Source organism: Heterocephalus glaber, unplaced genomic scaffold (genome assembly GCF_053883595.1).
Source record: "Heterocephalus glaber isolate CG9 unplaced genomic scaffold, H.glaber_assembly_v1.0 deba00001452, whole genome shotgun sequence".
In the NCBI taxonomy this organism is placed as follows: domain Eukaryota; kingdom Metazoa; phylum Chordata; class Mammalia; order Rodentia; family Bathyergidae; genus Heterocephalus; species Heterocephalus glaber.
The window spans coordinates 17,095,127-17,239,305 of record NW_028258302.1 but is presented as its reverse complement, the minus strand read 5'-3'; the positions used below and the strand labels follow the sequence as shown (position 1 = coordinate 17,239,305).

Sequence of the window (144,179 nt, the reverse complement as noted above, 5' to 3'; positions counted from 1 at the left end):
GTTTATCCACTTACCAGTTGATGGGTAAGTGGGCTGTTTCCATGTTCCCCTTCTTAGAAATTAAGCTATGAGCATTTCTGTACAAGCCTTTGTGCAGGCATATGTTTGAAATCCTCTGGAGTATTTAATCCCTAGCAGTGGAATTGCTGGGTCATATGGTAACTCTTACCTTTAACTTTTTTAGGAACTGCTGGACTACTTTCTAAAGCAGCTGCACCATTTTACATTCCCAGCAGCAGTATACAAGGGTTCCAATTTCTCCACATCCTTGGCAACCCTTCTTAGAATCTATCATTTTAATTATTGTTATCCCACTGGATATGAACTGCTATCACAACTGGTTTGATTTGCGGTTCCCAGGTGGGTAATAATGTGGAGCATTTTTCTGTGAGCTGCTAGGTGTCTGCCAGTGAGAGCTGACTCCCATCTCCATGAGAAGGTCCTGGGTACAGGGCCGGGCCTCAGAGCCTCTGTGGAGTGGAGCCAGTGGTGCATCTGGGAAGTGCTTTGTCGGTCAGTTGTCATTCAGTATCTGTGCGGGATCCCTTTTAGGACCCATTTCCTGCTGCTGCCAAAATCTGAGGATGCTTAAGTCCCTTATTTAAAGCATTAGCCTGATGTGGTGGTGCACCCCTGAAATCCCAGCACTCAGGAGGCTGAGGCAGGAGGATGCCCCAAGTTCAAGTCCAGCCTGGGTTATATAGTGAGTTCAAAGCCAGCCTGAACTACATAGTGAGACTCTGTCTCATAATTAATTAGTGGGCTGGGGATTTAGCTCAGTAGTTTCGCCACCTGCCTTGCAAGCGCAAGGTTCCAAGTTTGAACCCTGGTACCAAAAAAAAAATTAATTAGTAAGCAAACAAATAAATGAACAGCGTAGTATTTCCCTATAACCTACACAGCCTTCCCATTCACCTTAAATAAACTCTAGATTAGTTATATTCCTAGTGAAATGTAAATGCTATGTAAACAGTTGTGTTGTCTAAGGAAAATCACTAAAAACTACATGTTCTCTAAGTACAGGCAATTCTTTTCTGATTATTTTCCATCTGAGATTGGTTGGATCGCAAATGAGGACTCTACAGATGCAGTGCTTCACCTCCCAAGGGCGGGGTTGAGAGAACTGAGGACAAGCAGAAATTCCTGTCCATTTTCTATGAAGAGAATCAGGAGACTCTGAGAGAATGTAACTGAAGATAACCAGCAGGTGCAGGCAGAGTTAATAGTGTCCCTCTGTGGTGAATTAACTAATGGTCAACTTGGAACACTCAGCTGAACTGAGTCAGCATGGTCTGGGTATGGAAGACCCACCTGAGGACTGTTCCCACAGCATAAAAAGAGAACTGGAGGGAAGATGTGGGCTGTTGATTTTCTTGGAGAATCTTGCTGCAGTTGGTTTTCCTGATGCAAACTTGGCTGTTATCATCAGAGGAGCTCAGGCCCTCACTGTCACTGGGAATGGCTGCTGTTCTCATCAGGGGGGCTCTGATCTTCACTGTGAGCATCGCTTCCTGCCTCCAGTGCAGATCCCTCAGCCTGGTGGCACAAATCCTTCACCCTGCCAACGCAGGCTTTCTAGCTTTCACCGCTGGCCTTTGGACCTTCCCAGTGCCGATCCTCGATACAGACAAGCAAGAGACATTGCTATGGGGTCTAGGCCACTGGCTGGGCTCATGGAGGATGTTGCCTTGGGCACTAGGCCTTCAGCTGGACTTGTACAGGACATTGCTGTGGGATCCAGGCTCCTGACTGGATTCTTTGGGTCTGCACTGCATGGATGGATCTCCTGCACTCTTCTGCACTTGATTTACAGGGTGAATAATAATCCTATAGGTTACATGTTCTGTATTAAATCTGTTCCCTTGCAGACCCTGACTACAACACCCTCCCACTCAATATTTTCCTCAATCTACCTAAATTCTAGTATTATGACAATCACATAAGATGATGAGTATAGAAACACTGCCCAAATATGTGTGTTATCAAAAGAGCATTGGGGTTTAGGATATAACTTATTATCCTGAGAAATCTAAGTTTAGAAGTTGCAAATTACATGCCATTAATATTTTGAAGATGCACTGGGCATGGTGGCACACATCTATAATTCCTACACTCTGGGAGGCTGAGGCAGGAAGGTTGCAAGTTTAGGGCCAGCTTGGACAATTTAGTGAGATTCTTCTTCAAAATAAAAAAGGACTGGGGGGGGCTGGGGTTTAGTTTAGTGGTTCTGCCGCCTGCCTCGCAAGCGAAAGGACCTGAGTTCGATCCCTGGTACCAAAAAAAAAGGGCCAGGGATTTAGCTGATGGTACTGTGCCTGCCTTGCAAGCGCAAGGTTCTGTGTTTAATCCCCGGCACCGAAAAAATAAAATAAAATAAAAGGACTGGGAATGTAGCTCAGTGCCAAAGTCCTGGGTTTGAGAGAGAGAGAGAAAGGGAAAGACTCAAATCTGCTCAATCCTGAAAGATCAGCTCCAAGAGCCTAAGACTTCTCGCTTTTTGAAAGCTTATTTTCAGTATTTTTATTGGAAAGACCCACCTTAGCTCATGGCAAAAACTGCCTCTTTCGGGGATTTTTTTTTTTTTTATGCTTGTTTATTTGTAGTCTGAAAATTGAGCTCAGGGCCTCCCCACTGAGCGACATCCTCAGTTATTTTTTTATTTTTTATTTGATAGGGGCTTGCTAAGTTATCCAGGCTGGGCTTGAACTGGAGATTCTCTTGCCTTACCTCCAGGGTGCTGGGATTCCAGGCATGCGCAACCACAGCTGGATTTGTTTGTTTGTCTGTGACAGTCTCACTATGTAGTTCAGCCGGGCCTCGCACTATGTATCCCAGGCTGGCCTTGAATTCACGGGAATCCTCCTGCCTTAGCCTCCCAAGTGCTGAGATTACAGGCACCACCACACCTGACTTTGTAAGAACTATCGTAGCCTTGTGCTCCTAATTGATCCACATGAATCTGTTTTCAAAATAAAAATGAATTGACTGGATTAGAAACAGGTTTTAAAGCTCTTGGCAAAAGTCTCCCCCATTTGTCAATGTGTGGTCAGTGTTCTGCAGCTGCTTCTCAGTCACAGACATACTGTTGTGAGTCTTGGGCAAGTGACTTCACTTCCCTCCGCCTCGATTTTCCTCTTCGGACGTGGATGCGTGCGTACTGATGAGGGTGGAGCCTACGCACCATCAGGTCTCCATCAGGGAGAGTTTTGATAGTGTTTCATCAAATCTCGGATATTAGCAATTATAGGACTTGCCACCACCTATTAAACGATGTCACCCATCATTCATTTTATTACAGGTGGGGCGGGATTTAGCTCAGTGGCATCGTGCCTGCCTCATAAGTGCAAGGTCATGAGTTCGATCCCCGGTACCGAAAAAAAATTACAACATTTTATTACAGGACACATCCTGACTTCAGATGTCAAAATGTGAGGAAAAAAATGTATCTTTGACTTCATTTCATTTGCAGTACTGGGGGCGGAACCCAGGGGCCCTCTACCGCAGTTCTATTCAGAAAGGTCTGGGTCACTGAGGGAGGGCTCCGGAGCCAGCTCAGGGACCTGTTTACCTCTCACCTTCAGTTTAGGCGGCTCCCCCTGCGGCTGGCACTTCCATTTTCTCTTCTGTCTCAGCAGTTTTCTCAGAACCTTCCACAAGGTGGCGCCTGGTCCTTGGGGGGCTGGAATGGGATCGAACCTGCCCCCACTGCTCCTCCGTTCTCTTTCTTTCCCTTTCCCTGTCCCTCCAGCTCTGTCACTTTTCCTGGAAACCCTTATCAGCATTCAGCTCTTCTCTGTGGGATTCCAGGGGTGGAAGAATAGGCACAAGGTTCTCACAGTCCACAGGCCCCAGCCCATCCCCAGCTGGGATTCCTTCCCAATGAGTCCTCTCCAGTCCTCCCTTGCATACCTAAGGAACAGTAAACTCACTACTTCGTAAGGATCCTGTTCAAGCTGGACATGGCAGTGCATGCCCATAATCCCAGCATTCAGGAAGCTGAGGCAGGAGGATCACAGTGAGTTGGAGGCCAACCTGGGCTACATAGTGAGTTCAAGGCCAGACTGTGCTACATAGCAAGACTATCTCAAAAACCAAAACCAAATGAAACCTAACCAAACACAAACATAAGGATACCATTCTGGAAGGAATCCATGGAGTCTATTGGATCCTGTCTGTCCTTTCTGGAGTCCACACCCTGACCTCTAGGCCACGTTACCCTCACACCGTGAAAGCGTGCTCTGGGGTCTGTGGGAAATGTCCTGTCCCTGCACGTTCCACTGCCTCCACCTCCATACCGTGGCTATGTGGTGGCCTCTCAGCATGTTACCTGTTTGACTCATATTTGGAATGAGCCATATTTGACTCTGTTGGAATCCCACGCAATTGAAGAGGGTCAACAGCACTCCAGATTCAGAATGGGCTCTGGGGGCTTAGGCCAAACAATACATCTCATTTCTACAGGCACAGAAATGGACACTACCTCCGTCAGAGCTGGGGATTTGCCAAGAGAAGTCAGCAGGGTTCTCTGGGGAGAGAGTTGTTTCTTGCTTCTGGGGTGTTGGAAGAGATTCTCCCTTTCCTTGTGTTATGTGTTGAGGGGATGTGAGGACTGGAAGCAGCTTTCATCGCCAAAAAGGGATTCTTTCTGAGGATAAAATCAACATATAGAGGAAGGCAGAGCCCAGAGACTATGCAAAATAGAACCCAGTCTATGGTATTATTAGCTCTCTACTACTATATAACAAATAAATCACCCCCAATTGGGCAGCTTGAAACAGTATTTCTCATTTCACACAGTTGCAGGTTAGGAATTGGAAAAGGCCTAGGTGAGCAGTTCTGGCTCAGGGTCTCTCATGAGTCTAAACAGTTGGATCGTGGTGAGGGCTTCAGTCATCTGAAGGCTACCCTGGGTGGAGGACCCACCTCCAAGACGGAGCCCTGACGTGGCAACTGGCAGGAGGCCTCGGATCCTCGCCAGTGGGTTTTGCATAGCAGATGGCTTCCCCCAAAGTGATGATGATGGACACAGGGAAGGAAGCCACTGTGCCTTTTATGAGCCAGTCCCTGAAGTTGCATGCAGTCATTTCCACACTTTTTTTTATTTGAGAGTCCACGTCAAGGGAAAGGTGACTGGGCTTCCTACTGAGGGGAGTGTCTGAGACTTATGGATCAATGTTAAACCCCACTGTGGTGACATCACCTGGGCTGCTGGATCAAGCCCACATCTGAGGCCCGGTCTTTGATCTTCTAGTTAATGCCACTTATTGTTTAAACCAGTTTGGGCTGGGTTTTCTGACCTCTGCTCTTCAAAGAGCTCTGGCTAATAACTCCGGTACCTCACAGGAGGTAGATTCCTCTCCCTCATCCCACCCTCCAGACCTGCTATATCTTGCCCGTTTTTTTTTTTTAAAGATTTAAGACAGGGTCTTTCCCAGGAGGGCCTAGAGCTCAAAATTCTGCTACCTCAGCCTCTGCAGTACTGGGATTACAGGTGTGCACCGCCTTGCTGGGGTCACCTTGTCTCTTTAAGTGACAGGGTAAGAGTGGAGCCTGGGTTCCAGGAGAAGAAAGATGGGTCCTTCTCAGCCTTTGGTCCTTTATTTAAAAAAAATTTTTTTTTTTTGTGGTACTAGGGATTGAACTCAGGACCTCACACTTGAGAGGCAGGCACAGCACCACTGAACCCAGCCCAAACTTTGGTCCTTTATCCCACAACAAAGCACTGTCCCTGTCCTTGGCCGTGGGAGAAGCTGACTCTAGGAAACCACACTGCCCTGCTAGCTCAGGACAATCAGGTTCCCCCTCCCACCCACTACTCCTAAAATAGGACTTTTTCATCCTTGCTTTGCCCTCAAAGATGTGGCACCAATTCCCAGGTCTCTGGGGGAGACTCCTCTTTGGGGAGAGGGCACAGGGAAATCAGGTGGCCAAGTGGGAAGTGCCCTGGGCTGCTCCCACCCTCCTTTGCTGTGCAGCAGTGGGGGGTGGTGGGGTGGTATCGAACTTGGGTCCTTACACTTTTGGGGCAGGCAGCAGAGCCACTGAGCTAAATCCCCAGCCCTAGAGGCGGTGAATTTTATTTAATTAATTAATTAATTAATTTGGTACCGGGGATTGTACTCAGGTCCTTGCACTTGTTCAGCAGGTGGCGAAACCACTGAACTAAATCCCCGGCCCAGCCCGAGGAGGTGAATTTTAAAAGAAACTTCACTTTGGACAAACTGAGGCTTGTAGGGGCATTCTTAGTTTAGCAGACATAAGCCCACATTCTTCGTGCTTTTGCATTCACCATTTCATTTTACCCTCCTGCCAGCCAGGGAAGAGCCAGGGCCAGGCACTGAGCGGGGCAGAGGCTGAGCAGCAGGACCTCCTGTGTGCAGAGAGCTGCAGGACAGATGTGGACTCACCATTGGCACCTGTGACTCAGCCACAGGTGTTATTTGCTGAGTGTTTTCTGGTCACTATGTGCTGAGTACTTTCTGTGTGACCATCTTTGTTCTCCTGTCAGCCCTGTTGGGTGGTTACTATAATTATCTCCCTTTACAGATAAAGAAACTCAAGCCCAGAGGGAAAGCCAGGAACCCCGCAGAAGCAAGCAATGGAGCTGGGATTCCAGCAGCTCCCACCTCTCCAAGCCTGGCTGTTTCCCATCACACAACACCCCTCTTAGCATGATCAAGAGCTCAAGGGTAGAAGTGGGTTGGGAAAGACCTAGGAGTCCAAGGACTCAAGTTTATGAACCAACCCTGGCCCCTTGCTAGTTCTGTGACCAGGGTAGATCACTCATTTCTCTGAGCCTTGGTGTCCTTCCCTGTAAAATGAAGATAATGATTCCCACCTGAATGGTGAGGTGTAGGGAAAGACATTTTTAGTGAGGGTATGTTTGTGAGCATCCATTGTGTACTGCAAAGAGCTATCTAAACATAAGAAGTGGTTGTTTTCCTTAATCCCGGAGCAGGGGCAGGGACAGGAAGTGGGCAGGCTGACCAGGGTAGCCAAGTGTCCCAGAGTCATTGTTCCGCCCGTGGCGTACGTGAAGTCCTCAGGATAGGAGAGACAGGGTGGAGGAGAGATAAAGCTCTGGGTCCTTATCTAGACCTTTCCCTCTATGCCAGAGCCCTCCAGGGAGAGAGAAACTTCTAGACTGTCACCGCTGAGTTCCAAGCATTCCAGAGGGCTCAGCGGGGAGGAAGTCTGTCATCACCTGACCCAGCACCAACATCAGCCCCTGCCTGATCTCTCTGTCCAGGGCCTGGCCTGCCAAGAATTCCATTTTCCAGCAGTGACAATCAGCAGCCCAACCCTACTGAAAGGAGTGACTGGAATTTGGACTCAATGGTCCCAGACTCTTTGCTTTGGTCCCTTCCCTTCTCTAGGCATGAGGTGCTAGCTCCAGGGCATTGACTTCAGTGCTTTGGTTCTGGTGCATGTGTGCCAGGGTCTTGGGTTTGAGGAGGAGCCCAGTAGGTGGTCACAAGGCTGTTGCTCCTCATTCCTTCTTCTTGGCTGCTGGGGAAACTGCTTCCTGCTTCCCTACCATCCCCTCTCTGTTCGTGCTCAGTGGGGCTACTGGCCAGGGATATCCCATGCAAGTCACCCTTGAGATTTTGTGTTTCTGATTCATGCCGAATTTACAGCTCCCTGAAGACAAGCAACTGGGGCCTGCTCACCCCGAGCCTTGGCTAGGGGTTAGCACACAGGATACTCATAAGGGGCCGTGTTGTTGGCCACCCTTGGAGGCCTTGATGAACATGCATTCTGTCCCCAGTGCCTGTTGGAAAGAGTTCTGGCCACACAGGCAGAAAACCCAGCTTCTGCTTCTCTGTCTGGGTGGCTTTGGCAAGGCTCTCTGAAAGGCATCTCCAGCTTTTCCAAACATCCTCCGCTGAGGCCGAGTTTTCGAGGACTCTCCCTGATGATGGGGCAGGGCAGGGGTAGAGGGCAAGGGCATGACCTGGTGCTGGAGCCTGCACCCCACCATCCAGAGCAGCCCCGCTTCTTTTAACTTTTACACATTGGGATTTCACATGGATTTTTGTTTAATTGTAGTTCTAAAGCTTTACTGAGGTGGCCGGGTGTAGTGGTGCACCTCTGTAATCCCAGCACTGTGTGAACTTCAGGCAGAAGGATCACAAGTTTGAGCCCAGCCTAGCCAACTTAGCAATTTAGCAAGACTCTGTTCTCAAAATTTAAAAAAAAATTTTTTTCTAAATGAAAAATTTTTTAAAATAAATTTTATTTTATTTTATCCCATCCCCCCCCCCCAAGCCCCCTCACCTCCCTATGTATAAAAGCTTTGTTTCCATTTTTTTTTTGGTACCAGGGATCAAACTTGGGACCTGGCACTTTCAAGGCAGGCAGCAGAACCACTGAGCTAAATCCCTGGTCCTTTGTTACCACTTTTTTCCCTTCTGTTTTCCCTTTTTTTTCTTGTCGCTTCCTTTCTTTTTCCCTCCCTCCTCCTTCAAAATCAAAATTTTAAAAGGGCTGGAGTTGTAGCGGAGTACAAAGGTCCTGCATTCAATCCCCAGTACAAAGTGAAGCAAAGAAGGACATAGGTTAGGGATGTAGCTCAGCACCAGAGCACTTGTCTAGAACGCACCTAACCTAGTGTTAGTAGGACCGGTGATAGCGCAAGGACCGGAGTTCAATCCCTGGTACCAAAACAACAACAACAACACAACAACAATAACCTAGTGTTAGATCCCCATCAAGGCAACAACAACAACAAAGAAAAAAAAAAGAGACAGGAATAGTGGCCAGAATTGCCTAAACCAGTGGTGGCGAACCAATGGTGTGCGTGTTGTTTTAAAGACAAAAAAAACAAAAGTTAATGTGTGAGTTGTTTTTGTAAACTAAAACTCCAGTATTCAAGTGTAATTGCAGTATTAGCACTTTGCAATAAATAAGTGGGTTTGGGGTTGCAGTTTGGGCATTTGGTGTCTAAAAAGTTCACCATCAGTCCAGGGATTTAGCTCAGTGGTTCCGCTGCCTGCCTCGCAAGCACAAGGTCCCAAGTTTGATCCTGGGTACCAAAAAAAAAAAAAAGCTCACCATCACTGAGAATGGATCCACCCTCTGCAGGCGAGGAGCTCTTGAAGGCCAGGAGGGCTTGAGAGGAGGATGAACCACAGCCAAGTTTTCCTCATAAGGAAGAGGAGGTGAGTCTGCTAGGAGAAGAAGCTTGCTCAAGGCCCTGCAGCTGGTCTGAGGCAGAGCTGAGCGCTCAGACATGCTGACACCTTTGTGTGGCCTCTTATCCCCTTGATATCGTTATTATCCTCCTTCCATGGAGAGGAAAAGTGAGGCTCCGACTTTGGCCCCTGGGAGCTTCCTTAGCCAGGGCCACTGCTCATTAGGAATCTGTGTGGAATAACCGTGTTAGTCATTCCTAGGTAGATGGCTCGCTGTGCCAGCTATTTCTTGTCACCTGTGAGGTAAGGTGCTGCTATTATCCCCATTTTACAGAGAGACAAATGGAAGCACAGACACAATAAATAGCTTGCCTGAGGTCATGAAGCGGGAGTGGCAGGGTGGCATTGGTATTTGAGCCCTGCCTGGTATTCCAGAGCTCCACCCTCCCCGGAGGTCAGCGGAGAGGCCCAGACCAGTGAGTCCAGCAGTGATGCAGCCCCCAGGCCAAACAGAAGAGTAAGGAGTAACAGGAGGAGGCCAGGTGGCCTGATGGGGCCAGAGCAGGCCAGCTGGCAGGCTAGCCCAGCCTGCAACCTGAGCCAGGAGCCACTGCCACCCACTGCCTCAACTCTCAGGTTCCAGGTCCCCTCCAGGAGCCCGAAGTCCAGATCCACGTTGGACAGGCAATGAGTGCTCAAAGGGCAGCTCAGCAAGCCACAGGTGATTTGCTTTCATCCAGAGGCACCTCCAGGAGTTTTTGGTCCAAGGCCCCATTTTTCAGACAGGAAAAGAGAGGCCAGCTATGGATAAAGGATTTTGTTTGGCTTTGGGTATTTTATGCAGAAGCTTTTCTGGGGGAGTACCAGGGATCGAACTCAGGTCCTTGCGCTTCGGCAGCAGGTGGCGAAATCTCTGAGCTAAATCCTGGGCCCCTACTTTGGGTATTTTATTCACAGGCTCATCTCATTGCTTACAACAATGCTTGGCACATAGTAGATACTTAATATACCCTTGTTGGATGACTGACTCATTGAATGAGTATGGTTTTTAGTATTGCACAGCAGGTAAAGGCTCGGGTGAAATAAAGCCTGCTGTCAGAACAGAGCCTGTTCTCCAGCACCTTAAGGCCAGTGGGGAGAGCAGCCACCAGAGAAAAGTGGGTGGCCCAGGGCAAAGTTGTGCCCTCACACAGAACACAGGGTCTCACAGGCAGATAGGTTAAAACCATTTCCCTCTAGTGGGCCGGGGATTTAGCTCAGTGGTTCCGGCGCCTGCCTCGCAAGCTCAAGGTCCCAAGTTCAATCCCCAGTACCAAAAAAAAACACCCCCCCCCCAAAAAAAACATTTCCCTCAACAGCCAGATGTTCACACACACGCACGGACCTCACTTTAGTTACTTTCCCTCAACAGCCAGATGTTCACACACACACACACACGCACGGACCTCACTTTAGTTACTGAGCCAGATCGGGCATAATTCGGGGAGGAGGATGCTCTGCAACCCAAAGGAAGGAAACTCAGAAGCCCAGAACATAAGAAATGACATTGCCTGGCATTGCCACTGTCCCTGAGGGCTGCCAGCCCACTTTGTTTCTCCTCCACTCAGCTTTCTCGGGGCTCCTGGCTATGTCAGGAGGGCCAGCTTTACAGGTGCTCCTGGTTTAGACACCCAACAGGAGTGACCTGATTGGCCAGCTGATGTTGGAAGCTGCTCCTATCCAGGGCCACCACCCAATACCCAGCCTCTGAGAGCGGGTGTCAGTGGGTACAGAGGGTGGGAAGAAGTCCCAGCAGCAATTCTAATCCCTTCCCAAGCCCCAAATTCCCAGACAGGAAGTGCTGAATCTCTCCCATGGTTGAGTGCCTACAACCTACACAAGCACATCACCACCCACTGTCCCTCATTACTCATTGTTTGAGGGCTCTTATGTTGCCCTTTCTTCTTCTGAACCAGCTCGTTTGCTCATGTCTGTGGCTGTAGTGGGTACACAAGTTTTAGTCAGTGCTACCCAACTGTTCCTTCATTATGCTTCTTGTGCTGCTATCAACGATTTTTACATACTATAAATCCAAACCCCTAAAAGAGAGGATCTTATTGGTTCTCCCACTCACCCACTTGTTAGAACTGCCCCTATTGGCCACAGCATTCACACCAATTCCCCATTGGTTGACAGCTAACCTATAGAATGGCTTTCTGAAGATCATGCCCATCCTTGCCATGCCCATCCTTTGGTAGTAGTGGTTGGGGCTTTTTTTTTTTTTTTTTTTGCTAGGGTCTTCCTTTGTAGTTCAGGCTGGCACTGAACTCACTATGTAGCCCAGACTGGCCTGGAAGTCTTGGCAATTCTCCTGCCTCAGCCTCCCAAGCGCTGGGACTACAGGCATGCTCCACCATGCCCAGCTAGGTCGGGGCTATTTTTTACTTTGGTGTTTGCAAATGTTTCCTTTGCTTACCCTGCTTTTTCTCTGGGGTTGGGCCAGTTCCCATGCTCCTGTCTTCTCCTCAATTCTTTGTTCATTGTTTACTGATGGCTAATTCTTCTCCTTCCTTCCATTTCTTTAGTTTTTTCCAGTTGATTACTCCTTTTGGACACAGTTCTGCTAATTTCAAGTGATAGCCACCCATGTTTCTTCAGGCAAATGACTTTCCCTCTTTGAGCCCCTCAGTTTCTCCATGAGTATATTGGGGCCACTAATTCCCACCTCACTGGGTTATGAAAGGAGTCGGTTATGTGTGAGTTCCTGCCCAGAGGAAGCACTAAACACCAGCGTCTGCGCCTCTTTGTGGTTTCAGTCCTACTTAAAGCTATCGAAAGGCTAGAGAGAGGCAGAGCAGGGCATTGCTGTGTGACCTTAAACAAGTCTCTTTCCCTGTCCAGAACTCAGTTTTTTCCATCTGTCACTTGATTAAACTAGAGGAGCATTTCCCAAACTGGAAAACAGAGGGTAATAATGAAAGAGAGAATCAGAAAGAAAGGTGTGGTGGGGAGAGAGAGGATGAATATTTGGCTGAATATTTTGGGAAAAGTCGTATAACTTTTACTCAATGTGAAAGACTCTAAGATTGTGCTGTCCAATAAGTAAGTAGTCTTGGGTCACATATATTTCTTTACTTATTCTTTTTTTAAGATAGGGTCACAGGCTGGCCTTGAACTTGGAATCCTCCTCCCTCAGCCTCTCAAGCGCTGGGATTACAGGCATGCTCCGCCATGTGCGGCTCACCTGTGACTACTTAAATTAAAATTAAATAAAATTTAAAATTCAGTTCCTTGGTTACATGAACCAGATTTCCAGTGCTCAGTGGATGTGTGTTGCTAGTGGCTACAGTGTTATTCAGAGCTGATCAGAACATTCCCTTTACCATAGAGAGCCCTATTTCGTGGTGTCAGAGGCCGAGGAGGCCCTTCTGACTTTTATTCCAGCATTTCCCTAACACAGGTCACCCATGTTACCTCTCTGGGACATCTCTGACCAGCATAAGGAAAAAATGTCCTGGGGGAATCTCAGGGCCTTTCCCACCCAAAGCAAAGAGAGGGAACTTGTCCTAGCAGGGGGATTCCCCTAGGGGAGGGAGCTGCCAACATTCAGCAGGGGGCTTTGGCTAAATGGACATTATAACTGTGGGAAAAGAGATCCTTGTGTGGCTGGCATACGCTGGGAAAAGGGCAGAGAATTTAAATTGTTCCGGGTCATAAAGGAAATGGAGCTTTAAAAGGAAGAAGAGGTGAAAGGTGAGAGTAGGTTGAAAGTGGGAGAGGGGCTGGCAACCTGGTGGGACCATGAAGCTGGGGCAGAAGATAGTACTTGGGCTAGGATGGCCGAAGGCTTTTGAGAACAGGGGCTCTGATGTCTTGTGGGGGATCTGGTTTGTTTGGTTTTGTGGTACTGGGTATTGAACCCCGAGCCTTCAAACTGAGCTATGTCCCCAGCCCTTTTTCCTTTTTATTTTGAGACAGGGTCTTGCTAAGTTAGTAATTTCCCAACCTGGGCTCAAACTTGCAATCCTCCTGCCTCAGCCTCCTAGAGTGCAGGATTACAGGCATAAGCTACCATGCTTGGCTTGATGTCTATTTTTAAGTCATCCATGCATTAGAGCACAACTCCCTCTCTACCACCCACAAACCAGCAGATGCCTACCACTCTTGACATTGGCCTCCAGAAAAATGGAGCAAACAGGACTCTGGCTCCTGCGGATGACAGGTGGGGTAGAAGGGCCTTCAGGGGTGTTGAGAGCTGAAGAATTCTCCCCAAGCAGGTTATATGGAAGGAAAAGGGGTAGAGGCTGACTGGCAGAAACAGGCCCTCTGTCCTAAAGTGCCCAGAGAGATTGGGAAGTGTGGCATCCCTTGAAAGGCTGAGGCAGGAGGATCACCTTGAGTTTGAGGCCAGCCTGAACTGCACAGATAGCAAGACCCTGTCTCAAAAAAAACCCAAAGAAAATAAATAAGTAAATAAATAAATAAATAAAAAACATAGAAAGAAAATGGGCTCTGTGACTGCTTAACTAATGGAACATGGTGGAAATGACCGAACTTTTAAGAAACAATATATTCGACTTTCTGTTTCCTGGGATACCTGTTCTTGAAATCTAGCTGCTATGCTGTGACCAGGACACACGAAGAGGCCATAGACAGGTGTTCTGGCCAACTGTGCCAGCTGTTTCCAGTTGACAACGAGTGTCAACTGCTGGGCCTGAGTCAGGAAGCACGTAGCTCTACTACCTGCCTGCAACTACATGACAGCTGGGAGAGGCCTACCTGGCAGGGCCGCCAGGTCTACGGACATCACTAGAGCCAGGAGAATCACAAGTTCAATGGTCTTGGGCCAGGGATTTAGCTCAGTGGTTCTGCCACCTGCCTCGAAAGTGCAAGGTCCTGAGTTTGATTCCCTAGGACCAAAAAAAAGAGTTCAATGGTCTTGATTTAAGCCACCACAATAAATAAAGTAGAACAAAGCATGAAGCCCATCCCTGTGGGAGGGAACACAAGAGCCAGTAATTCATGAACTCTCAAAGCACAGGGTGTCTGAGCAAGCTGGAGCACCCGTGAAACAACTGAGGCCAACATCCGGGGGACCTCAGTATCAATAAAGTTTCTGTTGTGACTTTGAAGAGTTAGACCAGAGACTGCCCAGATCAAAAACATGTATAAAGGAGGATTTAGAAATTTCTAGCACAGGTGTGGTGGCACACGCCTGTAATCCCAGCATTCAGGAGGCTGAGGCAAGAGGATCCCTGGGAGTTAGAAGCCAGTTTGAACTATACAGTGAGACCCTGTCTCAAAAAAAAATTTTTTTTTCTAGCAATTGAGCTCAGTGGCTGCATGAACTGATACTGGGGGAGAGGAAGAGGAGAACAGGTTTGGGAAGACAAAGTAAGGCTGATTGGAACACACAGTTGTATTTGCAAAATGTCCTCTGTAAACATCAGAACCTGCTGATAGAGTAGTAAAAGAGAGAGATTCTTGCCAGAAGCTTCAGCCCATGTCTCCATAGCAAGAGTCTGAGGAGTCTGAACCCCAAACTTTATTCAATCACACCCTCTACTTCTTACTAGCGCTTAGCTGCATAGCTGTGGGCAGATGACTCAATCTCTCTGTGCCTCAGCTCCCTTATCTCTCACATCGGGGTGATAATATCAGCACTTGTATTTTGTAAAGATTCAAGAGTCAAGGCTGGGGATTTAGCTCAGTGGTTTCGAGGCCTGCTGCGCAAGCACAAGGACCCGAGTTCGATCCCCGCTACCAAAAAAAAAAAAAAAAAAGATTCAAGAGTCAGATGTGGTGGTCCACTCCTATAATCCCAGCTACTTGGGAGGCTGAGTCAAGAGGATCTCAAGTTTGAGGACAGCCGGGGCAATTTAGCAAGACTCTGTCTCAAAATAAAAAATGAAAAGAGCTAAGGGTGTAGCTTAGTGATAGAGTGCCCCTCAGTTTGATTCCCAGTATTAAAAAAAAAAAAAAAAAGATTAAGAAAGCATACCTGGAAAATGGGGCTTGGAACATTAAATGTATTGCATGCTAGATATTAATATTTAGCAAATTACTTTTTTTCTGTTTTCGTTTTTTGACACAGGGTCTTGCTGGGTAGTCTAGGCTGGCCTTGAACTCACTATGTATTGTGTAGCCCAGACTGGCCTCAGATTCACAACGATCCTCCTGCCTCAGAAGTGTGTGCTATGGCGCCCAGCTAATATTCAGCAAATTACTTTTTTTTTATACTGGGGATTGAACTCAGGTCCTTGTGCTTGTGAGGCAGGTGGCAGAAGCGCTGAGCTAAGTCCCCCGACCCCCGGCCCAGCAAATTACTTTTGAGCACCTGCTATGTGCTGGATCCCACAGTGCCCTCAGGCCAGAGCAGTGAAAAGGACAACAGGCTCTGCTCCATGAAACTAGGCCTTACTCAGCTTCTGAGCCTTATGTTTTTCAGGCTTTCTTTAAATTTCTTGTTCCATTTGATCCTCAGCGGCCCTATGAGGTTGGCATGACAGTGGCCTTAACCCCATTTGGTAGATGTGGAAACTAAGGCCCAAAGAGGAGAACTGACGTCCTCTTTGCACAGCGCTTTGCTGGCTGTCATGAATCTGTGTCCCTTCAAGAAAGGCACCGGGACTTGAGTGGTCTGGAGCCTCAGTGTCTCCTGTGGGCCAGCCGAGCCACCTCTACCGGAACCCTCCAGAGAGCAAGCTCTGGGATGTTCGGCCAGGGGATCCCTGCAGCCCTCCACAGGCACCGTAGAGGTTCTGAGATGTAAGGTTGGGGCACCAGGCCCAGGCCACCCCTCCCCACCCATCGCCTGAAAAGTGGGCTTCTCCACACAGCTCCCCACCCAGCATCATCTTCATGGATGCCTGGAATTCCACATTCATGATTCATTCTTTCGGGTTGAGCAATTGCCTCAGGGAATGTCCTTTACAACTTACCTTGTGAATTGAAGGTGATGGGCCTCCCTCCTTGCATGACTTCACATCAGAGAAACTCTGGCCCAGAAGCAGATGTCACTTGCCCAAGGACACGCCACCCCTCAGTGGTGAAGCAAGGGCTGGATGCTGGCACCTCACACTGGTCGTCTGGGACAGAGCGGCACACAATGCTCTGGTGTATCTCAGGCCCCTCTGCAGCCATGCAGGGCTCACTCCATCCAGGCGGCTCTTCAAGCTGGGCAGAGCCCTCGGCCATGGACTCGGGCTTGTTGGGCTGTCAGGGCCACTCACTCTTTCTCTGGCAACAGGGCCTGCTTCATTCCTTAGAGAACCAGGCAGAGGTGCCATTCCCTGGGCCCTGCTGCTGGGTGGCCAGAGTAGGACTTCCAGCCTCCTCCAAGGCCTAGTGCAGCTCCTCTGTCCATTCTATGGGCAGTCCCAGATCCTTCCAGTACATTCCATCGTGTCTAAACCAAAGTAGCTTTCTCCTGCTTGCTTTAAAGAACTCCACTTGTCTGGGTATGGTGGCACAGACCTGTAATCTCAGCACTCTGGGAAGCTGAGGTAGGAGAATCACAAATTCAATCCCAGCCTTGGCAATTTAGTGACTTAGTGAGACCCTGTCTCAAAATAAAAAATAAAAAAGGGCTAGGGGATGTCACTCAGTTTGAAGCCCCTGGGTTCAATAACCAGTACTGAAAAACAAACAACCAACCTCTAATGAAATGCATACTTTTTATTTATTTATTTATTTATTTATTTATTTATTTTTGGTACCAGGGATCGAACTCGGGTCCTTGTACTTGTGAGGTAGGCAATGGAACCACTGAGCTAAATCTCCAGCCCTTGAAATGCATATTTTAAACCAGAGGTGATGGTGCATACCTGTTATCCCAGCACTTGGGAGGCTGAGGCAGGAGGATCACTGTGAGTTTGAGGCCAGCCTGGGCTAAATAGCAAAACCCTATCTTAAAAAAAAGGAATACCCACTTTACAGATGGAGACACAGAGGTGTAAAGAGGAGATGTGAGTCTGAAGAGGCAGTGTGGGGTCTGTGAGCCAGGTTTCCACCTTCCAGCCCAGGTTTCTGCCCCACATCACACTGCCAACTGGGTCCTCAGGAAAGAAAAACGCAGAGAGGAGTGTGAGTGCACAAGGCTGGATGCAGAGAGTGTGGGTGGTGAATGGAGAAGCTTGGAATCGACAGGTCTTGGTTGGGACCCTAGAACTGTCCCTTACTAGTTATCCAGCCTTGGACAAGTGATTTCACCTCAGAGCTTACCTCTCTCAACTGTAATACTAGGAAAATAGAACTTTCATCTAGACGCAGGCCCATAGGAACACTGTTGGTAAATAGAGCACTGGGTGGATTTTCGGCCTTCACGTGCCCTACCCTACTGAGTCCCTTTGTGTAGTGAGCAACCCAGGCAACTGTATATGACAGTCCTGGAAATAATGATAATACCTGCCTTCTGTGGACACGATCAGGGACATAGAATTCTTGCCACAGTGCCCAAACACAAAGAGCTCAGTAAACAGTATCTATTATGACAGTATCACTGCAGGCTTAGTCTCAAAGGCTCTGGCAGTATGGGATGAAACAGCAAGTCCAAGCGCCTTCCTTCTGCACCACCTAGCTTCACACCTCATCACCTTTCCTGGATGGCCTCAGTGCCCTGCCTCCTCCCCCAGGGTTCTGTAGAGTTTGCTGGGCTCCTGGGGACAAGGTTCTGGCCTCTTCACCCCAGGGCCAGCCCCTGATCCGTTCTGAAGGCCCCAGGGGTGAGCCCTGGCCCAGCCTCCTCCTCCATTCCCCAGGCAGGTCAGGTGGAAACCAGGTTCCAGCATCCTGGGGCTCGGCCTCCACAGGTCAGGTAGTGGAGCCTCCTGCAGCAGCCCAGGCCCCCAGCCCTCTGCTCTCCTTCCCCAAGAAGCCAGAGCTGGGGTGCTGTGCTCAGGGCCTCTGGAGGAGCCACGTGTGCTGGCCCAGTGCCGAGGCTCTCAGGCTGATCTCACAATGGCTCTATTCACCAGGAGAGGAGCTGGCCTGCCTGGAGCCCATGGGGTGATGTTGCAGGCTCCGGCAGGGTGGAGTATAGGGCAGAAGCAGAAGAAGGAGCTGCTAAGTCTGGGAGAGTGAAGATGTCCCGGGCCCTACTGGTACCACATGATAGCAATCAAGCTGACTGTTTGGGCCCTGAGATTGGATTTCCTGGGGGCTCGGAGACAAGTGTGGGAGCAGATAAAGAGAAAGAGTTAGTCATGGGATTCTGAGGAGAAAGGAGGTGGAGCCCTGAGCCCACGCTCTGGCTGGCATCTGCAGTCCCATAGCCAGGGGGTAATGTGGTCCTGGTCCCAGAAATAGCCCTTCCAGTAACAACTGGGGCTCCCCAGCCTCTCTGTGCCTTCTGCCTCAGGCCTCTAGGGTTTCCTGTGGGGATCTGCATCTTCCTATAGGTGTCCCTCCCCTATCATCTCTCATCTTCACTCCCAAAGCCCAAACCCAACCCAAGCTATCCAGTCCCCAGATTAAAACCCTTGCTGGCTCCCCATTGCCTGAAGGACCATGACCCCAGGGTTCAGGCTCTCACCTTTGCCCACCCAGCATCCATTCCTTTTCCACCTGAGCTCCAAACCCCTTTATTCCTGGGAAACCACCCCACCCCAACTCTCAGTCCACATGGTTTGGGTGAGGCTCAAGCATAGGGATAGGCATGTGACACCAGCCGGCCCAATCAGAGTGCTCTATCTTGCTCCCAGATGGCGATTGGTTCAGGCAGTCACATGACTTTGCCCAGTTCAGTGAGATTTATTTCTAGATCTTGTATAGAAAACTTTGTGGGAATGAATCCTTCCTTCTACTGAGCTTGGGGGTGGGAGTATGTCAGCCTGGAGCTGCCTCTGTTTGGAAAGGTGGCACCACTGCTCCAAAGCCAGCCCAGGGAAAAGCAGAAGGATGGCAAGACCAAGTCTTGATGGCTTCAGCTGCATTCCTAGATCCAGCTGTACCTGAAGCAGATACTGTGAAAATTTCAGTTTCTTGAGCCAACAAATTTCCTTTCCATCTAAGCCTCTTGGAATTGGGTTTTCTGTCTCTTTGTGTGTGTGTGGCGGGGGGGGGTGTGTGTCTGTCTCTTGCAGCTCAGGAGATCTGCCCAGTACAACCGGCCTTGAACCATGTCTGCAGTGCCACCTGCCTTGCCATAGACATGTAGAACTCACCTTTCTCCTCAAGAGCCCTGTGCCCATGACACCCTGCACTGCTCCTCCTGAGTCCTCTTCCTGGGGTGTAATCACTTTTCTCCTTTGCACTTGCTCAGCTCTTAAAGGTCCAGTTCAAAGGCCAGCTCTCCACCAGGGACGGTCTGCTCTTTGCTCCTGTCCACTTCACTCCAGAGCTGTATAGTGATTTACTTGCATGTGTGTCTCACCCACTGCCTCATGAACTTCTTGTGAGTTTCTGTGTGTGGTGTGTCTTTTCTCAGTTTCTGGTAGCTAGCCTGGCCTATAATAGGAGTCCAGGAAACGCTTGTCAAATGACCACAAATGCCATGAACCAAGGGTTGGGAGGGACCTGGCTATGTGCTGGTCCTATGGGGATGAGGCACTGACTGTGGAACCACTGCCACATGCTGGGCAGCCAACTCCTATCCATCTCTGTGCAAATGCTGCTTCCTCAAGCTGAAAGGTCCTTGTTCCTTCAATCTCAAAATACACCCATCCATGCATAAAGGCGTCAGGGGCCCAGTGTGTGTGCAGGGAGTTCAAGTCTGGCTCTTCTGCATGGTGCTGGTGTGAGTCATGTAACTTCTGTGGGCTTGAGCAGTCTTGAGGTTCCTTATGTTGCATACACACAGTGCTCAACGCATCCTGGGAGCTGCTCTAAGAACTCTGTGTGTCCTAGCACTTCTGTCTTCTCCCGCCCAGAAGTCGGGATCAGTGTTGTCTTCATTATAGTCAGGAGGAAACAGGTGAAGGTTGGTCAAGGCCATGACTGGGAAGTGGTGGGGCTAGAACCCAGGAGCATCAGTATTCTCACGTTCCACCTGTCCTGCCTCTCACAGGGCAGGGACACTAGGGCCTTCTTCCCAGGGCTCTGTGTAGCTCAGCCTTCCCCTGCTGTGGGTGGTGATCCCAGTGGAACTGGGCACTGCTGTCATCGCTGCTGTCCTCTCCACTGGGTGCAGCTTCCCAGAAAAGCCAGATTTCAGGGTCCAGCTGCGGGGGAGGGTGCTGCTAGTCTCCAGGATGGTGACCACTTGGCTCTGGCTGTTTGGCTGCTCATAAGGCTCATTTGTCCAGCCCAGGGTTCAACGACTTCTGCATTCTCTGCACGCACTCCCCAGAAGGGACAGAGATGGGTGGTTCAGGCTCCAGCCAGGCCCGGGCAAGCTGGCTGGCAATGGAGAGGTCTGGGTGGCAGGATCAGCCTGGTGTCAGGAAACTCCAGCTCTGCCACTGCCTCACTGTGAGAGCTTGGAAATCCACACAGCCTCCCTGGGCCTCACTTCCTTCTGGGAAATGGGGACCTTATGATGCCTACTTTATCTGGTGTCGTGAAGGTGAGGTAGTTTGCGGTGTATGTTGTGGGTACTCAGTACATGACAGTGGACATTGGTCTCATTGTGCTGTTTGCTCAGCCAGGTTGTCTGCGGCTCAATCCTGGCTCTCTTGTTTTCTAGTTGTGTGACTTGTGATCTCAACCAAGTCACTTCACCTCTCTGTGCTCAGTTCCTCACCTGTACAGCAAAAGAGTGAGGAAACAGCCATGTGCCTGGCACAAAGAAAGTAAGCCATAAATTGAGCGCTTGTTGTTATTCCCAAGCTGTGAGACCTCAACCAACTCTGCTCCTCCTCAGGCCCGCTTCACTTTTTATTCAGTGAAATGTTTTCTTTATTGTGAGTGCAGTTCCTTAACAGACCCCAGGGCTCTGCCCCACCTGCTGAATCCTCTCCAGGAGAGGCTACAAGGACCCTTCTCTTTTCAAAGAGGACAGCAGCAGTGTCTGCCCCACGCACTGCCTATATTGGCACCCTCAGTAAATATGGTATGGAATTAGTGTTTTTATGCAATGAATACTGATGGTGCTTGTTTCGTGCAAGGCAGCCCCCCTTTTTTACTTTTGCAGTACTGAGGATCAAATCCAGGGGCACTGTACTGCTGAGGTGAGTTCTTTCTTCATTCTCCTTTCTTTGTTTTTTTGAGACAGGGTCTCTCTGAGTCACTGAACTCCCCAGACTGTGCTTGAACTTTCAATCTGGAACAACTATTATGATCCCCATTTTCCTTGTAGGTGAGGCACCTGAGGCCATGAGGTAAAGACACTTGTCTGGGGCTTTGGTCCCAGGCCTGGCAGCTGCAGGGTTCATTCTCTGACTTTCTCTGCCCTGCTCCTCTGTTCATGAGTTGGGGTGCACTGTGTGCCTGCCATCCACTGGCACCCATTACTCATCTCCTGGGATCTGGCACCCCCTGACTGTGGGTGAGAGGAGGGGCCGGCCCTCGGGGACAGGAAGCTGAGGAGGGCCCGGCCTCCAGGAGACAGCCTGCCCACACCTGCCACTCCACCAAGTGCAAAAGTGGCCTGGGCACAGCTCACATTCTTCTGGGGCCAGATCCGGAGCAGCGAACAGGAAGAGGCCAAGGGGCCTGGCCTCAAGCTGGCAGGGAGGGAAGGTGCCACTCTCAGGAAGGGAGCAGGGTTACTGAATGTTCCCGGTCCCTGGACACTCACCAGAGCCATGGCCTGAATCATCCGCACACAGAGCCCCAAGATGCTCTCGGACTATCCAGGCAAGGAAAAACCATCAGCTTAAAAGCCTGGCTATGGCTCGCTTCTAGGGAGGACAGAGTCTTCAGTGGCCAGCTCCGCTGATGCTGTCTTGGCTGTGCAAGGCCCTGCCCTCTCCCTGGCTGGCCAGAGGGCTGGAGGGAGGGCCCTGGGGAAGGAAGCAGTGTGAGTGAGAGGCCTAAAGACTGAAAGCAGAGAGGAGGACAAACGTGGACAAATACAGCCTGTGGAAAGAAGCAGCCTTTCAGAGCCACGGGAAGCTGGCCAACCAGAAGCTAAACCTTTAAGAACAAGGATACTGACCACCCTGATTTTAGTTGTTTCGTGGCAGCTCCCTCGCTGGCTCCACAAAGCATCCAGGCCCTCTGCTACATCCTGGCCTGTGACAGTGCTCTCTTGGGGGAAGAGGGCACAGCATACATGGGATCTAGAGGCATCTGGAAGTCCGGAATTTGGTGGATGCAGCAGGGGCGCTGATGACATGGGCCATTTGTGAGCACCACGTCTCCCCGCTGCTCACAGGCAGGCCCTGGGGCTTGAGGGTATGGTGAGGACTGCAGACTTCAGAGCTGGCTGGTGTGAGACATGCTTGGTACCTGTTCAATCTTGGGTCATGCTACACTCTCTGAGGCTTCATCCCCACATCTGCAATGGGAACAGCAACCGGACTAACATTTTTCAGCCCCTGTTCTGTACTAGGCACAGATATAAATGCTGTATGTGGGTTATTCTTTTTCAATCCTTGCTATGAGCCTCCTAAGTAGGTGCTGTTTTCCAGTGAGGAAAGAGGCACAAAGATATTTAGTAAACAGCCAGGCCTGCATGGTCAGAAGCAAAGATGTGAAAACCGAGACGTCACTCCAGAGCCTGTTGTGTCACAGAGCACAGCTGTCACACAGGGCGGTTGTGAGTGCTGAATCAGTGCATGTGCAGAAAGTGTGCAGAACAGGGCCTGGCACACAGTAAGTGCTCAATAAATGAAATGTGAACTTTTGCAGTGTAACCACTGAGGATGTGAACACCCAACTCAACTTGCTTAAATATCAAAAGAGTTGATTATTTTACCAACAGCAAGTCCTAGGGCATTCCTGGCTTTGGGATCAACAGATTCAGTGGTTCAGTGAGGTGTAGGGACTCAGGAAGTTTCTGTCTCCTACTCTGCCTCCCTCAGCATGAGCTTCAGCCCAAGGGCAGCTATCCTCTTATTGGCAAAACGGCTACTAGCAACAACCAGGAGACCAGGTGTTCTGACTTTTCCTCAACAAGGAAAAAAGACTACTTCCCTGCCAGGCATGGAGGTGCACAGCTGTAGTCCCAGCACTCCAGAGGCTGAGGCAGAAGGATGGCCTCAAGTTCAAGGCCAGCCTACATAGTGAATTCGAAGTCAGCCTGAACTACATAGCAAGCCTTGTCTCAAAAAAAAAAAAAAAAAAAATCAATTCCCTAAACCCAACACGCAAGACCTTTTTTCCAGTCTGATTGGGTGAGCTGAGTCACATGATCATCCTTGGACCAACAGCAGCCCCAGGATAATGAGAGGAGCTGACTGGCTAAGGTGCCTCTGGCTCTACCCCTGAAGCTAAGACAGGGGTGACCTTTCCCAGAAGCAGAAGGGTTCTGTTGGGAAGGCCTGGGGGGCTGTTGATGTAACCTAAAAGGATTACTGACCTCTGTTGGCTGGGAACCTGGGGTGGGAGGAACCCCTGGGTTACATAAATAATTTCAGTACAACATGATGTCCAGTGTCTGGTGGTGCCGGATCCAGAGGAGGAAGTGGTTTATTTGGACTGAGGGTGGAGGTGTGTTTGTGGGGGATCCCTGGAGTCTTCCTCTCTGATTCCTGAAATATGAGAAAGATTTGCCCAGCTGGGACAGCTGGGAAGAGGGTCAGAGGGTAGAGCATGAGCACAGAGCTGTGGGCTTTGTAGGGAAGAGAAGCCAAAAGTGGAAGAGTGTGGAGACCAGGTCTCAGAAAACACAACTCGCTCCTCCCTGCTTGCCTGCTGCCGGGAGGATGACAACAGTGACCATTACCCACTTCACAGGCACGTAAGCCTCTTGATGCCTCTATCTCTGGGGGAGGTACAGTTACTGCCCCATTGTACAGATGGGAAAGTGAGACACAGAGGTTAGGTAATTTGCCCAAGGTCACAAAGCTGAGAAGGTCAGAGCTGGGCTATGAATCCAGGCTATCTGGCTCCAAAACCAGTGCTTTCAACACAACTTCCACTGCCCTGGCCAAGCCCCCATCCTACTGGGGGTGGGAACGTGGGGGCTGGGTGGCAGGGAGGAGAGAGAAATCCCATCAGGTCAGTGTGTCATGCAATGAGTCACTGCAGCTGGTGGTGGCCTCAGCTGCAGGGTCCACAACTGGCAGACAAAGGCAGGAAGCTGGTTTTGTCTCTGGTGGGCAGGGAGGTGGCCATTGCCGAGACTGTACCCTTCCTTAGGCCTGGGAGCTGGGGCAGAGGTGGGGAGAGGGTGTGACCTCTCTAAGAGCCAGGAGAGCTTCCTTCCTAGAATTCTCCATGTCTTCAAGTTTTGAGTAATGATAATTCCCATTATTTCTAGTATGGTGCCACTGGGAGACATGCATTGCAGTATAGAACCTGAAGCTACTTTCTACCGTGTCATTCAAAGATTTTTTTTCCACTAAAGCAGAAATCCTGGGTTGAAAAGTGAAGGCAGTGGTTGCCTTTACAGCTTAGCTTTTTATTTTGCTTTTCGACTTTTTTCTCCCAAAATTCTCTGTAATGAACAGATTTTACTTTTTTTTTTCAGATTTTACTTTTTAATGGACTCCCCCCCTCTAAGAGAGAACAATGAAATTCATTATTAAAATTCCTCCATGGAATATATTTCCATAAACCTATGCATTTATGCATAGAATGTCTGTGGAAGGCAACCCAGGAAAATGGTTTCATCCTGGTGGCCCGGGGGTGGTACAGGGGGTGCCTTTCTGCCATAGGCTCTGTGGCACTGCTCTGAGTGTTTATTTCTCTTGCCATTTGCTTACACAACCTCTTTCCGGAGAGTTTTTTCTAAGTCAAGAAGAATAACTTGAAATCCCTACCAGGTCCCCTCTTGTCATCCTTGGAGTCCATCTCTGGGGTCCCCTCCAATTTATTTTCCTGTCTCTTTAAGTGACACCCCTTGGAGACACCCTAGCTCCATTTAAAGGGCTAAGCCAGGCTGGCCGGCCCTGGGAGTCAAGTTGGTGTGGGCGCCTGGCAGCCAGGGGACCAGAACTGGACAGAGTCCCGTTTCTGTCTCACTGGGCTCCCTCTTTGACTTGGAGGTCACGTTAGTGGCCTCCTCCCCCAGCCTTCCTGGAGCAGGCCATGCTCTCCCCTGGCTCCTTTCCTTGCTGCTGTAGCAAGGCCACATTTCTCTCTCTCTCTCTTTTTTTTTTTTTAATATATTTTCATTGTTAAGAGCTGCCAGGGTGGGGAATGCAGCTCAGTGGTAGAGATCTTGCCTAGCATGTGCCAGTCCCTGGGTTTAATCCCCAACACCAGAAAGAAAAAGAAAAAAACCCAATGGCCACATTCCTGGGGCAACACAGGCTGTGTACTCAAAGGGGTCTACTTCTTTGTCTCTCCTCAGGCCTTTGCAAGAGCGGTTTCCTGCATGGTCTGTGTCCCCTATCTGCCCGGCTAATATCCACTTATCTTCACTGCTCCTGGCAGATGGGCCCTCCTTCAGGAAGCCCTTCCTGCTCAGCCCTGTCAGGGGTCCGTACTCTGGGGACTCATAATACCCTGGGCATCCCTCGTGCAGAGGTCTAGCTATGCCATTTTAACAACTTGCTGTGTAAGTCTAGGCCAGTTACCTGACCTCTCTGTGCCTCAGTCTCCTCATCGGTAAAACAGTGCTTAGCTCGTGGAATTGTAAAGATTACAACTTGATATAGATATGATGCTCAAAGTAGTGCTTGGTACACAGTTCATAGTTGACATTCCGGGTCCTCATCCATGATAGTGGGAATTGCCTTCTCTAATCTTCCCACACCCCGTAGACTTTTATGAGCTTCTTGAACTCTTTAGTCAGGTCATGGCATCCCATGTGCACTCAGGGCATGTACATATTAGGCTCTTGGCAATTTTTTGTTTGAGGTTCTACAGATCAAACTCAGGGTCTTACACATGGGAAGCTAACTCTCTACCACTGAGCTACACTCTCAGCCCTTAAAAATTCTTGTTCAATAAATGAAATAATTAATTCAAGACAACAAACATTTCTGGAGTGTTTGCAAAGTATGTGAAATATTTTACACTTTGTCTATGTCAGACATGTGCAGCTAAGTACAGCCAATGCATTAATCTTCAAGATGGGCAAACAAGTCAGGTATTTGGACTACTCCCACCTCATAGATGGGTAAGTTTTCCTTCTTTTTTTTTGTCACCGAATTTTATTATTCGCATACTTCATAGAAAAAGAAACCTGGCAAATGGGTCAGGGTTGTGTTAAAAATGCAGGTTTGGGGCCAGGGATTTAGCTCAGTGGTTCTGGCGCCTGCCTCGAAAGCACAAGGTCCTGAGTTCGATCCCCAGTACCAAAAAAAAAAAAAAAAAATGCAGGTTTGTGTGCATCACTCTACGAACACTTGGGAGCCGGGTCTCTCTCAGCCACAGCAGCTGTACTTGTCTGATGTCCCTTTGCAGATGTAGCCCTGGCCACACTCGCACAGCAGAGGGGCAGCAGGAGCAGCAGCTCTTCTTGCAGGAGGCACATTTGCAGTTTTGGCATCTGCAGGAGCCGGTGCAGGTATAGGAGCCTTCAGCGTGGCACAGGGACAGTTGGGGTCCATTTCAAATCAAAGTGAGTCGAGATCAAAACCCAGGTGCAGGGGCTGGGGATTTAGCTCAGTGGTTCTGCCGCCTGCCTCGAAAGCACAAGGTCCCAAGTTTGATCCCTGGTACCAAAAATACCCCAAAAAACCTGGGTGCAAAGAGGCAGGGGAGCTGCTAAAAAGTGTGTCCCCAAGTGGGTACATTTTCTGTCCCCTCCCTGTGGATCCTTTTTCATTTTAGCATTTTCATTAGCTTTTGGGGCACATGTTTGTGATATGGCCCGATGTCCAACTAGAATGGGAGTTCTGTGAGGACTAAGGATATTTTGCTCATTCTGGTATTCACAGGGCCTGGAGTAGTGCCTGGTACATCCAGGCGCTCTGTTTAGGTCCCTGTTAAACATTATGCCTCTGAAAAACCTTCCCTGACTCCCACTCCCACCTTAGAAGGATGCCCTGACCCTGGCTTGCCCAGCCCTAGGAAGTCTGTGTGTTTCCCCCAGGAAATATATCTGGCTTTTCTTTTTTATTTTATTATTAGTTTTGATTTTTTTGAGACAGGGTCTCAAAATGTTTTACTATGTTGCCCAGGCTGGCCTTGAATTTATGGCCATCCTCCTGCCTCAGCCTCCTGAGTGCTGGGATTACAGACATGCATTACCACACCAGGCCCTGGTTTTCAAATTTGCAATTTTCTTGATCAACTAGTGAACTTGGGGAGAGCAGGGCCTGTGGTTAACATTAACAATAACTAACATTTGTTGAGTATTTAGCTCATACCAGCTCTTTATATGGAGCATCCTATCCCATAGTTTCAGCCAACAGTGAGGTAGTATGTTGTCCTCACTTCTGGAAGAGGAAACTGAGGCTCCTGCAGGTGCAGAGCTGCTTGATGTCTCTGGTGCTGGACCTGGCCGGCGGCCTGAATTTAGAGTTGGGGGTCCATAACCACTACACGCATCGCCCTGTCCATAAAGCCTCAGTCATTTATACCACAAATGCAAGGGTAATGCTTGACAGGTGTCTTCAAATGTCCCTGGCAGGCAGCAAGCAGCAAAGGCAGGCTGTGGCCCGGCTGATTCCTGTATCCCAGTCCCCGTGAGGGCAGGACTGTGCGAGATTCAAGATTTGGAAAGGGTGGAGCTGCAGTTCCCCTCCTCTGCTGTCTGCCTCGGAAGCCCTTGCCCTTTGGAAAGATGCAGTGGTGAACACTGTGGGAGCCTCCTGTTTCAGCTCATGACCAGGGAGGCTGAGGGAAGAGGGCTGGAGTATCCTTGGCTATTAAGTGCAAAAGGGAAACCAGCCAAACCACAAACAAGTCCTTAAAAAGAGAGAAGTCCTAGAGTGAGTTCTGCCCCCTGACTTACTCAAACAGGGTGGAGAGGCAGTTCCCTAGACTTTAGTTGGGGTTTCAGCTTTTCTCTCCCTCTGTACCTCCACAATGTTTATTTTAACTTGAAATAACTTGAACAGAAAACTTGCAAGAGTATAAAAACTCTTAAATATGCTTTACCTAGATTCACCAATTTTTCTATTTTGCTACTTTTTCCCCCTGTACATAGAAAAATATGCAGATAAATATGTAATTAGGTGTACATACACATATATAATTATTTGCTTTTTTTCTGAGCCACTTGAGAAAAGATTGTAAACACTAAGCCTTTTTTTTTTTTTTTGCGGTGCTGGGGATTGAACCCAGGGCCTTCGGCATGCAGCCAAGTGGTATTGTGTGTTGCTCGGGCATCGCTTCCAGTAGTGCCCAAAGTCTGTTTGCCTGGAGAGGGTGATGTTAATTTGGATCACCTGGTTAAGGAAGGTCTGGCTTTTCTACTGTGTAAATTACAGTTTTACCCCTTGCAAAGAAGGAGCAGTCTGTGGGGACACTTATAGGTCATGTACATATCCTGTTCCTGCTGATTTTTGCAGTGTTTGTTTCTGATCAGCAGGAATTGGTGCTCTGTCCCCTTTCACCTTCTTTGCCCTTGTCATCCTCAGTGGGCACTGAGATGGGCCTTTCTGAGCATGATCTACCAGCAATACGAGAGGCCACCAATGTCAGCAAGAGACAGGGTATGGGGCTTGGACATACCCCTCCCAACTAGAAGCCCTACTGAGTGAACCTTGAAACTCAGGTCCCTCCAGTGATGGGGTGAACCCAGCATCAGCTTCAGGGGAAGAAAGGATTCCTGGAGCCTTGCCTAAAATTAAAGAGGCAGAGCTGGGAGTGTAGCTCAGCGGTAGAGTGCTTGCTTAGCATGCATCAGGCCCTGGGTTCAATCTCCAGTCCTGCAAAAAGGCAAAAAGCAACACAAGCAAAACAAAACAAAGAGGCAAATCACACAAGAAAAGCAGATGAAGTGCTGGGTTCCACCCTCCGGCCTCTGGCCATGGCTATGATTTGCTCAGACAGGCCCGTTTCCTCTGCCACAGGCTATTCCTGCTGTGCCCTCAGCCCCAGTAGGGCACGAAGTTGTGGAACATAGTGTTCTGCACAAAGACCGGCAGTCCTGGTCCAAATGCTCTATAGCCCTGGAATACAGCCTGGCTCTGCATAAGGAGGTTAGTGACTGTTGCATGCAGGAAACAAAGAGCCAGAGCTGCCAAGTGTCACACAAGCCAACAGCAAGGGAGGGAGGTAAACAACTGGGGACATGGATGCAACAGGGAAAACCTCAGGCTGCTGCTTTTCCTGGTCCTTGTGCTCTGCTCACTCTCTGGATGTCTGCTGGCTGAGGAGCTCTGACCAGAGCAGGGGAGCTCATTTATTCTTTTCAAGCATGAAGGGCACTTGTAACTTCGAAAAAATACATTTGCCTGTTGAATTTCAAATAGCTTCATGCCCCCTCTGCTACTTAGCTGTGATCCAAAGGTCTGACTGTTCAGGCCATGAAGTACCAAATAAATGATCTATGAGCTTCCAATGATGGAGAAGGAATGTCTTTATTCAAAGTAAATTTTATGACTTAAAAGGATTGGTGTATTTTCCTTAGATATTGCTTCTGAGGAGGGGAGCACCCCTGGGATTCTCCTGGGGCAATAGCTGGCTGTCCCGCCAGGGCCCCAGCTCTGGGGTGAAGCTGTTTCTCTAGGTTGAAAGTTACATCTATATTCTGAGCTCAGGGCAAATGGCAGGGCAACCATGGGGGAGACTGCTGGATGCACAGTGCTGCTCACATGGTGGCTAAGGAGGCCACAGCACTGTCTGGAGTCAGAATTGATTTGCATTCAAATGCTATGAGGCAATAATAATCCTCAACTTGGGCATAGTTATTAAATAATATGGTATATGTAATGCATGCAGTAGGCAACTCTTAGGAGCTCAGTTATTCCTCTAATAATATTGTAGGCACTAATAATAATGACACTAATGATGATGCAGAGGATGATGATGATGATGATGATGGTGAAGATTTCTGAGCCTCCAGGCTGATACTTTAGTCTTTTTTTTTCCGATACCAGGGATCAAACTTGGGTCCTTGCTCTTGTGAGGCAGGCAGCGGCACGACTGAGCTAAATCCCTAGTCTGAGAAAATTATAATTTTAAACAGCTGCAGAATATTCCAATGACTGGATGTACTACATTTGATAGGAAATCAATGTGGTATATTAGAATTACAGCAGGCTTTGTAGATAGAGATTTGCAATCAGTCTATTTTTTTTGTTTTTGTTTTTGGTACCAGGGATGGAACTCTAGCCCTTGCGCTTTCGAGGCAGGCAGCGGAGAGATTTGCAATCATTTAGCCAATTTTTTTCTTACTTTTTCTTTTCTTTTTTATGACCCAGGGTCTTATGCAATGCTAGGTACATTAGTCAGCTTTTTGCTGCTCTGACAAAATACCTGAGAATAAACTATTTAAATAAGGAAAGATTTATTTTGGGTCACGGTTTCAGAGGTCTTAGTCTATGGTCAGCTGGCTCCAATGCTTTTAGGCCTGTGGTGAGGCAGAAACCTCATGGCAGAATGGCATGGCAGTGGAAAGCTGTTCACCTCATGATAGTCAGGAAGCAAAGAGAAAAGGAGAGAGATAGGAAGGGAAGAAAGGGCAGGGACAAGATATATCTTTCAAAAGCACAGCCTCAGTGCCCCACCTCCTTTAACGGAGCCCTAGCTCCTAATAGGCCATTTGGCTCTAAAGTCATCAATGGATTAATACATCATTAATCCAGCGGATTAACTGATTGTGAGATGAATCCTGGGGAGACAGCTTCTGTCAGTAGGGAAGCAGGGTATCCTGGGGCTCTCTTCTCAAAGCAAAGCTTTTCAAAGGAGTTTACACCTTTATTTCCTTGACCTTGCTATGGGCAAGGTCTGACCAATTCCTGAGATGCCCTCAGGGTCTCTTTCCTATTGAGCCAAGCAAAGTATTTGGCTTCTTTTTAATGTCACTAATCTCTTCAGCAACCATACCCTCTTTGGCCTCAACTTTATTTACTTTTTGGAGTACTGGGGATTAAACACAGGGCCTGGCACAAGCCAGGCAAGTGCTCTACCACTGAGCTGCATCCTCAGGCCTGGCCTCAACTTTAATCCTTATCTTAGTTACTTTTCTTGTTGCTGAGACAAAATACCCAACACCCACAAGTTATGGGAGGAAAAGTTTATTTAGCTCATAGTTTGTAGAGGTTTCTGTTCATGATCAGCTGACTGCAAGGCAGGGTAGTGTGACAGACAGGCATCACAGAGGAGAAAAGTTCATGGTGGGCAAAAGGTAGCAAAGCAACAGGAGACAACCACAGCTCTTTCTGTCCCATATATATATATATATATATATTTTTTTTTTTTTTTTGTACTGGGGATTGAACTTGGGTCCTTGTGCTTGTGAGGCAGGTGGCTGAACCACTGAGCTAAATCCCCAGCCCCTGTCCCTTATATCTTATCCAGGCTACTTAGGGTGGGTAGCACTCACACCCTTGATCCTAGCATTGCACCATGAATCAATCCCAGCATCACACACTCTAGATCCAGCCACCTCTGAAAAGCCCCACCTATGACTCCATGAGGCTTTGCGGGGACATCTAGGCACAAGCCATAACATTCCTTTTCTGGCCAAACTATAAGTTATAAAATCTTTCCACTATGCTTTTCATGTTTTTGTTTTTTGGGGGAGGTTTTTTTTGTTTTGTTTTTTCGGTACCAGGGATCAAACTCAGGACCTTGACCTTGCTAGAAAGGCTGGCCTTGAACTCATGGTGGTCCTCCTGCCTCTGCCTCCCACCACACCTGGCTAAATTCAGCCTCTTGCAAAATTTCAGGGCATGTACAAAATGTAGACACGTTCTAGACAAGCACTGTATCACCGAGCTACATCTCTAGCCCTTTTTATATTTTACAGTGGACCCTCAAGTTATGACTGGCCTGACATATGAACAACTTGGGTTATGACTGGAATTTTAATTTTAACTTACAAAGTCTTGAGTTATGACCTGAATGCCGGCCACTTGTGCTTCCAGATGGCCTCAGACACAGATTTAACCCTAAAGAGTTCTGGAAGGAACATTGCAACATCCTTTCCTGTGTGGGGTTAATTGAGAAATCCTGGGCCAGTGTCTTTCTAAGGACACTGAGATCTGCCTGGAAGCAGGAGAGAGACTTTGAAGGCTGTACAGGAGCCTGAGCCTTCAATTGACCAACTTGAGGTACAACCAGCCCTTGTGAATGAATTGAGTTAGTAAGTCAAGGGTCCTCTGTATTGTTTTTTTTTTTTTTGGTACCTGGGATCGAACTCGGGACCTTGCACTTACGAGGCAGGCAGTGGAACCACTGAGCTAAATCCCCAGCCTAGGGTCCTCTGTATTTTGAGTTAGAATCTGACTGAATTACCCAGTTGACCTTGAAACTGTGACCATCTTCCCTCAGCCTCCTGAGTAGCTGGGATTACAGGCATGTGCCACCAAGCCTGGTGCCAGATCGTGTTATTTCTAAAGAGTAGAAGTGTCTTTAGCCCAGAGTTCTGGAGACTGGGAAGTCCAAGGCTGAGGGGCTACTCCTGGAGAAGGTCTTCTTGGTGGTGAGGATGCTGCAGAGTCCCAAAGTGACACAGGGCCTCATATGAAGAGAAGGAAATCACACTGAAGCGATGGAGCTATGCTGGTCTTTATAACAGATCCACTCTCGAGATAAGGAGCCCATTCATCCAACAGTGGATTAATCCACCCCGGAGGGCAGAGTCCTTGTGACTTGTCACTCTTAAAGCTTCTGCCTGCTCCCACCTCCTAATACTTCACAATGGGGATTAAAATATTTTTCCCCCTGATGCTGGGGACTAAACCCAGGGCCTCAAGCATGCTAGACAAGCCTTCTACTACTGAGCCACACCCCCAGGCTTACGGATTAAATTTCATCACACATTTTAGTGGAGATATTCAAACTGTAGCAGTAATGTTAAATATTTTTTTTCCTTATTCTTTTGGCTTCATGGATATCTCCCTAAATGTCATTTTTTTTTCTTTTGGACAGGGGTGACTTATTCAACAGGGGTGACTTATTCAACAGGGGGTGATTCGTGTGATCCAGATAAATAAGTTTTTCTAACCTTCCACTACTCTTCAGTGTTCACTTGGCAGAGTGGGAGGACAAGAAGCCCCGAATTGACAGAAGGTCTGAGCGAGCAAGTCACCAGACTCTTCAGACCTGGATCCCTCTCTGGCATCTTGACTGTTCCTCTAAAACACCAGTGCCTGTGAACTTGCTATTCCCTTTGCCAAGAGCACTGTTTATCTGGATATCATCCTCACTTCCTATAGATCTTTACTCAAATGTCACCTTATCAGAGAGGATATTTCTACTCCCTGCCCCGCAAATCCCTTTCCATCTCCTTACTCCGCTTTATTCTTTATAGCTCTTATTGCCTCCTGACTTGGACACATCTGCCTGGGTGTTTGTTGTATGTCTTCCCCAATAGAATGCACTGTGTGTGAGAGCCAAGACACTCTCTGGTTGGAGCCTGGAACTGTGCCGAGCACACAGTAGACCTTCACTAAAAATCTGTGACAGGAGTGAATAACGAGATCATGTAGGACTACTCACCATACTTACCATATTTGCCAGTGTCTAGAGATGGGGAAAAGCTCCTCTAATGTAAGGGAGAGTAATCATAATTGGAAATTTAATACCGTGCCTTATTGGGTAGCAGGGCGGCCAGACATTGGCTGTGGTGTGTGTGGTGGGGCCGGGGTGGGGAGGAAGTGTTTCCTCTCTGCCAAGCGGCAGCAAGAGGCTAATGGCCTCCATGGGAATCCAATCCAATTAAGGGCCTGGTTTCAAGTCAACTCGGGTTCCCTTCCTGGCCCAAGCAGCTTCCAAGTGACAAAACGAAACCTGTGACTACCCCAAGATGAGACAGGCTCCAGGCGAGCAGGACAGAAGGAGCTGGGGGTAGGGTTTCTGCTCCCAGGGGAGCAGGTCTGCAGGGCGCCCAAGTGGTTTTTATAGGAGTGGGAGACAGAGAAAATGAGAGAGATAAAGAGAGATAGGGAGGAAGAGAGAGAAGAGGGACAGGGAGGGAAGGAGGGAGGGAGAGAGGGGAACAGAGAAAGAGGAGAGAGAAAGAGGGAGGGAGAGAACACAGCACACAAGCTGATCTTCTAGCTGCTGGTGAGACCGGGGCTGGGAGTGGCTGGAAGCTGAGGAAAGGAGTCAGGCACAAGAGAGGAGACATGGGTTCTTCTCTTGTTTCTGCTCAAATCCTACTGTGTGACAAGGAAGGAAAGGAAATGGGGCTGGAGGGTAAGCCCTGCCTGAGGTCCCATAGCTCCCTACTGCAGAACTGGAAAGGCGACTGTCTCATCTACAAGGTTAGGCTTAACTGCACTCAGAGGCTCTTTCAACTGTCTTTTTTTTCCTTCTACTTTTTTTTTTGTCATGCTGGGGATGGAACACAGGACTTGGTGCATGCTAAGAAAGGTTTCTACACTGAGCTACATCCTCCAGGGCCACCTCCCCTCTTTTTTTTTTCTCCCTGAGACTGGGTCTCACTGTAGCCCAGCCTGGCCTTGAACTCAGGAGGCTCTTCCTGCCTCAGGCTTCTGAGTGCTGGGATTACAGGCAGGCACCACCACACCTGGCTCTCCTTTTCTTTTTAAAATAAATTTTTGGATAGATTATAACTACACATAGGGCAAAAGTTACAAAACAAAATAGCATGTAAGTAAACTAATGCACACCTCCCCCCAGTGACTCAGTTCTCTTCTTTGGGAATAAGCACTTTTTTTTGGAGACAGGATCTTGAAATGTAGTCTAGGGTTGCCTTGAACTTGTGGCAAGCCTCTCAAGGGAGTGCTAAGATTACAGGCATGTGCCACCATGCTTGGCAGAGGTAAGCACTCTTATCAGTTTGTTTTGTTTCCCTCCAGGGAGATGTACATATTTGATATACAGTTTTACCAAGATGATACATAAGAATGAAAATGTGGTAGATAGCTATCACATGAAATTTTAGATTAATAAAAAAAGACCCAACATCATGAAGATTATGAGTCTCTGTCTGAGAATAGATTCTTCTTCTTCACTTATTGAAGCATCTTTAATTTTTGTTTGTGTGTATGTGTGTGTGTGTGTGTGTGTGTGTGGTACTGGTGATCAAACACAAGATCTTTTACTTGCCAGGCAGGTGCAGTGCCACTGAACTACATCCCCAGCCCTGATTTTGGTTTATTGAGATAAGGTCTTGCTTTGTAGTGTAGGCTGGCCTTGAACTCACAGTGATCCTCCTGCCTCAGCCTCCTGGTGCTGGAATTATAGGCCTGCGCCACCATGCCAGGCCCCTAATTTTAAAAAAAGTATTAACTTTATATCCAGTTGCTTTCAAGCATTTTCTTATTGGGCTTGGGATTTAGCTCAGTGCTTGCCTTGCAAACGCAAGGTTCTGAATTTGATCCCCCATACCAAAAAAAATTTTTTTCTTACTGTTGGTACTAGATTTCCTTTGGAACTAAAGGGAAGACACCTGTCCCAGGAGATTCTGTGCCTATGGATGCTTTGTTTTTTGTTTTTTGGGGGGTTTTTTGGTACTGGGGATTGAACTCAGGTCCTTGCGCTTGCAAGGCAGGCAGTGGAACCACTGAGCTAAATCCCTGGCCCTGTTTCTGGTGTTTTGAGACAGGGTTTTGCTATGTAGTTCAGGGTGGCTTTGAACTCATTATGTAGTCCAGGTTGGCCTCAAACTCACAGTGATCCTCCTGCCTCAGCCTCCTGAGTGCTTGGATCACAGGTGCACATCAACATGCCGTACCTGGATACTTTGTTAAGTTTTTGTTTTGTTTTGTTTGTACAGAGGATTGAGCCCAGGGCCTTTGCACTAAGCTACAGCCCCCAGCCCTTTATATGTTTTATTTGGAAACAGGATCTTGTTAAGTTGCTTAATTGCCTAGGCTGGGCTCGAACTTTCAATCCTCCTGCCTCAGCCTCCTAGGGTGCTCAGCTACATCCAGCTGATAACTTCCTTTTGATGTGAAGGTTTGTCCTATCTTCCCTGGAGCCTACTTCCTCCCTCCCTACTTTCCACACGAGCTTCTGAAGGACTCATTATCCCCCAATTTGATGGAAGAAGAAGCTAAGATGAAGTGAAATGCCTGAGCTAGTAGGTGCAGGGTTGGGATTTGAACTGAGGGTGTTTATGTAAAATATTCTGATCTCAGAGCCATGAAGGAAAGAGAGATGGAGTTGGGGAGAGGGTTGTGCACAAAAATTCGAAAATGATTTTTTTTGAGTGTATGTATTATGCCAAAATCTTTATGTGCCACCCTTTCTAGTCAAAGAAGAAATACACCGGGCCAGCAGTGAGGACAGGAGGTTTGGATTTGATTATAGATTCTGCCACTTACAGCTGGGTGGCCCTAGGCAAACTGTTTCACTTCCTTGAGCCTCAGTGTTCTTTACTGATTTCCTCTTGTAAATGAAGGCCGGTGGACTTGAGGCCAGGAAGGGCCTCTGCATCCTCGGATCCACTGGAGCTCTGTTTAGAGCCCAGCAGAGCTGAACTGAAGTGTGCCACCAGCTCCGGTGTTTGTTCAGTGACTTGCTTCCTCCAGAGGAGCCCGGATCTACAGCGAAGCTGGAAAGGCTGGAGCTTCTGCAAACACCACATGCACGTTAAGCTTCAGCCAAACTTATGGCTAAGTCACAATCAGCAGCATTTTATAGGACCCAATTCACCATGTAGGGAATTACAGTTGAAGTGGGAGGCCTCGTTTAAAATTTCAGGGCCGGGGATTTAGCTCAGTGGTTCCGGCGCCTGCCTCGAAAGCACAAGGTCCTGAGTTCGATCCCCGGTATCAAAAAAATTTTCCATAGCCAGGTTGACTGGTATCAGCAGAGATTAATTGAGCACCTATTATTTGATAGATGCAGTGAAAGAAACAACAATGTGAAACTTGGGAGATGGGAGAAGAAAAGGCAATGCTTGAAGTTTATGTTTATTCTCACTCCGTCCCATTGGATTGAATCACCATTAGGTGCCAGGCACTGAGTTAGGCATAGGAGAGCATAAATAATAATGAAAATTTGTTGAGCACTTGCTCTGTGTTATGTGCTTTACCTTTATTAACTGGTTTGATCTCCATACCAACCTTATAATTAATGTATTATAGTTATCATTTTATATAAGGAAATCGCACAGATGGGAAATAATTTTTTAATTTTTTGGGGGGTTGCTGCCAACTGAACCCAGGGCCTTGTGCACTCTAGGCCAGTGCTCTACCATTGAGGTACATCTTGAGAAATATTTTGTTCACAAGAAAGTGTGTGCGATGACAAGTTTCCTTCCCTCTAAGAATGTCATAGTATACCCAAGAAGAAGCAGATAGTGATATGAGGTAATAATAGCTAACATTTATTGTGTTTATTATTAAAGGCTTTATAGGCCTTACCTCAGTTAATTCTCTCAACCACTTAATGAGTTAGGTTCTATTATATTCCCTGCTGTAGCCATGGGGAGACTTATGAAGGTTAGCGAAGTGGTTATCATAAGAAACACAGGCGAGAACTGTTCCACAGGTACATGAGACCACAGTGTAAATGTGGCATAATCACTCACTCTAAAATTTTGTTGTTTTCTTTTTGTTTTGTTGTGGTTCTTTGAGACAAGGTCTCAATGTATTTCAGGCTGTCCTTGAACTCACTATGTAGCCCAGATTGGCCTCCAACTCAGGGTGATTCTCCTGCTTCAGCCTCCCAAATGCTGGGATTACAGGCATGGGCCACCATGTCTGGCCCTCATTCCTTAATTTTTTTTTTCTTTTTTGGTAGCAGGGATCGAACTTGGGTCCTTGCGCTTGCAAGGCAGGCGGAGGAACCACTGAGCTAAATCCCCTGTCCTTGTTCCTTAAGTTTTTATTGATGAGCTGTCCTATAAGCTAGGAACACAGCTGTAAACAAAAGCCAGCACAAATCTTTGCTGTACAGGAGTTATGCTCATGTATGTGGGGGGGGGGGCTTGCCACACACAAGGAGCAGACAAGTAAAATATATATTAGAGGATATAAGTGCCATGAGTGAAATAAAGCAGAAGATGAGTGAGAATATAGCAGTCTGTGGTGCTGCCTGGGGTAGCATATGGGGAGGCTTCTCTGAGAAGGGGACAGTTCAGCAAATACCCGAAGGAGGCTAGAGAGTGAGAGTTGTGGAAATTCTGGAAGAATGGTGTTGCGAGGGCTATAGCAAGTGCAAAGACCCAGAGGCAACAGGAATAGCAAGGAGGCAGGTGTGGCTGGGGTGGAGAGCAAAGGGGAGAGCTGTGATGATTAGGTCAGAGGGGTGTGTGGAGAACATATCCACCCATCTTTAAACTTTCTGTGTGGATTATAAAAACAAATATGAGCACAGTATGAAAAATCAGCTTGCATTTCAAGGCTGGAAGGAGCCGTGAATGGAATGTACTATGGAGATTCCCTGAATAAACATCTCCATTCTCCTGCCCTCAACCCTCTATGCCCATCCATGGGAGCCACACAGGGGTACAAGTTGGAACCCGAGGAGCGACTGTGACCAGGTTTCCAAGCACTGGCTCAGGGTCTGAGCTTCTGCCTGCGGTTTCCTGGTGGGCAGGGGGAGTTCTGGAGGTCACACTCCCTTGGGGCTCTGTGGAGGAGAGGGCCACTGGCTTCCTCCTAGCTACAAGCTGTGTTGAGTCAAGGAAACCTGAGGAATATTGTTCTGCTTCTCCTTCGAGGTCCAGTCATCTCTTATCCTGGGGGGATAGCCTTCGGGACACTCACAGACCCCAGCTGGAGTCTGATAGCCCGCATGCACATCTGGGAGAACCAGAAGCCCTGCCTCAGGCAGGCTGGGTCTTCTTTGAGGCTCTGTGATCCTTGGGTTGGTTTCAGCTTAGAGCCACCATCTTGGTTCCTTTTAAGGCAAGGTGGGAGTGGGGAGGGTGCAAGAGAACTTCAGTTCATGATTCCGTGAAAAATTAACACTGAGTTCAGTTCAGAGTCCAGCCAGTCACCTCTGTTTTTGTTTGTCCTGACCTAAGAGGTGGCCTCCCGGCTCTGGCATTTATTCCTTTTCAACAAACAAGCTGGTCACAAAGGGAGTTGGATATGATGCCATGCTAGCCTGCAGGGGTGGACAAGGACAGCCAAGGCTGGGCCAGATAGTGGCCAACACTGACTGCACAGGACATACAAACAGACAAGGTCTTGCACCCACCCAGCCCGCTTCTAGGTGATGAAAGTGAGGCTGAAGGTTTTAAGGACATTGCGTTGTGGTCAAGATGTGAACTTAAACGGTTTGACTCTGGCTCCAGAGTTTTTTTTTCTTTCAGTACTGGAGATTGAATCCAGGGCCTTTGTACTGAGCTACATCCCCATCCCTTTTTTATTTTTTATTTTGAGATGGGCTCTGACTAAGTTGTTAAATTGCCAGGTTGCACAAGCTAGGCCTAAACTTGTGATCTGTCTGCCTCAGCCTCCCAGAGTGCTGAGATTAGAGGCATGCACAAACACCTGTCTCCAGAGCATGTTATTCTAATCACTGGTCCTTTAACAGAGTCCCTGTAAGAAACTATGAACAACTTGCTTCGGCCTGGCCAGGGGAAAAAGTTGCAGGTTTCACTGTATTTTCCTGCATTCATTCAATTTTTTGAAACACTCTGATATGTGCCATGTATTAGTGAGGTGGAGATCTTCCCAGTCCCATCTCAGCCCTTCTGGAACTCAGGAATTAGCCAAACCTGGGAAACAGGGTCATCTCCTTTGAAAGTTTTATTTTTCTTCTTCCTCTGACTTCATTTTTCCTGCAAGTCAGGTGTTAGGGAAAGTCAGATGAGGGCACTAGAAGTTTCCAAAGGAGGTGACATTTGCCTCAGGCATCAACAGCAACCCACTCGGCCCAGATGCCTACCATGTGCCTGGTTCAAACCATTCCCACACCTGCCCTCCAGGACTTAAGATCAGGGCAGCTTTTTTCTTTTTGAGGCCCACATCCTTCAGAACTGTCCTGGTGCTGGCTAAAATGTGACTTTCTCTCTTCCCCAGAGAATCTGATAGGTGCTGGGTGTGCAGCAACCTCCTGCAACTCTGGGGCACACAGGTTTGCCAGGCGAATGGGGAAACAATCTGTCCAGGAAGGAAAACACCCGGACAGTGGGAGGGGGGTCTGAGTGGCCTTCAGGCGCTGGGGCGTCAGTTGCAGACTTAAACTGGGGGTGGGGGGAAGGGGAGGGATCCTGCTCCATTGCTTACTGTCCAGGGCCTAGCTAGGAGCCTGGAACACTATGTAGGGCCACAAAAATATGTGGGAATATGTTACCTGCCAACGTAGAAGGGTCTAAGTCAAAAGAGGAAGAACGAAGTCAGAGGAAGAAGAAAAAAAGTAATGTATTTCAAAGGAGATGATGAAAACTTTGGGAAAATTTTTTCTGGAAAAGGCAGCCCCGCCTAACCGAGGGCGTTGGGGAGTTAGCTACTTCGGGAAAGCGCGATGAGTCCTGAGGCTGCAGCGGGGGAGAGGGCAGGAGGAGCCTCCTCGCCTCCCCAAGCTGGCCGAGGCATGAGGTCACCTGGCACCAGACCAGCAGCAGCTGCGGAGGACGCGCCGGCGCAGCTGAGGGAGGAGGCCAGGCTCCGGACCATGGGGAACGGGGAACGGGGAACGGGGAACGGGGAATTTCCGTCCCGCCCCCTCCGGGGAATGGGGAATGGGGAATGGGGAATGGGGAATGGGGAATGGGGAATTTCCCTCCCGCCCCCTCCGGAAGCGTGGGTTAGAGTATGAGTTTGGTGACGCCCCACCAAAGGCAGCATCCCCGAGACTAGGGCACGCCCACACGCTGGCGTCTGGTCATCCGAGTGGTCCCTCCGCGGGCGCCAGGGCGGTCCCTCCAGTCCCCGCCCTAATCCCCGCCCCCTTGGGCCGCGGCCGCTCAGATTCCCTTGGAGAGTCCCGAGGCGCCCGGCCGCTGCCCCGCCCCCGGCGCCCCGCCCCCGGCGCCCCGCCCCGCAGTTTGAAGTGGCACGGGCTGCAGCTGCCTCGGAGTCGCGCGCGGGGCGTGGAGCGGTGCTGAGGAGTTGCGGCTGCGGCCAGCTTGACGCCCGGACTGTCCAGCGAGCGCAGCGCGGCGGGAGCCGGCAGCCAGAGCAGCCCCGGAGCTGAAGCAGCACTCGCGCCGCTGTCCGTGGAGCCCAGCCGAGCCGGCCATGGCGTTGTCGATGCCGCTGAACGGGCTGAAGGAGGAGGACAAAGAGCCCCTCATCGAGCTCTTCGTCAAGGTGAGCTTTCGCCTGCCGTCGCGTCCCGCCGAGCCCCGGGCTCCTGTCCGGCCCAGCGGGGCGGCGTCCCGGGCGCCCCCGAAGCGTCCCCACGCGGCGCCTGCACCGGGCCGTTGGGGACGCGGCGCCCGGGGCCATTGTCTCGGGGCCACCACGTCTTCCCGCTTCTCCGGGCAGGGCTAGGGTCCGGCGGGCGGCTGTCGTCTTCGGCGCGGGCTCGGGCTGACGCCGAGTCCCCTCGGGCTGAGCGGCGCCCGCGGGGTGCGACGAGCCTCCCGCCGGTCCGGAGCCCCGCGGCGAGGTGGGCCCCGCCCCGCCCCTCCCCACCCCTCCCCACACCACTCCCCACCCCTCCCCACACCACTCTCGGCCTCCGCGAGCGCCGCGCCCCGCGCTCAAAGCCCCGAACTCCGGCCAGAGCCTGGCGCCAGGGGTGGCACCGAACTTCTTCCTAGGACGCTTTTGAAAAGAGCACTGAGCCCTGCTGCTCTGAAACCGAAACTTTTAATTTTCGGTTCAGTCTTCAAAAAGTACAAAAGGGCAGCCAGCCGCTCCTGGGGGTCGGGAAAAGTCTGAGGTTTCCAACTAGGGTTTTCCTGTCTTAGGTATTTTACCACCATCTGGTTTTCTTGTTTCTCTAGCGCGGAGTGTTTCGTATGATGCAACAGTTTTGGCTGCTCCCCTCGGTGTTGCAGCCTCGGGAAGGATTGTGCCCTTTTGTTTTGAAAGAAAAATGGAAAGAATTCATAACTTTATTGGATTGCCCCCCATACCTTTTATATCCTGGAAATATCTTATTTGCTTATAAGTACTATCCGTGTCCCTTTCCTTTTTTTCTTTAGTATTTTTCAGTCTAGCAAAGGAGAGAGTAAAAGTATAAACATCTGGATCCTACTACTTTTGTTGAAACTTTAAAATCTTGGCGATACTCCCAACCACATAAGAAGGCAGGCTCATTTAGAGCTAGGCAGCACACTGAGTTAACAGAATCCTTTTTTTAACCGAGTTTTTATTTTAAAGAAAGAAAAGAGTGTGTTTAAGAGATGAAGAGAACAAATGAAAGGCGCGTGATCGAAACAATGTTTGTTTTAGGATTTTCTTTCAATTTTCAATTTTTAGAAACGTTTTGGTCCAGGGAATTGAAATAACAGAAGGAGGTAGAACTCCCAGAATATCAGAATCTGTTAATTTGAGTGACAGAAGTAGTACTTTAAGATGTACTGGAATGAGAGGAAGAGAGAGCAGAGGGGAGTGGAACACCCGGCATGGAGAAGGGGGAAAGGGTCCGTCAAAGATCAGTTTAAATTTAAAGAAGAAAAAACTTTTTGGAGTTGAGTAGGGTGGCGTTTAATCCCATCACTGGGGAGGCTGAAGCAGGTCAATTGCAAGTCTGAGGCCAGCCTGGGCTGTTCTGTGAGATCATGTCTAGGAATAAGATGGTTTCCACACCCCCACACCCCCCAAAAGAGAGAGAGATATCTACTAGTAATCTAAGAAGCAGGATACTTAGGGTGAACATTTAGAAGCTTTATAGAATTACATAAGGATACATCAGTTATGGTTTTGTAAATTCAGTATTGTACTGGAGATCCTAGCCAATACAATAAGACAAGAAAAATGCAGTGTAAGAATTAGAAAGGGGTTGGGAATGTAACACATTTTAGCACAATCTGGGCCCTGTGTTTGACACCCGGCCCTGCTGGGAGGTAGGGAGAATGAGAAAGGTAGAGATCATTGCTTAATGCCCTGCTTACTGTTATTTAATCCTATCCTTAGAAGGGGTTAGATGTAGTCCCAAGCTTGAATCACTTGGATATCTCTTCCTGTTTTTCCATGTTTGTGTTGCAAACCACCAGAAGTCACCCTGCTTATCACTAGTTGTCTTTCTCACTGGTTTTGGATTGGAATCAAGATTCAAGTTACAGTTCTGTGCTTATTGTTTGGGTTACCCTGGGCAATTTGTTTTCCCTTTCAAAGCTGTATTTTCCTCATTTGTGAAGTGAGAAGTGAGATTTTTTTTTTTTTTTGCCTGTGAGTCAACATAGACCAGCTTTGTACTGATTTAGACCAGGTTAGTTGTTTGAAAGGAGAAAGGACAGGTAAAGCTTGTGGTAAAGGATTCTCAATTTCTTCTCCTCACCTATGTGAGAAATATGAATGTGGGCTGGGTGTGGTGGCACACTCCTGTAATCCCAGCGTTCTGGAAGACTGAGGCAGGAAGATTCCCAAGTTTGAGCCCAGTCTGTGTAACTGAGAAACTTAGCAAGACTTTGCCTCAAAATTAAAAAATAAAGAAAGGTCAGGGGATGTAGCTCAGTGTGAAGGCCCCAGTAACTGTGCCCTCCCAAAAAAGAAATGCAAATGGGGGAAATGCCCTTGCATACAGGCAGCAGAGGCTGTGGTTCTGAGTGGCATGTTAAACAGTATTAGTTATTCTGCCAAGAACCACTGGGGTTTGTAAAAGAAGACATTTTAAACAGAAAAAGAGCACACAATTTTTATTTACACTTGAAGCACATATATGAATTAGAAATTGATGGTGAGGGGTATAATGGGATATTGAGCTTAGCTGTCTATGGTGAGCAATTGAGAGCTGGCTCAGCTACATTGTCTCCCTTGTATATTTCTGGAGTTGTCTGCTCAGGAGCCCAATAACCCTTCATCACCTATGTTATAGCAGTTTCTTTTTTTTTTTTTTAAACCCCAACACCTAGAGCAGTGGTGGCAAACCAATGGCACGTGTGCCGCAGCAGGCTATTTGCATCAATTGAAAGCTTTAGGTTTACTATCACTGCCCTAGAGGTTAGGAACTCTCCCGATAAGTAGTTTATTTTTCTTATTTATTTAATTTTTGGGATGGATTCTTGCTGTGTTGTCCAGGCTGACCTCAAATTCCTTGACTCCAGCGATCTTCCTGTCTCAGCCTGGTTTAGCGCTCCCAACAGGGAAAGAGGCAGTCATCCTCAACAGTGATGTCTTCAACACCCTGAGGGGTCTGGTAGTATATATATTTCTAGTTGGTAACCACTAACCAAACAGGGTAGAGTTAAGAGCCTTTAGTAAAGGCGTAACACCCCTTATAATCTGACCACTGTCTGAGTTTCTAATCCAGTTTGTCCACTTACTAATCATTGTCCCAAGACACATTACTTAAACCTCTCTGTGCCACATCTGAATAGTAGGGATATTTGTTAAGAGACCAACCTTAGGGGAATAAATTAGTTGATAAATGCATTATGCAGTGATCTTAAGACTGTGGTACACAGTAAACCAATTCATGTTAATGAGTCGTTTTGTATATAAATATTTATAATGTCTCTCCTAGATAGACAATAAGTTCTTTTATTTTTTTGTGGTACTGGGGATGGAACTCAGGACCTTGTGCTTTCGAGGCAGTCGGCAGCACCACTGAGCTAAATCCCCAGCCCTCTTGTTATACTTTTTGCCTAAGCTCTTCCTGGAGCCCTAAAGTGCTACTTTTGGCATATGCCAAGGTGATTATTTGGGTTAAATATAAAACTCTGAAAGGGACCTAGAATGGGGATGAGCTAGGTGCCAAGGGGCCTGAACACTGAAACCTAGTGCAATATGAGAGTGATAGGAAAGAGGTAGTTGGAGGGACTTGGCTTACTAAAAGTCAAGGTGGTTTGAAGGATGCTTATTGAGGCCAGTAAGAGGATGGTGAGCAAGACTCTCACTTCCTCAGCATTCTGGTGTCTCTCAAATGGGGAATTAGTGAGTCTATAAAAGGCAGATGTGTTAGGCAGGATGGGAAGTGTGATTAAGGCGGGAGTTAAGATTTTGATCAAGTAGGAAAATAAGGTAGGATGTGTTTGCTCATTTTAGAGGCCCTTATAGAGAATGGAAAGGGTGTTTCTGAAGAAAAATAGCATTTAGAGCATGACTACAAACCATCCAAGTATGATTCAGTAGAAATCTAAATTTAATTCAGGGCATTTGTTTGTGACTTTCCTTGTGAAATGTATTTTTTGAGATTTGGCTTTTACCCTTCAGTGATCAGTACCAAGTATTGGTATAAGAAATATCAATTGGCCTTATTTGGTTTTAGGTTTTTTTAAAAAATATAAAAGCAAGAGCTAGGCAGGGTGGCGCATGCCTGTAATCCCAGCTACCAGGGAAGGATAGGATCATGAGTTTGAGGCCAGCCTGGGCAATTTAATGAGACCTTGTCTTAAAAAAAAATAAAAAACCAGGGATCTGGCTCTGTGGCACCACGCCTGCCTCTTACACACAAGGTTGTGAGTTTGATCCCCCGTACCAAAAAATAAACGTCTGGGACCATAGTTCAATGGTAAAGTGCTTGCTTAGCATACTAAAGGCCCTGGGTTTAATTCCAGCACCCCTCCCCCAGTATATATTCATGTATATAAAACCAGGAGACTATTAGACTATAAGCTTATGAAAATGATAACCTAATGTAGATAAATAGCATTGTATTTGAAAATTGTGTCAAAGATAGACTAGGAGTATCTTAAATTTGCACAGTAATGTTTTGAATAAGTATTGACCTCAGTTCATCACATACATTTTGCTTCTAAACTTCCTTTCATAGGAATACGTTTTTTTCTCCCTTTCTTGAACTGAAAACTGAAATTCAAGTATATAACTGTAAGCTAGGAGTATAACATGTTTTCTTCGTCTTTTTTTGTAAAAAATTATTCCAGATTTACATGTGAAATAATTCTTATGAAAAGGATTTAACTCTCATTATTATAATAGTTGTGAAAATGTCAATCACCTGTTATAATGCAAGTATTTTACCACTGTGCAGCATGGCTATTTACTTGTATGTGTGGGAGAAGAATAAAAGAAATTTTGAACAAATATTGGTGAATGCAAAACCAAACAGTTAGATGAAAGTTGAGGTAAGAACTTCTGAGGATTTGTGAGTTCTCTGCTTGTTTTTCTCCACTAACAACCGGTTGCTTTATTTTGGAGGTAGAGACCAGGTGGTAGATTACTAGAGTGAACATTTATTAAAAACTAAAGAGGAATCAAATTAGGTTGTTGTGCCACTTATGAAATTGGAAGAGTGGTAGTTGTGAGACCAGACTATAGAGACTAATTAGGGGGAAAAAAGGTGGTTATTCTGGAGAAATTAAATCTTGGCCTTGAACATAGTGTAGGACTGAATTGAAGCTTTTGCAAAGATGTGAAGAGTGTATAATAGCTTTATATTACTTGATGTTCCAGGTTATGGCATATATACAGGAATCTGAAATGTTGGTTTACAAATGTTTAGGGCTTGTTGATTCTTCATGAAGTCATATACAAACTATTGGTAGCCATCAGCAACACAGACATTATTTACACTTTGTCAGTAGGGACCTCGATTACAAACAGATCATAGTCTTTTTCATAAACTTGCATAAATCATTGGTGAAAATTTATGTGTAATAGTTTAATGTTCTTCATGAGAGCAGAGTGAAAAATGAGGTTCAGTCTGATAAGGAACAAGTGGTTTGGCTTATAGAAAACTTATTTAGGCTTTAAGAAAAGACATAGACTGTGTCTGTATTTACCTTCCTAACAGCACTAAAAGAATGTTTGCTCTGTTTAATCTTTGCTGAAGAAAGCTGAAGAAATCTATGCTGTGAAATCTGCGAACACCTAGAATTGTTCAGAGTAAATACTGATTAAATGGTTTGAAGGTAGGCTGTCTGTTCTCTTGAGAAATCTGCTCTAAAAATTAAATTATTTTGTTTGTTTGTTTATTTGAGACAGGGTCTCACTTTGTAGTTCAGGCTGTTCTTCCATTTTTTTTTTTTTTTTTTTTGGTACTGGGGATCGAACTCCGGTCCTTGTGCTTGTGAGGCAGGCGTTGGAACCACTGAGCTAAATCCCCGGTGTGTTCAGGCTGTTCTTGAACTCACTATGTAGCCTGGACTGGCCTCAAATTTGTGACTATCCTCCTGCCTCAGCCTCCCAAGTGCAGGGATTACAGGTGTGTACCACCATACCCAGCGCAGAAAATTCAGTATCAATAGAGGCTCAATGAAGGCTTCTCTGAGAACATGGCATGTAGGATGAGTGGTAGAGGGATGAGAGGAAGAATATTCTGAGGAATTGGCATATAGAGAGCCTGGAAATAGTCAAGAAATTGAGAGTGTACCTGGAATCTAGGGAATAAAACTGGGGAGTAGAACAAGGAATAGACGGACCAGGTCATAGAGGTCTTTGTATGCCAAATACATTTTTATCTTTAGTAAAAATGGCAGTTCTCAAAGGGGTGTAAGTGAGGAAGTGTCAAGGTAGAGGTGCATTTTAAGAGGTGTGGCCCAGCCATTGGGTGGAAAATGAATTGAAGGGAGGTAAGCAGGGAAACAGGGAAAACTATTTGAAGGCCATTGCAATTGAGAAAGATGATGGTGGCTAGGAGTAGGAGGTGATGGAGAAAAGAGAATGGACTTGAGGTACATTTTGAAAGTGAAGCTGATAGGAAGATGTTGAAGGAGGTGAATGTGGGAAATGATATGGGCTTCCAATTAGAGTCAAGGGTGAAGACTTAACTTTTATGGAGATGGAAGAGGAGCACATGATGGTGAAGTTCTGTTTTATTGAGATTTCTAAGATGGCAAGTGGAGATGTCTGCTAGATTGCTAGATACACAGATCTGTTCAGAAAGAAGTGTAGGCATGGTAGAGGAATTTGGGACTTGAACACAGACATATTTGGTATTTGTGTGATATTTAAAGTGTATCTGTTCTAGGCCAGGGATGTATCTTAATGGCACCACGCCTGCCTGGCAAGCGTAAGGTCCTGAGTTTGATCCCTGGTCACACACACACACAATGTATATCTGTTCTATGGATGAGAGAGGAATCAGGAAATTGCATAGGACCAAGTTCTTAGGTACTGACAACACTTAAGGTAGGGGAATGGAGGAGAAGCTAGGAAAGGAGAACACAGAGGAGCTGTGAAAGAGCAGTAGTGGTGAGAGGTGAACTACAGCAGAGTCATGAAAGAAGTTGGGGAGGCTTTTAAGGAGGGAGTGAGCACTTATGTCAAGTGGAGTGTTTGTTGGATTCATCAGCCTGGAAGTTCAGCTTGGAAGGAATATGGTGGTGGGGAATCCACAGTAGAGCGAGTAGAAGAGTGAATAGGAAGTAAATGATGTCAAGGTGTAAAGCCAACTCTAATAGGAAACTTGGTTGTGTAGAAGAGACAAGGTGATAACCAGTAGGGGAATACCTGGAAAAGCTTTTTAGAAAGCTTTTTAGAAAACGTCTGAGCCTTAAGAGCTGAATTGAATGTTGATTTATTAGAGAAAGAGGTGAAAGATTAAATGGAGTCATAGTTTAACAGACATCCTTCAAGGAATTTCTCAGATGCTACCTCCTTTATATGAGGTCTCCCTCATAGGAAACTTCTCTGTCCTGAGTCTTCATGTAGCTCATTTCCTCCTTCCTTTAAAAAGGCCAGTTGATAGTTTTGCATATATGTCTTAGTAAAATAAGCTTCATGTGGTAGGGTATCTGTACCGCACATTTCTGCACCCACCACAGAGCTTGGTATGTTGTCTGCCTGCCTTGTTGTGATAGACACTCAGTAAATCTTTTTAAGGAGTAAAAGCACTTAAAAATAATTGATAGACTTTTTTTTTTGGTACCGGGGACTGAACTTGGGACCTTGAGCTTTCGAGGCAGGCACCAGAACCACTGAGCTAAATCCCCAGCCCAATAATTAATTGATAGACTTTAACTGTACAGCCACTGATTATAGTTGGCTAAAATAGTCTTTAAAGTATGTTGTCCTATGGAAAAGAAACATTTAACAGCAGTATTTAATAAGATAGTTGGCAAAATAAAGCATAGACCAGCTGAAATTACTGGCAGCATTCTACCAATCTGGCTCTGTCACTAAAACACTAATGATTTAGTGTAGATTTGGAGAGGAAGTTTTACCTGGTAAGTTGTCCGCTCAGTATTTTTCTTTGTTTTTTGTTCTTCGGTTTTTTTTTTTGGTACTGGGGGTTGAACTTGTGTTTTTTTTTTTTCTTTTTCTTTCTTTCTTTTTAGACAGGGACTCACCTTGTAGTTCATGCTGGTCTTGAACTCATTATGTAGTAATGTACTCATTACTTGTACTCATTATGTACCCAGGCTGGCCTCAAATTTGGAGTGATCCTCCTGCCTCGGCCTCCTGAGTGCTGGAATTACAGGTGTGTGCCACCATGCCTGCCTCTTAAGCTTTTAAAGTATGACACAGTACTGCCTACAATTATGTTGTGTTTCAGTTACAGTATCTTCAAAGTCAAAGCAGAGTATTAATAATTTTTTTTTCCTGTTGCAGGTGCCAAGTTAGGCTTTACTAGAGAAACTGTGGTAAATATATGTATATCTTTTCTCTAATACTGGCACTAAGAGCAATCTTACTCATAAATAGAATGAAATTTAAGCTGCCCTTCAGCGTTATATTTGACCTGTTAAAATTTGTTTTCTCTGTGTTTCTTGTGTCTTCTGTTATTCATAGAATTTGTACTATTTCTTCTTTCCTTTGTTTCTGGCAGACACCCTTTAAATTTGTTCCTCTAAGTAGATTGTGATGCTGAGGCATCTGGATTCTTGCCAAAATTGATCTGCCTTGTTAAAAATAACATCGTGGGGTGGGGATTTAGCTCAGTGGTTCTGCCGCCTGCCTCACAAGTGCAAGGTCCTGAGTTCAATCCCCGATACCAAAAAAACCCAAAAATAATATCGCAAGCAAATTTAAAGCTCATCAGTAAAACCCTAAACTCCCTTCTATTTGTGCATCTCTCATTGCAGTTTTGTTTTTGTAAATATACAGAATGTGTACAAATTAGTACCAGTGTAAGCAGTCATTCATTAAAAAGCGTTTACTTGGGCTGGGGATTTAGCTCAGTGGTTTTGCCGCCTGCTGCGCAAGCGCAAGGACCAGAGTTTGATCCCTGGTACCAAAAAAAAAAAAAAAAAAAAAGCATTTACTTTAGTGCCTACTGAACACCAGGAACTACTCTAGGCACCAGAGAAACAACATGAATGCACTCTCAATAGCCCAGATAGGAGCTATAATGCGGGAGGAACAAGATACAGCATCATTGTAGATGGAAACATATTTTCCAGGGGAGCCACTGTAACTCACTGACGGGGAGGCCTTTTCAGGTCTAGAAAGATCTGTGTGTGTGTGTGTGTATTTAAAATAGATGTTTATTCTCACTGACTTATTTTTATGTTGCTTTTCCCAAATGCATAGAAGAAATATAAATAAGAGTGTTTTCGTACCTTACTGAACTAATATAAACACTTCTGAAGTGCTTTCTGAGTACCAGACACTATAGTAATGGCGTAATATATTAACTCATATGATTGTTGCTTAATAAAATGTTTGCTGAAGCAATTGCAGAAACTTTACTTTTCTTTGTACAAGCTTGATTCCAGAGAAGGCTAATGGGAAAAATGAAGAAATAAAAGATCACCTGATTAGGGGAAACCAAATGCCTGTTACATTACAGGAATATAAGAAGCCGGAGAAGTGGGTTGAAAGAGTGATGGAAATCACTGGGCCAGGTTCATATTTAGTGTTTTGGTGTAGTTCCTCAAAATGACTCTTAATTTAGATTGAAGTGAACAGATTTATGTTTTTTTCCTGTAAAGAAAAAAAAATTGAAGTGAGTCATGGTTGAATCCATGACTGGGTTTTGGCCCAGAGAGTGTGGCCTGACAGCCCTTGGGATTTGTAATTGCGGTGGAGGTTGTCTTGGTGACTGAGCAGGACCTTGTGTTATGGTGTTGCCTTGGCATTGCTTGTAAAGAGTCTTTCTATTTTTATTTAACTTTTTGGTTTTTTGAGACAGGATCTCACAGGCTGGCCTGGTACTTACTGTGTAGCCCAGGGTGGCCTCCAACTCTGCATCCATCCTCCTGCCTCAGCCTCCGAGTGCTGGGATTATAGGTGTTGTGCCACCACGCCCCGCAAAAGTTCTTTCTGTCCTCTGTGACATTTGAGATCTGAGATCCCAAAGTTAGAGCCAGAAAATGACTGTTGACATGCAGTATCATTTATATTCTCTATGTAGGCACTGATATGGTCCATTTTCAAATTGAAGATTATTAGAATTAGTATTTCAGGTAAGCAGCTGAGCCATTGTATTATGGATCACTGACTGGCTCTTTATTGTTTAGCTGTTGCTAGAGGGTAGTTGTTAAGAGGGTGGTCTCTGGAGCCATGTAGCTGTTGTTTGAATCTTGTTCTGCTCTTCACTTAGTGCCTTAGTCTCACCACTGGGTTAATAGTATCTATCTCTTGAGATTTTGTAAAGATTAAAGAGTTAAGATAAGAAAAGCACTTAGGGTCTGACACATAGTAAGCCATATTTGTTTATAATTATTCTGCCTTTGGGAAAGCAGAATTAAAACTGTATTGGCCCATGATTAGTTTATGTGTTCAGCATATGTGGTTTCAGCCTCCAAAATATTAAGTACTAAGAGAAATACCTGCCAGGATGCTTCTACACATAGGTAGGGAAATACTGTTCTGTATCAGAGGAGCAGGATTAGTACCAAAGAAGTCCAAGATTAGGCTTGAATTTTCTCTTGAGTTAACTTTAATGAGCCACAATCAAGTTGATACTTACTAGGTTACTAAGGGACAGTCAAATTGGGTTTTACTTTCTTCGTCCATTTACCACAGCAGTCTTTCTAGACTTGGAGCTAAAGCGAAGAGGTTTTTTTCTTTTTCCTTTCTTGACATTTATTGATTGATTGATTGGTATCAGGGATCGAACTCAGGCCCTTGTGCTTTTTTTTTTTTTTTTGGTGCCAGAGATCGAACTCGGGTCCTCGTGCTTGTGCAGCAGGCGGCGAAACAACTGAGCTAAATCCCCGGCCTTTTTATTTTTATTTTTTTGATACGTGGTTTTGCTGCAGTTCAGGCTGACCTTGAACTCACTATGTAGACCAGGCTGGCCTCCCAACTGGAAGCCATTCTCCTGCCTCAGCCTCTCAAGTGCTGGGATTACAGGCATGTACCACCATGCCTGGCTGAAGTAATTTATCTCTAGATGCTATAGTTTTTTTGTTTTTCACTTTATAACTGGTGGGGTGGTAGTAAAGCTTTAAAACTTTTATCATGGCTATAATTGATAGATGATGTAAAGATCATAAAGTGGCTTTAAAACCTTTTATTTTGTTATGTTTTAAACTTCTTGAGAAACTACCTAATTTATTCTTGTACAGGATACAGTAAACTATTACTTAAAAAATGAACACAGAAGGCATTCATTTTTGTCCAAGAGTAATAGCCAATATAGATAGCTTTGGGTGCTGGCTCTGAGCTAGGAAGTGTGCCAGCCTTTTACATATATTAGCTAATTTGATGCTCATGAACTCTGAAATAGGTAGTATTGTCAATACTGTCTTACACAAGGCTTATAGTAGTTATTATTGTGTAAAGTCACAGGGCCAGGTAGTAGCAGGTTTTTTTGGTACCAGGGGTCGAACTCGGGACCTTGTGCTTGTGAGGCAAGTGCAGTGCCACTGAGCTAAATCCCCAGCCCAGCAGTTCTGAGATTTTTACAAAGCCCTTTGCGACTCTAGAGCCTGATATTTTTGGTGTGTGTGTGTATCTGTGTGTCTCTGACTGTCTGTCTCTCTGTCTCTGGGGATGGAATTTAGGGGCTCACATATGCCAGGCAAATGCTGTACCACTGAGCTACACTCTTCAGCTCCTTTTGTTAAAATTTGAAAGGAAAGTAAAATTTCCATGACCTCACCTTTTTGCATTTTGGGAGCCTGATTAATTAGTACTTAGTATTTTTAGGATTTTGATTTTAGAATTTCTGCTTTAGAAATGTCATAGTGATACAAGTTCAGCAAAAGTCACATACTAATTTGTTAATATTTTTCTGAGTTCTTTTTCTTTTCTTTTTTTTGTTTTTTTGTTTTAAACCTCCCCTTTCAGAGGAGCCTACACTTTGCATTGTTGATAGAAAAAAAGCACGGAAGTTTCTTGTGGAGAGAGGAAATGGCTGTTAGTTTGGGACTTCATCCATATTAGGTATAAACTAAATATAGATGTGTAATCTAGGAGTGAAGTCACATCTATAAAGTTTCTTAAGCAGAGCTAATGAGATCAGCCAGTACTTTTGAATCCTTTCCTCCTTATTTTTGGCTCATTTTAAAAAGTTACTAAAGTAATTAGTCCTGTGATCTGCTTGACTTGCCTCTTAAAAACATTAAGCCATTTATAGGAACTCTTCTCTTTTAAAATAAGCAATTAACATTTCTGTGAATTTCTTGACCCTGTCACTTTCCCATCAGTGACTTTTTTTTTTTGAACATGATTTTATCCTTCAGCCTTTGTCACAGATATATTTATGGTGAGGCTGGGCTCATGTAAGAAACATTTTATTTAATATATTTTTGGGTTATTCAGTTGTTAACTTAGATCCTGGTGTGGCTAAGTACAGTAGTAATTGGATTTCTTCTGATTGGATAGTGACAGAGATTATAGTAGAATAAAACGATGGGAATAAATCTCCTGTTTCTGGCTAGAGCACATTTTGTTCTCAAATAAGGGCTTTTAAAAGCTCTCCAAAGCATTCTTACTCACACTTAACTGTTTTCAGTTCTTGCAGTCCTTTTTAGAGCCCTTGCAAACAAGCCAGAACACTCAGCCAGCAATTGATGAATGTATGTGCTTCTGAGGGGAAGAATTACATATGTTTATGGCATATTTTATTAGAAGTAGTTTGGAATACAACTAACTCTAAAAAGTTTGTATAATTTTTATTGTTATGTTTGCAGTACATAATGATTACATTCATCAGTCATGGGGAGCGGGTACATGTACATACCACATCTGAATCCTTTTTACATCCCCTTCCCTATTCTACCTCCCTCACTCCCTTTCTCCCCGCCCTTCATCTCTTGGTCCCCTTTCCATATGTAAAAAGTTTAGCTTAATGTATTTCAAGGATTTTAGAAAGTCAGTTCATGAAAACAGATGTCCTCCAAGGCTTAGTTTAAATATCATCTGAATCCTTCTCTGACCTTGTTGCTCCCTCAGTAGAATTAATCCTTCCTACTGTCCTATTCCGCCACTCATTGGCATCAACTCTCATCACATCTTTGTTGGAGCTAGAATGAGAATTCCAGGAGTTCAGGAACTTTTTAAAAGAAAGGGTCTTGTTATGTAATCCAGGCTGGCCTCTAACTCAGCCTCCTGCTCAGCCTTCTGCGTATTGGGATTACAGGCATGTGCCACCACATCTGGCTGTCTTCATCTTCTATTTCCTATGTACCACAAACCTTGATATATAGGAGATAATTCATTGATTCAGCAAACATCTGTTAGCATTTTGGGGCAAATTGGATATAAGCATGTAATACAATACTAAATCTGTTTCTGGTGTGGTTTTCTATATTACCTCATAGTAAAATACCAGAGATAAAGGTAGTAGTCCATTTTTGAACTAGAGACATGTAATTTGGTTTGACTAGCTGCTCATTTTATAGGTGTTGGTCTAAACTTAGTAACAAATTGATGTAGAGAATTAAAAATTTTAAATCATATAACTGGAAGGCCAGGTTCACCCGGCGTGGATTGTGACTGTTGTTCTCATCTGTAAAGTGGGTGATGTCTAGTCTAGCCTGGATTTATTTTACACACAAGAGTAATAGCCTTGGTGAGTAGCATAGACAGAAAGTTGAGACCTCAGATTCCAAAGTCAGGTCCAGAGAATTAAATTCTCATAGAAATAAGCTATTAGAAGACAGAGACAAGCCAATAAAATTTCTTAGTGATAGGCTGGAGATTTAGCTTAGTGGTTCTGCTGCCTGCCTTGAAAGTGCAAGGACCAGAGTTTGGTCCCTGGTTAGCCCCCCCCCCCCCCAATTTCTTAGTTATAGAAGGCAATTTGCCTGAGAACTGAAAAAAATATTTTAAGAATGAATTCTTTGACTAAAAAAGAATGTGTTTTCCACATGAACTACCTAAAGATAAAGGAAAATGTTTGTTGTATCTAAAATAAAGCAGACATAGAACTGTTCTAAGCTGAAACTTGCCTTTAGCATAGGGCATTTGTACACTGAAATGATAAGTAAAAAGCAATTTAGTAGTAAGCATGTTATCTTTATTTTGTGTGTGTGATTTTTTTTTTTTTGGTACCAGGGATCGAACTCTGGTCTTTGCACTTGTGAGGCAAGCAGCAGAACCATTAAGCCAAATCCCTGGCCCAAGCATTTTATCTTGTACTGTTGAGATACACAGCGTTTTAGGCTGCCAGGAAATTAGATAAGAATTCTGAATATTAACTTTTTGCAGCTGAAATGAAATGTTGAATGTGTAATTTTTTTTCTCCTTGGTACTGGGTATCGAATTCAGGATCTTGCTCTTGCCGGGTAGGTGCAGCACCACTGAGCTAAATCCTCGGCCCTTGAATGTATAATTTTAAAAGAAAAACAACTTAGTTGTAATATATTTTAATGAAAATTTAAAAATATGATCTAAAAATATCTGAGATTCATGTATCAAGTGCTATTTTATATATAAACATATGAAAAAATTTTTTTCATGGTACTTAGGATTGAACACAGCCCTTTGCACTGGACTACATCCCCAACCCTGCCTTTATTTATTTATTCACTTATTTCTATTCTTTTTTTTTTTGGTAGCAGAGATTGAACTCCGGTCCTTGTGCTTGCAAGGTAGGCGGGGTAACCACTGAGCTAAATCCCTGGCCCCCTTATTTCTGTTCTGAGGCAGGGTTTTGCTGTCACTGAGTTGTGAGTTGCCCAGACAACTTGTGATCCTCTTGCCCCAGCCTCCCAGAGTGAACCACCACACCCCACTGCCATTGATGTACTGTTCTTAGTCCTTTAGAGGTCCAAAATGTAGTTAGTAAAAAATATTGTGATACATAGTTCTGTAGTCAATTTTCTGTGCATATCCATGTATTGAACCCAGAGCCTTGTACTTGGGAAGCACTCTGCCACTAAGCTGCATCCCCAGCCCCAGCACATTCTAAATTCTTTATTTTGATTTTGTTTACTTAATGTGTAATCTTTTCATTTTATTTTATTTTTTGCAGCACCAGGGATCGAACTCAGGACCTTGTGCTTGTGAGGCAGGCACAGAGCCACTGAGCTAAATCTCCAACATGTAATCTCTTTTTTTTTTTTTGGTACTGGGGATCAAACTCTGGTCCTTGTGCTTGCGCAGCAGGTGGCAAGACCACTGAGCTAAATCCCTGGCCCCCCAACATGTAATCCTTTAAGAAAGAAAAAAACTTTCTGGAAAATTTGGTGGTTTTTTTTTTTTTTGGTAGCAAGGATTGAACTCAGGACCTTGTGCTTGTGAGGCAGGCAGCGGAACCACTGAGCTAAATCCCTGGCCCTGTTTTTATTTTTTATTTTGCAAAGGGAAAAACTGAGTTTCTGACTCTACTACTAAACTCTTGGTGGAATGTCTAGATAAACTGCTTGGTTTGGAAACTTGAGAAACAGAAATAGCTCTCCCACACTATATTTAGATAGCTGCCATAAATGCAGATGGGGGAAGAGGGGTCTCAAATGCTTTGTTGTTTTCTTTCACTCCCAGGATTCTCTTTGAATCTGGTTTATACTACAGTGTTTATTTTAAAACTGCCCTTAGGGAGAGTGGGCTGCTGGATTATGATTTGCAGAAGAATTTCATGTAGTTCTCTAACGTATTTGTCTTCAGTTGATAAACATGGGAAGACACTGGCAGTTAGTGCATTTATCTTTGATGAGAAAATATTTGAAAAATGAGGGCTACACAATGAAAAATTTGAGGTGCATTTTTTTGAATGTGACTAAATGAGAATAATTGTAAAAGGTGTGTGTTTTGGGCCAGAGATTTAGCTTCATGGAGCCATTGCCTGCTTTGCAAGCACAAGTACTGAAAAAAACCAAAAAACTATAGCTGTGTTGAGGGGCAGAGAGTTGATGCTATAGAAATTGCTTGGCTATACAAGAAGCCTCAAATTAATTTTGTTTTTTGTTTTTTGAGACAGAGCCTCACTATGCAGTTCAGGGTGGTCTTAAACTCACTATGTAGCTGGGGCTGGGCTGGCCTGGAACTCACAGTGATCTTCCTGGATCAGCCTCCAAAGTGCTGGGATTACAGGCAAGCGCCACCATGCCCGGGTTGCCTGAAATTAATTTTTAAAAGATTAAAACTTTAAATTTTAGAATAGTTCTAGATTTAAAGAAAAATTACAAAAATAGTACAGAGAGTTCTTAATTAGTTTTGTGTTTTCTTTCTTTTCTTTTTTGGTTTTTTGAGTCAGGATCTTGCTGTGTAGTTAAGGCTGGCCTTGAAGTTGTGGTGATCCTCCTGCCTCAGCCTCCCAAGTGCTGGGATTACACTCGTGCACCATCAGGCCCAGCCTTCAATTAGATTTTATTTTATTTTGGTAGCAGGGATCGAACTCGGGTGAGGTAAGTGGCAGGACCACTGAGCTAAATCACCAGCCCAAGATTTTAAATGAAAATATCAATGCTTCAGCTTCTTAAAAAATGCTAGATTTAGCTATCAATTAATGTTAACATTCTTAATATAAGTTCAGTAGTGCTGCAGTGGCCTGCAGAGCTACTGAGGTATGGAACTACTTTTGATTTCCTGCCAGATGGTTTGGCTATTATACTTTCAAGCCTAGAGGATCTCAGTGTGTGTTCTTGTGTGTACCAATGAATGTACTGTTTTTTTTTTTTCTTTGCAAACTTAGCTCTATTGATGCAGTTTATTTCCTTTAATTTTCTATTGTAGTCTGTTGTGGTTCAAAAGAACTCAGATAAACAAACTTGTTACAATTCACTTGAAATAAGAGTAATTTGAGAACTTGAATGCTGAGTTAGTGAGTCAAGCACGTGGCTTTAGTGACATGGCGTTAGTTGCCCAGGGGCTTTTTCTCTAGATATGTCCTGTCTTGTACAATGGACACTACCAGGTTGTGTAAGTTGAATGCTTGAAATATGTCCAGTTTGAATAGAGAGGTACTATAGTTACAAAATATACATCGGATACGGAAGAATTAGTACAAACAAAAGAATGTAATGACCTGTTATGTTGATTACATGTTGAAATAAAATTTAGTAGTGTTAAGCTAAATTAAAAACTACTTAAATTCTTACACCTATTTCTTTTACTTTTTTTTTTAATGTGGAATGCTTTGTGAATTTGTATGTTATGTCTGTGCATGGGCCATGCTGATCATTTCTGTGTCATCCCAGTTGTAGTATATGGGTTGCTGGAATGAGCACTCTATGTTTCCAATATAGAGTGAATTTAAAATGACATGTAAAATTAAAAAATAATATTGGTGGCCCACATTATATTGGTTGTCGCTCAGGTAATTTACTTGATATTGATGTCCCTATGGATGAGATGATGGTTGTACTGTAAGAATTGTGAGACTAGCTAGGTGAGCTTCTAGCATTTCCTGAATCCTGGTGTAAAAAACTGGATCCCTATGGTTGGTTGTTTTTTTTTTTTTTTGGTACCGGGGATCCAATTTGGATCCTTGAGCTTGCGCAGCAGGCAATGAAACCACTGAGCTAAATCCCTGGCCCATGGATCCCTATGGTTGATGATGTGGACCTGGGAGTTCAGACCTCAGTTCTGCCATTGCTCAGAATGTGTGACCTATGTCAAATGTCTGAATCACAGGTTCCTCACTTGAAATAGGAAAACAGTATCTACCTATTTCCAGACACCTGTGGCAATAAAGTTGATTCCGACAGGAAAAAGGACTATGTCCATGGTCATCTTTTTTTTTTCCCTTTCGTGTCAGTTAGCCCCCTCCCCCAACTGACAAAGTGTGTTTTTGTTGAAGATTTGGAAGAAAAAAGAATGGACTCTGAAAAGAGGAGATGTTGCCTTCTAACAGTCAACATTTTTAATTAAATGTTTATAATTTGTTCTAAAAAAATAATAGACTTTGCTTTTCCTGACTCAGGCTTTTGATGAGTGAATGTAAATAAGCAGAACTTGTAGTTTTCATTGTGATTCTGTTTGCTTAGATGGAAAGTCTAATCACTGGACATCTAACACTTTTAAAATGATTCTGGCTGAGACATTTCAGATATGATTTTAGTACATATTAAATTCTTTGTTTTCATCTTCAGCATATACTTCAAATAGGTAACAAAAGTACCCAGAATCTTTCTCAATTGACATTAATTTCCTGCTTTTTTTCAGCTGGTAGTTTTTGATTGTCTATTTTGTATTCAGCATTTTTCTTTTTCTTTTTTTGGGGGGATTGAACTCAGGACCTTGTGTTTGCCAGGCAGGTGCAGCACTGCTGAACTATATCCTCGGCCCATCATTCAGTGTTTTTTATTCAAGAAGTTTGTTATATACTTTAGTGCCAATTCAGGACAGGAACGGAATTATCACATATAAACATTTGGAGATTTTCTTAAATATTAAAAAAGTCATTATAAAAAGGCAAATGGTACAGAGCTATATAAAGTTAATCGCCCATTTCCTACTTCTCCCCAGGTCTATCCCGAGATAAATAGTGTTAATTATTATATTTTAGTGTTTGGATAAATAGTGTTAACCTTCCATACCTTATCAGGATGCTGAGGTTATGTTTTTTTTTTTTTCCGGTACCAGGGATCGAACCCAGAACCTTGTGTTTTCGAGGCAGGTGCGGTGCCACTGAGCTAAATCCCCGGCCCTAGTGGTGAGGTTATGTAGAGCTGTGGTATCTTTTTTTTTTTTTAATTTTTATTTTATCCCAACTCCCCTTCCCCTTACGCCCCCTCCCCACCCTGTGTACAAAAGCTTTGTTTCCATTTTTTCCTTCTATTTTCACTTTTTTGGGTCCCTTCTTTCCTTTCTCCCTCCCCTCTCCCTGGTTCCCCTTCTCATTTGAATGTTTTCTTCCCATTTCCCAATATATATTATTCAGTTTAGTCCTTATTTCCACTTTTGGTTTCTCATACCAGAGAAACAATGCGATATTTGAACATTTGTGTCTGATTTATTTCACTTAAGAGTATGGTCTCAAGGTGCATACATTTAGAGCTGTGGTATCTTTTGAGGAGATTTCCCTTTCCATCCTACAGCAGTTTATAGGGCCACCCACATCCCCATCTTGATGCTTTCCCCGACTCAGTTGCTCAAATCAGACATTTAGGATCATTTGATTTCTTTCCCTCTCTTCCCTCATCCAGATCAACCACACATGTTTAGGACTGTGCCTTCCTGATTCAGTGTAGCCTTACACAGTCCTTCTATCTCCATTCCCTGTATCTGATAACGATCCGTATTTCACCACAGCTACAGTAGATCTCCCTGCTTCCATTCTCCATTACCTCCGTGTCTTCACCCTGTTTTCCAGAGGCTAAAGCAGTGATGGTGAACCTTTTAAGAGTCCAAATGACCAAGCTGCAAGTCAAAAGCCACTTACTTGTTGCAAAGGGCCAACACTGCACTTAAACCTGAATTTGGAGATTTTCCTTTAGAAAAAATATCTCATGCATTAACATCTTTTGTAACAGAGCTTTCAGTGATACAAACAGCTTTTTATTGAAAGGTAAAAGTTTGCATTTGGCTTTCTTTTGCACAGTTAATGTGATGTTTGGTGTTGTATGCATGCTGCTAATTTGTCAAACCTTGGCTGGTGCGACTTGGCTCATGAGCCAACAGAAGGTCAGTGTGCCTCCTGTGGTACACGTGCCATAGGTTTGCCACCACTTGGTAAAGTATTATTGTCTTCGGTGGAAATAGGATTTTGCCCTCATGTGTCCCCACCCATTCACATCCTTCAACAGTAACTTATTGTGTGGCATTCTTCACCTCCTTCCTCCCTCTTGGAAGTTCCATGAAGTCAGAAATAATGTTCTCTGCTTGACACACACTTTTCTACTGAGCACTTACCCCATGCTGGCAATATTAAGAGCTTTTTCGTCTGCTTACTCATTTAGTGTTCAGAACTTGTTTGAAGTAGATAGTAGATAGTCCCATTTTATATATAAGAAAACAGGCCCAGAGACCATAACTTGACAAGTATCACACAGGTGATGGCGAGAAGAACTAGTATATGAAACCAGACATTCTGCTTTCAGTCCTTGCTGTTAAGCATTGTGTTAAATGCTTTTTTCCTGTAGAGTAGGCTCTTAGTTAACATTTATTAAATGATTAAATAAATGGTTCCCTCAGTTGAGTGTAAGACTTGCTGTTTAATTTTGTCTAGAAAGTCATGATGCCAATACAACTTTCTCTTGTACTCATGGTAGTCTAGCAGAGACTAGATTTTGCGTGGCTTGATAGGTGGGTGTGGGGGTGTACACCTATAATCCCAGTTACTTGGGAGGCTGAGGCAGGAGGATCACTGTGAGTTTGAGGCCAGCCTGGGCTACACAGTGAGCTCAAGGATGACAGCTTGAACTATAAAGGGAGACCCTATCTCAAAAAAACTAAAAACTGGGCTGGTGATATAGCTCAAGGGCACTGCGCCTGCCTCACAAGCGCAAGGTCCTGAGTTCAATCCCCGGTACAAAAAAAAAAAAAAGAACAAAAAACCCCTAAAACTTCAACTCCCCACCCACCTATCCAACAAACTACTGTGCTTGGGAGATAGTAGGCCCTCAGTGAGTGTTTGTTGAATGTTGAGCAAAGTATATCTGTGTCCTAGGTAAGGAAGTGTTCTCTGAGGAGAGCAATGAATGAAGAGAGAAAGCCCAGACTTAGAATTTTTTTTTTCAGGTCTTAGTTCACAAGTTTATTATGAAAAACACTGCAGCGTTCCTGTGCAGTAACATTGTCTTACAGGAGGGGAACATTTCTGTTCAGAACAACTCACCAGGTTCTGACAATAACAAAGAACAACATGGGGCTGAGATTTGAGAAGAGAATAAACTGAGTGCAGACAAATCATACAGTTAAACAGTATCCCTAAAAATAAACAACATTTTCAAAACTCAAAAGTAGAGGGGAGGGTTGGTACCTATTTTTAAAAATGTTCATTAAGCACCAGTGATTGTTTGCTGCTATTATCTACAGTCATGCTGAGTAAAGCTATGGCTAAATGGAAGTTCAGTCATATTCATGAGGTATTAATGTTTACATCTTATTATCTGCAGTCTCAGAGAAAGCAAAAAGTAACTACAAATAGCGCTATGCCAGAAACTGGTTTCTTGACCAACAATGTCGCCTCAACATGCAATGAACTGGTTCATTCTAAAGTGGTCACGGCTGTTGATGACAAGAGACTGTATTTTTATATGGCATATCTTTTGGTCCATATGAAAACAAGTTTTTTGAATGTTAACTAGTTTCTGACACTCTGGAGTTACTGTTGGTCTTCCTGTTTCCATTAGGTCAATAAATGGTTCATGGCAATACTGTACAAGTTTAAAATTTCATTACAGGAAGTAGCTCAGACTTAGAATTTAAGTAGCACATGACAAAATGGTAACCTGTGGAAAGTAAAACTAATTGTAAACAAACTGGAACCCTGAAATATTACTAGTTTTACTTTATGCAATAGAGTTTTCTTTTTCATTTGTCCTTTACTCACATAAAGAATTTTCTTCTTCATTTCTTAGCATGTTTCCATTCTTCCTACTCTTTTTGGGAGTAGAGGGTGCTGGGGATTGAACCCAGGGCCTCTCTCACATGCAGACAAGCACTGTACCACTCTAGTAACTCTATCTCATCCCCCTACCGTCCCTTCCTGGAATAGAAAACCAAGACCCAAAGAGATTAAGTAACTCATGGTTAGATAGCCTCTAAATGGAAAATTTGAACTCTTGCAAGTCAGTATTGGTCCTGGCCCCTAATATCACAACAGAATCGCTTTCTTCCTGACAAGCAAAATTATTTAGTAGTATAATATTGTAATAAAATTTTATAATTGTGCCACCGGCCTCATAAGCGCAAGGTCCCGAGTTCGATCCCTGGTACCAAAAAAAAAATTTTATAATTGTTCTAAACCAGATATGACTTTCTCACAGCATTTTATAAAAGGACCCCGAATCACCAAAATTGTCCTTGACATTGTATTTGGTCTTAAGGCGAAACCCTTAGAAACAATAATGTCATATACTGTTTTGCATTTAATAGTTACTGGTCTCTGCTTCTTAGTTTGTGCGAAATAAGAATGTTCTTGAATTTGAGTGTCTGGGTCTTACGGGGGCTTTAGGCTGGCTTGGTTTAAGTTTGGGTATTTACAAGTTTAAGGCAAGGTAGCATTCCTTTAAATGGGACAGAGAAGGTTGTTAAAAGCAAACAGCGAGCTGATTACTGGTCAACAAGAGTCCAAAAGTCATCATAGGAATTCAAAGTTTAACCATGGAACAAACTTTCCAGTTTTGTTTTGTTTTCATATTTTTCCTTTTTGTCAGTGATTATGAAAATATGGTGTATCCACCATGTTAGAATTGCTTGAAGTATTTGTTAAAAATTGTATTCTTAGACCCTACCACAAATACACTGGATCAGAATATCTGGAGGTGGGGCCTGTGAATCTGCATTTTAAATCCACCACTTTGAGGATTTTATGTATCCAGATATTTGAGAATCCTGCTCCTATGTATTTGTTACATAGATTTCCTTCATCTTCAAGCACTTTTCCTCATCTATTCTATAACTTGGGATTTATTTAAATTTTAATGTTTTGGGTGGGAAGGTTTTTGTTTGCTTGCTTTTTTAAAACGAAAGATTCATATTCATATTATAAATATTGACAAGTATGAAAAGGTATACAATGAACAATGGCTACTCCCTTGACTTTAGAGCGTCGTGCTGTTCAAACTCACTTTATAGATGAGGAAAGCTGGGAGTGGTGGTGCATGCTTGTGATCCCAGCACTCAGGAGGCTGAGGCTGGAGGATCTCTGTGAATTCAAGTACAGCTTGGGATACATAGCTAGACCCTGTCTCAAGAAAACAAAACAACAAAACCCAACAAAAATATATACAAGAGGAAAACAGCCCAAAGAGGTTAAATCACTTTATCAAAGTCACTTAGGAAGGAGAGAGTGGATGGTCTGAGAATTTGGCTCTAGATTCGTGCTCTTAACTACCATCCTCTGCTGAATTAAGCATAATGATTAACTAGATTAACGCATATGATGAGCTTGTTTTGGGAGAGCAGAGTTCATCTTTAATATGGTACGTATTCCATGTGAACTCTTTGCAACCTATCTTGGTGTTGTATCTGGCTCTGGTGGTTGGGCATCCTCTTGTCATTTTAAGTAACCAGTTCCACTGTAGATTTGTAGGGCTTTTTGTCCGGGAAGTAGATTTCATGAGTTAGTGATGCTGAACAAGGAAGTGGTAGCAACTGAAGTTTCTTTTTTTTTTTTTTTTGTGGTGGTGGGAATTGAACCTAGGGCCTTGCCCATACCAGGAAAGTGCTCTACCACTAAGCTGCCTCCCAGCAGCAACTGAAATTCTTGCAGTGTCTTGTCCTTGGCTATGTTTTATTTATATAGAATTGGGAATGGAGTAATTCTTTTGCTACAAAGCATTTGACTTTATTCCATTATGGTTCTAACATATGGTTATGGCCAGGAACCAGTGATATAGGCAGTGCATGTCGGAGAGTTTTGACTTTTTTTTGAGACAGTGTCTTGCCAAGTAGTCCAGGTTGGCCACACCGTGATCCTCCTGCCTCAGCCTCCCCAGTGCTGGGATTATAGCCATGTCCACCATTCCCAGCTGATTTTTGACATTTTTTGTTGTTGTTGTTGTTGTTTTTTTTGGTACCGGGGACCGAACTTGGGTCCTTGCGCTTGCAAGGCAGGAGAGGGAACCACTGGGCTAAATCCCCGGCCCCTGTTGTTGTTGTTGTTTTTGTTTTTATTTGGTACTAGGGATCAAACTCGGATCTTTGCGCTTGGCTTGCGGGGCAGGCGGCGGCGGCACCACTGAGCTAAATCCCCAGCCCTGATTTTTGACACTTTAATAAAGGATATCTTTGCTTTACTCCTTGGTGGACTAAACCTTATATAGGCTATTAAAGGATAGGACCATAATATTCTGTGTCATTTGGAAGAACTTAATGTAGAAGATTCTTAGATTCTTTCTCGTTTCTTACTGTTTTCTGAAAGACAGTAATCTAAAGATTCTAATGAGTAGGGTTTTAACTGAGGAACCTGTTGTTAGGCCTTGGTTCGGTACCTGATGTGTTTTTTTTTGTTTTAATTCTTTTTTTACCTGATGTGTTTTTAAACTCACTTACTGAATTCTTACTGTGTGCCAGGAGTTGTGTGTATCCTTACTGATGTGACCCCCATAATAATGATGTAGTAAGTCAGGTTTCACAGATGTTAAGTAACTTACTGATAATTACGCAGCTAATCACGTTGTAAAGTTACGATTCAAATTTAGATATGTCTGATTCTGATTTTAGTACATGTGCTGCCAGAGAGAGCACAATACGTCTGATTCTGAACCTGGTTTAATTCCTGTGTACTGTGTAGACCCTATAGAAGGACCAGAGGTTATGAACATTTAGGCTCCAAACCTTGGTTCTAGATGATAGGTGTGTCTAACCTGCAGCCTATGTTTTTTTGGTACCGGGAATCGAACTTGGGACCTTTTGTTTGTGAGGCAGGCTGTGGAACCACTGAGCTAAATCCCTGGCCCTGCAGCCTATGTTTTTTATTAGGTGTTTAAAAAAAATGTTGTAATGGAAATAATTTTAAAAGGGCTAGGGCTTTAGCTCAGTGGTACTGCCGCCTGCCTTGAAAGCTCAAGGTCCGTCCTGAGTTCCATCCCTAGTACAAAAAAAAAAATTTAAAAAATATAAGAGGAGTGTTGTTACTTGTTTATGTAAGCTCTAGGCTATGTTTTATAGGTGGCCCAAGGCAATTTCTCTTCATTAAAAAAAGGGGAACCAAAAAAAAAAAGGGCAGGGTAAAGATTGAACATACCTGTTAGCATGTGTTTAGCAAGAATTTCTGAACAGATAGAAGAGGCCAGATGATGTTCCTGTTTATCATGTTGTTTTGTGACTTGTCAGCTTGTCTAAATCAAACAAGCCATTTTGAGTATTCAGACAGCTAATTTAGATCAGAATCTACAGTAAAGATAAATAGAATATTGAAAATTTTAAGTTCTTGAGGCAACACATTGCTAGAAAATTTGTTAAGGGAAATAATGTAGTAGTCAGGAGCCCATTCTTACTTTTAGGTTTCAGCTTTCTCCCTTTCCCCAATCATCATTACCCCTCATCCCCAGTCCCAAAGAAGAATGAAGTTAAAGCTCTTTTTCTTGGGTGTTTTTAAGTCTCGGTAGTTTAAAGGCTGATTAAACTAAGTTTTCTATGTGAGCAGTTCCTTAACCTTGACTTGGTAAAACATTAAAATACGTATTTATGGTATCTGCTGTTGACCCCTATTCTGGAGTGTAAGTGTTATTTCAGCAGTTTCTCACTAAATACCAGCATTATGCAATTCAAAAATTACAGCAGGCCTGGGAGGAGGGTGAGGCTAGGAGTGCGAAACAGTGGATATGAGAAGAACCCCAACAGCAAATCGAACAGATGGACAGTAGGTCCCTAACTTATGCACATTGGAGTTGCAGACTTTCACAGATATGAATAGACCTCGTGTGTGTGTGTGTGTGTGTGTGCGTGCTTGCCCTTGCGCTTTTTTTTTGCTTTACATTGTTTGTGTTATAGATGTTTAAGACTCACTTTGTTAGACTTACAAACAAATCTGACTTACAAATATTCTCTCGGAATGAAACTCATTCTGGGACTTACTGTACTCCTTTCCTAAGAACAAAGCTCAATACCAGGCATGGTGGTACACGCCTGTAATCACAGCACTTGGGAGGCTGAGGCAGAAGGGTTGCTGTGAGTTCAAGGTCAGCCTGGACTATGTAATGAGGGCCTGTCTCAAAAAACAAAAACAAAAAGAACTAAAGCAACAAAACCCAAATGCTAAGATTCATTCTTCATCTGGAAATATGTATCACTGGGATTATTTGAATTTTCTAATTTTAAGAAGACATTTTTAAATAACACAGAATCGTACTATTTATATATTCCAAATTAAAATATTTTCTGGTATTTGTTTATCATACATAGAATCTGTTGATACATGTTTAAAAACAGTTGACTAGGTTGCTTAATTTTTCTCTCAATCCCTGCCTCCTGCCCAGACTCTGACTATGTATTCCAAGCTTGCCTTGAATGTACTGTGAAGCCCAGCTTGGCCTGTAACTCCTGTCAATCTTCCTACCTCAGTCTCCTCAGTGCTGAGATTATATGTGGGTGCTACCATGCCCAGCTAAAATAGCTTTTTGCATATAATTCATACACCAAATAATTCACCCATTTAAAAGATAAAAATCAGTGGTTTTTAGTTCACTTACAAACTTATGTAACCATAACTAGAACCTGGTTTTATGACATTTCTATCACCCCCCCCCAAAGAAACTTAATCCCCATTATCAGTTATTCCCCCTCCCTCATAACCCTGGGCATCCACTACTCTGTTTGCCTGTTTTGGATATCTCACATACATGGAATCATATAATATGTGATCTTTGTGACTGGCTCCTTTTACTTAGCTTATTTTCAAAGTTCACTCAAGTTATCTCATGTGCCAATGTTTCATTGCTTTTTTTGGTCTAATATTCCTCTGTATGGATATACTGTATTTTGTATTTTTTGGGGGGGTGGGTACCAGGATTGAACTCAGGACCTTGCGCTTGCCAAGCGGGCAGCAGAACTACTGAGCTAAATCCCTGGCATTTTGCACATTTTTTTTTTTTTTTTTTTGGTACTGGGGATCAAACTCTGGTCCTTGTCCTTGCAAGACAAGCGGCAGCGGAACTACTGAGCTAAATCCCCGGCCCATTTTGTACATTTTTAAATGTTGCTTCTTTAATACTTCTGACAGACTTGCTGCTGGAAGGATAGTCTGTGGTAGTTGAGTCTGTTTTTCTTTCTTTATATATCCCAGGCTTGGAATAAAGAAGCAGGAAACTTGGAAACAATAACAGCCACTGACAAGACAAAAAACTAAAAACCAAAAACCAACAGACATACAAAAATGAAAAATCTCTTACAAAATCTTGCTCCCTGCCCAAAGAATCCAGAAAGGGAGAATCTAAGCATCACTGAAAGGCTTTAGACAAAAACTGTTTTACTCGAAGCACACACAAAAAAAGAAAAACAAACAAACAAACCCACCCTAGATTTCCATATTCCGGTGGTGGTGTGCAATTTAACAAATCCTTCTCTGATGAGCTTAAATGGTCTTCGGTGTTCTACTCTTTTTTTGCAGGGGAGGGTACCGGGGATTGAACTTGGGTCCTTGTGCTTGCGCAGCAGGTGGCGAAACCACTGAACTAAATCCCTGGCCCAATAATGAGGTTTTTTTTTTTTTTTTGGTACTGGGGATCAAACTTGGGACCTTGTGCTTGTAAAGGCAGGCACCAGAACCACTGAGCTAAATCCCTGGCCACACAGTGTTCTACTCTTACCAACAGCACATCAGTGTTCCTTGCTCTTGTATCTTTAGACCTCAGTGTGTTTCCTAACAGGAAAAATTTCTAGATATAAAATTTTTGTGCCATAGCATACAAATGTAACCTTCAAAAGTGACAAGTAGATGAATGACATCATTACCAAACAAATTTATAAAAGATTTGATTTCAGTCTTTTTTCCCTATTTAGATCAAGTAATTTTTATCATTCTGTCTTCCAGTGCACTAATTCTTTTCTCTGTACCTTCCATTTAGATTTTGAACCGGTGCTAGTTAGCTTTCCATTACTATCACAAAATACCTAAGATAATTAAATTATAAAGAGAAAAGTTTGATTTTAGTAACAGTTTTGGAGGTTCCAGTTGCCTTGGGCCTCTGGTGGGTGTACTGGTTGACAGTGGCTGGGAATGTGTGGCAGGATAAAGAAAGGGCAAGGAAGCCAGAGAGGAAAAGGTGGGGTCTCACAGCCTCGTTTAAAGGTGTGCCCACCATGACCGAAGAGCCTCCCCCTAGGCCCCATCCCTGGAGGGTTCACAGCACCTTCCTGTAGTGCCCCTGGGGACCATGCCGACATTCAGTACCAAAACCATAGCAGAGCTCATCTGTGCAGCATTTTAATTCACCTATTATATTTTTTAGTTGTAAAATTTTTTTCTGGTTCTTCTTTTTACGTATGTTTCGTTTCTCTACTGATGCTGCTATTTTTTTTTTTATTTGTTTCCAGCTGTTGATAAGTGATCATTGAAGCAGTTTTATCATGGCTTCTCTAGATATTGTCAGACAATTCTAACATCTCTTCAGTCTCAGTGTTGGCATTTATTGGTTGCCTTTTTTCATGCAGTTTGATGTTTCTTGGTATTACAGGGCTTTTCTGTTGAAACCTGGATATTTTTGTATGTAAGACCTGGATTTTGTTTAACCCTTCTGTTTAAACTTTTCCGATGGGGAGAAAGAATAGTGGAGAGTGGAAGTCCAGGTTTCCCATTAGGTCTCTGTGATACCAAGGCACAGAGGCTCCGCACTGCTGGGAAGGGGTCAGAGTTCTACTTCCTCATGTGATCTCACTGATATTTCAGTAGAGGTGGCCTCCTGGTTGCTCGTCTCTCTAGCTAGGACCCTGACTCCATCCCAGCAGGGACTGTGGGGAAGGGCAGAGGAGGGACCCTCTTACTGGCTGAGGACTCTTCTCCCTCCTTGACCTTCTCGGATGCCATTCTGGCCAGGGGTGTACACCCTCCAAAAGGTTGATCATGTTAAATTAGGGGAAATATGTGTAATTTGTGAAAAGTGGATATATAATAGTGTTTCTGTTTTACTTTTTCTATATGTGAGGCAAATGCGGTAACACTTAGCTCCACACCCAGCTTTTAATCACATTTTTAAAAATTTATTTATTTATTTATTTTTGGTACCAGGGATTGAACTTGTATCCTTGAGCTTGTGCAGCAGGTGGCGAAACCACTGCGCTAAATCCCTGGCCCTTAATCACATTTTTAAAAGAAAAAAATTTGCATGAACAAGGAAAATAATATAGAATAATTAAACCAGTGATTCAAGGATACAGTGTCTGACTTTCTCTAGTGTTTCAGTTCTTACTTATTTTGAAAATAATGAATGTATATTAGTGTTAGAAACAGTGAAAAGGAAAGTATTTTTTACAGATAGTTTTCATAGATGATATGTTAGATACCTATATGTTCACGCTAATTTTTCTGCTTCTTACACAAAACTGGATGTAGAATAAAGATACCTGACTGCTGTACAGTGTACTTCCCAACATGCCACAGTGCCCTCCCTAGGCACCTGCAGCAGTGAACAGGCTGTACTAGAAGTAGTCAGCATAAACAGAGTAGCTTTGATTCTTTGTTAAAATGGAGTTGTATTAGTACAACCTAAAGGAGGAAGTTTTTGACTTGTGCCTTGTAGAAGTCTGAATTTCTCCACAATTTCATCATGCTTTTTATAAATACCACCTGCCTAGGAACTCCTAATTTTCTGATGCTATTAAAACTTTAGAAAAAAACTTGTTCATAGTGATTATATCTTACTTGTGATGAGTTTCGGGAGAGTAGTCAATAAAAAAGGGCATTTAAAAAAGATCTGAGCTTGGCATGGAGGCACACGCTTGTAATCCCAGCACTCCAGAGGCTGAGGCAGGAGGATCACTGCAAGTTCGAGGCCAGCCTGGGCTATATAGTGAGTTCAAGGCCAGCCTGAACCACATAACTAGACCCTGTCTTAAAAAACAAAACAACACAACAACAAAAGATCTCAACAGTATGCATGCTGTTATTTTTGTGTGCATGAAGGAAAGTAGTTATATGTGGTTTGAGAGGTGTTTAACAAACTTCTGATCTACTTGAAGGAGAAGTAAAATGAGAAAATTTGCTAGAAATTATAGACAAAGGGGTCAGTCAGTTGTGAAAGCAAAAGGGAATTTGCCTCCTTAGCAGGTCTTCATGAACCAATCTAGGTCCTGAGATTCTCCTACTTGAGGACGTGCCCTGCTCACCACTGTAGGAAATTATTTTTTGGTTTTAATCTGTAACCAGTCTGTACTCATCTCCAGCCTGCTTTAGAGAGTTTCTAAGTGCCATATACAGTATGTTTCTTGTATCTTCTTTACCTGTTAGGACGGGCAGCTTGGGAAATTACAGTTAAATTTAGAGATTAAATAAATGAAAAAGGATGAAGCCATAGGCTAGTTTTTTGTTCTATCAAAATTTTTTGCATTTTCAATTAATGTCAAATTTGGGATACTTGCTGGGGATTTAGCTCAGGGTTCCAGTGCTTGCCTGGCAAGCACAAGATCCCAAGTTCGATCCCCGGTACCAAAAAAAAAAAAAAAAGGGATACTTTTTTTTATACCCCTGTTGGTAAGTATCTTAAAAATAGGAAAAAACAGGAACAGCAAAATTTGAGTAATCAAAAGCTGCAAACCTGGTGTGAACATATTCATCACAAGCCCCAAAAGACAGTGTGTTGACTGTATTTGAGGCAGTCTCACTTACATGTTACTAGTGTTCCCTGCTGCAGATGGATGGTGAGCATTTTCAGGATAGCAATAGCTGGGTGTGAGGGTGTTAGTTGATTGAGCACTGGAAGCCATCTTGGACTGTGAGAAAGGAACATCACCCTGATGTTCCCACACCAGCGTTTCCCACTGTGTCTGTAGATGCCCCCTTGGATTTTCTTGGCTGCCAGGAATAAAGTGAGGACTCCTGGGCCCCACCCAGGAATTCTGCTGAATCAGAATCTTTGGATGTGAGGCCAGGAATCTTTATTTTAAATGTTTTTCTTGGATTATTCTCAATCACACTAAAGTTTAAAAACTAGGCCTTCATTTTTATTCATTCATAAGTACATTGTTGTAGAAGTTGCAGTATTAGGAATTTATGATTTAATCTGGCTACAAATCCTGTGGGTTTTTTTGTTGTTGTTGTTTGGTTTTTTTGGTACCGAGGATCGAACTTAGGTCCTTGCGTTTGCACAGCAGGCAGCGAAACCACTGAGCTAAATCCCCGGCCCATGTGTGTTTTGATAATATAAAAAAGATCAGGCTTTTGGTTTTTTTTTTTTGTTGTTGTTGTTTTTGAGACAAAGTCTCACAGTGTACTTCAGGCTGGCCTTAAAACTCATTATGTACTTGAGGCTGTCTTCAAACTCAAAATAATCTTCTGCCTCAGCCTCCTGAGTGCTGGGATAATAGGCATACGTCACCATGCTTGGCCTGTTTTTTTTAAACCACATTCATTTGTTAACTATCCCATGCTGTCTCATTAGAATGGAGTTCTAAGATCCTCCTTATATGCCCAGTTTTTGTTTCTTACTTCTTCCAACTCCCATTGTTTTATGTATGTATGTATATATATGTATGTATTGGTGTGGCATCAGGGATCAAACTCTGGTCCTTGCGCTTGCGAAGCAGGCAGCAGAACCGCCAAGCTACATCCCCGGCCCCTATTATTTTATTTATTAAAAAAATTATTTTTTGGTTTGGAGATGGATCCCAGGGTAATTAGCCCATGCTAAGCACGAGTTCTACATTGAGCAACATGCTCAGGAACCAATTTCCATTAGTTAAGGAATTAATGACTTTTGATTGATACATCATTTTACTGAAATGTTTCTGAATTAACTTTAGGACAGTGATGGCAAACCTTTTGGAGCGTTCAATGTTAACAAACAGCCTGGTGTGGTACTTGTGCCATAGGTTTGCCGCCACTGCTTTTGGCTAATAAACAGTACTTTTACCACCATCTTTGAGTGACTTGTTGAAGTCATTTCTGTAACTCTTCATAGACTTCATGGCCTCATAAAGAGGCTGTGTTGATCACCAGAAAAATGCCAGAATATTTTCTTTTCTCCTTTGTAAATGTAGGGCATACCCGATTAAAGATATAGCCCACTTGAAATTTTTTTTTTTATTACCAAAGATTGAACTTTGGACCTTGCACTTTCGAGGAAGGCAGCGGCACCACTGAGCTAAATCCCCAGTCCTCCCACTTGAATTTTTAGAAAAATTATGCCTCATTGTTGAGCTCAGGGAAGTCATCTGTTTCATTCATTAAATAGGGTTAGAAATAGTTTATTGTAAAGATATCTTTTTTTTTCCCTGAAGGAATGTGTGAAATGGAATAGGGGATATTTATAATGAACTTTTTGTTGAGTGTGAGGTGGGTTGGCAGGCACACCTACAAGTTTCCCTTTTACATTACTTTATGAAGAATACTGTCAGATAGAATAAGACCTAGTTTTTTACATTTCATAAAATCATGGTGGAGTTTGCTTTTGCACTGAAGCAGGAATGTAAGTACCCACTGGGTCAGAATAGCCATTAGCCACATGTAGCTATTTAAAGATACATAAAACAAAAAATTTGGGACATTGGAAGTAGCCACATTTTAAGTACTCATCGGCCAGATATTACCAGTGTTCACCACACTGGGCAGTGGTAATATAGATTCTCCTGGCCATTCCAGAGCATTCTCTTGGACAGCACTGTGCTGGACTGGTCATTTCTCAGAATATTATAAGGCAAGTGAAAGACCAAAATAATAAAGAGCTGGCTTTCTGTCCTTCTTTCCACAATGTAACTTTTCCTGTCTTCTAGTACTCTTGATTAAAATTTGTAGAAACTTCTGTCATTTTCAGTGGCATCATTTTGACCTTTTTTCTTAATATTTAATTCTGTTTTGCAGGCCGGCAGTGATGGTGAAAGCATAGGAAACTGCCCCTTTTCCCAGAGGCTCTTCATGATTCTTTGGCTCAAAGGAGTTGTGTTTAGTGTCACAACTGTTGACCTGAAAAGGTAAGACATGGTTGCAGTTTGGGATCAGTTGAAGTTGAGAGTATATACTTCACTATATTTTCAGTTTGGTCCTCTTCTTATTCTTCACTGAGACTGCATATAAAGAAAATATGTTTTATTAAAATTCTGATCGTTTCTGGACAAATTTAACTTGTCTAAATATTCTATATAATGTTCTATGTTAGTAAATTGCATGTGGCTTCGCAGTCTTTTTTGGAACTATTTTATATTTACCTTAAATTTCATGAGCAGCACCCAGAGCTAAGTTTTACTGTGGATACGGTGAAATCCTTGAATTTTCTAGTGTGAACATGGAGCAATGAAGAACTCTCAGTCCTTCTTTGTCTCAACTGTGCTAAATACATGACTTCTTGTAATCTGGACCCTGAAAGAAAGCAGGATTTTTAGAAGGCTCAATACTGTTATGGTATATTTCATTTAACTTACTTTTCAGGGAATAATCAGGAGTTTTCTGTGACACAATTTTAATCATATTTGATTAAATGTAGGTATAAATAAAGTAAGAGTAGTTATCCTTGGCCCTGTGATTGTTCTTATTATTTTTTTTTTTGGTACTGGGGATCGAACTCAGGTTCTTACACTTGCGAGGCAGGTGCTGGAACCACTGAGCTAAATCCCAAGCCCTGTTCTTATTATTTGAAAGGTTGTTTATAACTTTCTCTCCATAGAGCAGAGTGAAGAGGGCTGAAAAAAGCCCTAACCAGTAAGGAGCTCCTTTTCGTTAGGAATTTGTATTTTTCCTTATCAACTAGGTCTGAGGTAAAGTGCAGTCCCAAAATATTTAAAACAAAGTTTAAGAATAGTTATGTCAGTGGAGAATCTAGGATTTGGTAGTGGAAGTGTATTCCTTTGACATAAGTGCCACAGCATTGTTCACTATTATTTTTTTAAATATATCAAGTCATGGACAGCATCCAGAGAGCAGTATTGATGGACTGTCAATTTGATGGGTGGCATAATTGATGTACATTAGCCTTTGTGAGCATCACATCCAGAGTTATCTGTGAACTGTACTCCAGTTCCCAGTTCTAGGTTAAGTTACTTTGGAATCTCTGTTGATGCCTTAAAATTATTCTTTGCTTATTTCCAATGCTATTAAAAAATTTTTTTTGTAGACTTAAAATGTATTGAAATAAGCCATGAAATCTTCCAGAAACCCCTTTAGTTATGTATATAAAAGTAGAAACCAGCCTTTGAGATTTGAAACTACAGGGTCTTGGGAAGACATTACCTAGTTCGTATTGGGCAGAGCTATTTTAAGAATGACATAAGTCTGTAGTTACCCTTCTCTTACTTTTTTTTCCCTGTATGATTCAAAAAGGAAGTTTCCCAGTATAACTCCTAAAAATAGACCATGCCACCAGGCATACACCCTTACTATGTCCTAAAATACGTGAATTTCTCCTATTCCATTTTTGGCTTGGAACAAGTGAGTTCACTGCCATGCTTTTCATGTTCACTGAAAAAGCCTTCTTTGCTCAACACAGTGCTTGATTGTGTTGTATACAAACAGTAGTGAATCTGGTCCTGAAAATGAAGTGAATCCATCATGGCTATTTCAGTCATCTGTTTATTTTCATTTATAGACTTTTAAAGGCATTTTTAAAGGCATTGTTGCTGTAAATTGATTCATATTTGGAGATGTATATATGTTTGAGAGTAATGTACTCTGCATATAAAAAGTTATGCGTGTAAAGTAGGCATTCAGGGACTTGTAACTAGAAAATGTTATAAAGTGCGTATTTCCTAGGGCTTTGTGTAAAATGAACAGTAGAGAGCACTTAAAACTGAAGCCTGTGTTTTTTTTTTTTAGAAATCTTAGATTCCCCAGTACATCTTAAAAATGCTTTTTAAGGGCAACTGAATGTGCCCAAGTGGTAGAGGATGATGAGTCCCTTTTCCCCTAGAGCTGGTTGTCGGTTTCCCCTTTACAAAGATAATTCCTTACAAGTTTAAGCTTTATCCTCTCAGACCTTTGCAACAGTAAACATTGGGTAAAAAAAAAAGTAAAATAAAGTTGTCACAGAAGAATGGAACATCCTATGGTAAAAAATATCTTTCATAATATATTTTTAAAACATTACATTTGACTCTAGAAATCTGTGTGGGAGAGAATACCTGTAGTGCTTAGTGTGTTGCTTTTGATGGTAATTGCCTAGTTCCTTGGTGAAAAGTACTGATTCTAGAACAAACCACTGGAGAACAGTAGAAATAGCTCCCCTGAGAGCTATTTAGAAGCCCACTTTATGCTTTGAAAATACGGTTGTTGCATGGCATTTCATCCATAAGGAACAAGCCCACTTCTAGTGCTGGGACTGCACCACACATTCTCTTTGAATCTCAGTTGGTGTTAATAACTGTTCTGGTGGTATTCATCTGTTCTTTGTGAAGCTTTGAACGACCACCCATTACTTGCATCCAGGGCAGCCTTAATGCTTTAGTAGTTATTTCCAAACCTAATTTTCTATTCGTGTTACAGTTGTATTAAAGGAGTTTTAGATTAAAAAAAAGTATCCACCTTCAGAAAGAATTTAGATTTGTATCAACTGCCATTTGAACAAAAGCTGCATATATGTATGTGATGGTATTAAAATTGGCGCACAGTTACAGGTATTAGCATATGTCACCAAATGGGGGAGCCACCATGGCATAGGAGGGAGTATCAGGACTAAGGTCTGACTAGAGAGAAAGAACCGTGCCGTCTTATTTCACTGGCACCTTTGAGCAGCTGCCTCAGCTCCAGGGCAGTTAGTTCCTGTTTAAGTTCAGGAGGAGGGGAGGGAGACTAAGATGTCTTCAGTATCATCTGTGTGTAAGGTATTGTTTAGGGTACTTTTTACTATTTTCAGACCTGTTATTGAATAGAATTCATTGTTTTATAGAGGTTTTCTGGCTCACAGATTCATGCAGGTGATCAAGGTCTTTGTTTTTTTGTTTTTGATACTGGGGATTGAACTCAGGACCTTGTGCTTTTGAGGCAGGCACGGGTGCCACTGAGCCACATCCCTGGCCCTCCAGGTCTTTATTTGAAGACCTTCACTATCTTCATTTTGCCCAGGAGTGCCTAAATCAGAGATTCGTATCTTTACAGCATAGTTAGATCTTAAACCTTTCAATGTTGGGGATAAGCTTAGGAAGTAGGCAAGTGGAAGAGAAAGCAGGAAGTATAAGAATGGTAATATGAGAGAAATGAAAGATTCTGGCACACCGACCTGATGTAGCTGATGCAGCATACTTGTTGGGATAAACTTTTCTGGTTTTGAAAAATGGGGGTAGAAATGATAACTTTAAGAAATTAGCTTTTTATTGTAAAAGTAACAATGCCTGCAATGTTATCAGTGAATAAAATCCTCCATGATATTCTCTTAAGAGACTAAATTGGAGATGAGTTTTTAAAAATCTGGGAAATGTTTCCATTCTCCAATTCTCACCTTAACATGAAGCTGTCTCATGTTTTGCATTGTCCTTAGTGATTTCCTTCTGCTTCAGATGTAAATGTACCACCTACAATGTATTGTATGAGTCACATTCACATGTAAGTTACCATAGCAATGGCATAAAGTTTTGGAAGATTATTGTGATAATTTAAACAATTTTGCAATAATTTAAAATGTTACTATGAAACTGATACTGGTAGTTGTGCCATCTCTTAAAAGACAAATTATAAACTCAGAACAAAGTCTGGTTCCAAAATAGTCTTCAAGTAGTTTACTTTCATTACCACGTCTCCAGTTCTACCCTTCTAAAACAGTCTTTAGTAAGTTGAGAAGAAAGTTCCACTTCCAGACAGATCTTCCCTAACAGCAGCATAAAAGACCCACGGAGAGAGACCAAGCGGGATACAACAGGACAGCTTTTAGAGAAGTCACCCATTTCCTGCTGCTGGCCATTCAGGAGAGTACATCTCCATTCTTCCACTTTGCAAAGCTGAGTTGCGCTCCAGGAAGCCCCTAGAGCAGTGATGGCGAACCTATGGCATGTGTGTTACTTGCTTCTCTCTTTTTTTTTGTGGTACTGGCGATTGAACACAGGACCTTGCATTTGCCAGGCAGGCGCGGCACCACTGAGCTACATCCCCAGCCTACTTGCTTTTCTTCGAAGACAAAAGATATTAATGTATAAGTTGTTTTTTCTAAACTAAAACCTCAGTATTCAGATTTAATTGCAATGTTGGCACTTTGCAATAAGTAAGTGGAGTTTGGGCTGCAGTTTGGACACTCTTCTCTAAAAGGTTTGCCATCACTGCTTTAGAGCAACCCTACAATTGTGTTTCATGAATAAAATCTGAATCTTGCATGTATTTCTCTCATACATGTGTGCACATGGGAAGAACTTTGCTGCCATGTGTTTTTTTCTTTTTCAAGATGATTTCAAAGGTTCAGCCACTAGAACTGAATTAGAAAAATAATTAGTGAATGCTTTTCTAAACCTGTTATCAACATAAACTCTACTTACACAACTGTTATTAAAATATGTTAAGAATTCTAGGGCCGGGGATTTAGCTCAGTGGTTTCGCCACCTGCTGCGCAAGCGCAAGGACCCAAGTTGGATTCCCTGGTACCAAAAAAAAAAAAAATAATAATAATAATAATTCTAGAAACTATATTTGAAATCTTTTCATGGGTGCTATTTTCTTTTTAAAATATTTCCCCACGAATTGATATTAAAATAGACACAGATTAGCAATATGGTGTACCACATTTAATCAAGTCAGTAACATCCTTCACTTGAACTGGGTAGTTGCTTAGTATTTAGGAGTCGTGGTGTGTGTCTTTTGATGAGTGTGATTAATTTATTCACTTAGTGGCTTTAATATTAATCAAGCCAGAAGATACCAAATCTAGTAAGGCATAATTAATAGGAGTAAAATGTTCTGAAACTAAAGGATTCTGTGGTACTAACTTTTGTGTAAGTGGTTATTTACATAGTACCTAGTATCCTTTTGTTCTGTGTTAATCAACTTTATGTCTTGTAAAGCAGCGTTTTAAAACAGGAGCTCAAAAGATAAGTTTTGCATACTTGGTACTTTTTTCTCCATTTGCTGAGTTAACTAGTTACAGATAATCATCTTCGTGAGCCAGCTCCAATGTCATGCAGCTATGCTGTGCTCATTTTATAAGCAGTGGCTGGAACTGAGTCACCAGTCCAGTGTTCTCTAGTTATTGCAAGTATATTGAACTAAATTTTAATTGAAAGTGAGCCACTTAAGTTTCTTACAATGTTTGCTCCTTTAAAGCTCTTCCTTTTCCTGTATTTGTTTCTTGTTTTTGTTTTGCTTTATTTCCTTTTTTAAATCTAGAAACAAAATGGAAAAGAACAGAATAATTTATTTCGGCCACAATACTTTTAGAATAAATAAGGCTAAGTATGGGGGAAACCTTCCAAACACTGACGATAATCAGGGCCTTATTTCAAAGGCTCTGTACCATTTGCTTTTTCTAGACATCAGTTAAGGGAAACATTTGAGTGAGTTGAATATTTGTTGAAGGTTTTTTATGAAGTAAACCAAAGATGTCCCCGAAATTTTAGCCATTCCATTGTCTATCAGTTCAGTTTCATTTATCTCAAATTGCAATTCTTGCAGTCTTAAGTTTCTGTTAAGTATCTGTGAAATGAATCTTTATGAGTCTAACGGAACACCTGAGGCCCTGAAGTGCCAGGGAGGGAGGCCTCTGTTTGGTTGATGACACAGTTTGTAAGACAATTACCTCACTGGTTAGAGCTTGTGCATTTAGTTGCAGTCTGCCAACCCATTTAGAACCACTAAAGTTTCTCAAATCTGCTTTCATTTGGAACAAGGACTTGAGATGGTTGTCCATCTCAACAGTTTTATCACCTTTTGGTTTTTATATTTTGTTTGTTTGACACAGGGTCTCGCTGTGCATCCAGGCTGGCCTGGAATTCATGGTGATCTTCCTGTCCCAGCCTCCCAAGTGCTGGAATTACAGGTGTGCACCATCACGCCCAGCTTTTATCATTTAAAAAATTAAAAAATCTATATTAGCTTTTCAGTAGAAATATGATGAATTAATCACTAGTCACTAATAGTAATGGAGAATTGGTAATAATTGCTTGGTTTCACTTTCCTTGCTTTTCTGTGTTTTCTAATTAGATTTTTTATTACAAATCAGTTAATACTAGATAACCACCAGTTATGAACCATTAGCTCTATTAAAGTTAAAACTACTGATCTTATCTCCTGTACAATGTTTTGCTGATGTGATATTGAAAGCATTCTATTTGCATACTTTTGTTTAGTTCACATCCACCTGCATTGTTTGATTTGATCTTTACAGGCAAAGCAGGTCTTCTAGACAGATGAGAAAACCCAGACCCAAAGAGAGCATGAGTTACTCACTTGGCGATGATAAATGGCAGAGCCATTCAGTTTGGGACTTCAGTCCTTTTTCTCCAGTCTTTGGTTCTTTATTCTCTGCTGTGCCACCTTTTCCCCTCTCTATTAAATGTTTTTGTTTGGAAAGCTTAAAAGCTGTCATAATTAATTACACAGGCTATAGCTGTTACTTATTTTGGTCCCCTCCATGGGTTATTTACTTATTTATTTATTAATTTACTGGTACTAGGGATTAGACCCAGACCCTTCACACTGAGCTACATCCCCAGCCTTTTATTTATTTATTTATTTTGGTACTGGGGATCGAACTCGGGTCCTTGCGCTTGCGCATCAGGCGGTGAAACCACTGAGCTAAATCCCCGGCCCCCCCAGCCTTTTAAAGATTTTTTTTGAGACATGGTTCCACGAGGTTGCCCTGGCTGGGCTTGAATTTACCATCCTTCTGCCTCAGCCTCCCAGAGTGCTGGGATTACATATAGGCATGTGTCACCATGCTTGGCTCCATGAGTTTTTTTGTTTTTGTTTTTGTTTGTTATGTATGTATGTATGTATGTATGTTTTTGCTTTTTTGAAACAGGGTTTAGCTATGTAATTTAGGCTGGCCTTGAACTTAATGTGTAGCCTGGGCTGGCCTTGAACTCATGATGATTCTCCTGCTTCAGCCTCCCAAGTACTAGGATTACAGTTGTGTGCCACCACACCTGGCTTCCATGAGTTATTTTAAAGTATTGAGTCTAGTCTTCCCCTCTGTCCTCTTCTACCCTGTTTATAAAAAAATTATTTGTAAAACGAAAGACTTCTATTTCTACCTTATACTTAATTGACTCTTATACAAATGTCAATAGTTTTATGACTTTGGAATGAGAAAATTATTTTCCAAGTGTTCACATTTTGTACATGACAGTATTAAAGAACCTTTATTTCCCCTTGTATTGAGGACTGTACCCAGGACCTCACATGCTAGGCAAGTGTTCTACCAAGTGAGCTACATCCCCACCCCTTAAAGAACTTTCCTATTCATTACTGGCATCGTTTCATGAAAGATGTGTGTTGTATCTTCCTCTTTTGTGTTTTTTTTGGGGGGGTATTGTTTTGTTTTTATTTGTTTTTGTCAGTGCTGGGCATGTAGTCCATGGCCTTGCACACACTAGGCAACTGTTCTATTGCTGAGCTACATTTTCAGCCTCTTTTATATTTTGTACAAGTTTTATTAGCTTTCTTGCTTTTATAAGATATGCTTTTTCGTTAACTCTTTAAACTTGAAAATCTTAAAGTTTGAAAATAAGTATATAAATCTTGAATTGTTAGTGTATCTAGACTCTTCATTATGAACAAGGGTCTTCCTGAGACAAGGAGGAAATAAATTATAAATGGAAACAGATGGAAGTCTGTGAGTGAGGACCTAAGTAAGTGACTTCCAGACTAAAGATGACTGTGGTCTTGGAGATGGGGAAGGGGACTTTAGTAACCATAGTAACCAAAACAGGTGTTCTGGATGATGAATAGAAAGGAATAGGCAAAAGAAATCAATGAGGTAGAGAATAGAAAAGAATTTGTTCTCACTTGGAGTTGAGTACATAACAGAAGTGACTGTAATGTTACATAGGCTCACCTCACTATATAAGTGAATGTGGGCCTGCCAGACCTCACTCAGGTTTCGTGTACTCCCATCATTTTGTGCTTACCTTCACCATGGCAGACTGGTCCTCAGGGAAAGAATGAGAGTTGGAAATTGAATCAGACCTTGACTTTTGGAGCTTAGGTTCTTTTATTGTTGTTGTTTTTGAGATGGAATTTCGTTATATAGTCTAGGCTGACCTCGAACTCAGCAATCCTCCCGCTTCAGCTTCCTGAGTTCTGGGGTCACAGTCATGCATCACCACATCTGGCAAGGAGTTTAGGTTCTTTTAGAAGTTGCTAGAAAACATGTTATTTTTGCTTGGTTTGGAAGAGAGGCGCGAGAGCTTGAGAAGAGGAAGGCCTCTTTGTTATAAAATTTGGATTAATCAAATAATCATAGTCTTTGATTACAGTTATAATCATAAAAAGCCAGGCGTGGTGGTGCCCATCTGTAATTTCAGCACTCAAGAGGCTGAGGCAGGAGGATCTTTGTGAGTTCAAGGCCAGCCTGGTCTACATAGTGAGTTTAGTACCAGCCTGAATTACATAGTGAGACCCTGCCTCAAAACACGCCGCCATGTAGTCATAAAAGAAGAAGCCTTCCTCAACCTAAATTGAAAGATAGATTCAGAGAGACTATGGATGAATAAGAGCAGGAGAAATTGATAGCTGTGCCAAGTATAGGTGTAGAATCCACTCTGTTCTAAGTGTGTTGCACCTTCATGAAATGCTTAAAGATTTCTTTTATTCAAATTCTGTGCATTTGTGGTCAGGAAGGAGAAGGCATGGAGGACAACTAATCTGAAAACAAGATAAATAGCCTTATGGGCTATAATGGGGGAGGAAGTTCTTTGAAGTGATATAGTGTTACAATACTTTTTTAAAAGTTTAATGTTTACTTTTCTTTTTCTGGTTTGTTTTTGTTTTTTGAGACAGTTTTGGTGTTTTAGTTCAGGCTGGTCTTGAACTTGCTGTGCAGCCCAGGCTGGTCTTGAACTTGTGGCAATCCTCCTGCCTGAGCCTCAGAATTGCTGGGACTACGTAAGGTGTGCACCACCACTCCTGGCCAACATTCTTACGTAACAGATTTTAAGCCTTTCTCCCGCTGTATAATATTTTACCCACCCGGAGTTGCTTTTTACTTAATGCTATCTTTTATATGTTAAAGTAATTTTGATATTAGTCCTTTTCCTTCTTAAGTCTGGGCTTTGAAAATGGGAAGAGAGCACTGGGATTTGGAATCTTTTTTTTTTTTTAAATGATAGTGAGGTTTTGCATTTTTTTAAAGGTAGGAAAAGAAACATCCTGTAGAGCAAATTTGGGCCAGTAAATGTAGGAAAAGAAGTACCAAAAAAAAAAGTACAGCATGAGGGTGGGCTACTGTGAAAAGACACGGTAGCCCAGGACTTGGAATCTTGTAGTTGAAAAGAATTGTGAGAATTAGCCTCTCTTCTCCTTTACTTGAAAAAAAAAAAAGCCTGGAGAAGTTATGGCACACTCAGTATCCATCATAGTTGCAGTCACAGTAGCTGGTAACAGAATTGAAGCCGAGGCTGACTTTCCCAAGTCCTCTTCTCTCCTCCTTCTCAGCCATCTCTAATAAGCACCTTATTTAAATTCAGAATGAGAATGAAAGACTGTGTCTTTTAGTTGACAGAGGCTCTTCGTTGTCTTCCCATTGATTATATACTTCGTGGAGATTTTCTTCTTGTTAGCATACTCTTACAGCTTCTTATACTTAATGAAAAAAAACAGTTGTTTTATTCATGCTCGTATTTTATAAAGTTTACATCCACTCTGAGAATTAAAGTATTGTTGCCTTCTTAGAGTAAAAAATGATCTCATTTTGACCACTCTTTTGCCTGACAGGAAGCCTGCAGACCTGCAGAATTTGGCTCCTGGGACCCACCCACCATTTATAACTTTCAACAATGAAGTCAAAACTGATGTCAATAAGATTGAGGAATTTCTTGAAGAAGTCTTATGCCCTCCCAAGTGAGTATCAAATAAAATACGCTTGGAAATATTGCCACCTATTTGAAGCTTTAGCTTGTCTTTAGAGACCTTAAAATGACCAGGGCTTTGTTCTAGGTTCCTTCCAGTTAATGCTAGTTATAATTGGCTTCTTGCTAGCTGGCATGTGGTACATTGAGCTGTGTGATTTGCGCTTAATTTAATTTAATTTAATTAATTTTTTTTTGGTACGGGGGATCGAACTCTGGTCCTTACATTTGTGCAGCCGGTGGCGAAACCACTGAGCTAAATCCCCAGCCCAGCTCTTAATTTATAAAGATAGCTTCCCTAAGTACAGTTTGAATCCAGGGGAATTAAATTTTTTCCACTGTATCCTCGGAATTCATATTTACTCACTTTGAGAAGTTCCAGATCTATAAGTCTTACATATACTATACTGGTTGCTACCCAAATTTGCATCCTGTTGTAATCTTAGCATAGGCTCAAAGCATTGTTACTTTCTTTTAGATTTTTCTAGTTTCCTTATCTTAAAGACTAGCATGTTTCTTTTCCTTTGACCCAAGCTTTTCATGCTGCTTAAACATGACTTTCATGGAACCTCCTTGTCCAAGTAAGTATCCCATAAATGGGATTGTTATGTCAGAGGGCTCTAAAATTAGTTGCTCAGTATTCATCCATTCATGTATTCATTCATTCATTCGGCAGTTAATAGGATAAAAGACAGATTGGATACAATATTGAATAAGACAGTTCCTGCCCTCAAGCACAGTCAGGTAAGAGTGGAGAGTTGTGTAAGGATGAGGTATAAGTGAAAGTGTTGCTTTAGAGGTGGGCAACACTTGAATTAAGTCTTATTTAGGAAGGAAAGGAGGGCTGGTGGGAGGGGAGAGGAAGTGTGTTAGGGCAGAGAATCATTTTGAATAAACTATTTCTTTTGGGGACCTAGAAGAATGGCTGGAGTGTGATGTGCAGGATTAGGAATGGCGGGCAGGACGGTGGCTAGAAGAAGCGTGAGGAACCCTGCCTTGTCTCCCACCATCCTGTTGTCTGCTGTAAGCAGAATTCCCTGGTGGTTAGCAGTCTTGGGGTCAATCTGAAATTGTGTTCTCTCCATCTGTTTTTATACTAATTCAAAAGTTTATCTTCTGCCTTCCTTCTAAGAGCATGACTTTTTTCATCTCTTTTCCAGGAGTCCTATCTTCTTTTATTTCCAATAAAGTGAATCCGGACCAGCATTAATACAGCTGTATTTTAGGATTAGGAATATAGCTTAGTGGTAGAGTGCTTGCCTTGCAAATGTAATCTCCAGTACATACTGGAAAAAGCAACAGTAAAAAACTTCAGTATCTTAATTTTTCCTCTAGGATAGGCATGTATTTTGAATACCAATAAATGAAACCTGAAATTCTTATAAAATGTGAAGGTTTATACACACCAGTAAGGAACTATTAGGAACATGTATTCAACTTAGTAGGAATGACTTTTAGAAGATGGTTGCATCACAGAGCCTAAGAAAAAGATCCCTTTTTTTTTCTTGCATCTATCAGCTGTGATTTGTCAGCATGTCCTCTGACACTGATTAAAAGTGATCTGCTTGCCAGGAATTTAGCTCAGTGGCATTGTGTCTGCCTCCAAAGCGCAAGGTCCTGAGTTTGGTCCACAGTACTGGGGAAAAAACAAGTGATCTGCTCATGTACCCGTGGATCCTTACATGGACATTAGCTCATATGTATATGTAGGGAAGCAGTTTGACTCACTTATTTTCTAAGAAAGAAACTGCTTTGTTCTAAAACATTGGCTAAAATGGTTATTGTTTAAATTTTTCCAACTGTATTTTAAGTTTTTAAAACTAGTGGGCTGATAATACACATACCACTTTAGTTAAATGGACATTACCTCATATTACTAGTCTTCATTAGCAATAACAACAAATCAAAAAATTTTATTATTTCTTGTTATTTTTTTCTTGGAGGAAATAGAATTAACATCAAAATGTTCTGGTTTCTTGGCCTCCAGTGTTCTCTAAGATACAGTTTTTGAATTGGACCTTGGAAGTGAACATTTCTATATCAAAAATAATACTTTTTAATAGAAATTTCAGCCCCATTTGGGTGAATTCATAGATACTATAATCAGAGATGGTCTTTTCATGATAAAAAGTGTTCACAAGGTGCCAAATTCTCAGGTATTTTTCTTTATGCCGTAGTTTATATTCTGAAGAGTGTCTGAATGGCTTTACTTCATATGGAAGGGATTATTTAGATGCGGCTGGTGCCTGTCCTGTTACCAGTAATGCTCAAGTACTGTTCTATGTTGTGCACTGTGCTTTGTGGATGATGTCAGTCCTCACAGAGAAGTAATCCAAATAATCTGTACAAGATCTCACAGTTAAACCTGTTAGAGCTGGAGTACCAGGTTCATTGGACGTTAAAAATGTGTCTTCTGTTTTCTGCTCTTTTATTTCAGTGGGTTGAGATTCTCTAAAAGAGGTAAATTGTAAGTCTTTAATTGGGGTTGTTTTCAGTGAGTACAAAATTGAAGGCTAGATCAAGTTTAGAGGAAGTGCGGGAAAGAAGTCAAAGATAGTTTTTGTGATAAGCAGGTGAATTGTTGAACAATTCAGGGAATGCTTTAATAACATAGGTGAGGAGGCCCGGGGATTTAGCTCAGTGGTTCCACCGCCTGCCTTGCAAGCGCAAGGTCCCGAGTTTGATCCCGGGTACCAAAAAACAAAACAAAACAAACATAGGTAAGGTTTTCCTTGTGATGAATTTTCCTTGATTTACATGCATTGGAACCGCATGTTCGGAGGTGCTGTGCCTTCCCTTTAGTGGACTCTGCAGCTGTAGTTCAAAATGTTGACAGAACAGCGTAATCTCTTCTGTGCAGTACTGCTTCTTTAGTAAGAGTGGGGAGGAAGTGTTTCCAGAGCCACTGTTGGTGTCCCTTGCTCTCTCCTCTGTTGTTCTGTGACCTTCCTGTCTCGCTCACTGCCTTTTCTCACTAGGACAGTGATGGTGAACCTTTTAGAGAGGGGTGCCCAAACTGCAACCCAAAACCCACTTATTCATTGCAAAGGGCCAACACTGCGATTGAACCTGAACACTGAGGTTTTAGTTTAGAACGGACAACTCGTATATTTGTTTTAAAAGAAAAACACAACAACGTGTGCTATAGGTTCACCACCGCTTCTCCAGGACGTCTTTACCTATTGCTAATCCCCCACCTGCGCTGCTGGGAAGCCTTCTTGTTTCTCGATAGTTTGAGAAGAGGCAGAAAGTTGTGCAGGCCGGTAGACTAGGACCTGGTGTTTCTGCATGATTTTGGCCTTTAGAGAACAGAACTTTTTGTGTGAATAAATAATGGCAAATGCAGGGAATTGTCTACTCCAGAGCTGTTGGAAATTTAGAGGCTAATGGAAAGCTTACCTCAAAGAACTTTCATTAGTGCATGACACTATAAGTTCTAAAGTGATCTTTTTTCCTCTAGGGAAAGTATTTTTGTATCTTTTGCTTTTACTTGAAAGAATTATTATTATTTTTTTGGTACTGGGGATCGAACTCAGGACCTTGTGCTTGTGAGGCTTGGAGGGTACTACTGCGCTAAATCCCCAGCCCTTGAAAGACTTTTTGACTACTTTGTCAAAAAGCTTTGAGATGTGGATTTTTAACTGAACTATGCTTGGCTAATATACTGATAAAAGGAAGGATAACATAATATAGAATAGATAAATTTAGAGGGGAGGGTTGTATAAATATTAATTCATTTTTTAAAAGTGAAAAATACAATGAAAGAATTTACAAGGATAATTTGGTAGGCTATATAACTTGTCTTTTTTCTTAACATGAGAAAGGAGAAAAATTTTTTTCCTGCCAGGATAGAAATATTCTTAGCCAGCCCATGATGTAATACAGAATAAAGGATTGATTTGAAAATCAGTACCCTGGATACTCACATCTGTTCTATTGTTGACACATAGCCTTTCACGAATTTTTTGTCCCCCTTTTGTAAAATGTTAAACACCATAATTGGAAAAGCATTGTTTAATCAAGCTACTTGCTAAAACTAATAATGGATGACTTAAAATTTAATATGAGAGAGATTCAAAATTGGCAATTGATTTTGGACTTAGTGGTTTAGAATTAGATTTATCTGTTAAAAACAGTATGATCTGTAGTAGAGGGGAAAAACACTGGCCTGGTAACAGGAGATCTGAGTTTTAGTTTGTGGATATTTTTTACTAGTTGAGTAACTTTTTTGGGGGTGGGGACAACTATAAGCTTTCAGAAATATTATTTCCTTTTTGGCAAAATGAGAGATTTGAGATGAATGGTCTCTTGTAGCTATTCACATTAAGTTAGTAGTATACATCTAATCATTTATCTCAGAATGTTTAACCTGCTTTAGAGAACAGTGGGGGTCCCCCCCAAATTTTGTTGATATCTGTTTCCTAAAAAGCCAGAGTGAGGGGAATAAAGATTTGCAACCAGCAAGTCTTTATTCCCCACCCACGCCCTGTTTTTTTGAGACAGGGTTTTGGTATAATTCAGGCCAGCCTTGAACTCATTATGTAGCCCAGGCTGGCCTTGAACTTGTGGTAATTATGCTGCCTCAGCCTCCTGAGTACTGGAATTATTGGCATGTGCCACCCAGCATGCAAATCTTTATTCTTATCTGTTCACCAAAATAGGTCTCTAGCTGGCACATTTGCATATTTTTGAAGTAATGAGTATGCTTCTTTGTGCTCATGATTATATCTCCAACACTTAGTACACTGCTTGGAATGTAGTAAATGCTTAGTAATTATAAGAATAAATGAATATATGTGTGAATAATGAATATATAAGTAATATGAAATTCAGACCTACCTTTCTGTAAAGTTTTTTTTTTTTTTTTGACGGTTAAGATTGTTTAATTAGAAAAAATGTATGTAAAGGTAAATACTGGTTGAGAAGAAAAAGAATTTTGGAAATTTGTTTAGAGAAAGACAGATGTACCAAAGAAGCACTTATGTCTGCTGCAGTATTTGACTAATTTTGGTCAGTGGGTGCAGATTTGAAGTGAGCAGTCTGCCTCCTACTGTTTGCACCCTCACCCTGCTGTGGGTGATGAAGACACTTGAGCAGCCCGGTCCGTTTTCCTGCCCTCAGTCTCTGGTGCTGGGTGCAAGGCTGATTCAGTGCATGGCATACTAAAGGTCTGGCTGCTGTCCAGTGATGACCAAGGACTGGAAATGTGACCAGTGCAACTGAGAAATGAATTTTAATTAATTGTATTCATTTATATTTGTACTCACATAGCTCCATGGCACTAATGGCTGCTATAATAGACCTTGCAGAACACTTCCATCATCACAGAAAGTCCTCTTGGACATCACTGCTTGAGAAATCTCATTCTAAGATGTCTGTCGGCCTGGCACAAATCTCTGAACAAGTGAACTGCCTTCCTAGCATTCTAATTATCAAATGGAGGTGGACTGCAGATGCCCTTCAGTTGCCGAGAATATTAATATGTGAACAAAACATTGTGTAGAGCTTTGTTTCCTAAGGAAAAAAATGTATTTAAAAAATATAGAAAACAGATGATGGCATTTCTTAGAGTAGTAATTATTAGAGGCTGTCTAATAACTGCTGGCATAATGGTTTGTTGGTTGGTTGAATATGCTAATGCATCTTTGAAGGATCTCTAATCCATTATCCCTTTTTCTATTTAGGTACTTAAAGCTTTCACCAAAACACCCAGAGTCAAATACTGCCGGAATGGACATCTTTGCCAAATTCTCTGCTTACATCAAGAACTCGAGGCCAGAGGCTAATGAAGGTAAAAACCAAAAATGATGAATTGTGTTACTACAAAACACCCAAAAAATTAAAAACTATTATTGTGATAGTGATTATAAATGACTATTTTGGAGTCTAGGGATTCCTCCAGGTATTTTTGTTTGTTTTGGTGTTTTGAGACAGCGTCTCACTATGTAGTTTAGACTGGCCTTGAACTCACTATGTAACCTATTCTGGCCTCTGAACTTGCAGCACTTCCCCTGCCTCAGCCTCCCAACTGCTGGTCTTCTAGGCATGCACCACCACACCTGCCTCCTCCAGTATTAAAACTATCTTTCAGAATCAGTTAGAGATTTGGTGATAAACTAGGATAAGTCCTTACATTGATGTTGTGATGTTTAATGAGTGAAGCTGTTCCATGCTTTTGAAAAGTTACTATGAACAGAGCTATGCAGAGAATTAGGGATAAATAAACAATAATGGTTTGTGTAGTTGTGGTTTGAAATACATTTGATTTAGCCTGACCTAAACTGTTACTACATCTTTTGTTTATTGTTGGATGCCAGCAGGCTTAAATCAGTGTGAGTGATTTTTTTTGAACTAATTATCCTCAAAGAGCAGTTTTTGGAGTTGCTTTCAGAAGTAATTAGACTCAATAACCTTTCAAATTTGCATCATAAAAGTAGAATTTCTGTTTCAAGTCATATGTCCATGTGAGAATTATTTAGTACAGATGCCATTTTTAATTTAGTAAAAGATACTTTATTTCATTTACCAAATTCATGTATTGTGAAGGGAACATTTCCTTGAAAATAGTCCCATCTAATGAGCTTGTCTCAATTACACCATTCAGTGATTTCTCCTTTTCCTCTGGAATGTTAAGCATTGTTCTCTCTGGGGAAAATGGTGTAAAGATAGTGGTAGTGCTTTAAATTTATAGCAATAAGCAAAAAAGCTAGCTCCTAAAAATAGTTTTAGAGGGCCAGGGATTTAGCTCAGTGGTTCTGCCGTCTGCCTTGCAAGTGCAGTGTCCCAAGTTCCATCCCCAGTACCAAAAAACCCCCCAAAATAGTTTTAGACAGTTCAGTAGTTTTGGTGGGGTTATACATGTTCATAGCAAAAAATGAACAAGAATAAATACCAAGGGGAAAAAATAATCAGTGCTGGTTAAGTAGGAACAACTTTTTTTTTTTAAGTGAAATACTTGCTAGGTATGGTGGTCCATGCCTGCAATCTCAGCACCTGGGAGAGTGAGGGAGGAAGATGTTGACTAGACTAGGCCACATAACAGGACCCTCTCTCAAATCAGCCCCCCTCCCCCCAAGAGAAGCACTTGCTCCTTTCCTTATGTGATTCCATTAGGAAGATTGCCAGGGTTTTCAGTGTGATTTTTTTATTATTAATTTCAAAATTGCAGCATTTTATAATTTAGTATTGAATCTCACTGTTTTGGTACCTGGGATCGAACTCAGGACCTCGTGTGAGGCAGGTGCCACTGAGCTACATCCCTGCCTATGAAGTGTTTTTCTGTGGTGAAGTTAAAAAGGAAAAGTTTCAGTGCCCAGGCCTGCCTTACATCTATTTATAATGTGTTCTAGTAGCTCCCTTGGTTTGGAAGCAATTTTCTTTAGTAATTGGCTTTTTTTCTGACTAATGTTTCTGTTCAAGCAATTTAACACTAAGTAAATGGTTATGATGGACCCCCTTCCTTTGGCATCTGCTGTGGTGCATGCCCTCATGCAGATGGGCAGCTCTTTTCATAAAACTGCCCTTTATACCCCAGATCCTCTTGCTGCACTGTGCTTTGAACTCTTAAAGTTAGGTTTTTATTTCTCTGTGTGGCTTTTGAGGGCGGGAGGGTGGTTAAAATATCTTCTGACTCTTGGTGGAGAGGAAAAGGGAATAGAATGACTTTGCTTTTGCTGTGGGGGCTGTGAGAGGAAAGAAAAAGTGACTTACTTAAGTATAACTGTGGATTCTATTTTCTCCTGTTAGTTTGATACAGCCTTAAGTAGCCACCTACGCATACTGTCTTCAGAATGTTATTACCAATAAGAACAAACAGCTTAGTGGATTCCACAGTGCATAACTTAGAAGGTGTTATATTAAATTACCTGTTGGTAAATAAGAATCCAAGTTGCCAAGCAACTTCCCCCTCCAGGGACCTGTCACTGCCATGAGACTTTAGAAAACATTATTCCAAATCACTGTGGAGCTTTATGGATGCCCCTTAAGTATGTTCCTTGCAGGTCTTTTCTCTGTTTAGTGTAAATAGATACCTTTATTAAACCTAGAAGATTAGTGATAGTAATCCATCTTCTTATTCCCCCAAACACTTCATCCAACTACTGATAAGTTACATAGAGATGGGGTTATAATTTTACATGGTAAATCAGAGTAGTTAGACTTTGATTCGTTTTTAGCAGCCTATTAAATATTTATAAAATCTAGTATATTTAGACATTTAGGGGAGTACTGTGGATTAAACCCAGGGTCTCATGCATACTAGGCAAGTGCACCACCACTGAGCTACATCCCCAGCCCTAGTTTGGACAAGTGTAAGATCTTTCAGGACCTAATTGTAAGGAATGGAGTAGATGCCTGGGTGCTTTAGCTTTGGGTTGGTGAAAGTGAAACAAGGACTAGTGCTTAGATTGGGATGCAGAGTAAGTAAGAGTTAAAGATGAAAATAAAGTGAAACTGATGAAAGATAGATAGAAGGAAGGAAGGAAGGAAAAAGCAAGCAAACAAAATTCTTTTGGTAACAGGTCCAAGTTGACTGGGAATGAAAGTTTGTGTAACCTTTTAACCATTAAAAGAGAAATTAATGAGCAGTTACTTTTATGGGGATGGATTAGACATTACCTATCCCAAATCCCCTGAGTTTTTTCAGTTCTGTGACTTCATAATTTATGTAATTTTCTGAGCTTCCAAATAAAACTAGTCTTTTGGTGGTGTTTATATTATTCTTAAGAGAGAAATGATTTTACCATTGCTGGAATCTGTCGTCGTGTACTCTTGAGGCTTATTTCATAATGTCCAAATTCTTGTTTTTAAGTGGAGATGAATAACCTAGAGGTAACGATGAGTTCCTTTACGTGCCCTCCCTCAACCCCTTGGCGTTTTCCCCGTCTCTCATGGGTCCTTGCTTTCTCTCAGGAAAATGGGAGTGAGGGTGGTTGTTCACAGTCATGACTGTGAAATTGCATTGTGTACTTAATCATCTGTAAATATTCATTATCCCCCTTCATTTTCTGCAAGCCACTCCATATGCAACCTATCTGTTAAAAATTGTTGGGGCTTTTTTTTTTTTTGGCACGTACTGGGGATCGAACTCGTGACCTGGTGCTTGCGAGGCAGGCACTGGAAGGCTGTTAAAAACTGTGGTTTCCCCTTATTAAAAGTAGCAGTAGTTGTGAAATTTGGTTTTACCCATGTTAAACATTCATAACTTTAAAATAATCTTTGTCTTCATTATGAGTTGCACAACAGAAATGCTCATGGTTCATTTACTTCTTTCTGCTTTGAATTTTACTCATTCAAATCATATAAATAATAATGCATGCTTGTTGGAGAGTTAAAAAGCATAGAAATAAATTTAATATAACTTTACTGTCGCTCTGTTTACATGACCCCTTCAACAATTTCTTTGTAATTTTTTGCAAACATTTTACATAAATGTTTTATATATATATATATTCCCATTATGTAGTTGTCTTTTTCACTTACATATTTGAAATCCATGTCAGAATATAGATTTACTTCAGTTTTTAGAAATGCTTCTTGCTTTGCACTGTGGGTTATCATTTAACTGTTTCTGCAGTGAGAAACATGTAGATCATCTCGAAGCTTTACTGTGACAAAATAATGCTTCCAGTAAATGTCCTTGAGCTAGGTTCAAAATAGGTCAAAACATTTGTGCATTTTAATTTTACTCTGTTCTTGCTAAGTTGTTCTCTAAATCTGAATTTATATGTCCCCAAACCCAAAAGTATTGATTGCCCCACACCTCTGATGATCTTAGTATTCATATGTGGGGTTTTGGGTAGTTAATCATTTAAATTTTGCTCTATTCTGTAGGCAAAAAAGTGTTTTAATTTTCATAATTAATTTAAAACTATGTGGCCTCTGTTGCACTTAACTTTTTCTGAGAGCATTTGAAATAGTTTTTTAGAGATACCAGCATTACAACAACCAGGGGTATTGGAAAATAATAGTGCTATTATTTATTTCAAGACAAGGGGCTACTTTCTGATGGCCTGCTCCTGCCTTCTAGTGGTTAATCTTGACATTTCATTTATTTTAACTAGCTTCAAATTCCTTTGTGGTAGTCTTGAAAACTTTATTATATCTATTGAATAGCACTGGTTGGTTTTGGTACTTCTTGGTACCTGTTTTGGTTTGTTTTGATGGCCATACCTTGTACTGATATATAAAAATTGTGTCAAACTAATTTATCCCTTGTTTTCAACAATGTTGAGAGTCTGTTCTTTCTCTCTGTCTCTCTTTTTTTTTTTCGTACTGGGGATCAAACTCGGGTCCTTGTGCTTGCAGGGTAGGTGGCAGAACCACTGAGCTAAATCCCCAGCCCTATTCTTTCTCTTTTTTATTTTTTCCTTTTAAGTGAAACCACGAAAAGTTTTTCATTATGTCCTGGTCTCTTTACTAACCTATTTCTCAGATTGCATTGTCTTGTTAATTTATAAACTTTACTTTTTAGCTAGCTGCCTGCATTATCATTGACTTATATGAAGTTAATACAAGGTTAAATCTATTGCTTTACATTTTTAATTATTATTAATTAATAAATTTATAGACAAAGTCTTTGTAGTTCAGACTAGCCTTGAGCTCACTATGTAGCCCAGGCTGGCCTCGAACTCAATGTAATCCTACTGCCTCAGCCTCCCGAGTGCTGGGATTACACGTGTGTACCACCACACCTGGCAATTTTTAATTTTTAATTTTTTTTTATTTTTTGGTACCAGGGATCTAACTCGGGACCTTGCAAGCACCAGAACCACTGAGCTAAATTCCCAGCTCCATTTTAAAATTTTTAAATGTCATTTTTCCTATTCCAATTGAGTTGACTTAGTATTTCACCTTTATTTTGCCAAGTTCCAGGGCTCTCTGCTTTTTGTTTTCTCTTTAAAAATAAGTTAGCAATGGCTACCCACTCAGGACCCCTCCTGCCCCTCAGGAGCTTTCCTATCAATAAATATCTTCCAAAAAAAAAAAAAAGAGCATGATCTTAGCTCTGGCTAATGTGACCTTTTATTAATAAAAAATGTATATACATCTATGGTCCTGTTACATTAAAATTTGGTATTTACTCAAATAAAAACTGTTGCCAGTTCTTTGCAATTTAAAAGACATTTTGGGTGTATTTTATAACGACATTGAGTGCTTTACCTCATTCCTCAATTCTGACAAAAATATAATAGTCAGAAACAAATATCTTTGCTTATTTGACTTCATTCATTCACTCATTCATGGTGCTGGGTATTGACCCTAGGGCCTCATGCATGCTAGGTAAGTGCTCTACTTCAGGGCTGTACCCCAAGAGTAGCATTTTTTTATGTATGTAGAAAATTCAAAAGAATCTACAAACTCTAGCTGGGTGTGGCACTCCATGCCTATAATCCCAGTGCTCAAGAGGCTGAATCAGAAGGATTGCTGCAAGTTCAAGGCCAGCGTGGGCTACATAGGAGACCCTGCCTCAAAAAACAAAACAAAATAGCAACAACCAAAACTACAAACTATCAGAATAAAAAAGTCTCTGGATATGAGATCATTATGAAAATCAGTTGTGCTGGATGTGGTGGTGCACACCCACAATCCTACAAGTTTGCCAACTTAAGTTTAGCCAGACTCTGCCGGAGCTTCCCAAAGGCTGGCAGACTTCTGAGTGCACTGCAGATACTGAGCTGAGCTGGGGAGGGCATGGTCTCTGTAGAAACTTGAAAGTCAGTCTTGCATGTTTCTAGGGTTTGTTTGTCTTCTTGAATCTCAATGCGTTTGAACAATGGGAAACCTGTGGATAATCATGCTTTAGTCTGCAGGGCTCTGGTGTAGTCACTTGGGATGATGGGACAGAGAAGTGGTGATCTACCCAGGGGTCACTGATCCACCCCAGGAGGGCAGGCAGCTCCCTGGGCAGGGTGGGCCTTGGGCCCTGGTGCAGGCCTTAAGGAGCGGCCTCCCCCCTCTTTAAATGATTTTTAAATTCTGTGTTTTACACCATTCTCTTGGCACTTTTTAACTTATGTTGGCATCTTCTTCCAGTGTTAAAGGTATCCTTTGCCTCTGCATTCTCTGATGAGCTCAGATTTAAAATTCTTAAAGGCACATTTATTGTAACAAATTGTTATTTTTTGGGGGGGGTTTTTTTGGTTTTTTTTTTGGTACGGGGATCGAACTCAGGTCCTTGCGCTTGTGCAGCAGGCAGCAAAACCATTGTGCTAAATCCCCGGCCCCGTTTTGTATTAATACTGCAGTTTTCAATAAAGATTGACTTGTGTTGCAAAAAAAATTTAGCAAGACTGTCTCAAAACAAAAACTAAACAGAAAAATCAGTTGTATTTTTGTGTAATAGAGGAATCCCTTGATGTAGAACGTTACAGGAGTCTGCCTTATGTCAAAGACTGGCTAGGATTTGAGGGCATTTGTAGCTCAGTGAACCTGGAGGGTGTAATCCTCTCCGCAGCCTCCTCCCTCTCCTGCCCTCTCCATGGTGTTCTTAGGGCTTCTTGCCACAGGTCTTCTGCCTGTCCACTCCATAACTTCCTTGTTCACTGTGTTCCCAAAGCTTCCTCATATGTTGCTCCAGCCCAGCCTGTTCCAGACGCTGACATCCAACTTTCTAGTAGGTATCTCTATTCCAGTGTCTCACAGGCACCTCAGACCTATCTTTTAAACTGCACCCATCTCCACAGCCCCCAAATCTGCTTCTCCTTAGGAAGGTAAATGTCTCAGTAAATGGCACCAGCATTTCTCCTGGGAGTTTGTTGATCAGCTTCGTGTCACTATTCCACTCCCCATGGCTTAAATTGTCTGATGATAGGAACTTTTTATGTCTTGCTCAACAGCAAATTCAACAGTGCTTACAACAAGACTTGCCATGCCATATGCGCTCAGTTTATGTTACTGAGTATGTCTGTCCCCCTTCTTTCAACAGCCACAAGCAAGGACCTTGTCCATCTGGTTCTGTGGAGCCAAGTGTCAGCATAAGTGCGTGACATATAGGTTTTGATTGAAAGGGTAATGCTTCTACTTTAGGGCTTAGATAGTTGGGTTTTTTTTCTTTCTTTCTTACTGTGTTCCCATCTTTTTTTTTTCAGCCCTGGAGAGGGGTCTTTTGAAAACACTGCAGAAACTGGATGAATATTTGAATTCTCCCTTACCTGATGAAATTGATGAGAACAGTATGGAGGACATTAAATTTTCTACACGTAAATTTCTGGATGGGAATGAAATGACATTAGCTGATTGCAACCTGCTGCCCAAACTGCACATTGTCAAGGTAGGCCTTTCGGAGGTGGTGTCAGCTGTCATTAGACCTAATAATTATGTTTGCTGAGATAGCATTCTCTGTGTGCTTAAAACTTCTCTCATCTTCTATTAGGAACCCCCTAATTAATGTAACATAATGGTTATTAGGCATAATTGAAACACCCTAGAGTGAATTAAATGAAAAATTATGTCTTAAAATTGAGGCATATGGCCAGGGATTTAGCTCAGTGGTTCCGCCGCCTGCCTCGTAAGCACAAGGTTCCAAGTTTGATCCCCAGTACCAAAAAAACAAAAAACCAACCAACCAAACGAACAAAAAATAAATATATAAGGCGAGAAGCCAAAAAATGTATACACATTAAAAAAAAATTGAGGCATATGAAAAAGAGCCATATGTGATGGTGCACACCTGTAGTCGCAGGACTTGGCAGGCTGAGGCAGGAGGATTGCCTCGAGTTTGAGGCCAAATAGGGCTACATAGTGAGTTCAAGGCCAGCTTGAACTACATAGTGAGCCTGTCTGAAAAAGAAAAAGGAGAATGTTATTTACTTTTTTCTGTTACTGAATAAAAACTCAGAGATGTAATAGATAACTCTGGAGTTGATACTCTGACTTTTATATTGTCATATTCTGTGATCACCTGGCCTTTTCTATTCCAGGCAAAAATATCAAGCATTTATTATGTGAGACACTGGGTTTTTTTTTTGCAGGGGGGAGAGATACCGGGGATCAAACTCAGGACCTTGCACTTGAGAGGCAGGCGTGGTGCCACTGAGCTCAATCCCTGGCCCCGTGAGACACTGTTCTAAATAGGATAGTAATAACCACTAGTTGTTCAGTAAAGATCTAAGGGAAGAAAAACAGAGATCTAAAATAGTGTGTGTCTTAAACGCATTTATGCAGTGAATACACTCAGCCGTCTCTCTCGATGTCTGAAGCAAGCATTTGTAGTCGCTATCACATTTTTGAGTCATGGTTCTAATCATTATTTAGAAGCCTAGTTAGTTTTTTAGAAGCCTAGTTAGTTTTTTAGAAGCAGTTCTCAAAGATTCACCCAATCACACTTCTGGTTTATGAGACATGGAAAATAAATGGTAACTTTTGACCTCTGTATTTCAGGTGGTGGCCAAGAAATATCGCAACTTCGATATTCCAAAAGGAATGACTGGCATCTGGAGATACTTAACTAATGCTTATAGTAGGGATGAGTTCACTAATACCTGTCCCAGTGATAAGGAGGTTGAAATAGCATACAGTGATGTCGCCAAAAGACTTACCAAGTAAAATAGCACTTGCAAGAAAGATGTCTTCAAATCTTCCCCTAAGAATATGCTTTTCCTAACAGACTACTCCTCTTCCTATGAAGTAGAAATGTATTTTGCATGAACCTGCAGTTATTCAAGATTAGGACCAAGGATAGACAAGGTATAGTGGTTATCTTAAAATATACACTCCTAAGCAGTATTATTTTAAAATCCTTTCATCCTTCCCACCTCCCTGTCCGTAGCCTCCTCTCCTCCAGTTTGGAGACACTCCGTCACAAGCTCTTCATACATGAGGCATTCTAGAGCCTTCTCCATCATGTCCATGCACTCTGTATAGATAGTAGAACTTTTGAGGTGCAATGTTCAACTCTTGAAATAGAGTAGCTGTGACATCAGTCAGCCCCAAACTGGTGCACAATGCATAGTTCAAGGAATATTTATGTTTTTTTTTTTTTTTTTAATTTTGTAGTATTTTGTAAGAGCATATGAAAGGATTGCTACTGTAGCAGAAAAACACTGTGTTTCAGTTTAGTCTATCCTGGATATGAACTAAAGGATATCATCACCAGAGAAGGGAGCCTTCTACAGAATCACTATAGATTGTTATTTTCTTTGTAGGTAGATTTTTTATTTTGCCTAAAATCATTTATCCTTCATATGAATATAACATCTGGCACTATGTGGAAGCTAAAAGTTTAGAGGCAGGAATGGTATTCTCACGATCTCAGGCATTTGATTCTTATAGGAGAAACCCTTGGGCACCTGATACTCTGTCTGAATGTGTTGTTTGTTATGTATTTTGCCCAGTGCTATTCATTTGGAACATTATTGCCGTCTTGTTTTAAGAAGCTCCTTTTGGGCCGGGGATTTAGCTCAGTGGTTCCACTGCCTGCCTTGCAAGCTAAGGACCCGAGTTCGATCCCCGGTACCAAAAAAAAAAAAAAGAAGCTCCTTTTAAGGTAACAATAGACCTTGCTGTTTGTAGATCTTTTGAGCAACACTACATAAATTGGTATTTAGTTGATTTAGTTACAGCAGTATGGTGATTAGCAATGTAAAAATTAATTCTTACAGAAATTAACCTAAGGAATGTACGATGGGTTTGTCAAAGTATCAGGTGAGTTTTAAAGCATAGTTAATGTAGATAATCTAAAGAATGCATTATCCTTTCTATATTAAAAATGATAAAACATTCTTTTTCCACCTCCATTTACTGTTAGACTTTGCACAGAGGATTGTTCACAGCGTTTGGACTAAATGGTAGCTATTTTGCCTCACCTCAATCACTGCACCCCTGGAGTTAAATTTTTCTGCAACTACACTGAGGAATACTATTCTGTTTTTAAAAAAATTTGTTTTGCTTTTCAATTAAGTTCCTAAACTAGAGATTATTTATGCTGTAACAATAGAGAATGAACTTGGTAAAAGTAGAACAAAAGTTCTGTATTATTTTTCCCCTCTCCTGTCTCTTTCTCCTGCTTCAACAAAATGGACTTTCTAAGTACTACTCCAAAGACTATGGCTGTGACTGTAATACATTTTTGATAATTTTTATACCTAATTTGTCTAAGAAGTGCTATTTCTCATAGGCTTTTTAAAAATATATTGCTTTCAGATGGCACTGTTTTCTCCCTTTGGTATGCTAACATTTAGTAAGCACTGGCCTTATGGAAGCAGCCTGACTTATAAGCATACTACATTTTTAAACCTTTCAGTAATTAGCTTAGTACAGAAAGAGAAGAAAAGCTCCATATTGTATCCATTTGGCTCTGGGAGATTCCTCTGCCTTGCTTTTCTTAGTACTCTGTACTGCTGATAAAAGTTTGAGCACCATCCTTTTGTAATTAAATATTGGATGAGGATTTATCTGGTTCTAGAAAATCCATCAAGAAGTTGCATTGCAGTAGCTTTAGTGGGTGAAAGCTGCATCCATCACAGGCAAGCATCAGCATCTTCATCTGCTTTTGAAATAGCAGCGTGTTGGCCTTTAGGTGATATTGAGCCTGACCTCCAAGCTTTAAGCTTGAGAAAGACTTGACAGAGTGTGAATGGTGGACCAAGTGGTGCAGAGTGGAGGCTCTGCAGAAGGAGCTACTACATTCCTCAAAGTAGAGTGATGAAGAATATTTGGCAACTCAATTGTGAAATATTTTCACTTTGTATATTTATTTTCTTCTTTGTTTTTATCTGTTCAGTGATTACACTTGACTGTCTTGCTGAGTGTCCGAGGAAGGCAAGTCTATGATTTTAACAAAAGCAGAATAACTTTTTCTCTTCAGAAAGATGGATTTTATTTCTCTGTCAAGGAAGTTAGTCAAAGAAAGTTGAGTTGGGCAAATGGACAAAAGCTAGTAAAAAGGAATATCCTGCACGTCATATGTTTGTAGGAAGATCATGGCTTAAATGCCTGAGAGATTTGGGCTGTAAAGTTTCCATGGCAGTTCATGTAGTGTATGTATTGACATGTGGAAATCATCTTAATTTTATTTCTACAACTAATGAATCATTTCCCTCTTTCTTTAACCGAGTTTTGCTACACTTCAATGAGAAGATTGGAGTCTTGAGTGAAAAGTCTGTTTTCCAAGGATACTGAAAAAATTTCTTAGTTGGAAAGATTTTTTCAGTCAATATTATCAAATTCCTTTATTTTATTTAGATGGATATTTTCAGTAAGATGTCAAATAAGATTTTATTTCTGGGTAATTTTGGCTTCACAACTTTAAACCCTAGAGCAATTGTATACAATTAAGAGATTTCTGACATTTAGTCTTAAAAGTAGATTAACTAGAATGTAGACATTTTTACTTCTGTAGAGTTTTGAATTTCTCCAGAATTGCATGTAGATAGCTTTTTATTTCTGTGCACTTAAAAATCCCACTTAGGAAATAATCTACAAAGTAAAAATGAGAGGAAATAGAAATTATTTTTTCATGAACATTTTGATATAAATTTCATCAAGCTAATTGATTCACCAATTTCTTACACTGGTTATAATCAATGTTTAATTCAAAGAGAAGGAAGCATTCATTTTATTTATAGGCTTTTAAAAGTTCCTCCTTCACAAATTATCAGTGTTGGGGCAACTAAATTATATTTTGGTCATGGACAAAAAATTCAACTTCTAAGCCATAATGTTGAACAGAATTGGAATATTTTCTTTAGAATTTCATGAATAGGCAAATGAAAGCTTATTAGAATGCTTGTATTTTCTTTTCTCTCTCTGGAACACCAGCATCACCAGTATATTGCTGGCAGCTATTATATTAAAAATAAAGTATATTTTCACTATCATAAAGGATTATCTTTTTCTCTCCCTCCTGAAAATAAGTGTCAACTTGGGTAAAAATGTCTTGAAACTACTTTTTGCATGTGATTCAGCATGTTTAATAGAGGTTAAAGGAAAATAAATAGGTGCAGAGAGTAATTTGGCAAAGTGATGCTCACTCTTAGTAAGAGGACCAATATTTTTTAACTTGTTAAAAACTTCCCCTAAGAACTACACCAGATGTCATATAAAAGCATGAAATAGAAGCCTTCTCATTAAAGTCAGGAATAAAACAGTTGTCCTCCACTGCAACTGCTTTCCAGCTGCTTTTCACAGTTACTTTGTTTAGAGACATTCTATCCAATATAGTGACATGGTAAAGGAATACTGAATGGGAAAGAACTGACAAAATGACTACTTTCTACAGGTGTGTGTGTGTGTGTGTGTGTATAATCTAATAGAAATCTTAGCAATACTAAGAAACTGGATTTCTAGACAATGCTGAGGAACAAATGTCAGTGTAATTACTATATACTAATCAGCCACATTAAAAGTTAAAGAAATTGGTAATATGATTCTTCTGAAGGAAACCTGAGTGACAGAGAAAAAAAAAAAAGGGAAATTGTCAATGTGTACCTTTTTGGGCTTTTAGAAACTTGAGTGTATTATCTATTCTGAAAAACAAAAATGCTCTAAAAGGTTTGAAACTGTAAGATATTTAGGATCAAATCTGACAAAAAATATATAGCTCCTTTATGGAGAAAACAAAAAAATATTGAAAAGCCTAACACAAATCTGCTCAAAAGGTAGGTATACCACATTCACGGAGAACTCAAAAGCATAAGCATTTTAATTGTCTCAACTTGTAAATTCAGTGCACATTATTTTTGTGTTTGCTTTCTGTCACTGTGAAAAACTACCTGAAGTTGGGCCAGGGCTTTAGCTCAGTGGTTTCACCGCCTTCTGCTCATGCACAAGGACCCAAGTTCGATCCCCGGTACCAAAAACAAAACAAAACAAACCAAAACTACCTGAGGTTTCAGCCAGTGACTGTTTGGTCCTGTTGCTTAGTGCCTGTGACAGCCTTTAGGTGATACTGAGCATCGTGCAGGAACATGTGGCTGGGAAGCAAAGGAAGGCAGGGACTGGGGGTCCCAATATCAAGTCCAAACTAACAGTTTTCCAACAAAATCTCAAAAAGAATTTTGAAAACTAGATAAATGGTTTCAAAAATTCTTACAGAAGAGTTATGCCCAAATAGCCAAAAAATATCTGGGAGTAGGTTAAGAAAGGGAACGACTGACACTGTGTCAGGACGTTGAAAACTTAATAATTGATGGATAGGCTATGGTAGGTCACAAGAATTCAATACTCCAACACCAGAAAAAAATAAAAATTGAAAACTGGAGTAAAATATCAAAATAATATTTTAAACACCAGAATACCATGCATGCAACAAAGACTATGTGGATTAGAATTTCAAAGGGACAGACCCTTCTGAGGTGAACCTGGTGGTTGGTTGTTTTGTCCCCTCTTCATATTTGTTGAGTTTGGCCCGTGTAGAGGGACACCATGGAGAAGAGGAAGTCACAAGGCTCTTGGTCATAAAGGCATATTGGAAAGCTGAGATGGCTCCACATGTATGACTGGCTCTCTTCCAGGACATTGGCTGAACTTTAGAGCTGTGCATAACATGCTAGAAAGTAAGCCTAGGGTTTCTAAAAGTCAAGGTAAGCTCCCCGCTAACCTCACAATACTGACAAGTTTTTATTAAAGGAAAGAGGGACCACACAGCATTTTAGTGATTGCCTGGTATTAGGAGTGAGAATGAGAATTGACTGCCAAAAGGCCAGAGGGATCTTTTTGGGGTGATAGGATTGTTCTAAAAATGGATTGTAGGTAAGGATCTAGCATCTGGAATATTTGAAGAATCCTTACACCTTAGTAGGAAAAGACAACCCAATTAAAAAATGGACAGAGAGGCCCAGGGATTTAGCTCAGTGGTGCTGCCACCTGCTTCACAAGCACAAGGTCCCAAGTTCGATTCCCGGTACCAAAAAAAAAAAAACGGACAGAGAATCTGAACACTTTCCAAAGAAGATGTACAAATGACTAATAAACACATTTAGTCCATTGAATAAAATACTTGAAGCTGGGTATTTAACAAAGAAAATCTGTTTATTTGGTACACAGTTTTGGAGGGCCAAGGGTATGACACTGCCATCAGTTTGGCTGTGGGGAAGCCCTTGTGGCAAATCAAGTTACAGTGGCAGGAGCGCTTGTGGAAGATATGGTGACACAGAAAGTAGGAGGGGTCCAGCTAACTTCTATAACAACCTTGCCAGAGCTAACCAGGGTCCCAGGAGAACTATGTTAATTCCCCCAAGGGTAGCACCCTCTGTGATTGCACTGGGATCCACTGCTTACAGATTTTACTGCCTTCCAACACTGCCACACCAAGGACTAAGCTTTCAACACATGAACTCTTGGAGGACATACTTGAAACATACTCACACCATAGTACATATGAAAAGATTTAACATTACTCTTCAAGGAAGTGTGAATCAAAACCACAGTGAGATGTCACTTCACCCCACTAGGATGAGAGTAATCTTTTTTGACAGTACTGGGGATTGAACCACAGGCCTTGCTAGGATGGCTGTAATCAAGGTGGACAGTTGGCCAGATGTGGAGAAATTAGAACTCCATACATCACTCATGACAATGTACAGCCATTTCAGAAAAGTTGGGCTGTTACTCAAGCACTTAAACATAGAGCTACCATAGGAATCAGCAATTCCACTTCCAGGTTTACACCCAGGAATGTTGAAACATGTACATCTTTAATATCTGGATGCTCACAGCAGCATTATTCACAATAGCCAAACAGAAACAAGCAAAATGGTCATCTGATGAATGGATAAATGAAAGTGGTATATCCATATAGTAAATAATGTGTAACCATAAAATGTAGAAACACTGATAAATGCTACAAGGATAGGCCTGAGAAAATTCTCAAGAGAAGCCAGACATAAAGGGTCACATACTCTGATTCCATTTGTATAAAGTGTCCAGAATAGGCAAGTCTTTATAGAGACAGTGGATTAATGGTTGCTAGGGGTTAGAGAGAGTGACTGCTAATGGGTGTTGTTTATTGTATGATTAAAAAATACCACAAGAGGGCAATTTACACTTTGCTAAAGTTTTAAATCATGTATTGACAGGCTGGTTGACAGTATTTGGATTTTGTGTTTGAAATGAATTCAGAATTCCTCTAAAATATATTCCTGAAAAATGAGTTGTGCTAGTAGATCAATGTATAAATTTACTAAAAATCATATGAATTTTCACCTATGATTTATAATACTTCAGTACTTAAAAGGTAAAAATGATACTTGAAAGTAACTCATTGGATGGGTTTAATAGCACAATGGACAGCAGAGGACAAGATTAGTACTTGAAGACAGGTCAATAGAAACTATCAAACTGAAGCAAACAGTAAAAAGAATGCAAAACCAAACCAAAAACAGCAAGAAACAAAGCTTAAGACATGCAAGACAGTCTGACTATATACTGAAGTCCCAGAAGGAAAGGAGTGGAGCAGAAGCCATTTGATAAAATAATGGCTGAGAATTTTCTAAAATTGATGAAAGACAAATCTGTGAAACTCAGGGAACTTCATGTGGAATTAGATAAAACAACCTATCTAAGGATACCATAGACAAACTGTTGAGAATCAGAGAGAAAACCTTACAAGACAGAAATGACACTTTGCAGAGAGCCACAGTAAGACCAATGGCTGACTTTCCAGTGGGAACTTTGGAAGCCAAAAGATAGGGGAACAAATCTTTAAAATGCTGGGGAGGGCCGGGGATTTAGCTCAGTGGCTCTGCTGCCTGTCTCGCAAGCACAAGGACCCGAGTTCAATCCCCGGTACCAAAAAAAAAAAAATGCTGGGGAAAAATTCTGCCAATCTAAAATTGCATACTCAGCCGGGGATTTAGCTCAGTGGTGCCGCCGTCTGCCTCGCAAGCACAAGGTCCCAAATTTGATCCCCATACCAAAAAAAAAAATTGCATACTCAGTAAAAGTATTCTCAAGAAGGGTAAAATAAGGCATATTTAGACAAAAGCTGAGAGAGTTTGGCACCAACATATTTGTGTTATAAAAAATAAGTCCTTCAGTCTAAAAGACCCCAGATGGAAGGGTAGAACCAGAGTAAGAATGGAGAGCAATGGACAGGCAGATAGAATACTGACTAAACAGCAATTTTATCTTGAAGACATGCACTTTTGTGAGATACATATTTTTACAAAATATATAATGGTGGAAGTACTTGTAAGATCCTTACTATATTTGGGAAGTTGTGAAAGTATTAATTTAAGAAAACTGTAACAAATCATGAGTCAGTATTGTAACCTCTAGGATTACTGCTAAAATAATCATGAGAACAAATAATTTAAAATCTGAAATTTATAGAAGAAATCAATTTTGAAAAAATATTCAGTTAATCCGAAGAAAGGAGATTGAGGGCTAAAGGAGCAAATATTAAATAAACTGGAAAAATAGCAAAAGGTTAACCATAAATCCAACATCATTAGTAATTATATTAAATGAAAGTGGGCTAAAAGATATGACTAAAGTGTCAAACTGGATAAAAAAATCAAAGCCCAGTGTATATGTTATTCCAAGAGACTAAATGTGAGGACATGTTGAAATTAAAGGCTAGAGTCATGAGACAGTAAATGAGATGTAACTATAACAAAATAGGCTTTGGGGCAGGAAGTATTATAAGAAATTTATAGTCTAGAACATGAATCATGTCCTTTTATAATAATGAAAGTTTTTTCCTTTTTTTCACTAAGAAGATACAACTCTTAAATGTCGGTGATACCCAGTAACAGCTTTAAATATATACAACGAAAGTCGAGGCTAAAAGGAGAAATAGACAAATCTATCATAATTGGAGATTTCAAGTATAGCTCTCTCGGTAACTCATAGAGTAAGCAAAAAATAAAAACCACACATCACAAGCCCAGTAAGGAATAATAAATTTAGACAACAACAACCAATTAACCAATTTGACCTAACTGACATCAGGGAATGCTATCTTCAACAACTGCAGAATGCACATTCTTTTTCAGTGTACAGGGAACTTTGAGCAAAGTAAACCACACGCTGGTCTGTAATGCAGTCCTTGGCAAATTTCAAAGAAATGAAATCAAAAGTATGCTCTCTGTCCATAGTGGAATTAAATTAAAACTCTGTACTTGTTCTCTGAGGTAGGTCTCCTGCAACAGGCTTAGACAGGCCCTGCATACCCCAAGCCTGCTTTTCTGTCATCACATGGGAGCGGTTCCAACACGACCAGCAGGGGGCGGGGGTTCCCCTCCTTTAGGCTCCACTTCTGCAAATAGGTCTGGGCCAGCTGCAGGCCCTTGGCAGTTTGGGGAGCTGTCAGCTGCGATCAGCTTCGCTGGCTTCCTTCCTCTTTATCAGATCTGTCAGGGCGGCTGCGTGTTGTGAAGGCACCTCCGGCCTCCTTCCCTCCTTCCTGTGTCGAACGGACGTTCTCCGGGGCACAGCCACTAATCGCACCTCCGGCCCGATGGACGGGCCCCTCGCTTGCACCCTTGCAGGGGTGACGGGGGTGGCACCGAGGCTGAGGTCTGTTTGCCCTGGGCTTTTGCTCTACCAGCCCCAGACCCTTCTCACTTCTGCACAGCCACTGTTCAGGTCTGGACGGCAGTTGGGTAGAGGGAGGGCGAGAGGCTCTGCTGCAGTTTGCCTTGAGGAGCTTGCGCACCCCCAGCCTCCCTCGGAGGCCCCCGAATGACTAGGTGACTCAGAGTTGGGCTCTTGCACCAGTTGTGGGCGTCGCTGCTGCCCGAGGCACACAGGTGGACAATGCAGGCACAGAGCGGGTCACTTGGGAGAGAGAGCAGGTGCCGCCTGGCACAGGCCTGGCCATCCAAGAAGCCATGGCTCAAAGAGAGGCCCGGGAACCTTGTCTCTTAAGGGCCTTTGGTTCCCAGGGAAAGTCCTGTCTGCAGGCTCAGAAGAGTCAGACTTGTTGCCACAAGTGGTGTTCCTTGAAGACAGGTGGCCTTGGGCATCATTTGAGGGGAAAAAGAAAAAGCCATGAACATATTTTTTTTTTTTTGGTACTGAGGGTCAAACTCAGGACCTTGCACTTGTGAGGCAGGCATGGTGCTAAATCCCTGGCCCCAAGAACACATTTCTGATTCCATGCTCTGTCTTTCTCTGGTTTTCTGTCAAATAATAAATTCTTTCCATTAAATGTTATGTGTCAGCTATTACGATCTTTCAAAAAATAAGTTTCAAGTCTTTTAATAGTCTTAACAATCTTTGGAAGAAAGGATGATCATGATGCCATCTTTAAAATGTAGGGGTTAGTGATGTGTAAAGAGGTTAAGTAATTCACCAGGGTCACACAGCCAGAAGCCAGTGGAGATCACCAGATCCCAGCCCTGAGGTTGGTCTCAGCACTGTTTTGGATGCTGTAGTCTCCCTCGTGCTGGGCAGGGCTTTCATGGGGACTCAGGAGGGGTGACTTTTTGGCCCACCAGCGGTGTGGCAGGAGCTGCCCAAGTGGGCTTTTCTAGCAAGAAGTTTGTGAGCTGGGTTGGGATGCAGGAGAACTGAGCGGTTCCAATACTAGAGCTGAGTGCCTTGGGCTGCACTTTCTGGGTGCTAGAGAGGGGTCAGGTTTGGTGAAAGGGACTGGGAGAGCTGGGAGAGCACAGGCAGGGGCCTCTCCCTCCTGTCTCAGAGGCATCATTCAACTCCTGCTGACTGCAGAGGTCACTGTAGGCTGGCACAACCTGCCTGCCCTGGCTGAGCTGAGGCTTCACAGCCAAGAAAGGAGCAGGAGAAGAAAAGTCCAGACCCTCTTTCTTCCCCTTCCCTTAAGTGGAAACACTTAGAAAAATAATTCCACCTTGTTCTCTTAAATGGTTTACTGTAAAGAATTGCTCCTAATTTCTGCAGACTTGCTTCAGAATCCTAAAGCTTTTGCCAGAATCTGGAGGTTACCCATTATGTATTTATTGTAAGTAAATGTAAATAAAATGTACACAAATGTAAATGAAGTGGAGCCCTAGTCACAGGCACACAGTATTGATTTGATTATCAATACCTTTGTTTTTAAAAAAGAAGTTTTGCAGTTTTCTAAAGTTACCTTTCACTGGGTGTGGTGGTGCACACCTGTAATCCCAACACTTGGGAGGCTGAGCCAGGAGGATTGGCGAAAGTTTGAGGCCAGCCTGGACTCCATAGTGAGTTCAAGGCCAGCCTGAACTACATAGTGAGACCTTCTCTATAAATAAATAAACAAACCCCACTGTTACCAAGTATGCCCTGGGTGCCAGACCCAGGTAGATATGAACAAAGAGAGCTTCCAGTATCACAGGGGAGAAGAGAAACACAAGTAACAAGCTGTAAGTGCAGAAGGTCAGAACCAATTCACGAGAGACTTAAAGTGTTATTTGTTCATTTCTCAAAAATATTTATCGAGCCCTCTTTGTGCAGATTCATGAAAGGAAATTTTCACTGGAAAAATCAAGAGGGTGTCAGGGAGAGTTCTCTTTTAAACAGGTTTTTAACTATGTAAATGATTATTAATGTAATTCTGCTCATTGCAGAAAGTCTGGAAAGTACAGAAGAGAGTAAATGAGCATCTATGCAAATGTGCCCCAAAGACAACCTATTTATGTGTGTTTTCCAGCCTACTGGCTAGGTATTTTTTCTTTAAGACTTAGAGTTTATGTTCTATTACAAATTTCCTGTATCCCACAGTACTTTCCCACATCATCTGAAGCTCTTGATCTTGGCAAGCCTATTTGCCTGGCACTTTCAGTCACAAGGACTCACTGTCATTGCCTCAGTCATTCCCTGACTGTAGAACTTTGGGTTGTTTCTGACTTGTCATTATTGCACACTGAACTCCAGTGGATATCTTGTTTGTGTTCTGTTTTGTTTTGCTTTGCTTTGTTTTGTTTTTGGAGATAGGGTCTTGCCCAGGCTGGCTTTGAACTCATGGCAATCCTCCTGCATCAGCCTCCTGAGTACTGGGATTACAGGTGTGTGCCACCATGCCCGGCCCCAGTAGGCATCTTTGTACATACATCTCTGGCTGTATTTTACATCTAGGTTTCAGAGGAAATAATCAGCAATGTATAGACATGTTAAGGAGATTGATAAATATCACCAAATTATCTCCCAGAAAGTTTCTTTGGAAATGGTTTTAAAAAGTGGACAAAAAAACCCATGAACTTTTTAAAAGGCCTTTGATCAATATTGCCAGTGGCTTGAGGAAGAATTTCACAGTTTATATTCCTGGTGCCCAAGCTAATGCCATCTTTCTGTGCTTTAGCTAGCAGCGAGGAGGAGCTTTACTGACTAACTTCATGTTCCTTCATTGCATGTCTGTGGCTCTTAGAGAGACTGAGCCTTCTCCCCTCTCCTCAAGTGTTTATTGGCCATATATATTTTTTTCTTTTCTTTTGTGGTGCTTGGATCCCAGCCAGGGCCTCATGAATGCTGATAGCACAGCTTGATGCTGTTACCACTGAGCTATGTCCCTCGTCTCAGCTATTTATATTTGCTTCTTTTTTCAGTGTCCTTTGCCCTTTTATCCATGGGCATCTTTGACTTTTGTTTGTCGATTCCCATAGGCTCTTTACAAATTAAGGATTCTAACCATCTGTTTGTGGTATCTGCTGCAAACATGTTCCCAGTTGTTTGTCTTTTCGTCTTGCCTGTGTGTTTTAATCATACCGGGACTTCTTATTTTTAAGTGGCACGGATCTGTCAAGCATTTCCTTTGTGGTTTCTGCCACAGTTTTGAAGTTTAGAAGGCCCTTTGCCATGTAAAGATCAGTTGGGGAAGGGAGTTCCCAGGTGAAGGACACAGTGGGGACTTGGCCCAGAGGCCATGGGTGGTCCCTACGAGCATGGTGGTTTGGGCTTACTTGGGGCCCACTGGGAGCCCCAATTAAGGCTGTGCTGTGGAATCATGGCATAGAGGAGCCACTGGAGATTTTACACAAGGGGATGGCATATGGAGGGGCTCCAAATAGACCTGGTGCCTCCCTGTGCTACCTGAATATTGGGACGTTCGACTGCTTCCAAGAGCAATGCAGACCCAACTCTGCAAAGCTGCGGTGGCAAATCCAAGGTTTCAGGCTCACACGAACAGCTATTTGGGGCTTTGAGGCTTGAGTTTCTGCTCTGATTCTATCCTATCAGTGGCAGGAAGGGCCGTCCAGGCCCTCAAATTTCCTCCTTCCTTCTCAGCAAATTGATACTTACAGTTCTGTTTGCTCACCCTGTCACCAACACCTTCTCTCCCTGCTTGGCATGGTTTCCTTCCAAGCCCATGGGACCGTGAACCTTGCGAGCAGACCTCCGCTTTTCTGCCTTAATGAAAATGGTAGTTTCAGTAACAGATGCTGCTAGAGAAACCACATGTGAAGGATTTGTAAAATCTCTGGGAAAGAGGCATTCTGGGTGGCCAAAGTTTTGGTGAATAAAAAGCTTACTCCTTCGAGGACTGTATTTTACTTTCTAGTTGGACATTCTATGGAAATGGATTGTACCTCTCGGCCCCTTTTTCATTCTTCTTGACAGGACAGTGTAATACACTCTCAAATGATATATATGAATATTTTAAAACTACCCAGAATCCCTGTCTCCCAACACAATTGTGCCATTTTTTCCATCCTGTCTTCCGTGTGTGTGTGGTTTATGGGGCCACAAATCATTTGTATGGTCTTTCCTGAGCATCTGCTGTCTTCCCTAACTGGAGCCTGATCATGTTTGTCTAGATTTTATACAGTGAGTGCAAAACAACCATTTAAAAGCACTTGTAAATTGAAACTTTTTATTGAAATACACAATATCTAAATACTTAAAATGTTTTTAATTACAATATGTGATAGCCTATATGGATGTTGTGCACAAATCATACACGTGTGATGTGAGCTTTTGCTAACTAAGCACAGCCCCCAGATTAAGAAAGAGGACATTGCCAGTCCCTGGGGACCCTCCTGACCTGTCCTGCCACTCATCTCCCACTGCAAAGTCACCACTACCCTGACTTCTTTTTTTTTTTTTTTTTTGGTACTAGGTATTGAACTCAGGACCTTGCACTTTCCAGGCAGGTGCTGGAACCACTGAACTAAATCCCCGGCCCTCTATCCTGACTTCTAACAACATAGATTAATTTTGACTGTTTCTGACATAGTATCAGTCACCTTTTTGTTGCTGGGACAAAAATACCTGACATACACAATTTAAAGGAGGAAAAGTTCATTTTGGCTCACGGTTTCAGAGGTTCCAGTCCATGGTCAGCTGGCTTCAAGGCAGAAACATCATGGTGGAAGGTTTCAGTGGTGGAAAGCTGCTCACTTCATGGCAGCCAGGAAGCAGAGAGGAAGGAAGAGCCAGAGAAAGGAAAAGTAGCTGGGGACAAGAATATACCCTTCCAGGGCATGCCCCAGTGACATACTTCCTCCAACCAGGCCTCACCTCTAACAGCAGATTCAGCTATGAACTCATCAGTGGATTAATACACTGATGACATTCTTCATGACCTAATCACCTTCCAAAATCCCCACCTCTGAACACATGAGCCTTTTTTGGGGAGATTTTTGATTCAAACTATAATCATAAAGCATGCCCTTTTTGGTGTCTGGTTCTTTTGCTTACCATGTTGTTTGTGAAAGCTCAATTGTGAATGTAGCAACAGTTCATTCACTTGCATTGCTGTAGTGTTCCTGTGTATGTGACTTCTATCTACTGTAGATGTCTATCCCTTGTATGCCACCATACAATGGAGGTTTGAGCACATTCATTTCCAAGATGGCACCTTCACATGGCTGTTGGAAGGAAGCCACAGCTACTCTCCATACAGGCCTCTTCTCCATGCAGCTGGAGATTCTTCATGACCTGATAGTTGGTTTTTCCCAGAATGAGTGATCAGAAGACAAGGAAGAAGCTGCAGCATTTTTTTGTGGCCTCTCTCTCACATGTTGTCACTTCCATAATCTCCACTTAGTCACAAGTGAGCCCCTCTCGGATAAGAGGGGACTTCACCAAGGTATGACTGCCAAGAGGTAGAGGACACCGGGGACTTTTTAGTTGGATGCCACTATTTATCCATTGTTTAAAAAAATCACTTTTTATAGTATCTCCCATCACATTGTTGGCCATAAATTATTTGCTGTTGTAGTTAACATTGACATGAACATTTTTTGCATGTAGCTTCCTGTTTCTGAAGTGACTCTTAGAAATTCATCCCTGTGAATGAAATACCTGAGTCAAAGGATTCAACCTGCTGCGGTAATTGCTTCCAAACAGATAATAACAACTTTTTGTTCATTTTGTTTTTTTGAGACAAGGTCTTGCTGTGTAGTTCAGGCTGGTCTTGAACTCTCAGCGATCCTCTTGCCTCAGCCTCCCAAGTGCTGGGATTACCGTCGTGAGATAGTAACAAGTTTTAGTGTTGGCCAGCAAGTGGAAGGCCAAATCCACTTCATCTTTATCGCTATTAGACATTAACGTCACCACGACAAGACATTGCACACAAAACGTGAAAGTGACCCTCTGTCTTGAGGAAAACAGCAAACCATAAACACCAGTCACTGTTCTGGGCTGCACTACTGCAACACCTGGGGGAGCACCTGTGTCATGAAGAGCTGGGGACTCCATGAGGCCCTGGATGGTGGGCCCTCTGGATAGCTTCAAACCAAACAGGCTTTGAAGTGGCATTTCCTGCCCCCTTGTGGAAAGGCAGCAGGGTGAAATAGAGCGGATAGGCCTTTGCTCAAGATGATCTTGGGTTCAGTTTTAGATCTACCACCTGCACAGCAGCTGACTGACTCAGGCAAGTTGCTTTTCCTCAAGTGCCTCAGTATCCCCATTGGTCCAGTGAGGACCAGAGCACCAGGACCAGGGTAGTTTCGAGGGTTAAAGAGCTAATGGGTGAAGTGTTCTTGGCACCACACCCACCACATGGTAGGAACCCGGCAAGGGCTGGTTCCCCCTGCCCCTCCTCTCCCATTTCCCCTTTTTGGCCTAATAAGGTTGGCACACATCACACTCACAGGCTGGAATACTGCCGATGAAATGTGCTTAGTTTCTCCTGCAGGAAAAAAAAGTACGCTATTTTTTCTACTTATAACAATGATGCATGTTGACCATAGAAAAAATTGGAAACTGTGGGAAAGTACAAAGAAGGAAATAAAAATTACCTACAATTTCATGCCCCAAGTCTGCCACTGTTCACATGTGGGTGTGTCACTTCCAGGGTGTTGGGCCACTTCTTATTTTCAGAGTTCTAAGGTGTGGCCCCAGGGTAGCGTGGCAAATCTGTCCAGGCCCCAACAGTACTGGTGCCCAACGGTGGGCACCAGAGTTACCCCAGCCCAGCAGGGATGGGTGTCCCGGAACAGACCCCACTTTTGCTGCATATGTGGAAGTAGAAAGGATTTCAAGGCTCAGTCCTCACTACCTGTGAAGGGCAAGACTGGAAACCCCAGGGGGACAGGACTGTCTTTCTTCTAATCCTCTACAAAGCCCCTGCCTTGGGGATTGGCCAGCTGCTCATACTGACACAGGTTCTTCTTGTCTCTGGAGCTCAGTCCCTCATGTTTTAATGAGCAGCTCATTAACATCTGGGTCCAACCTTGTGTAGCACCAGAGGTGTTTGTGACAAGGAAAGTGCTTTGTAGCATGCAGGATCTGTGGTTGTGTGAGTCTTTATTTCTCCATCTGAGAAGAGAAGAGCGCAACCATCTTCACTTGGTTTAGAACCTGAATTATTATTTGGGGGGGGGGACCAGGGATTGAAATCGAGACCTTGTGCTTTTGAGGCAGGCAATGGAACCGCTGAGCTAAATCCCCAGCCCCAGAACCTGAATCATTTCTTGTCAGCCTCTTCAGTGCTGTGTTAGTCAGCTTTCCTTCACTGAGAAAAATACCTGAGAGAAACAACTGATAGAGACAAAAGGTTTATCTTGGCTCACAGTTTTGGAGGTTCCAGTACATGGTAAATTAGCCATGTTGCTTTTGGGCCAGTGCTGAGGCAGCGCATCATGGTGACCACACATGACAAAACCCTTTACCTCATAGCTGGGTCAGAAATGGATAGACTGGGGTCTTCTTCAAGGGCACCACCGATAGCTACAGCTTCTTTCTAGGCCCCAAATCATGATGATTCCCCACTTTCCAATAGCACCAAGCTGGGACCAATCCTTCAACACATGGGCTTTGGGGAACATTCTAGATCCAGACCATTTTGTGAGTCTGTGAGAGGTGAGGAAGCCAAGGGGCCCCCAAGAGATCTGTAGTGAGGCTCAAATCAACCAGGCATGTGATGCTGGGAGAGCACGGGATAGAGCTGTCTTGGCCTCATAAAGAGGGATGGCCAGGGTGAAATTGCAGTGCTGACGCTCATGGGCTATGAGACCCCAGGGAAGTCACTTAGCTGCTCTGGGCCTTACTCATCTCTAACCTGAGTCAGATAATATCTGGTATCAGATACCAGCACTGTATGCTGAGATTTATATTACTAGAATGTACAGATTCCAGAAACTTCAGTGACAACGTGAAAAGTGGACATTTTCCCTGCCCCAGCTAATCTCTAGAAGAAGAACCCACTGTGAGCAGTTCAGTGGGTGACCTTCCAGGTCATTCTCTAGAAACCCACAATGGTCAGGTGTGGTGGTACACACCTCTAATCCCAGCACTCGGGTGGCTGAGGCAAGAGGATCACTTGAGTTCCAGACCAGCCTTGGCTACATAGTGAGTTCAAGGCCAGCCTGAACAACACAGTGAGACCTTGTTTCAAAAAACAAAACAAAAAAACACAAAACAAACCCCAAAATAAAATAAATAGAAACCCACAGTGGTCATACACATGGAGCATTTTCTTTTCAGAACCATATGTACACATTGTTTCTCAACTTCCTTTGTCACATATCATAGTTCCATGCCAGGTTGCGCAAATATAGGGCACCAAATACCTGCTGCAGATCCCTGTGGAGGCACAGTTAGGCTACTTCCACTTTTTTCTTTATGATTTTACCAAATTCAGCAAGAAATAGTTGTCTGCAGATCATCTTTCTGTGAAAGGTTCCTCGCCAAGATTGAGGACCGAGAGACTCTCTCCCCTCTGAGGGTGCTGGGCCCTTGGTGGCTTCCACGGTTACCCTGGCAGAAGGATTGAGATGACACTAGAAGCCTTTGTTAACTAAAAATGATTTCAGTATTTTAGTTAAGAATTTTCAACCATACAGGAAAGATGCAGGCATAGTCCAACAAATATCTGCAGCCTCACATCTAGATGGATTGGCTGTTAACTTTTGGCCATATTTGTCTTTTTTTTTTTTGGTACCAGGATTGAACTCAGGACCTTGTGCTTGCGAGGCAGGTGGCGGAACCACTGAGCTTAATCCCCCGCCCCATATTTGTTTTACCCATCTAATATATAGTACACATGCACACACACACACTTGCATGAGTGCATGAACACACGCATGCGAACTATTTCACAGTGAGTTGCACCTCTAAATAATACAGCATTCCTCTCCTAAGAACATGGCAATTCCCCTACATAACCTAATATGTAAGCAGACTGATGATCACTTCCTAATATCAACTAATAATAAATTGATTTTCAGTTTTCCCAAATTGTCCTCCAAATGTACACATTCCATGCAACTTTATACATATTAGATATAACTTTAGAACCCAGGCCACAGTGAGGGTGGCTGAGACTGGGGCTAGGTGACAGTAACTGGCCACACCCAGTGTCAGCCCTTTGTGCAGTGCGCATGCTATTCAACCATATGTGGCAACCCTGGTGAGCAGGGGTAATTTGATCAATCAGGTGGGGCAGAGAAAGCTTCCTGCCTGAAAGCACAGGAAGCAGGTACCACTGAGCTCTTTCTATCAGCAATAGCCACACAACAGCAGGTCTTTAGGGAGCATTCAGTCTGTATCACACCCCGAGCTAAGCTACCTCATGTTTTTCTTCATGATCCCTACAGGATAGATGTCAGTAATATCCTCATTTTTGGCATGTGACCTCAGGCTCAGAGAGGTTGAACTAGTATTTGAAGGATGCACAGCTCGTGAGGGCTCCATCACAGGCCTGTTGGCTCTTTGGATTTGTCTGAAGAAATGTGTCCCACACGGCAAAGGTTAGGCCAGGGTGTGGGGATTCTGAGGTGGACATCCTGACATCCCCAGATTGAGACCCCTAGGTGCACCAGGGAGGCGGAGGTGGGAGGGCTGTGAGTTCGAGGCCAGCTTGGACAATTCAGAGGGATCCCACCTCAAATAGCACCACCGGATGGCAAAGCACATGGAAACACAGGCCCTGTCGCAGGCTCTGTCAGTGATGGTTTGCTGACCTTAGAGTTGCGGAGGGCAGAAATTGTGCCATGTGTGGCGCACAAGGGATCAGGAAGGCCCTGGGGACCCTGTCTTGGACCACACAGACCGGCTCATCGCTTGCCCTCCCTGAGGCTGCAGACCAGAGAACGGCTGGCAGGGAGAAAGACGAGGTTGGGTGGGGACCACACAGCTGCGTGGCTGTCCTGGCATCTTCAGGCTGATGGGGCTGTGGTCCTGGTGGCCGACACTGAGGCTCACATCCCTGAAGGAGCAGGTGAACCTGGCGAGCGTCAGGTCCTGAGAACAGCAGTCCCACACTCCCCACCGGCCCATCCTTCGGACAGTGGACAATTACTGCAGTCCTGCCCCAGACTTGGGCTCACAGGGCTGTGGCCCAGGGTGGGCCTTCTCTGGGGTCCACTCTGACACTCACCACGAGGTGCCACGGCTCGGATGGGCACGAGGCGGGGTGGGCGGCCTCAGCCATTTCCAAGCTGCACTCGCCAGCCTGGGACTCGCCGCACTCTGTTTCCTCAGAGCACGTGGACCACCAGGTCAGGTGATGCTTTGTACACCTAGGCCTCAGAGAAACCAGGCCAGGCTTAGCAGGGATTAGGCAGCAGCCCAAAAAGACACTTAGGTGGTGAGTCCTTCTGGCTTGTTTGTTTTGGAGGGAGGAATTCTTGGCTGCTGCCACCCACAGAGGCTCACAGCAGTGTCTTGAAGGAGAGGGTGGCAGGAGGGAGGACAGTGTAGGAGGGGGTTCCCAGAGCCTGAAGGGAAATTCAGCTCCCAAGGGCCCCTGGTGTCCCGGGTTGAAGTCTGAGGCACAGCTTCCACACATGGCCGAATGAACACTGGGTATCTTCCCGGGCCACCTCTGTCTCCCCTTCTACTGCCCAAACCCACAATTCCCTCCGCCATGGTCAGCGTGGATATGCTGACCCCAGCCCCGGGAGTCTTGTTTGCCTTTTTGTTTCCCTTCCCACTTCCTGCCATTCTGGTGACCAGTAGTGGGCACAAGCTCTGCCGCACCCTGCTCTGGGTCTGGCCCCTCGGAGCAGGCCTGGTGACTGATGTGCTAACTGGACACTCTCCCTCCCCGACTGCTCTGGCTCCCACTTGCTCAGCCCTTTTTTCCTTCTCCACCCCTCACACAGGTTCCCCAGGGGCCCCACTGGCAATGGAGGCCAGGAGAAGTGACTGCTCCCTGACAAGGCAGGGTGAGCCTTGCCAGGTCCCCTGGGTGTGGGGAGTCCCCTTTGAGGCCTGAGGGTGAGGCCCAGCTGTCATGGGAAACAGGGAGGGTCATGAGCAACCTCCAGATGGTAGCTCGCAATGTCCCCCAGAGGAAAAGGCATTAAAGTGGGTGCATGCAATGAGTGTCCGTGTATGCGTGCGTGTGTGTGTGTGTGTGTGTGTGTGTGTGAGCATAGTGAGCATGGCCACGTCCTGTGTCAGGCCCAATTCCTAGGCCCCCTGGGAGGGGACAGCAGGGACAAGGAAGTGGGACTGGGGGGCTTCCTGCAGGTGAGCAGGACCCTGCAGGGTCCCGGGGCCCAGCTGAGCACCCGAGAGGCTCTGCATGGCCCCTCCCGGGACGGGGGAGAGGCTCAGCCTCCAGGTTGTGTGCTCTTCCCCACCTTCTCGGAGCAGCTGCCTTTCTGTGTATGTGTGTGTGTGTGCACACTTGTGTGTGTGCATGTGCCTGTGTGTATGTGTGCGCCTGTGTATGTGCAAGCCCACACGCGCTGCACCCACGTCGACCCCACCTCCCTTCCCTAGACTTTCCGGAGTCATCCTGGTTAGCACCGCTGGTTCATTGTGTGTCGGGATTTAATGCCGCTCATAAAACACTACTTCACACTCTGTTCATTCTTTTTTCCTTTGCTTTCTCGGCCCCCCTGCTCTCCAGTCTGGGTTTCTGTGCTGTGTTTGGCCTGATCTATAAAATAAATACATGCACCGTGCAGGAGGAAATGACCTTCGGGATTGGGGGCCTTTTTAATGGGGTCTGAGCGCTGTTGACAGTTCCAGGTTTCCCCTGTTTTACTGTTTCCCTTTGCCTAGGAGCCAGGTACCTAGGGTCCCAGGCTTCTGAGACCCTCTGTCAAGCCTCTCAATCAGGTGAGGCCGGGTCCCAGCTGCGACCCAGCTCCTCCTTCACTTGACATTACCTCTGTCTGGGGACTCCTACTGGTTTGGGTTTTTTCTTTTTAGTAACCAAAGAAATGTATGTTTGACTCTAAACTACTTTTTTAGTATATGTGCTGCAAGCACAGTTTGACTCTGAACTATAAACAGCACAGATGTGAAGGTCCTTTGTCCTGTCCCTGCCCATGTCTTACTTTTGGAACTTTGCAGAATGAGGATGTCTCCTTCCCAGTGCACATCTCATGAAAGTCAAAGCAGAAGGTGGAGCCAGGTGTGGGGCCACAGGCCAGTAATCACAGCACTCATGAAGCTGAGGCAGGAGGAGCTTGAGTTTGAATCTAACCTGGGAAACTTAACAACTTAGCAAGACCTCATCTCAAAAAAAAAAAGAGTGGAGCTATAGCTCAGTGCCAATGCCCTGGTTCACTCTTCAGTCACACACACACACACACACACACACACACACACACACACACAGGCAGATGGCAGAAGGGAAAACACTACACAAAGATAAAGTGTGGAGATGCCCCTGAGGTTAGGACCAAGTGGCACAGGATGACGATGCTTCTAATTGTACTGCCTTTCTTCTTCTCTCCAGATGGGATAAACAGGCCAGGCAATCTCTTACCAAACCAACAGTTGTCAGGCAATGGATGGTGAGCTTTATTTGCCATTTAAATTTCTTGTTACCAGAACGTACTGAGGGTCTGCTTTTGTATTGATGATAATTTCATACCTGCGCATAAAGAAAATAAGATGAATAACAGACTCCCTTTCTTGAATTCTTACTCTGTCACAGCTGGGAAAATGATTATTGCACCCGGGGAGGGGAAGTGACTGCCCCGGGGCTTGTGTAGAAAGGTGGAAACAGATTCTGCTGACCCCAGCTGGGAATTATGTGTTAGTCCCTAAGTGGACACTGGTCACAGCCACACCTGGGCAGGCAGGACAGGGCTTCAGAGCAGCCTCCGAACATGAGGGGAGACTGGCAAAGCGTGTCACCAGGGACAGCACTCACGACACAAGGGGTCCAGGGTCAGGAAGACCTGGGCTAGAATCCCAGTCTGCCACTTTCCAGGAGTCCCTTCACCTCCGGACCTCAATTTGCTCACCTGTGAAAGGGGAGAGGAGCCGCCTGCCTTTCAGGACAGTGTTTCCACCATGAAAATACCGTGTAAACTAATGTGCTGCTTCCCACATGTTTGGGCAGTGAGTGTGTATAGTGCACCCACCTTCATGCTAAGCCAGTCTGTAGGGCTTGCGGACACAGCAGCACACAGGAGGAGTCCGGTGTGGGTGAGGGCACTGTTCAGTGCCTGGAGCCAGACAGTCACCCCCATAGGGCAGGGCGCCTCACGAGGAAAGGACGTGGGGTGAAGTGGGGGAGCCAGCCTCAGGGGCCCCCTGGAGGGGTTACTCAGACCAGAGGCCAAGTGGTCTGCTGTGTGATGCACTAAGGTGTAGGCTGGGCCCTGGGGAAGGGGGCAGAAGGGGAAGGCGGAGTCAGGGCAGGGTTAGGGGCTGTTGACTCTGCCTGTGTCTCAAGAGCAGGATGAGCTTGGGCAGGCACGGGAGACAGGGGCAGGAAGGTGAGGAGCTGATGGAGGCCAGGCAGGATCCGGGGGCAGAGTGGGCATGAGAAGAGCAGAGGGAAGCAACAGGGTGGGATGCTGTGGCCTGGCCCAGAGCGGGCTGAGATGGCCACGCCAGGGACCTGGAGTGGGGCTCACAGAAGCCCAGGAACCCATTTCCAGGAGGGACTCAAAGAGCTCCCCTGGCAGAGGCAGGGGTTTGGACTGGGTGGCCTGGGGTCTGCCACCCTCAGAAACCCCAAGGCCCAGTCCATCCACTGGCCATGTCTTCCCAGTTTGTCATTCTCCAAGGTCACCCCACACTTGGTGCTAGACAGCTGGCTTCATCGCCCTGCTGCAGGGCGAGTGAGCTCCAGTCTGCTGATTTTCCTGGCTGTGGCATGTTGGGCAAACCACTCACACTCTCTGAGCCTTTGCCACCTTGGCTATGGACAGGTGAGCCAGGGGCAGGCAGCTGGACTAGGTCTGTGACTGAGATCCTGAACGCTCAGTGCTGGATTATTCATCTGCAGCCTGGAGCCCTTTTGCTGTGAGGTTTTCTGGGACCTGTCCAGAAGGCTGGTCAGATGGGCCCTGCCATCCGGGTCACAGAAGGGAGCGTACCCGGTGGGGAGCTGCTTCCGGGTCCCTGGCCTTGCTCATGGTGTGGGGAAATAGGGGCCTGAGACATGGCAGCAAACAGCCTGGGCCTTCCTGGGACCCTGAACAAACAGGGCAGCCACGGACCTCTTGGACTGGCCACACTCAGTGTCATTAAGTTCCAAAGAAACAGCAGTTATGCTCCTGGGTCCAGCCTTTCCCTGAACAGCAAAGCCCAAACCCTCTCGGGGTCTATGGACCGGCCCAGGTCGGAGTCAGCTCTGTCACAGGAGCCTCTACAGGTCAACTGCCATCACAGGCACAGGCGGGACGAGGGCATCACAGCTGAAGGTGGGTTGGAGGTGGGTGGACCTGGGACACAAGGATAGAGGTGGGGAGATGAGCTCGAGAGCCCAGCGCAGAGCTGTTGATGCATGAGCAGATCACACAGGTGGAAAAGTGGCAGAAAGGACAGCAAGGCCATCAGCGGGATGGGAGCAGTATCCCAGGAGCGTGGACTCTCCGGAAAGCCATCACTGTTTGGTGCGTAGGAAGTCCTTGTTCTGGGGCAGCCAGAGGGCACAGAGGAGGGCACCACAAACAAAACGAAAACGGGCGCCGGGGAGAGCAAGCGCATCAACGCGAACAGCTGGTGGGTTGAGGTGGAAGGGACATAGGGCCTTGGTTGTGTTTTCCTTGCCACTTTTTTGAGGGCTGAAGTATTTTTTCAGTTAAATAAAGTAGAATGCTGGAAAAGGTACCGTGATGGATTTGCTGGGTGGACTGAGGCGACTGTCTCAGCTGTGACAGGGTACCAGCCGAGGACAGAGTTTATCCAGCTCACGGGGCTGGGAATCCTGCATCCCAGCTCGGCTGGCAGCATCGTGTACCGGGCAGAGCAAGTGTGCCTGAGAGAGCCAACTTCTGAAACAAAGCCACTGCTGAGATAATCCATTAATCCGGTAATCCATGGGCGGATTAATCCATTTGAGGGCAGAGCCTCCCTGATCCTGTCACCTCCCACAGGCCTGGGCTCCAAATACCACTCACATGTGAACCCTTGCACGGGAAACCGGGAGGCCATCCTAACCCCACCAGGCACAGACAGAGGGCATTTTAGGAGTGTGATTCTCACCACCCACGAGCCTGGAGGGCACCTCTCACCCGGAACCTCTTCCCACACCTGTAACTTGAGGGAGCAGCAGCACTCGGCTCTCAGCCCTGTGCCACCGTGGGCTCAATGTCTGTAAAACCTGTGGCACTGCACTCGGCCCACCATGAGGACTGGGCACCCGGGGGCTGTTACTGTCACTGTCCCTGTCCTGGGACTTTCGGTCAGAGCCATAGATGCTGAGGGTGCAAGGAACCCTAGAGATCAAAGAACCCATCCCTATGTCCTACAACTAAGTGGCCTCTATGGTATCTCTGTGGGCGTGACCTCCCTTGGTGATTGGCCCTCCCTCCCTGCTCCTCAAGGCAGCTTGTGCCCCCTTACTGAGTGTCCTGGCTGCCCCTTCTGCCATGGAGCCCAGCTTTGTGAGGAGGGAGAGCTCCTCCTTCGGCCTCCAGTCCCTTCTCCTGGAGCAGTGGGGAGCGCATCACAGTTCATCCACCTGTGGCTGCTGGGGTCTCCCCTCTGGTCCCTCCAGCCACTTCCCCGTGATGCTCTGGGGCCCCCTTACCTCCCGCTTCCCAACCCTCTCATTTGTCCAGGTCCTCATCCCACAGGGGTCTGGGCCCGAGGTTCTGGGAGCAGGATGCAGATGAGATAGAGGGGCCTTTGGCGTCCTCATTTTGCAGGTGGATTTCCTGATGCCCCCCGTGCTCTGGCCGTCCTACAAGCAGGCACAGCTTTGTGAAACATGCAGGTGGGGGCCTAGCTGTGCTCTTCTCTTAGCCAGAGGGCCAGGCTGCACCAGCCACGTACCAGGAGACTCGAGACCTCAGCCAACCACGGAGGTTAGTTTTCTTTTTCTCTTTTCGCTTCTTCTGACTTTCTTCCTCCCTCCCTTCCCCACTTCTCTCTTCTTCTCCTTCCTTCCTTCCTTCCTTCCTTCCTTCCTTCCTTCCTTCCTTCCTTCCTTCCTTCCGTGTATAGAGCAAAACACAAAGCCTTTCTCACCTCTCCACTCCTCAGATCTTGACCTCCGTCAGCAGCTGGCATGGGTCCTTCAGGTGCTTTGTTCCTGCCAGGGCAGCCCCTCTCCCCGCAGTGGGGCTCTGCTGGTGCTGCCGGTCCTTACACCAGAGCACATTTCCATGTCAGCACATGTAACTTGCCTCATTCATTCTTTTTTTTTTTTCAAAGTATGAGGGATCAGGGATCGAATGCCAGGCCCTCAACATGCTAGACAAGCACTCTACCATTCAACTGCATCCCCAGCCCTTTTTATTTTTGAGACAGAATCTAAGTTGCCCAGGCTGGCTCTGGACTCATGCTGCTCCTGCCTCAGCCTCCTGATTAGCTTGGATTACAGGTGTGCACCACCATGCCCAACCTTTATTTTTGAAGGCTTTTAGTATTTTAAAAATTTTGATTTTTATTTTAATTAAGTATTAAAACAACTTCATTAATTCTTGGAATATCGCTGAGCCCATGCCAGCCATGCAAATAGTATAAAAGGTTTATGTTGAAAGTCCAGTCTGTTTCTGCTCAGACCCTCTATCCTACCCTGACCCTGGCCACCATGAAGAGTTTTCTTTTTCATTGGGTGTATGATCTCCTCCATGAAAACAGGCCCAGGAGGGCAAAGCAGGCCTTGTCAGTCTGCCCACCACCCAGAAGTACAGGGAACAGCCACAGTGTGCTTCCTGCCGACCATGTGCTGGAGGACATACACCACTTTAGCATTTTGCTTTGAACAAGGTTGCGGCAAACACCATTGCACAGATGTCCTTGGGCCTGCATGGGAACATTCTCAAAGTTGGACCCCATAGCCCCTAACTATGGTAGTGGGTAGTGGCACCTGCTGACCTGCCCAAAGCCCAACCTGGTGCCCAGTCTCACCAGTGTGCCCCAGAACCTGTTTTCTGTGAGGCCGGGCCAGGGACAGCATGATAGGGCAGGGAACAAAGGACACTGGCCAGGAGCCAGAGACCTGGGTGCCAGCCCAGCTCTGTTGCTAGCTTGCTGGGAGGCCTTGAGACAGTCACTCTCCCTGTCTGAGCCTCAGGTTCCCTGCCCTTGAGTGGGGATGTTGGCCCAGAAGGTTCTGGAAGCCTTTCCTGGCATGCAAGGGGGATGCCAGTCTGGAAGTCCTGGGCAAGGGCATGTCCTCATCTTTCTGGGCAGTTCTTCCCTGGCATCTGAACTGGGGCTGTCTGTTCTGGAGAACCACGGATAGGCCATTGGGCTTTTCTGGCTCTGTGTGTGTGTGTGTGTGTGTGTGTGTGTGTGTGTGTGTATTCAGCTTCTGCTCCCTGACCTTTGCCAGCTTGGATGGACCTGACCTGCCTACTGCCCCCTAAAGGGAAGTTGGTACTTGGATGGGAAAAGGAGGTGGATGCCTGGGTCACTTAAAGCTAAGCCCAGAGTGTCAGGCTTGCAAAGGACCTTGCAGATCAGCCTTCTGTCCATGCTGGAATTCCTGTCACAGCAGCATCAGGAAAGATGGGTCCAACCAGGAAAAAGAAACCCTAGGTCTTCCAGACAGGACCTGATGCAGTGGGTGAGCTGCACAGGTTATATGAGGTCACAGTGGAGAGGATGTGGAGGCAGAGATAACCACTCTGGGAAACTGCCCCATCCCAGGGGAGCCAGTGGGGTTAGCAGAGCCCAGAGTCTGGGGCACTGGGTGCCAGTTCGAGTAGAGGAGCTGTGGCACTTCTGGGGACCTCTTAAGGTGTGAGGGCCAGCAGGATGCTCTAGCTTCTCTCTTCCTGGGCTCCCGCTTCCTTCCGAAGCTCCTCACCAGGGCCAAACCTCCTGGAACCTCGACATCGACTATGGAGAAAGCCTGGGAAACACACCCTGCAGGTGTCGGGCCCTTGGGCATGGGAGCGATGCATGGAGATGAGAGGCCCAGGACTGGGCCAGCGACAATCTACACTGATGTTTCACATGCCAGGGAGATCAGTGTAGAACTGCAGAAGAAGCAGCTACAGCCATCGGAGTAGAATGGGGAAGAAATACTGATTTCCCTGTGACCCCAACCTAAAGATGAGGGGTCTGCCTTTGGAGCAGGAGGCTTTTTGTGTGTGGCTTCATGGTGTCACCTGCCGGGAATACCCACCCCCTCCATCACTCAGCTCACTTTACCCAATCAGAGATGTGACACTCCCAGGAAACCTTCTGGACCCTGGGTTGGAGACAGTGGCCTGTGTCCTTTCATCGCACCCATGCTCCGTTCTCTACGTAGCACTGATCCCTGTGTTGAATGTGAATCTCCCTGTCTGTCTTACCTGATTCGTTGGGTATGGAGCTTGGTGAGCTCAACTTTGTCTCCCTGGTCTTAACACCAAGCTACAGAGATGCAGCCTGCCTGGCTACTAAGTGTTTTGTGTGCATTATTGGCTCACTTAATTCTCTGAACAACCTGAAAGCAGGAATGACTGTCCCCATTTCCTAGCTGGAGAGTGTGAGGTTCAGAGGGGAGAGTCCCAAGGTCACTTGGCTAGCGAGGGACAGCACTATGATCTCAGCCAGCCTCTTCCGTCTGGGAGGCCAAGGTCCTTAACCACAGCCATGTGGTCTCACAGCAGGGCAGCTGGGCAGTGGGGTGATTGCATGAGATGCCTCATGGGAATGTTTCCAGTTCAGCTGCTGCAGCCTGGTCCCCTGCCCCCTGTCCCGGGCTCTATGTCAGCTCACTACAGATTAGGAGGCCATTCCCATGGCCACTTCTCCATTCTGAGGTGACCACGAGGCCAGGCTGGGATGGCAGATCTGACCACAGATGAACAGATGTTCCCACATGTGGAAGTGGGGCTTAAGCCTGTTGTGTTGTTCTTGTGGGTGACGTGCCTAGTCTGGTTGCTCCGATGTGTTGCTTCTGTGTCTGCCATGCATAATCTGTCCTTAAATTGGCAGGACGCTTTCTAGATCGCTGAGCACTTTGGTGTCCACTAGTTCAGTGGGTCTTCCCAGTCCTGGCAAATCTGGGACTGGGGTCCATTCTACAGAGGGAGACTTAGAAAGGCTAGGTAATGACAATAATGACATTAGCAGCGTGAGTAAATCACATGATAAGTCACTCTGCACATAGTGTCTCACTGACTCTTCAAACAGCCCATAAAGCAGGTATTATTATCTCTACTTTAGTATATGTGCTTCTGAAACAAGCACTATTATCTCTATTTTAAAAGTAGGGAAAGGAGGCTCAGAGAGGATGACTGTCTTTCCCAAGGTCACACAGCAGCAAATCTAGACCTGGAACCTGTCTCTTGGTCTTAACTACTGGCTCAGTGTTGCAACCAGCTCTTGAAAACACCCATAAAGCTTAAAAATATGTATTATTATATTCTGACAAATCTATGACATCATTGAACATAGATCCAATAGTATTATGCACACTCTAGGAAATACAAATTAAGATGCAACACCTTGCCTGGGATTTAGCTTAGTGGTTCCGGCGCCTGCCTCACAAGTGCAAGGACCGGAGTTCGATCCCCGGTACAAAAAAAAAAAAAAGGAAAGATGCAATATTATATTTAGGATTTCTTATTTTGTACTTATTAAAAGAACTCCCTTAGGGGCTGGGGATTTAGCTCAGCGGTTTCGCCACCTGCTGCGCAAGTGCAAGGACCCGAGTTCGATCCCCGGTACCAAAAAGAAAAAAGAAAAAAAAAGAACTCCTTTAGATTTATATGTATTATATATGTGTGCATATGTATATAATCTCATTCTTGTCCATGCATAAAAGGAAAATTTGTATGAAAGTAAGTTTATGTGAAAATAAACTTCACATTAACATTCAGAGTCTGACTCGGTAACCAGAGCCTGTGGTTTTCACATAGTATTGCACTCTGTGCCAACCAAGTGTTGGTGACAAAGTCTCTCTCTCAGAATACTTTATTGAGGCAGAGCTTATATATAATAAAGCTCACAAAGCATCGGGTACTTGATACTCTACCCACATGAATACATGGTACATAATGCGTGGCGGGCTGGAGCTGGCTCCCACCAGCTCAACAAAGACCTATTGTTAAATATTCAGGAATTTTGCAAACCCATTTTTAAACTGCTGGCTTAAAATCAGCCATCATGAGAGTATTTACACCATGGAAATTGGCCAATGCTACCACACCCATTTACCAGCACACCACTTTGGGTGCTCCCACCCGGTCAGGAGAGTGATTTCAGGGACCCCACAGGCTTCTCTGGGCTCCCGGCCCCTCTTAATTCAGTGTTTCCTAAAAGGTTCCCCAGACAGCGAAGAGCCACTGGCACTGGCTGGGCCGGTGCTGCTTTCGACTCCTCTGTAAGGAATGCTGCTCAGCATACTGCTTCCAACCTTCCTTGCCCCATACCCACAACCCCACACCCTCTGGTTTCTAGAACTTGAAAGAACACTTGTCTATTGGCCTATTGTCTCCAGGGGTTTCTTCCAAGCCACAGAATCCCGCACACCACAGACTGGATGTTCAGCATGGGCAGGCAATGACAACTCCTCCAGAGAGCCCTGCCAATGGCTATTGAAGACACACCCTGATGCCAGAGATCTCAAAATAAGAAAGCCCGGCCCCTCCATCAAGACATGGCCAGGGCACTGCCTTTAAGGGGGACTAGCATGCCTGTGAACATTTGCCCTTGAGGTCTTGATAATTAAGCCCCTTGCAGCAGCTGGGCCTTTGTTCCTCCTGGCCAGCACCTCTCTAGTTGTCTCAGCCCTGACAGGGGTGTCTGTCCTCCGCTGGGAGGCCTCACCAGGTGTTGCTTCCCCTGGTCCAATCCTGGCACAAGAAGGTCAAGACAAAGTGGGAAACCTCTCCAGTGTCAGGCTGCCTTTGAGCACAGATGAAGAGCAGGGACCCTTCAAAGGGTGGGACCTTGAACACACCCTGTGATGACTGTTCAGGGTCACAGTTATTGTTCCATCCTCACTGGGAGCTCCTGTAACTGGGATTTAATCCCAAACTGTATTTCCAAAGCCCAGCATGCTTTGGCATGGAATAAATACACAGGTAACCTTTGACTGAGAGGGTGAAAAGTCGGGCATCAGAGCCTTTGTTCTGCATCCTGCTTCTGGGAAAGCCACTTTCTGTACAGAGGACAGGAACACATGAGACACCAATGCACAATGGCTTTGCATGAGCTCTTGGGGGTTGTGAGTGGCTCTAAGGGACCTCTTTGCAAACCTCAGGACCATGCCTTCTGTGACTTGGTTCAGGTTGTTCTACTGTGACCCCACCTGTTGGGGATAAGGCCTTGGTCCCAGACCAGGGCAGAGAGTGACAGGAGGACCTGGCTGGCCTCAGAGGGGAGTGATAGACACAGAGCCAGGGTGCGCAGGCCTGGATAGTCTCAAATGGGACTGGGAGAGTAGAAGGTGTTTGCTGGGAATGCAGTGAGAGGTGGGGTTCAGGGGCAGTGGGCTCCCTCTAATCCCAGGGAAGAACCTTCAGCCAGGAGCTCCAAGACCTGGATTCCCAACTCTGCCATTATTTGTCCATCTCTTGACTCCCAGTAATTACTACTTTTTTGAGCCTCAGTTTCCCCAACTGGAAAATAAGATAATGTCCCTTGTCTGAAATATCAGGATGGTAGGTTATGGGAATAACTGAAATGTGCTTGTGTGATATTCAGCTCTTGCTCTGGGGCTATGCATAGAACACTTTACATGAAATAATTCTCAAAGTCTGATCCAGGGACCAACAGTTCGATCACTTGAGAATTTAGAAATGCAAATTCTCAGGCTTCACGTGGTAAATCAGAAACTCTGGGCAGAGTGTGGTGACTCATGCCTGAAATCCCTGCACTCTGGGAGGCTAAAGCAGGAGGACCATGAGGTTGAGGCCAGCTTGGTCATTTTAGCAAGATTCTGTCCAAAAAAAGGAAGAAGGAAAGAAAGAAAGAAAGAAAGAAAGAAAGAAAGAAAGAAAGAAAAAAGAAAGAGAAAGAAAGAAAGAGGAAGAAAGGAAGAAAGAAAGGAAGGAAGAAGGAAAGAAAGAAAGAAAGAAAGAAAGAAAGAAAGAAAGAAAGAAAGAAAGAAAGAAAGAAAGAAAGAAAGAAAGATTCTGCTGAAACCTAAAATTTGAGAATTGTGGCACTAGCTCATTGTTCGGCCTGAGATAGGGATTCTTATCATGCAGAGTAAGTGTCTCTGTCATCCCAGTTTGTCCCCATGTTCTCTAGAGTTCAAGATGATTCTTTTAAAAGACGGAATTAACCCTTTTAATGTGTGTACTTCAGTGACATTCACTATATTTACTAAAAGGTCATGCAACCATTACCAGTTACTCTAAAATATTTTCATTGCTTCCCCCCAAAAACATTTGTAACTTTTAATAGTCACAACCCACTCCCTCTTCCCTTGTTTGTGGCAATTGATGACTTACTTCTGTCTCTTTGTCTGTTCTGGACACTTTACATAGTGACATCTTGCAATCTGTGTGGTCTTTTCTTTCATCCAGCATATTTTTAAGGTTTATCCATGTTCTAATATGAACCGGTACACATTATATTGATGAAGCATGCATGGTGAAGCATTTTATTCCTTTAAAAATGCATTTCTTTAAAATTAAAAAGTAATACTTTTAAAGATTTTAAAGAGCAGCAAAATTAAAAAGAAAGTACAAAGATTTCCTGTTATCCTCTGCCTGACACAAGCACAGCCTCCACTTTACCAGTACCCCCCACCAGACTGGTACAATGGCAACAACTTATGAGCTTACAAGGACACATCATGGTCACCCAGAGTCCATGGCAACAGCAGGGCCCTCTCTCACAGTTGTAGGTTTTATGGATTTGGATAAACGTGTAATGATATATACTTGTCACTCTGTGTCTACAAAGTATTTTCACTGCCCCAAAAGTTCTCTGCTCTCTGCCGAGGCCATCCCTCTCTTCCTCCTAATCGCTGGCAATCAGTGATCTTTTTTCTGTCTCTGTAGTTTTTCCTTTTCCAGAAAGTCATGTCCTTTTGTAATCACACATTATTTAGCCTTGGAAAGTTGCAGAAGTGTGGTTTTCTTTCTCTCGTTTTGCTTTTGGAGCATAAGTATCTTTCTGTTAAATGACGAAGGTGCTAGCCTGTCAGCCCAGTGACCCGATGCCCTGCATCTTCCCTCTAACCCAGATGTTCCCTGGCCTATTTGCTTCCTAGGGCTGCCATAACAAAGTGCCACAGCTGGGAGGCCCAGAACAGCAGAAATTTATCCTCTCACAATTCTGGAAGCCAAAAGTTCAAAGTCAAGGTATTGGCAGGGCTGGGTCCCAAGGGTATGATCCCCAGCATCACAAAGTAATAATAATGATAATGACAAGAATGGTAAGTCCAGTTATTTTGGATTAAGGGCTCACCCTAGTCCAGGAGGAGCTCAGTTTAACTAATCACACCTGCACGAGCCTTAATCCTAAGGAAGTTCATATTCTGAGGTTCCCAGAACCTCATGAAGCACACCAGGCAATGCCAAGGGCACCCTTTTCTGTGAATCCTGCCTTGGGTCATCTGTGACCTTGCATCTGAGATCTTTTGAAGGTCCTGTGGAAGGTCACACACACACACACACACACACACACACACACATACACACAGTGCTTCATCATTTGTGTCTCCTGGGGCTACCCTAGCATGGGGACTGATGGATTCATATGAGCTCAGTGCCTGTCCACAGAGAGGACAAGAGCTTCAAGAGCTTCATTTCCCTTAGGAAGCATCCCAGCCACTTCGGGATGACTGTGTCACCTCTACATTGAGAGCAAAGTCTCTTTCCTGGTCCCTATGGCTGAGCAGGGCTTTGACATGGCTTCTTCAGGTGTGTTTCTGACATGCATCTGAACATCATGGGCCATGCCATGTGGACACAGTGCAACACTGACCAGCAGCCCCCTGCACCTCAAGGTACAGTTCAGGCATAAAATCTAGCTCGCTGGGGCAAGGTAATTTGTGGTCCCAGTCATTTCACAAAGGGTCTTTGCAGGGAAGAGATGTTTGAATCTGCAAGGTGTCCACTAGCTTCCATGTACCAGCTGAAATCAACTTATTGTAAAAGAAGGAAGGGAGGAAGGAGAGAGGAAGAAAAAAAGGAGGGAAGGAAGGGAGTAAGAAAGGAAAAGAGAGAAGGGGGAAGAAAAAAGGAGGGAAGGAAGAAAGAAGATATTAAAGGAAAGATGGAAGGAAGGAAAGAAGGAAGAAAGGAAGAGAGACGAGAAAGAGGGTAGGGAGAAAAGACTCCCTTTCACAGGAATCCTCTTCTCCCAGTTGGCTTTGGGCAGCCTAATCAGAGTGGGGTCCCCACACATGGAGCCCGATGCAGCCAGGACTGATGGAGGGACTCAGCCCTGGCGCCCCTGAAAGGGGCTCATCTCACAGGAGTATGAGTGTTCAGGATGCGTGGCTGATGGTGCCTTCACCATCCAGAGTCCTCTGGAGCATGAGACAGAGCTGTCCCTTCTTGGCAGGCTTCGCCAGAGCCCTGTCCTAGACCCTGGCTTGTTCTCCTAGGCCGCTCACCCCCCGACACTTGTGAGGCACCTGCTCCTCACCCCTCATGCCAGTCTGGGAGCCAGACTGGAGTCCTTACTTCTCTCATGGCTCTGTAGGCTCTCCTGGGAGGCCACTCTCTGTGTTAAGGATTTAGGGCCGTCACCCTGAAAGATGAAATCTTGAACATCATAATCCTGTAAAGATCAAAATCTGTAAAGTCTAAAATCCCAAAAGATCCAAATTCCAAGAACATAATTCTGGAAAAAATGATTTAAAATTCTCTCTAAAAGACATTTATGTATGTTTTCAGAGGGACTTACCCAAGGAACGTGTGAAAACACAACAGAACACGACACGGGACTTCACAGTACAACAGGAGATAGTGGCATACAGAGCTAAGAGTCATGAACACAAACAGAGGTCGGGGGGGGGGGTCCGTGGAGCTCAGTGGTAGAGCCCTTGCCTAGCAAGGGTCCTGGGTCCCATCCCCACCAGCAGCCCTCCTCACCAAAAAACATGAAAAAGTGAAATGTTTAAACACACGCCACTCCTGGGCGTCAATGTGAGCCCCAGGCTTCATAACTGTGTCATTAACATGCCTCCAGAGACAACCTGTCCTTCATGAGAAGGATTGGAAACCATTACCAAACACACCTGTCTTTTGCCCAGAATTCGGCTTTCTTCCCTTCTGCATAGCATTTCTTTTTTCAATGCAGTTGTGGTTTCTGAGATTTTGGCTTTTAAGATGTCAGCATTTGGGCTGGGGATTTAGCTCAGTGGTTTAGTTGCCTGCTGCACAAGCGTAAGGACCCAAGTTCGATCCCCAGTACAAAAAAAAAAAAAAAAAAAAAAAAAGATGTCAGCATTTGACATCTCATCTGCTGATCTGGGGAATTTGAGACTTTAGGGATTTCAACATTTGGGATCATGGGGTTCAGGAGCATGTCTTTCAGGATCATGATTGGAGTCAGTGCTGAGGGGTAGGTGCAGATTCTACAGAAGTAGGTGACATGTGGCTCTGCCCATGTCTTCATGTCACCTGCATAGTCCTGATTCCAAATGCCATTGTGCCACTTCCATTTGCCAAGTCTGACCCACACGCTCAGGATGGGAAGCCCAGCCAGCAGAGGAGCTCAGGCATGGTGGTCAGGCAGAGTCTCTGTGGGATCCAGCAGCAGGTCAGACATTGTTTCTCAAAGGGAGATGAGTTCCCTGCTGTGGAAGATCCCAGGGGCCAGCATGGGACCCTTCTCTTGGGGTTTGTCAAAGTGTCATGTAGCTCTGTGGACCCTCTGGGCATGGGCAGAGCAGCAGGGCACCTTACGGACGGGGGTCTCAGTCTTGCCAACAGCATCCATGGCAGTGTCCTTGATCACTTTGACATCCCACAGACAAACCCGGGTCACCATGGGGGCCACCTTTTCTAAGGTTGCCTAGCAACTTCATCACGTCATCCTGTTTTATTTTTTATACGCATAGCACTTCTTATAACCTGGAATCCTATAATATATTTGTTTGCTTATGGCTTTTCTCCCCAACTAGGGGGGAAGCTCCATGAGGCTAAGGATGTTGTCTGATTTCGTCCAGCTTCATTCCAGACACTGAGCAATGAAGTAGGTAGATGCTTAATTAAACACTGTGTGTTGAGTGACTGAAAAGCAGACTAAGGGGGGAGAGATGAGATTTGCTGTGGAGATTCTAAACTATGGGCTATTTTTGTGGGTCACTGGGGTGGGAGAAGGCAGGTCAAAGGGTCTGTCCTCTAGGTGGGGAAGTTCCCTCAGGCCTAGGCTGGCCCCTCACTAACTGGCCTTCTTGTTGGGTCTGGGGCAGACCTCAAGGAAACGTTTTTAATAAAACCTCAGCGTCAATAAAGGTGAATGGCCCCAGCTGTTGACTTTAGAAATCAAGAGGCTGGGGTGTTGCCCAGTGCCCATGTAGTCCAGGGAGATATAAGCTGGAAGGGCCAGGCCCATTTTACATGAAAAAAACAAAACAAAACAAAACTCACTGGGCCCTGGAAGGAGGCCACCACCAGCCAGAATCAAAGGTCCATTCAGAGCCACAGAACTCTGCACATTTGCCACTAATGAAAACCAAATTTCTTGTCCCTCTGAGCATTTCCAGGGGCTGCAACTGGGAGGGGCGACTGTGGAGCCACCCAGAGGGCCCCACTGTGTTAAACTCATTTTATGATAATAAGGGCCTCGTATTTTTCTAATTTCAGGCGTCAGTGATTTAGGACTGAGTTATTTTCATGGAAAAAGAAATAGAACTGGTTTGAGGTAGGGGGAGATGGGGCCTTGGCAGATTCCCCCTGGGAGCACAGGGAAGGGCCTGGGACCCCCTCAGGGGGGTCTGCCTCCTCCAGGTACCCCTGTGGTGGGACGGATGGAAGGGGGTCCCTGCAGGGATACACAGCCTGTGATGCCTGTCTTTCTATTTCCTGCTTTGTGAAATCCCAGAATCACAACTCAGAAAGGTAGACACCTCTCTCAGAGCACCAGAAGGGCCATAAATGGATATCTTTTCTTTAAAGAATTTCTTTGCTTGGAATGCTGGGGATTGAATCTAGCGCCTAATTCAAGATGGCGAGTGCTCTGTCACTGAGCCATGCCCAGCTACTTGTATCTTCTCTGCTTCTGGTTTTAAGAAAAGACATTCTCTCATTTCTTTGCTTTTTCTCCCTTAATATCATGAGTCACAAACACAGGAATGAGAGAAATGTCACCTTTCTCCCTAAAGCCAAATTTATTCTTCCTTTGAGCTTCTAATATCTACTTATTTTACGGTGCTGGGGATGGAAGCTATGGCTCCCCACATGCCTAACACGTGCTCTACCACTGAGCTACACTCCAATCCCCTTCCAATTCCTTTAGCTGGTGGGAAATTTAAACTCAACCTTTCCAGCTATTGCTCTGCCTTTGTCAAGACTGGGGTGGAATTCTTTCATGGTTCTTCAGTTTTCTCATCTGTAAAATGGGGATCATGATAATACAAACATCAGTGGGCTGAGCTTAGCATAATGAAATGGAATAGCTCTGGGCACACGTAAGTATTAGCTGTTATCATTACAAAGATAAAGAGACGGTATGAGCCCAGCGTGGGGATGGGTACCACAGAAGGCAACTGGAAGAGATGACATTTTGGTGAATGACAGATGTATTGGTCCTAGCATGATCTTGAACTCCACTGCTTGTTTTTTGTTTTTGAGATGGGGTCTTACTACATTGCTAAGTCTGGTCTCAAACTCCTGGGCTCAAGTGAACCTCTTGCCTCAACCTCCCAAGTGCTGTGACTACAGGTGTGTAACACCAATGTCTGTTAGGATATTTATCAGTCTAGGAATTAGCTGGGCACTGTGGTACACACTTATTTGTTGTTTTTTTTCTTAAATTCTTTTATTGGTACATTGTAGGTATACAACACATTTACATTTCTCATTGGGAATTGTACCTTTACATGATGCATCTTGGTTCTTATTTTTTCCCCATTCCTAGCCTTCCCTTCACCCCCTCCACCCTTCCCTATTTACAAAGACTTTATTTCCATTTTTTCCACTTCTCATCATTTTTCCTTTCCCTTCTTTCCTTTCCCCTGCCCCTCCCACTACCCCTACCCCTTTGGACCTTTTCTTCCTATTTTGCATTATCGATTATTCATTCTAATCATTGGTACATTTTAGGTATACAATATAATGACATTCATCATTGGAAATTTGCACCTTTACATAATCTCTCTTGGTTCTTATTTTTCACCCTTGCCCAGCCCTCCCTTCAGCCCCTCCATCCCTCATTTACAAAGATTTTGTTCCCATTTTTCCATTTTCTCATATTAATTCCATTCCCTTCTTTCCTTTCCCCTACCCCTCCCACTTCCTTCCCCTTTGCCCCTTTTCTTCCTATTTCACATTACCTATTATACATTTTAGTCCTTATTTACACTTTCAGTTTCTCACACCAGAGAAGCTATTTGGTATTTATACATGTGTGTCCTATTTATTTCACTTAAGAGTATCACCTCAATGTGCATCCATTTAGCTATAAATGTCTCTAATTTCTCAAACTGTGCTGCTATGAACATGGGTGCACATATATCACTGTGGTATGATTCTTTTAATTCTTTGGGGAAGATCCCCAGCAGTGGAATAGCTGGGTCAAATGGGACTTCCAGTCCTAGTTCTTTGAGGTATCTCCATACTGATTTCCACAGTGGTTGCACCAGTCTACACTCCCACCAGCAGTGGAACAGGGTTCCTCTTTCCCCACAGCCCCGCCAGCATTTGTTATTGGTTGATTTCATGATAGCAGCCATTCTTTCTAGAGTGAGGTGGAATCTCAGTATTGTTTTCATTTGCATCTCTTGAATGACCAGTGATGTTGAACATTTTTTCATGTATTTATTTGCTATTTCTACTTCTTTATCTGAGAAATGTCTGTTCATTTCAGATGCCCATTTTTGGATTGGGTCTTTAAATTTGGGAGGTCTGATCTCTTTAAGTTCTTTTTTTGTTTGTTTTTTTGGTACTGGGGATCGAACTCGGGTCTTTGCGCTTGCGCAACAGGCCACGAAACCACTGAGCTAAATCCCCGGCCCTCTTTAAGTTCTTTATAGATTCGAGATAGTAGACCTTTGTCTGAGGAAAAGCAGGTGAAGATTTTTTCCCACATTGTGGGTTGTCTCTTCACACTGCTGGTGGTTTCTCTTGCTCTGCAGAAGCTTTTTAATAAGAAGAGATCCCACTTGTTGATTGTTTGTGCTAGTTCACGGGCAACTGAGGTTTTGTTCATAAAATCTTTTCCTACACTGATGTCTTCAAGAGTTCTACCTAACCTCTGTTCCAACTGGTTCAGTGTTTCTATTTTAATATTTAGATCTTTAATCCATTTTGATTTTAGTTTAGTGCATGGTGAGAGATATAGGTCTAGTTTTAATCTTTGGCAAGTTGAAACCCAATTTTTCCAGCACCATTTATTAAAGAGGCTATCTTTCCTCCAGTGAGGGTGTTTGGCTCCTTTATCGAAGATGAGATGGCTGAGTGTGTCTGGCCTTGTTTCTGCATCTTCTAATCTGTTCCACTGGTCCTCAAGCCTGTTTCTTTGCCACTACCATGCTGTTTTTATCACAGTAGCTTTGTAGTAGAGTTGCAGGTTGGGGATTGTGATACCCCCTGCTATGTCTCTGTTACCTAGAATTGCTTTTGTTATTCTGGGTCTCTTCTTGTTCCAAATGAATTTTTGGATTGTTTTCTCAAGGTCCGTGAAGTATGCTGCTGGGATCACAATTGGAATTGCATTGAATCTATATAACAGTTTTGGAAGTATGGCCATTTTCACTATATTAATCCTTCCTACCCAGGAGCAGGGGATGTCTGTCCATTTTCTGATATCATCTTCAATCTCTCTTTTCAGAGTGCTATAGTTTTCAGAGAAGAGGTCTTTGATTTCTTTCGTCAGGTTGATTCCTAGGTATTTCAGTTTTTTGGATGCTATTGTGAAAGGAATTATTTGCCCTATTTCTGTCTCAGTGAGTCTGTCATTGGTGTAGAGGAAAGCTATTGATTTTTGTGTGTTGACCTTGTAACCAGCTACTTGACTGAATTTGGTTATTAAGTCTAGAAGACTTTTGGTGGAGTTCTTGGGGTCTTCTATATAGAGTATCATGTCATCTGCAAATAATGACAATTTGACTTCTTCATTTCCTATCTTTATTCCTTTTATTTCTTTCTCTTGTCTAATTGCCGTGGCTAATGTTTCCAAAACTATATTGAACAAGAGTGGTGAGAGTGGACAACCTTGTCTTGATCCTGATTTTAGTGTGAAGGATTTCAGTTTTTGACTATTTAGTATGATATTGGCTGTTGGTTTTTCATAGATGGCTTCTATCAGTTTGAGGCAGAGACCATCTATTCCAATTTTTTGTAGGGTTTTTATCATAAATGGATGTTGGATTTTGTCAAATGCTTTTTCTGCGTCTATGGAGATAGTCATATGGTTTTTGTCCTTGGCTCTATTGATATAGTGTATTACATTGATTGATTTGCTTATGTTGAACCATCCCTGCATCCCTGGGATAAATCCCACTTGGTCATGGTGTATGATCTTCTTGATGATCTTCTGCATTCTATTTACCAGTATCTTATTAAGGATTTTTGCATCTATGTTCATTAGTGAGATTGGCCTATAGCTCTCCTTTTCGATTGGGTCTTTCTCTGCTTTGGGAATCAAGGTGATGCTTGCTTCCAGGAATGAATTTGGGAGTATTGCTTCCCTTTCAATTTCATTGAAGAGTTTAAACAGTAGTGGCAGTAGTTCCTCTCTAAATGTCTTGGAGAATTCAGCAGTGAAGCCATCAGGGGCCGGGCTTTTCTTAATTGATTAGTTTTTAATTACATTTTTAATTTCATTGGTTGATATTGGGTTGTTTAGAATTTTTAGGTCTTCTTGGTTCAACTTTGGTAATTCATATGTGTCTAGGAATCTGTCCGTTTCTTCTGTGTTTTCCATCTTATTGGCATTTGGATTCTGGAAGTAGGTATTGATGATCCTCTGGATTTCTGCTGGGTCTGTTGCAATTTCACCCTTTTCATTCCTAATTGCATGGATTTGGGCCTTTTCTTTCCTTTTTCTGATAAGGTTGGCTAAGGGTTTGTCAATTTTGTTGATTCTTTCGAAGAACCAACTCTTGGCTTCATTGATTTTTTGTATTGTTCTCTTCGTCTCCATTGCATTGATTTCTCCTCGGATCTTTATAATTTCCTCCCTTGTATGAGCTTTGGGGTTGTCCTGCTCTTCTTTTTCTAGAAGCTTGAGGTTCAGCATCAGGTTGTTTAATTGGGCTCATTCTGTTTTCCTAATATGCATATTCACTGCTATGAATTTCCCTTGTAAGACTGCTTTCATTGTGTCCCATAGATTCCAATATGTTGTACTGTCATTGTCATTAAATTGAAGGAACTGTCTGATTTCTTCTTTAATTTCCTCTGTGACCCATTGGTTATTCAGAAGTGTGTTGTTCAATTTCCACTTGTTTATGAAATTTTTCCAGTTTCTTTTGCTATGGATCTCCAATTTCATCACATATGGTCTGATAATATACAGGGGATAACTTCAATTCCTTTGCACTTACTTAAACATGTTCTATGTGTGAGTATGTGGTCTATTTTGGAGAATGACCCATGTGCAGCTGAGAAGAATGTGTATTCTGATTTTGTGGGGTGAAAGACTCTGTAAACATCTGTTAAGTTCATTTTGTTCAAGAGTTTGATTGAGTTCTAATATTTCATTACTTATTTTTTGTTTAGTTGATCTATCTATTTGTGACAGTGGGGTGTTGAGGTCCCCCACTACAATTGTATTAGTGCATATATGACTTTTCATGTCTGTTAGTATTTGTTTTATATAGTTGGGCACACTAGTGTTTGGTGCATAGATATTTATGATTGTCATCTCTTCCTCTTGGATTGTTCCCTTTACAAGGATGTAGTGTCCTTCTTCATCTCTCTTAATCAGTGTTAGTTTGAAATCTACTTGATCTGCAAAGAGGATAGCTACTCCTGCTTTTTTTCGGTTCCCGTCGCATGCAGTATTGTTTTCCACCCTTTAACTTTCAGTCTATGAGTTTCATTTTGAATTAAGTGTGTTTCTTGTATGCAGCATATTGTTGGATTTTGCTTCTTGACCCATTCTGCCAGTCTATTTCTTTTGATTGGTGAATTGAGACCATTAACGTTGATGGTTATAACTGAAACGTATTGACTTATCATTGCCATGACTTTTTCTTTTTGTTGGGTTCTCCCCCTTTACATTTAATTTCTTGTCATGCCAGATGGGTTCATTCTGCTTTGCTTCCTGGGGTTGTGATCCTCAATGTCTGTTTGTAGGATATCGTGTAAAATTTTTTGGAGTGCTGGTTTGGTATTCACGAAGTTCCTAAGGTGCTCTTTGTCATGCAAGTATATTTCTCCATCAATTTTGAAAGATAGTTTTGCAGGGTACATCAATCTGGGTTGGAGGCTGTTTTCTTTTAGGGCTTGGAATATGTCACTCCAGGCTCTTCTTGCCTTGATGGTTTGTGTTGAGAAGTCTGCTGTGATTCTGATGGGCTTTCCTCTGTATGTGATTTGTTACTTTTCTCTAACTGCTTGTAGAACTTTGTTCTTCTGTTGAGTTTCTGGAATCTTAACAATTATATGCCTATGTGTAGATTTGTTTTGATCAAGGCTATTTGGAGTCCTATATGCCTCACTTATCTGTATGTCAAGCTCTTTCCCCCTCCTTGGGAAGTTTTCTGCCATTACTTCTGTGAAGAGTTTTTTTATGTCATCTGCACTCTCCCCTGTTTCTTCATTGACTCCAATCAGTCTTGTTATTCTTCTTTGCATCATCTAGCAGCTGCTGGATTGATTTCTCATGTTCTCTTATAATTTTGAAGCAATTTTTCTTTTCCTGGTCATTAATTGCAATCTTATCTTCTATATCTGAAATTCTGTCCTCACACTGGCTCATTCTGCTGTGTAGACTTTCAATGGAATTTTTCATGTCCTGGAAATCTATTTGCATCTGTTTTATGGATTCCATTTTTTTCTTATGTTGGGATTCCATCATGTTCCTCAGCTCCTCTCTAGATTTATTAATCATGTCTTGCACTAGGAGCACAATTTCTCCTGTTATCTGAGAAATTATTTCTGATTTCATTTTTTCCAGATCCCCTTTTGTTGCCAGTTCAGTGGGTCCAGGTGGTTGAGTATCAGAGTTTTCCATCTCATTTCCCTTTGGGGTTGCTGTAGGTGATCTGGAAGTCTGGTTTTGAGATTTATTTATGTGTTTTCTCATTTCGACTGGGGGGCCAGGGGGGTTGATATTGTCTTCGCAGCTCACCTCCTCTGAGCCAGGAGAGGTGGGACAGGGGCCGGGAGCGGCGGTAGGGATGGTGGCCTGGAAGCCCCTTCCTCTGGGCCAGGAATGGTGGGAAGGATGGCAGCCCAAAAGCCCTTTCCCTGTGGTACACACTTGTAATCCTAGGCCCTAGGGAGGTTGAGGCAGGAGCATCAAGAGTTTGAGGTTAGCCTCTTTTATACATGGTGAGAATGCTTCTCAAATAAAATAAAATAATAAAAGGAAAAGAAAAACAATGTCTGGAAGTTAAGTTTACTACATCCCTGACAGATAGATGCGCTTGATTAGAAAACTTGAAAAACACAGAAAAATATAAAAAAGACAATAGAAAACAGCTACAATTCCATTTTTCCAGTGGTTTCATTCTAGGCTTTAAACATTTTTAACTATATTAATTAATAAACTAGATACAATATGAATCTGGCTGGAAAAATATTCGTTCCTAAAAAGTGTTTACATATTTGTAAAAAGTAAAGGTCTGAATGTGGGGGGAAACCCCAAAATATCAACAGTGGTTGATTATCTTTGGTGGGCTAGGATTGTCAGTAACCATGCATTCTCTTTGGGAATCTGTATTGTCTACTATCTCCTTTATGACTATATCTTATGTAGTGTCATTTAAAAATGCTTATGCTTACACTCACAGCCTCTGCAGCTTCAGACCCCAGAGGACAGCAGGCAGCTGGACTAGTTATGAGTCCTGAGCCATCTAGGGTGCATGTGGCCATCTGTGTGGTCAGTGCTGTCATGGGGAAACTGAGGCACGACATAAGGTTTTGCTAAAAACTTGTGGGATGTGGGTCAGGCAAGGACTAACTTAGTAATAACAAAGGTAGTCACTGAGACCCTGTCCCCAGTGACTCGGTGAAATGCTACTAACCCTGAGGGAGTGAGAGGCACTGAACTTCAGGGCTGACAGTGTCTGCCACACTGTCAGGCTTCACCCTCGGGAGGGTCAGATCCTGCAGTCCCTGCCACACGCTCCTTACTCAGCTCTGCAGGGCCCAGGACCCCTCCCATCACCATGGCCCCTTCTTCACCCTTTGCACATGGGGTTCTCTCTGCCTAGAAGGCCCAGTGGCTGCTTCTCTGCCCAAAAGGTTTCTGCTCATCTCTCCACCCCGAGGGGCCTCTTAGGCTGGCCTTTCCCCCACCCTACTCCTAACCTGCTTTCTAGTCTGTGCACCCTGAGTGCCTGAGGGCAGAGCTGTGACATTTACCCTGCTCTTCCTGGTGAGTGACAGAATGAATTCTGGCTGCAGTCAGGAAGGCACTGGCCTAAGGCACAGAATGGGGCTGTGTGGCCCGACAGCTTGGGCCTTGGGATGCTGAAGACCCTTCATTGACACATTCCCAGCATTTAGGGTGGCATCAGGGAGGTGGCTGCACAAAGCAGCTCATACCTGCCCAACCTTCACCTGCCAGGCTCCTCCAGTCTGGGTCAGGGAGGCTCCTGGTAGTGGATATAAATACATAAATTGTGTGTGGTTAGCTGCAAAACTCAAAATAGGAAGTTTGGAATGCAGCTTCCCAGGATCCTCCACTCTGGAGTGCAGGTGCGGCTGTGGATGCAGGATGCAGTCCCTCACCCTGACTCTCCTAGGCCCCCAGAGCTCCCCTGGGGCTACCCCACCTCATCTAATGGCCCATTGTTCCAGTTAGGACCCCGAAGTGTGTTCCCCACTCTTGTGGTGTGGCCTAGTGGGATGCTTGGTGCAGCTGAGAGTTGACCCCAGGGCCAAGCTGGGGGACCTGGGCGGGGATGCAGTCAGGGGCAAGTGAGGGCTCCAGATTGAGGAGTGAGGAGGGTCTGGGTCTCATGGCACTGGGCCCTCACCACAGTCTCCTGAGCCCTGTTTGCCTCGGGACGTATCTTTGTCTCTGGCCTCTTAAATCCCTGCCTGGACGTCCATCTGTCAGAACAGGGGCCAGTGCAGGGCTGATACCCTCAGGAGGTGCCACACCCCAGTGCTCACCCAGGGGGGTACTTCTCTGCCAGTAACCAGGCAGGCCGCAGGCACCCAGATCAGAGGGCCTCGAAGCTGATGTCTCAGGGCTACTAAGCTGTGGGGCAAGATGGCTCCTCAGCCTAGACCAACTGCTTCAGGCCCTTTGCTCCTGTGGGTGGCTCAGGGGGGTGGGCAGACTCACCAGGACTCCAGAAGGCTGGGACTGCCCAACTTTGAGAGTCAACTCTTCTCTTCAGCCAGGTAAATCCCAGTCCTGAGCCTGACCATGGCACACAGTAGGGCTCAGTGGCTGTGTGACTCAAGAGGGCGACTCACAGCAGCAGGGACAGCTGTCTCCAGGGAGCCGTCCTCCACCTTCTGTGGTGACTGTCCATGGTCCGGCACCTAGGAAACTGTCTCCAGTGTCTAAGCAGGGCCTGGCCGCAGCCCCTCCTCACCCCTGTCCAGAGAGGTGGCCCCTCCCTCCACCTGCTGCCCGCTGAAGGCTGCCCCTGCTGCCATCTGCAGGCCGCTTCCTCTCAGTGCAACATCACTGCCAAGCTTGGGACTTTGGGGGCTTCAGATTCTCCTTTCCAAGTGGGGTACAGGTGATGGAGGCTTGAGGCAGAGGGCCATAGCTCCTCACCCATAGCTACGAGGAGGAGCCATCTCCCTACAAAGTGACCTGAAATAAACGGGAATAGAAGCAGAGTGATCAACTCTGCTCACTCAGGGGAGAGAAGGACACACCTGTGGGGAAGATGCCGCCCAGGGCACCTGTGGAGCCAGCCTGCAGCCAGGCTGGATCCTGCTCCTAACCGACTTGCTGCTCTGGGGGCGAGTCCAGGCTGGGTGGGGGAGGGTCAAGGTGTCAGCTGGGAAACAGGAATTTCCCGTTGGGTGCTGGGTTAGGCTGCCCCACACAAGTGAACAGGGCCAAGTTGGGGATCAGGTTTTGGAGTAGACGTCACTCAAACACAAGGTCTGTTTTATGAAAATTCCCGTTACAGACATCCACTGGCCAGCCCCGGGCCCACACTTGGCTGTGTGTGTGGGGCTCCCTGCTGGGCTGAGAAGGGGCTTGTCAGGCCAGG

At 43.9% G+C, this 144,179-nt stretch overlaps 1 protein-coding gene, 1 long non-coding RNA gene, 1 other non-coding gene and 1 pseudogene across 3 annotated transcripts; 2 read left to right on the top strand and 2 right to left on the bottom strand.

Moving 5' to 3' along the window:
• Positions 1-26,343: 26,343 nt before the first annotated feature.
• On the bottom strand, positions 26,344-26,656 carry LOC101700062 (metallothionein-2B-like; annotated as a pseudogene).
• Positions 26,657-41,100: 14,444 nt separating this feature from the next.
• On the top strand, positions 41,101-101,935 carry Clic4 (CLIC family member 4). The gene is made up of 6 exons (XM_004850602.4): positions 41,101-41,347; positions 74,007-74,116; positions 83,982-84,107; positions 89,800-89,906; positions 97,204-97,385; positions 98,495-101,935. Exons 1-6 carry the CDS (start codon positions 41,276-41,278, stop codon positions 98,657-98,659), a joined length of 762 nt encoding a protein of 253 aa, XP_004850659.1. The 5' UTR covers positions 41,101-41,275; the 3' UTR covers positions 98,660-101,935.
• LOC147827250 (uncharacterized) lies at positions 41,354-57,469 on the top strand. Its single transcript, XR_015452782.1, has 2 exons — positions 41,354-49,529; positions 49,661-57,469. It is a non-coding gene; the product is annotated as an uncharacterized LOC147827250 (long non-coding RNA).
• Positions 58,505-58,611, bottom strand: LOC147827249 (U6 spliceosomal RNA). Its single transcript, XR_015452843.1, has one exon. It is a non-coding gene; the product is annotated as a U6 spliceosomal RNA (small nuclear RNA).
• Positions 101,936-144,179: the final 42,244 nt, after the last annotated feature.

What these genes read in the sequence shown, in the direction of transcription:
- Clic4 (XM_004850602.4), top strand. Translation starts at nt 41,276, where the DNA reads ATGGCGTTGTCGATGCCGCTGAACGGGCTGAAGGAGGAGGACAAAGAG. An exon ending in TCATCGAGCTCTTCGTCAAG is followed by an intron (nt 41,348 to 74,006) that starts GTGAGCTTTCGC and finishes TCTGTTTTGCAG; the next exon opens with GCCGGCAGTGATGGTGAAAG. An exon ending in GAGGCCAGAGGCTAATGAAG is followed by an intron (nt 89,907 to 97,203) that starts GTAAAAACCAAA and finishes TTTTTTTTTCAG; the next exon opens with CCCTGGAGAGGGGTCTTTTG.